This window comes from Columba livia, chromosome 9 (genome assembly GCF_036013475.1).
Source record: "Columba livia isolate bColLiv1 breed racing homer chromosome 9, bColLiv1.pat.W.v2, whole genome shotgun sequence".
NCBI lineage: Eukaryota > Metazoa > Chordata > Aves > Columbiformes > Columbidae > Columba > Columba livia.
Window position 1 is genome coordinate 16330144 of NC_088610.1, and position 123729 is coordinate 16453872.

General features: G+C 36.6%; 1 protein-coding gene and 1 long non-coding RNA gene across 4 annotated transcripts; one reads left to right on the top strand and one right to left on the bottom strand.

Annotated features, from left to right (window-relative positions):
* Positions 1-1877: 1877 nt before the first annotated feature.
* LOC110361151 (uncharacterized) lies at positions 1878-6615 on the bottom strand. Its single transcript, XR_002417550.2, has 3 exons — positions 6484-6615; positions 2467-2582; positions 1878-2012 (listed from the first exon to the last, which is right to left on the bottom strand). It is a non-coding gene; the product is annotated as an uncharacterized LOC110361151 (long non-coding RNA).
* Positions 5938-115639, top strand: DNER (delta/notch like EGF repeat containing). Of its 3 annotated transcripts, none has more exons than XM_065072990.1 (13): positions 5939-6301; positions 49978-50274; positions 55300-55394; positions 57830-57996; positions 67962-68107; positions 73366-73519; positions 78469-78582; positions 87045-87269; positions 97409-97531; positions 100265-100378; positions 101459-101590; positions 107278-107527; positions 114556-115639. In XM_065072990.1, exons 1-13 carry the CDS (start codon positions 6047-6049, stop codon positions 114665-114667), a joined length of 2184 nt encoding a protein of 727 aa, XP_064929062.1. In that variant the 5' UTR covers positions 5939-6046; the 3' UTR covers positions 114668-115639. The 3 variants fall into 3 exon arrangements, with proteins under 3 accessions (XP_064929064.1, XP_064929062.1, XP_064929063.1); XM_065072991.1 differs by having other exon boundaries at positions 5940-6301; positions 107281-107527; XM_065072992.1 differs by lacking the exon at positions 87045-87269 and having other exon boundaries at positions 5938-6301.
* Positions 115640-123729: the final 8090 nt, after the last annotated feature.

Sequence of the window (123729 nt, forward strand, 5' to 3'; positions counted from 1 at the left end):
CTGTATTTTGTGCTTCCAAGGCCCAAGTGATACAGCCATGTTTGTGTAGTACTGTGGCTGACCGAGTGAACACTTACCAGACAGTACCTATCCTGCTATGAAAAGCAATTAAGAATCTTTATTTATATTTGCATTAGTAATGCATTTCACATCAGGTATTAGATTTGTTTGTTTTAACTTTGTGCATGTGACATTTACACAGTCTGGCATTTATTTCTGAAGATTTTTACGGTATAAGGAAAAGCCCACATAATTTTTGTCTATTCCCTATGCAGTTTTTACAGACCCACAGTAAGCTGAAGATATTGCGTGTTTCCTCAGAAACCAGTAATTGTTAATACATCTGCATAAAGAAAAGGTATTTGCAGTGGCTGTACACAAATAAATGGTGAGTATTTAACTTCTGTTGCCATGAAATGTCCATGTGAGTTATAGCACATTAGTCTTAATAAATATGACGACAAAAATGTTCAGTTCATCTGAAAGCACATTAACAAAGCTTGATCCTACTGTAGAGTCACCTACGGAAGTAAAAATGCTATGTAAATGACTCTGAGAGCATCTAGTTCTTTAGCCTGTGAGAAAACAATAAAGCTAGATCCAGTGGAGGACTGATTAAACCAGATTATTCAGATTAAAATGATGATTTAAGTTCTTCAGAAAAATGTGCCTAGGGCCTTCATCACTTGTGGTCTTCAAATAAAGATTGGATACTGTAATTTCTAGTCTTGACATAAAATGAATGAGAGAGGTTCTTTATGTGGGAGGCCTAACGAAAATTGCCCCAGAACTGTCTTAAAATATTACCACTTTGTTTTCAAAAGGTTAGAAGAAATAGTGGATACGCTATATAACAGGCTGTCATTAACTCTGACCAGTGCACATCTGCTTCCTCTGCAAGTGGCACTGACACTTTGGATCTGTTGAGTCTCCTTTTCCCTGACTTTAAATTGGTGTTAACAACACACACATTGCACGGTGTCCCCCTTTCAGTATAACTGCCTATCATACTGGCTTCACTGATTTCCTGTAAGTAGTGCATATATGACACTTATTCTTAGTTCTTATAGAATTTTGAGTCTGATTGTTTTCTATATTATTGCATAAGTCAGTAGTTCAGAGCTGTAGGATGAATTTTCTACATATTAGTGGCTTCCTCTAGGATGTTAGGCAAGAATCCAACTTGTTGGTTAGGTGTCTGAATAGTTTAGAATCTGGGCTGGAGCCTGAGCTGTAAAATGGGGATAATATCACTTTACCTCAGCAGAGGGTGGCGAGTCATGATCAGCACTAAGTTAAATGGGAGCCTGAAGAGTCAACCTATAAAGGAATCAAGGTATTTTGTGGATCCACTTTTACTAAAAAACATATATACGTGCCTTATTTATTTGAAAGAAATGCATAGGGAGAGAATTAAATTGACATTGCAATCTTGGACTGAGCCATAATCTGCTCTTACAAACTGTGTGCAAGAGAATGCAGATTAAAAAGGCGACATTTGGAATCTAGTGAGAGTGATGTTACTAGAGCAATAATAAATGGAAAACATGAAAAGAAATGAATACTGAAAAAGACCCTAAAGAATAATGGCATAAAGGGAAAAAAACAATCGCCACCACCAAAACCTACCAAAACAAACCACATAAATTCAGTTTTGTATTTGCTATGAAATTTTGTGTTGAAATTAAAACAATGAAAGCAGTTCTGTATGTAGCTTATTTTTACTGCTGGCTGCTGCCTTGAGAATCACAGAGGCTGGCCCTTTTGTGACCACCAACCAACCAAAAGCATCACTTTTTTCTTTAGTGCACAGGAGGAATAACAATGAGAAACATAAAGCCTTAAAACCATTCTCTAGCTTACCTTATGATTTGCTTTTTTTTTTTCCTTCTGTTACCTTCAGGTAAAATGTCTATTTATATTTTATTTATCTTTCTTCTCTGGACAGCTTTTGATGTGTAGGGTTTTCCAGTCAACCAGAATATAGACCTCATGTTCTCTGCCATATGTACCTTGAAATTCATAAGAAGTCTTTTACTTACTGGATATAAAAATAGCTCTTCCTCAGATATAATACTACTTCCAAGTTCTCATGGCCAAATACTTGTTCTAATAGTTGTCATATTAAGCATATCATTTGGATTAATGAAACATCTATGTAAATTCTAAGATATTTAAGATAATACTGACATAGATTCTATGCTTTGCACTTGCTCTGTTTCTTTGACTAAAAATTACTGTCTGTATAAATGATACATTATAAATTACTTTTTAATCTTTACTGAAATCGTAGTCACATCAGGTCATTATTTGAAAGCTTAAGTCATGGCTTTAGAATAGAGTGGAAAACTGTAAATATCTCCATATGTTCTTCCTTAATTATTTTACTGTATGTATGTCATTGGATTTAAACACCTTGAGCTACAGTTGTGTTAGTTCCTTCCAACATCTGTTTTGTGGTATTACCTTCTGAGAGGCTTTTCAAACAAGCTCCCTAGAAGTTGATGCAAACTTGGTATAAGTATGCAGGATTTTCCTCAGTGTAGGTTTATCTGTTTAAAGGTAGGTCCAGATCAGTCTTTCTGTAAGATGAATTTCAGCACAGTTAATACTTGCAGCATGGTGATTAAAAAACATGAGTATAAAAAGCACATATTTGCTGCAAAAGTATCTTGTTTCACATTGTGTACAGGTTTTTTTGGTGAAAGGTGCAGCAATTATTGAGACAAATTTTCTGCCAAGTTTTAGAGAAAAGATATTTCTTAAATAGCTCACAGTTATTTAGTTTGTGAGACAACCATGCTGTGTAGAGGTATGAATTAATTTTAGTCAATTGTTCAAAAAATATATAATCAATACATTGGATGATGACTGGATGATCGCAGTTCCTGTGAGCCAGACAAATAGGTGAAGATGTGGGAAATACTATGGCCCCTGCATTGGCTGTGTGACACTGATGAAAGTGGCATAATGGATTTTCACAGCACAGTGTTTTTATGCTCCCCAATATAAGAGTTTATAAGAGTTTTCTATGGAAAAGAATCGTAGTCCAGACACTGTCCAGAAAAGGCTCAACACAGTAACTGTCTCGTCCTATACTAGTAAAGAAAAAGGTAACTAATAGTAGGTGGTTTTAAAAGTATTCATCAATATTTACAAAAAAGATCATTGTTGTTGTGGGGGGACATTTAAAGCATAAAACTTTCTCTTAAGAAATCACAGGGATTTTTGTTCCTCACTAAATATTTAATCAGAAGAGATTAAAAAATCTCTGCAAAATTTTCTTCAAGCCACTAGAGGATGAGTACTTCTTCATCAAAACAAATAGTTAAGCACTAATGTAGCTTATCTAAAACACACTAGTAAGCTATTAGACTGGTAATACAATTCAAATTCTAGCAAGTGTATATGAAGCAGACAGTTTGAATCCTTATTGAATACTGAGATTAGTAATTTGTTTATGGAAAGCTGACTATAAAATTATTTAAACTATGCATATTGAAACATTAAAATGCATAAAAAAGATACAGCATTTTGGAAAATCACTAGCTAATTAGGTAAGCATAATATTTTCTTTTGTGCAGTTAAATATTTCCTTATGAAATTGGCAATTATAATGCAAACATTGCTTATATATTCTGTAAAATGCTAAGGAAACTCATGTAATATAGTTAGGCCCAATCTGACTCAGAACACCGTGTTTATGTCCTACTCTGTTGGTTGACTAGCTTGTTTTTAAAGTTGTTCTCTTCTTCAAATACCATGCTACTACCTCACAGAATTCATTATCTGATCTAGCTGTTAGTCCTGAAGCAGTCTTTTTCCAATATTTTCTATATTGTCTTACTACTAAAAAGCATCAGACCTAGACCAGACCTCCACTGGAATTACTGAATCCTTTGGGGTACCAAGAACAATTAAGCAGTCAAGTCAGACATGCTGTTTGTTCTGAAGGTTGGTCAGCTGGTGAACACATCATCAGCAGGGAAAAGTGCTTGAGCAGAAAGGAAGGTGGGTCAGGTGGGAAAGTAGAACACTTTTCAGATTGTCTGGTTCTGATGATTTGTTCTCCAAGAGGTATAGAGAACTGGCCAAAGCTAGTTACTAACATCTGTCTTTGACAATGTGTATACAAGGGTGAAGTCCTAGGAGATTGGGAAAGGACAAACATTTTTAGTGAGAAGGAAGAGGGAGAGAATTACAGCCCAGCTCCTTTAATATCAAATGCCACAGCAACCTGGGATGTATATACAAGTTCTTTCAAAGCACTTGGAAGATAACAAGGACACAAACAGAAGCTTCTGTGGCCTTACCAAGAACAAATAATGAAAAATCAAATTATTTTCTTGTAGAACAAGGCCACAACTCTTGTGAATGGAATAGAATGAACAGTTACCATAACTTGACATGGGCATGGCATTTGCTATTGCTTTCCACTACATTGTTAAGAACAAGCTTAGCAAATGAAAAAAATGTTTCTTACAGTTGCAAAAAACCCCACACTTAAACAACAGTAAGTAGTATTTCAGTTTAAAATTGTGAGAATGTTTCCCAAGTTCCTGTATTACACTGTGCCAGAGCATTTGATAACCATCACTAAAGAAAAGATGAACTGCTCTGGTCAGTCCAGCAGGTTTTTTTTTTTTTTTTGTCTCAATGTGTGAAGGGCTCTGATGAAGAAGTATTGGTTGAAAAAGTGACCATAAGAAGGTGGAAAATAAATGAACAACCTAATTCAGATATATATAACTAAGACATTATTATTATTATTATTAATAATAATAATGTTACCACAGTGCCTATAGGCTGTACTAAACATTAGAACCCACTGTTGTCTGGGGGGAAGTACGTCAGCCCAGTGTGACTGAAGGGCTCAGTCTGGATCTCAGGCCCTGGCCAGGGTGGGGCAGTGGATGGAGCTGGGGCAGCTGCTGTTGGGGGAGGGAGGGAAAATGGGGCTCCTGGGGTGCTGGAGGAGCAGTGACAGCTCACTTCAGCCTCCATGTAGGGATCTGGGGTCATGTTTAGGCTCCTAGAAACCCTGATGACTTTTCAGTTGCATTCGCATCACCATTTATTTCTACCGCTTTCAGTTGTATGTGAAGTGCAAAGGTTTATCAGGTGTGGCACCGTGCTGTCATCAGTGCTCCTGCAACCCTGTGACCGAGATGTGAAAAGTTGTTACATTTAAATACTTCACTTTTGTTGAAGTAAATGAATAGAAGGTCAGAGAATGTGAACTATCTTCCTGCTGTCCGTTAACTGATTTACAGATCCTGTACCTTAGTTCCAATCAGAGGCAGTTAAAAATTCCCCAGAAGGCTGGTAAAATATAAATTACTTAAAAAAATCAGCTGTAGCTAAATATACAGCTGTTTTTTTGCGGTATGAGCAAGGACAAGATTAATTTTCATGCTTTTCATCTGCTGCTACTTTGGTCTTAATACAATTTCAGAGCACTTATCAGCACGTTCCCCTTGTGAAGCAGCAAACGCTGACGTCTCCTGAACGAGGAGTTTCTCTGACAGGCTGTGTGTCTGACCGAGGGCAGCGCTCGCTGAGAGGCCGAGCGCTGCTGCGCTGTCCCTGACTCCCGCCGCGCCAACCGTGGGCCCTGGCGGCTCCGGACCGCTCCCGTTCCAGCGCAGCGCCGCTCCCCGTGCCCGCGCGGCTCGGCGCCGCCCGGCCGCCGTTCCCACGCCCAGGGAAGACGGGCGCGGTTGGGGCCGCATCCCTGTCCGCTCCGACCTGAGCCCGACCATGGCTCTAGGGACGAAATAAAACCGGCCTCGCTGCCCCCGGCCGCGCCCCGCCCGCCGCTGCTCACCCCGCCCGGCTGCCGCCTCTCCCGGACCCGGAGCGCTGCGGGCGGGCGGCTGCCCCCTGCCGGTCCGCGGCGGCGCGGCTGGCGGCTCCTCCCCGCCCAGTCCCCGCCCTCACGTTGCCCGGGGAACGGGGGTAGGGAGCAGCCGGGCGGCCGCTGCTTCCATCCCATCCTCTCCCAGCCGGTACCCGCAGCGGAGCAGCACCCGCACGCCCCGCCGCCATGCCCCGAGCCGCCCCGCTCCTCCTGCTGCTGCTCGCCCTCGCCCAGCGCCGCGCCTGCCTTCCCGGGCCGGCCACCGCCGCGCCCTCCGGCCGGGACCCCTGCCTCAGCCAGCCCTGCCGCAACAACGGCACCTGCTCGCCGGTGCCGGCCCGGGGCCCCGCCGCGCCCCGCCGCCTCCAGCTGCTGCCGCCCCAGCCGCCGGCCGCCTACAGCTGCGCCTGCCCCGCGGGGGTCACCGGCACCTACTGCCAGGTAAGGGGCGCGCCGAGAGCGCCCCGCGTGCCCCTCCCGGGTGCCGCCGCCTCAGCGCGTCCCTCCTGTCCTGCGTCCTTGTGCCCGTCCGTGTCCTTGGGTGTCCCCGCTTGGTCTGCGCTCGGTCCGCCTCACCCCACCCCGTCTGCGGGCGGCTCTGCCCGTTCTGCCTCGCCCCGTACCGAGCTGTTCCGCTGCCTGTTCGCTGGCCAGGCCGCCCCGGAGGCGCGTAGCGGCGGCGGCCGGTGCCCGCTCCCCCGGCGAGCGGCGTCTATCCTCCGCGCGGCCGCTCCTGCCCGCCGGCAGCTCGCGCTGCAGCCGTTGGTGCCGTTAGCGGCCGCTGCGGGCGGCCTCGGGCTGCCCCGGGCATCCCAGGGACTGGCGGCGCTTCGTGCCCGGGGACGCGTAAAGCGGCTGCCGGGGCGAGCTCCGGGCGTGCGGCGGGGCGGCGGCGAAGGGGCTCGGTTAGAGGTGAACGGGGATGGGGCTGAGCTCAGCCGGTGCCTTCCAGGCTCGTCTCAGTACTATAGCCAGCCCCCGCCGCCCAGTTCTCGCAGTTTATTTAGTATTGACTTATTTTAAGGTGAAAAGGATGGTCCTTGTAAGTGGATGCTGTGTTGCATTGAGTACTGATCGTGCCTCCGTAGGTCAGGTGTACTTGCTTCCCCATTTCGGGTGCTTCTTGGAATGATTTTGAATTCTGAAAGGTCAGAATGTTCTGAGTAGGGCTGATGATCTAAAATACAGTGAGGGCGGTAAGCAGTATCTTTCTAATATGCTTGGTCACATTGAAATTTAATGTAATAATACAATCTAATTATTGTTACAAAGTTTTTTTTTTTTATCTCTAGCATTAAGGATTAAAATCTTTGTTATCATGGTCAAAAATTCACAAAAACTTAATCTTCTGTATCTTTAGATAAGGAAAAGCAGGTGCAGGGACAAAGAGGCTTGGTTCCTGCATATGTAGATGATGCTACGGGTTACTTTCTGTAATAGCCGTGTACAAAAGGCTGTATGGATTGGCTACCATTTCTTTGGATAATGCTCTCTGTTTTAAGTGGATTGGATGTAGAAGCAAATTAATTCAAGTAAATTCAGTTTGCCTTTTTTTTTTTAATTGTTTCTTGGTCATGTAGTACCCAAGTTATACTGTTGAACAGATAAAAGGGGTAATACGTTTACTGGAGACTTAATGTTTAGGTGAATATAAAAGTGACTGTAAAGAAGGAGCACTCCTCACGGACTTCTGTGCTTGCCTTGAAATATCTCAGTTGATTCAGTGTAACAACGAAAGTGAAAATATTTACAATAATGAGGGTCTGTAAAATCAGGCAGATGAAGGTGGATTAAATAGATTTCTCTTTGGCTAATTTTAGCTGTTGGCCTCGTAAGAATTTACTATATTTCTATCGCTACAAAGAAAGAAAGAAAGAGAGCGCTGTGTGTTTGCTTCTGCTTGTTGCAGTTAGACCTAAATGTCTGAGATCCATGACTGAAGGATTAATGACCCTTTTAAAGACTTGGTAAAATGTAGCGCTTGCTGGCATCATACCTCCAGTGAAGTGGTGAGCCTGGGGAACGGGATTTAATTGTTTTTCTAATAAAAGAGATAGGCAATATTTTCATAGCACTTAATGCTTTTTATTAACTAATAAGAGGAGGATTACAGACTTGTACATTTTGTTTCTTTTTAGAAAATACAGAGTAATGACCCTGGAAGGCAAACTGATAAAAAATGGGTGCAACTTCTAGCTTATCGTGTCAGCAGCTGAAGTATGGATGCCAGTTAGCTGTGAAAAGTTAATACAGTTTTGAAATGTAACTTTAATTAACTAGAGAGCAAGCAGGTTATTTAGAGGGATAATATGATATATCCATAGTTGAGGTTTTGTTAATTTTATTGAAATAAATATGATACAAATGTATCAATTCTTGTATTGCTCTGGCATTCAGATGCCTAACAGCTTAAACTCCTACAAAGAAAGGTAAAACAGATCATGTTTTCCAATTCAGTGATAACAAATAACTGTAATGATTATTAAAAAAACGGTAAGGATTTTTTTCTCATATCTCTTAGCGACTGTGAGAAAACTATGGACAAACTCAGGGAATCATTTGAAAATACCTAGATGGGATTTTCAACTTAACTGCTGAGGTTGTTATTGAACAGTTTGACTTGCAGAAGACAATACCAAGAGGTGGAAAAAAAAGAACAGGAATTATTATGCTTAAACACCTAGATCATGGAGGGTAAAGTTATGTTTTTGGAATTTTTTAATGGAACTGGAGTTTTTGGGAACCCCACTTCTCTGAAAATACAGATTTACTTTCTTGTTACTTGCAGTGAGAGCAATGTTTTGCTGATTCTGCTTTGATGCCTAGAGATATAGAATGAAGGAAAGATGGGCACAGTGAAGTTGATAATGTAGAAGGATTGCTAACACTCAAAGCTGGAGATTGCCCACAAATATTGCTACTGAAGCTTTTACTGTAACTGGTTTTGTTGCAATTGACAATGCCTGTGCTGGCATAGGAGAAGTAGCAAAGAATAAGACTGGCATCACATAGACATGAGATACGTCTAAATGCTCAGAGCTTTCCTGTCACCGAGTGAAGTATTTAACTTGGACTTAAGCTACTTCCATGATCTCATATTATAATTGCTTTACTAACTCATTGTTTATTTAACAACAGAAATTACAGGTCCTCTTAGTGTATCCATCCCATGAATTATGCATGTGTATATATCTTACATTGCTTGTTTTGTAAACTTAAGTTTTGTTTTGTTAAGGATTGTTTAGTTTCACATTGTGGGACATTGCTCTAATTTAACTCAATTTCTTTTCATGGTTCTGGATTTTTCCCCCTCTTTATCATATTTCTAGTCTGTGTGAAGAAGAAATAGGATTAATGTGTTGAAGTATCTTAAACTTTAGCCTGAGCAAATAAATCACATATGTTACCAAGGAAATTGTGCAAAAATCATAGTGAATTCAACCACCCTTCTGCAAGAGTTTGAAATTGGACAATTCTCAGCTTAACATTGAGAGAACTTGGCAAAATAAATGGAAATTAAATGAGTGAGAGATATTAAAGTTCCCTAAACTTTATATTCCTTAAGTTTTTACTTATCTTTTACTTTGAAAGGCAAACATTAATCTTTATTTCTAATCACTAGTCTAATGACTACTCTGTTATTTCTAATGATATGTATAATTCAATACAATTGTTTTTCTTGATCAGGAAAGTTTTATGTGAATATTGTTTGTTTTTTTTTTCCCATGCCTTGTGAAATAATTTTACAGATATAAGGTACTAAATAGGAAATGAAAAATTCCATGCTAGACTTCGTCATTTCCTTAAAAATCCACAATCTGAACCTAGCTAATTGCATTAAATTGCATAATGTTTATTTGGTTCCGTGCTAGTTCTAATTCCATTGAAAGACTATAATGTGAACAAACATTCATTTATCAATATATTTTAAAATTTGTTTTAGTTGCTTTTCTTGTTTTGTTGTTTGTTTGTTTGTTTTCCTTTCTTCTTCTCTCCTGTGGTTTTTAATTTTCCCTCATTGTTTTACTTTGGTGCTTTTCAGAATGCTTTTATTTATTTTATAGATTCTGTTAGTAATCAAAACTAGAAAACAAGTAGTGTCCAAGCATTTTGAGCCAGCATCTGACTTTGCAGCAGTTCTCTTCTATATAGTCTGATTAGTGTTGAGTGAATGTTCCACTTCTGAGAGTGATGTGGTAGCCACTGATGTAATAGCATTTCGGAGCTAGTATTGGAATTGTTGTTTTAGTAGCAAAATGATCTCTTTGATCTTGGGGAAGATTTGTTGTCTTTCCACACCTATCGTGGCTATCTTTCTATGCCTACAGTGTAAAATATTTTTTACATGTGACTGTGGACAGTTTATTTAAAATGAAATTTTATAAAGATGTAACCTGAGTTTAAAACAGTGAAGGAGGGAAGTGATAGCATAAAAACTAATACAGGTGGACAGTAGTTTATTTATTTATTTTTTTTTTTGTTAGAACATTTTAATTGTTTTTTTGCTCCTGAATGTCTGCCTGATTATAGTTTTCTTCATTCTCTCATTTTTTGTATTTTTGAATGCCAACTGATTTTATTCTCGTCTTTCACCATGGTATTTGAACATTTGTAGACTGGAATGCAGTGATTCAGTTCTTCGTTTTGTGCCCTCTACTTGTTGTTGTTATTTTTTTTTTTAATCCTATGTTGGGTTTTTGTTTCTTAGAATTTATTTATCTTCCTAATAGTTTTCTGATAATGTGCTGTTTAGTGCTGAAGGCAGACATCCATGGTTAGCAAACTGCTGCACAATGGATGATTATTGTTTCTTGACTCAATGATCTAATACTTCAGAGTAAGTGGTACAAAATTTCATTGGTCAGGTTGTTTCAGGTTGCACTGGACAGTGCTGTATAAAAGGACATCCTTTAATCAGACTGCTAAATCACCTTCATGTGAGTATCCTGATTAATTCTTCACGAGATCCTATTTTCTATTGAGCACTGACATCCCTTCTGAAAGGTCTCTAAATAATCCTTGAATTCATAATGAGTTCTCTAGCATATTTTAAATGCTATTTTTCCATCCTGTACTCATTAATGAAAGGTATATCCTTAGTTTATATGTTTATTGTGGTGTGTTTTGTTATGTGACCATTCTGTTTCCTCTTTCATCTTTAATAAGAGTAAATTGTATAGTTTTCTTGTTTTATTTGGATGTAGCTCAGCTGGAGTTCTGAGCTACCATGTTACTTCCTGCCGATGAACTCTGCTAACTCTTGTGGTGCTTTAAAGTTGCAGAATTTGAATATTTGTGTTGATGCATATACTGTGTGCAAGAAGAGGCTGCGAGAGCTCAGTTTGTTTTTCCTGGAGGAGGCTGAGGGAAATGAAGTGCCATCTTCAGCTACCTGATGGGTGATCATAGTGAAGATGGATCAAGACTTCTCTCAGACATGCACACTGAAAGGACAAGAGCTGACGTGTTATAGTAGGGGAAGTTCCAGTTAGATCTGAGGAAAAAAAAAATCCTCACAATGATGGTGTTTAACACTGGAACAGACACTTAGAACAGTTGTGGGATCTCCATCCTTGGAGATCTGGGACATAAGTGGCCAAGACCCCAAGCACCTTGGCCTAGCATTAGCCTGGGCCTGAGCAGCAGTGGGACCAGAGAGCTCCCTCAGGTCCCTTCCAGCCTTAACCATTCTATGATTCTGTTCTGTGATTCCATATATGCACACACTTGTGGAGATTTTTTTTTTTTCCTAGATTTTGCATTTGCCTATTACTCTGTCATATTTCTGCTTTCCCTTTGCTAGATATTCTGCTAAATTATCTGCACGTATATTATTCATATATCTTTTACATCAAGTCTAAACTGTACCTGGAAGCTGACAAACTTGTGTACAGTGCAAGCAGAAGTTCTAAGATGACAATATTATTATTAGATATCTGAAAAATCTTTAGTATTAATTTCAAGCCACTTTGTTTACAGCTCCTTTAGTCACCAATTAGTATACTCACATTTCATAGTCAGTACTGAGTTTTCTTCTTCAAGTAACAATTATATGTCCAACAGGACTGCTGAGTATTATTTGTTTTCTGTGAAGTTTTTTTGATCCATAGGTGAAATGTTGCTCAGGTACCCCACAAACTTTGATCTCCCTGGTTGCAGTAGAACTGATGAAGTTCTGCAGTATGGTGATGTCCAGTATCAAATATGGGTAATGTTTGCACAGAGTAAATGAATGTGAAAAATAGTTTATCCACCCGATTTGTTTTAGCTATTATAACATCTGTTTTCTCTAAGTGTAGTAGGAATATATTTTCAGTCAGAAATTTCAGCTTTTCAAATTAGCATCTTGCCTTGAAGCATATAATGAAAATTTGTGAGCAAGAGAACTATAATTCAGCAATTTCCAAAGCAGTCAATAAAGAATTATGTTGTGATTTTTGCCATGGGATCTAAACAAATGATTCTAAACTTTTATAGAATAAACTGGAATAATGTAATAACACTAACTGTCTCAATTATATAAGTGGTTATTATCTGGGTATCATCTGCATGCTGACCTTTGTAAATCTTTGAACTCTCTCTTTCAATGTCTTGAAATACTCCATTTAAAGCTGTTCCAAGTATTTATTTTTAAATGCGAGTCAGGTCAGTACATTTGCAAATAGTTAAAATGAAAATTATTCAGTTCTGAAAAATCCCATCATATAAGTGAAAGTTTTAATTGTTGATTTTACCTATTTTTTTGTGATTAAATATTGCAGAGACACAAATCAGGTGTAAAGTAACAATAACAGTAGAAGATAGATATCCTACGATGCTTCAGCTTTTTAATATGTCATATTTCATTGCCGTTTATGTTCTCTGATCCGAGAGAATTACTTTGCAATGATACCTGTTTAAATACTTTCTTTTGAAATGCTTAACTTGATGTCATATGTGTAGCTCTGGAAATCCTCTTTAGTGGTGCAGTTTCCCAGTGTACTAGGAGAATACCTTATCTTGAATACAGGTTAAGAAACAACAGAATACGGATGGGAAAACACACAAACAAGAATCTTTCTTAAAATACTGGAATTATATGACTTGATTCAGTATGACAGAAGGTAGAAGTGCTCTCCTGTTTTTGAGGGTTCTCACAGAATCTTCTATATACTGCCCTTCTGAGAAGTACTTGCTCGAGATCTGTATTTTCAGAGGTGGCATATGGTAGGATTTCAGCTTGATCATGGAATCGCAAGACTGGAAATCTTAGAAAATGATGAAAGAAATTCCATTTTAATAGGCAGATATGAGTCTGCTGAAAATAGCGTCTTTTTTTTTTTTTTTTTTTTCCTCTTTTTTCCTTGTTACTTGCTCTCTGAGCTCAATCTGTTCTTTTAAAATATCAAGTCTCTAAACTATTCATATTCACTCTTTTTGGCTGTGATATATTTGTGTTCCAATGAATCCCACAGATTAATTACACGGAAAACATGGCTTTATTAGTTTTTATTTCTGTCATGCAATTTAATTGAATTTCCCTGTTCTGTTTTTTTCCCTTTTAAAAGTGGGTTATTCCATTCATCCTTCCCTGTGCATGTAGTGAATATTGTCTTTGTTTTCTGCAGTGTCCTTTCTGAGCTGAAAAGATTGAGCTAATAACAATATTCACGTTGATTGCTGGTTAATCTAAATATAGTGTTGAGAGGTTACCCGGTCTTTTGAAAACAGTATTAGCAGGAAGTCTTAAATAATATCCACTTTTTTAAAAAACCAACCAACCAATTCAGCTCAGTAATTTACCTAGACGTGCCTGATTGTGGTGTGGTGATCCCAAAATGAAAGCATCCATATTTAAAGTGAATCCACGTGGATTGAAAGCACTGTGTAGCATTAATTTCATTAAACATTTCGTAGTGGCATTTCGGTCAAAATCTGAAGGTAAAAGCAGTTTAATATGTGCATTTGACATTGTAGAGCATCACTTATTGAAAGTCTTTAATTAGTTCTCTGTTTCTTAGGAAAAAAATAGTTTTTTTCAACTTTTTGTTTCTGTATGGTTGGGTCATTTTATATTTTACAAGAATTAATGTAAACACTGAAGTAAATGTCCCTTGGAAAGACACTTGTCACTCATCTACATGAGCTACATAAAACACAAATTATAACTGTATTACTAGGGAAAAGATCTTAAATTGCCATACAGTTCTTGCAGTTTTGCAGCAGTTTTGTGACAGTGGAAATGCATATCAGGATGTACATTGAGAAAAGCAATGCTTGCTTTTTAAGAAAAGTCTTTAATTTGTTCTACTGGTTGTGTAATCTCTTACAAAGAAGCACTCTCACATTCAAAAGCTGATTTGTAACCCGTTTAAGTTCAGCAATACATATCACTGTCCTGTATTGTTTTTCAGGTTTGCCTTGGTTCGTTTTACAATTATACAGGCAGTAGTAAGTATAGCAATTATACTATATTATTTAGTATTATATTCTGCTGTAAACCTGAAAAAAATAGCTGTAAACTCTGTAGAGAAAGGTCTGCAAGTGATACATTGTGACTAAGAATGGAAATATCAGAGTTTGGTGCTTGGAATTCTCACTGCCTTGCTGAGTCACGCTGGGCAAAACTCTTATCTCCTTCTTACTTGTATTTCTCCTTTATAAATGCAGTTAATTCTGAGTGTTCGAAAGGTTAATTTGTCAATGCGTATGAAGGCTTTAAGAATGCTGAGTGAAAAGCACTTAATAAGGAAGAATCATATTCAAATGCCACATTCTGAATTACGTGTCAGTGGTCTACCAGAATATATTTAAATTTTAAGGGAAAAAATGCTTCTTACAAAAACCAAACAAAAACCAAACAAAAAGCCCCAACCATTTAGACTGCTGCTTTGTCTGGAAAAAAATCAGGCTAGTAGTCTACAGATTAATTTAGTTTCGTAGTGTTCTTTCCCACTGGAAGCAGGAACAATGGATCAATGATCAGTATTCTGAAGGTTTCTGTAGCAAAGGTGTTTGTGAACAAGGTGCTCTTGAATAAAGTAAGAACAGGATTGAATTTGACTGTGAAAGTAGGGTTGTTATACTTAGATAAGGTCACTGAATGTTAATGATTTTGGGAACTTTGTTGTACTTTATGTATTAGTTACAACAGCAACCGTATTGTCAGTTTGAGAAGACTTTTGAGTATCTTCAGGAATAGTAGCTATAAAAGCAATCATATCCTGTTACTCTTTTTATTTACAACAAGCCTTGTTTTCAGTCTTAAGTTGCCCTTATGTGGCCCTTTGTACTGGTCCTAATAAAGCTAAAGCTTGTTATTGACTAATGCACAAGAGAAGGAATTATTTTGGCTAACCATGCTTTTTCTAAATAAACTGTGATTATTTGGGAGGAAGACCCATATGTTCTAGTGGTGATACGTTGATTAATCCTCACTGAGCCTGAGTGCTCAAAATGCCAATAATGTAAAGATGCACAGTTAATGTCACAAGAGAACAGAAGCTGTTCTAGAATGCTGTTCTCTTCTATGAATGAATAGTACTTAATCCCCTGAAATCAAGTCCAGGTAACTTAGAAGATAAAGAGTGCAGAAATAGATATGACTCAGAGAAAGGGCAACAGAAGTGATTAGTAGATGTGGCAAGATTTGGATAACCTGGGAGAAACAACTTGCTCACTTTCATATAGAGTCAAACAAGAAGAGTCTGAATAAAAGGTAATCTTGTGACAAGGACAATGCTTAAAAAAACCCAACAGGAATGAAACAGTTAAATTCTTCTGGGCATCAGCTAGTTATCAACTAATGCAGTCAAGGAAAATATACGGACAGACTTTTGCAATTTTCCAGACTTAGTATGTTACTGTGATCTCCCTTTGAAGTATTTGGTAGTGGCATTTGTCAATAAGGACAGCAACTATCACCATGAACTATATGGCAAATCTTATGTTTCTTATTCAGCCCTAATGATTTGTGCTTTAAATTCAGCAAGTCTGTAAAAATTCATGGAAATTGTGTTTGTATTTTTGTTTTAAAGGTTTTAACAGATGCATGGTTTCTTCTGCTGAAGAAATTAGGCAAATTGTTAAATACCTTTTATCAAAATCAAATTAGTGAATCTCAGTAATGACAAAATACGGCTTAGGTTTCATACAGATTTAGTCTATTAATAACGTGTGATTGTCTATGTATATGTAGTTCAATTGTAATCTAATATTTAGGCAAATATAACTGAACATTATAAAACAGAAGGAGGTAAAAATGGCTATGTAGAAGTGTAATAATTCATGAGCTAAGTGCCTTTTGTATTGGGAGTCCTAATTCTGCTGTCTGGTTGCAAGAGAGTTGTTGTCTGGCATGTATCATAACTATGGAACACCGAGGTTGTGTTCTTGTATGTAGGGGTCCAAGAAACTTTCTTTTCTGAGTATATCTTTCAGTTTCAGTGAGTTGAGTTACATGAGGTTTACTGACATAGGCAGGGTCTGTAAGACCAGAAACTTTATTAATTCTTTTTAAGGCTACAGCGTACTGTGTGGTAATGGCATGAAAACTGAAGAAAATGGTGTTGAGTCTCCTGGGAAATTAACATGTTTAATTGAAGGAAGGACAAATTGACTCAATTTACATAACTGTAATAGGACTCTGATATTAAAATTTGGCTGTTGCCTCTGAAAAGCAATGGAAAGGTATTAGGTTGATGTTGTAGAAATTCTGAGAGTGCAGAAGGATATGTGTATTTCTTACATTAGAATCTGCGGTTTACTTTGTTTAAGAAAATATTTTTCCACACTCTATCTTTTTCCATATTCTCTCTATATCCAAAGCATCTGCCTTTTTCATTGCACCAGATTCTTTTTTTGACCTGGAAATCTCGAGCTACTTTAATAATCCAGCTGGTTTTCGGTTACTGACCTTCACTGTTCTCTCTCTCTCTTGTTTCTTCCCCTTCCCAGTGTGTTAACAAAAAAAAAGTCACACAGGAAAGCTGCTGATGGAGCTTGCATCGCTTATTTTATGAGAATTTACTTATATTCTAAAGCCGATAACATCAAACCTAGAGGAAAAAAACTTGATGTAGGGGTGTTTCAGTGCAGAAACCTATTTGGTTGTCGTCATTGAATCGTGGGATGCGTAGAATAATAAGTCATTCATAATCCCTTTAGACCTCATGAAATAAGTGGAATGAAGAATGGTAGAGAATATGATGCTGCATGTTTGCATTTTTTTTACTTAAAATGTGAAATATAGGCTGCATCATCAAAAAAAGGAAAAAAGTTTATGGGTTGACTATTAAGCTTGTATAATGGATAAGCTGAAATGTTTGCAATAGATATTCATAGTAGAATGAGGAAATCAATACGTTCAGGCTGAATCACAGAGTGCTTGTGGCTGTGTTCTGGAATTTGGCAGTTATAGAAGCTTTGATTTACTGTACAAAATAAACTCTGAGCAAGGGGAGTGTGCATGGCTGTGTTTGGTTTGGAAAGGAAGAACTGGGCTGGGGTCCCAGTCTGTCATCCACACCTACAGCAGTGCTGCTCCTGAACCACCAAGCTGCCCTTGCCTTTGACCTTCGCAATGCTTGGAATAATTTTTGGGATACTAGCTAAATAAGTAAATAGATACAACAAGTGACAATTGGAAGGCAATCTATTTGAAATAATTTCTACATATGTTTTCCTGGTTTTGTTCTACCTTTATAAGAATAACATCTGTTCAATTCCCAGTTCATTTGATGCTTAGGCATCTGTTCACTGCCTAAGTTGTTTTTTTCTTTTCACTGTAACTGCAGGAATGTAATTTCTGTAGCTTCTGTTGATGTCTTTTAGCTCTGAGTTGCATAAATAAAATTAACTTCTAAAAATACTTATTTATTTTTTTTATTTTTGGACAAAGAGGATTCAGATGCTGAAAAAGCCTGATAGCTTATTTTCTTGCTTGAATTGCATTTCAGTGGCACTGTGGAACTTGCATTTCAGTACTGATAGTTCTTTAGGTATAAGTAAAATGATAGTTGGTTTGAATTTTCTGTGTCTCACCTAGATTAATTTGCATAATGTAACTCAGAGAATTTGACTGTTGGCCTTTTCTTCAGCACCTGCCTGTATTGTAGGCCCAAAAGATGCTGCATAGTGTTCTGGGTGTCTTTCTCACTCTCACGGGTATGAAAGGATTATGGATTTTTGTATTCCTATTATATGTTATGTACCATTGTTCAACCCAAAGTATTTTTACAGTCATCTGTATGGATGGCTCCTCTCACCAGGTTAGCTGAGGAGGATGGCTTATAGAGGAAAGTGGGAATTGTACCTGCAAATCTTATGAAGCACAGAGACATCATTGCAAACAAACTTGTTTTCAGTATTTTGCTGTTGAAGTAAAATGCTTTGTAGAAAATCAGAGACAAAAGTACTGTGCATCTGTTACAAGTGTTGCAATTCAGCTTCTTGCTCAGTTTCAACTAACTAGACCACATAGCAACTTCCTTCTCTTTCTCTACTTGAGATAGCTCAGTGCACCTTGGCCGTGTAAGTAAAATCTGTGATCTAATTTTTATATATGTTTTTTGGAATAGATTTTGCACAATCTTTTGGTGAAACTGTGCAACAGTAACTTCTTCCTAACAACATTTTAAATAATTATCAGCAATGAGACACTTGAGCTTAAAAATTTTACTAGACTCCCATCATTAATGTGTATATATAAATACACTAAAAATGGTGAGCCAACTGTAGCTGAGATTTTTGACAGTGGGTAGTGGTGCTGCTGACATTCTTAAGGAAAGCTATTTCTCATTAACAATCAGATTGTGCAGGTACTCTGAAGTGACTTGATTTCAGCAGTGCGACTTGGAGGCCTTCCTCTGAAACCTTGAGTCGTTAGCTGTGCCGTGTAGCTGTGGTAAGCACAGCTTGTCCTAGATACCCTTGTCTTTTATGTTTTCACTGTGCATAGGGTAGGTTCTGTGTCTGATTCTATGTGAAGATAGAAGATTTGATATGACTTGAGATGAGTGAAGGAAGAAAGAAATGAGAGTCTGTCTTGCAGGTATATTTAAATTAATTATTAAAGACTGTTTCCATAGCTTTCAGCTGATTGTAGTTTGGATCAATAGTCTGGAATAGTGATCAATATCTACAAGATCACATTATTGGTCAATTAATGTAAAATAGTTCTGGCTACAAAAAATTGATAGATGTGGGAAATAATCCTGCCCCTACCCTGCTTTTTCTTCCTCGCGTCTTGCCTGATCTGTTCTCACTGTCTTTTTGATCTAAAGGTTTGGAAATGTGGTACTGCAAGGCTTGGCTGATGACGTGCCCCTAGAAAGTCTCTCAAAATTTTCTTCAACATCAAAAGTTCCTGTATCTCTGTAATGTTGGAAATAAAATATCTTCACATTACACTCTGCAAATCTACTGATATGAGAAAAATGTAGGTCTTCATACCACAAAATGGGCTCTGTAATTATAATTTCAGATATAGTACAAACTTTCTTGTATAATCTAACAATATGGTGACCTTTTAGAGCTCATAGAGGTCCCTTCAGACCTGAGGAGTACTGCAGTTTTTCCTCTGCTGATGCTAATTTACGTTCATTATAGTCCAGTTCAGATTAATTCTTTAAGTTTTTAGTATATCATCTAGCAATCTGGTAGATTTTGGTCCTGTATAGTTGTGACAATGTCTTAATTTGGTCCCTGTTTTATTTTTACTTTCCCCACTTTACCTCATCACAGGATGTTATTCTAGTGAATTGTTTATCTAGTTTCTCTTTATTTCTGTGTAGTGGTTCTGTGTCCCTGGAAATGTTCCCTGGTCTATACTATAAACTTCAGGAATGCTCAGTAATGGTTACAACTGTTCTCATTATAATGAAACTTTTTCCCTCTATAGTAACAGGCACACAAAATGCACATTTTTTAAAAAAATAAATTATTGTGGGTTTTTATTTGTGCTCTTGTGACGTTGCATAGGGTCTGCTTTTGTCTACAGGTTTATTTGTTTAACCTCCTTTCCTTGTACGTGCTTTGGGACAAGGGAAATGTGTAGAGAAGGGCTGAAACTGGAGTGGAACATCTTTGGACAAAATCTTTTGCTAGTAGTCACTTCCTTTTTTTATTTATTTATTTTTTTTTTCTTTAAATCAAAGAAGAGCATGCTTCACGGGGGAAAAAAACTCCAGGGTACTGATGAGGATGGGATCATGTGGAGTCACCTACATTTGTCTATGTAGAGCTGAGCTTTATTTAGAATGGCTAATGCTGATCAGGAGCTAGCAAAGCTCCTGACTCTCTGCCAGCTCCATGCACAATTACTCTGGTCCCTGGAGTGTGGTGCTGAGGCACTGCAGCTGACTAGTAATGCAGCATCATGCCAGAATTAACCCTGCTGAGCCAGCTCCAATGTTTTCCCCATCTGTAGTCTGCTTATTTTCATCCCTGAAAAATCTGCTAACAACTGAAAGTTGAATGTAGTCATCAAATTGTCCACATGAAATTCCTCTTATTTTGTATAAAAATGAACCAGTTCTAATTTTGTGTCCTAGGAGATTTCGCAGAATGCTCTTTGCTAATTACAATAACCTACAGCTTGCTGTTCCCTGGCTGCCAGGTCAGCCCACTATAAAGTTTGATGCACATCCAGATTTCTCCCATCTGATTGCCTGCAAATTACAAAACTCAATATTTGAATGTCAGCAGATCACCTTTTCCGGAGTTGACTGAAGTCAAGAAATTTTTCTTGGGAGTTGGGATGTGTAAATTGTAGATGAAATATTTGGAAACAAAAATCCGTATTTGTGTCTGGTTTCTCCTTGCCCTTCTGGATCCCATGCCATCATTGACTTCTGCAACTTGGTCTGCTACACAGAATGAGTCTTATCCAGGAGAATCTCCTTACAGATTACATGTGCATCATCTGAAAAGAAGTCAGTCTTGGCGTGCTACTGCTCTAGTGGTTTCACTGTTGGTAGACCAGAGGCACAGTGTTTACGGAAAGGGTAGATCTTGTTCAATTCTCCGTTCCTCTGCAATTCAACTTATTGCGGGTATCTGGATTGTTTAAATGTTTTGGAACAAGAATTTTGAACGAGCCATGAAAGCTATCATATAGATTCATGAAGTGTATCTTAACATTTGTTTATTACTTAACAAATTAGAAATGCCTCACAAATTTAAACAATACATGCAAACTTTAGGACTCAGACTATGTATATGTAAGATAAAACTAATTAGACAAACAACTTTGTACAGATTTAATGGGTCTGCCTTGATAACAAAAGGTTTTGAACTTTGTGTGGTAGCTGCAGTAACAAAAAAAATTACTTAATGATTATCAGCTGTTGAATGTCATCTCTTCTTTATGAAAACATATTAAAACTAGAAGTTAAAAATGCAATTCAGCACTTCCTTAAAACAGTGATTTCATAACTGTAGAGTTTTGCAATTGATGTATTTTGATTTATACACCAGTGACTGTCATGGCAATGTGTCTTGAAGTACTTTGACAAGACCTCCTATTTCACCTTCTACGACAGTTCAGACCTTTGTCCAACTGGTAAGACCCATGAAAGTGTCCATGAATATAAATTTTAAGGCTGTTGCTCTGAAAGACTTTCAGGTGTCTATCTGGCAAAATTACCCTCACATTTTAATAACTTTAAGGATCTATGAGATTGTGCTAAAGTATGTCCTACTCATTAAAGGTCTTTGCCTCCTTAAAATTAACCTAAAAATTTCAGGAGTCATTCTGAATATGGGTAGTTAATAATTTACAAAGGGCTCTGTTTATCTAAAATTTATATGATAGTATTAAATAAAACTGTTGTTGCATAACAGTGAAAAGCACTGAATGAAAAGCATTGTTCAGTGTGTCTTGAACCATAATTAAACTCTGTTCTTTAGAAATTCAGAAGCATCTTATTCCTGTAATAAACACACTATTTTATCAATTTTTGCATTTTGTGCATATATGTAATTCTGAAAACCAAAGTAGTTCTTTTGTTGCTGGAAATAGATCCATATGGTGATAAAAAGTGACAAAACCAATTGGATTTCTTCTTCTGCACTGGACAAATAAATAATGGACACTGTATATAGTATAGCTGATTTTTCAGGAATGAAATAGGCTTTCTCAGTTGTAATTCATCATTTAAGAGAATTGCTTATAAACATCTGCTTATATAGCCATCCTTAAAGTACCTGTTGTTGCAGTCTGAAAATATGCTTAAAATAGCATTAATTTCATATTGATAGTCCAAAAGAATAAAAGTGATGCCTTGTTTGTAGGTGTGTTTTAAACCCTCTGGTCAAAAGAATGTTGAAAAGCAAGTTTGACACGCTTTCTTTATTTCAGAAGACAGACTGCATGATTTTGAACTGCATGAGTCCAGTAGAGAATCACTGGTTTATTTCAGCAGATTTTCCTGGGTTCTGAAAGAATGGAAACTAATCAGCATTTCTGGATCTTAATTGTTTGAATCATCCATGCGTTAACCAAAGCACATGCAAGGCAATTAAATGCTATCAGTGTGAAGTCTGTTTATACAGCTTTGTTGTAAGATCCAGAGAAAAACCTAAAATAGTGAAGTCTAAGAATAGTGAGCCTATTATAGAAAGAAAAATGTGGAACAATTCTTCACAAAGAGAGATTCCCAAACTGCACACAGATCTTTTGGTAATACATGGGATAACTGCCAGGTGAATGGGTGAACAGGCTCCCATCATTTTATGTAGACTCACCTTTATTTAAAATTTAGTTAGGCTATGGCTCTTGATGCTCCTCTGGTATGGCAGGAGCAGTCAGTCCTGCCTGAGCTCTCTGAAGTAAAACTGTTACCAGCCTGGTTAGTAGTGGACCTTTAGTTGCTTCAACAGCAACAATTCATTTCCATGATTGAATCAGTCACCTATCAGCAGAGAGGATCCATGACAAATGTCCTTCTGAATAATGGTTGGAAGGTGAACTCTTATCATATTGATTCAGTGCTTACTTTACTTACTATAGTATTACTGCAACGGATGGAAGCCATCAAGTTAGAGGAAGAAGAAATGTTAGTTTAAGAAGTTATATTGACTGCTAAAACGTTGGTTAACTTCTGCAACAGTAGCTTGCATGTTCCTTTACATCCGTCTTCAAAAAGGGTAAAAACTGTTTATGACTTTACATTCAGACTTACCTTTATGAAGTGAAGTAAACCATTTTGCCAAACGTACACTAGTGTCTGCTTCAGGCTAGAGTGCTCGGCTGGCTGTCCAGCTTCATTCTTGCATTATCTGAATTCAGTGCTGCCACGAAGTGTGAGATATTTTGCTTGATTGTACAATTTCAGGCATTAGTAGTAGTTTCTTTTGAAAATCATCAACCATGCCAGATTATGATGTCTGTTATCAGGGAAATGAGTTTCTAGCTTGCACTTCTCTCATGAATGTTTAGTGTTGCCCAGATGCAGATATGTCAGTGAACTGGTTCGTTGATGTTGTAATAAAAACCAACCGTATGTTTCCTAGACACTTCTATGTCTATGAAATATCTAAGTTTCATCAAGGTTGTAAGTGAAAATTCGGGGTTGCTTTTGACCTGAAAGCTGCAGTGCTTATTGATTTGTGTGCTTGAAATTATGTAAAGTTTAGTACAGTAAAAAAAAAAAAAAATAAATGAAATTGTCAGCAGCATACGCAGTGACACAATTTCTAGTCCATTGCATTTCGTGTGAGACAGGTTTCTATGTAAGGAATGGAATCTAAATGGTTTACATCTTTTTGGAACAGGATTATATTTTTAAAAGCAAACAGTATTCTCCCCCCGCCCCGAATTACAGGGAAGCCGAATAGTTGCCGAAGCTAGTATTAAGGTTTTTCTATTTCTGAAATGTGCTCATCTATTTTCATGTCTAATTAAGGATTTCAACCTTTGCTTTGTTTGGAAATTATAGCTTACTTTTTAACCACTCCCAAAAGTGTATGTACTATTGCACTCTCTTGTTTTTTTTGGTTAAAACAGTTTTTATCTTGCATCTCTTACAACATTAATTCTGTGGCCTGTTCTTTTTTGCCCATCTGACAGATATGTACATTTTGGTCTCCCTACCTTGTATACTGGAGGCCCGAGCTGTAATTTTTTCGAACTCTACTTATGGAACATGAATGAGGCATTCTGAAGTGATATCACACACAGTTCAGATGAGGAAGTTATTCTTAATAATAAATAATATTACCAATTAAATAATATAAAACTAGGAAATTGTGGGCAGAAAGGGATGGAGTTGCATCACTTTTACTTATAGTTTCAAGATGTTATAGTCAAAGCGTATTAGGACTCTCGCTTCTGCCAGTGTAGTAGCACAGCATAGTGTCACTTCTGATATCTCCTACCTTGAATGAATGTTGAGATTTTGTTTGTTCCATATCTAAGATGGTGTTTGGCAGTAATTCCTCATTAATCTCAGTTTATTTCTGGATTTGCTTCTCCACCTTAATCATGCTTCTCAGTCTTGCTCCATGTTATATAGCAAACAAAAAATGGTAAGAAATGTTCCTTACTTAGTAGCATAGTAATGATGATATTTTAGTAATTCTAGAAGTGTATTATTTTACTCATCTCTTTCTGCCCCCAGAATTATTGGACTTTCCTTTTTGTAATATATGCCTCAATGTTATTGAGGCAGTCAAATTAGCTTTTTTTTTTTTCTTGGTGGTGGTTATGGATGACTTCCACTATCTTTATTGCTTCAGGCTTTCAGAAATAACACATTGTTCTTCCATTTCTCTCTTTGCTTTCTGCTTTTTAATAGGTAGGCATAGAATTAAATTTTAACATTCTTTAATAGGTAAGTTTGACAAGCATGGAAGTTAATGAGATGATAACAAATGTTTTTAATATCTTTTAAACAAGGTATTTACATGTGATTTGAGATCTTGCCAGTTACGTTAGACTTAATGTTAATATGATATTTGTAATTAAAAATGGAAGTTTAATGAAGGTATTTTTGTAAACTAGGGAACATTTTCTGCTGTGGTATTTTGTTTTGGTTTCATTAAAAAGTGAATGGTCCTACACATAAGATTTAATAGATAATTCTCAGTTATGGGTTGTAATTTGACTAGAAATGGGGAAGTCTGGCATTATGCATTATGGAAAAATTGAATCAAAATGTATATCAGTCATGGCCAGCCTATACTCGGTTCAGCAAAATGGAATGGAAATAGTTGCCCTTAATTATTTGTAGCGAAAAGAAAAGAAGAGGAAAAAGAAAAGAAAAGAAAAGAAAAGAACCCCTCTCCTTCTTTTTCATACCAATCTGCTTGAGAGCTCATTATTGAAAATGAACTTTGTGCTGCCCAAAATACTGCCTTTTAGATGATTTTTGCTTCTACATAGTATTTCAGTACTGGTGAGCGTTGCTTCACATTGAAATGTGGATAATTGCAACAGAATACATTTATTTCATATCTTCGCATAAAGTAACAACAGCTGGATAGACAAAATTGTATGCCATAATACATTATGTACAGTATATTTTTTATCAATTTTTTGAATTTTTTGTGTTTGGCCTTTTTTATTTGTAGGATAAACTCTTGGGATGCTAATTTTTATAAAGGATTTTAAAAGACAACCTTTTAAGTTGCTTTGTTTGCTAGAAGATCTATGCTTGACAGAGGCTGAAAACAAGTACCTATAGAAAGATATTCTCAAACATTTTTATCTGTAAGTCATACTCTCTCAACAAGTAACTAAAACCACGTAGCTCCACAGCTTCTGTAGCAACTCTTAAAGTCAAACAGTTTTGTTATTGTCCTTTTGTGCAAACTCTTTTTGGGTGGAAACCTTAAGTAGTGTAACACAGCATATTTTCTGAAAAACTATTAATTAGTTCTACCAGAGGTGAAAAGTTAAGTTTCTGAAGCTGGTAAGCTCATGACCAGAGGATTTTAAATGCAAGGTTGTCTTGTTCCTGCTCACAGAGCATGCAGATTTTATTAGGAAAAGTGTGTCTTCAGTTACCTCTTCTATCAGACTATTGGGGTTTGATTTCTTCTACAGGTATAGGTTCATGTATCTGGATTAACTAATTAACTGAATGGTCTAATAATGGAAAACAAAGCCCTCAAAGCAATATTCACCAACCTTGGCTAATGTGGGCTAGAGTTGTGGTTGTTACCTCATATTAGTTGAAAAGCAAGGGTTATTTTGTGAACTTTCAGTGCTCAAGAAGGGGAAATACAAGTTTTTATATATAAAGAGCAAATATAAGAGCAAAACTTTTGGACAGGGTTGTGTGTGTGTGTTTGTTTGTTTTTTCCCCACCATGCATTACTATTAATCTCTTTCTCTTTCTGTCAGCTGTTTGTTCTGGTTATCCATTTAAGAGTTAAACACTGTCAAATGTAAATAGAGAAATAAAAAATTAGGTAAACAATCAGCTGATCAGCTGTAACAAAGCACACTTTTAACTGCTTGGTTACTTCTGCAGGAATATTTGGTTTCAAAATGGGATTTATTTTTAGTTTGCTTCCTAAGCCACTGACTTTTTTTCCCCCTGCAGATTTTTCATAGGTTACCTGAGGTAATTCTTGAGACATTTAAGCTCCAAATATAGAATGGCCACAATAGAATTCCAAATGAAAGCTTTGACTGTGTTCCTACATGTTTTATTTAACAGCTTCTCAATTTAGGGTCACATGTTTTGGATTCCAGCTAGTTAAATTTTTAGGAGGCTTTATGGATATAATATAATGTACAAAGCTCTTGCATTTAATCTTTCTTATGGTACATATTCTCAGGTATAGTAACTGAAAAGCAAACTGCAATTTTTCCTAAGCTACCTTCAGATAGACCTTTTGAGTTATTAAACTGTTTCTCTTGGATGCAGATTCCCTTCCAGATAACAATAATCAGTGAAACAGATCCTTCTTGGGCCAGATAGTTTTAGGCAGAATATGCTGTAAAGCTCTTATGCTCATGTTGAGAGCTGTTCAAGCTGATTTATCTTGTGAAGGAGTGAAGTTTGCATTGCCTGTCAAATTTGGGCCATTTATGCTCACTGCAATAACCTCCCAAATAAGATTCTGAACTTACAGCGGTTGTATCAACCAAGACCGTTCGCTAGTAGTAGTGTTTGTAATAGTACATATATGGTTTTGTAGCATCTAGAAAATAAGCCATGAATGAGGATCCTGCTGTGCTTGTATAAACACAGAAGAAAATAACTATTCCTGTGTGAGAGAGTTTCCGGTTTGCCACAAAAAAAAGTGGATGGTGTGACACGGAGACCTGGCAATGTTTGCTCCATGGCTGATTTATCATGACAGTACATAAAAAAAAAAGTACAGGTAAAAGCTTGGTTAATATGACGTTAACATGAAATGTTTTGCCTTGTCTTCAAAGTCAATGGGAAACCTGCCTGTCTCCATTCTAATAATCCTCTTGCCCTATCTCCCTTGTCCCTGTCTTTCCCAGCAAGAAAAGCATAGGATTTTGAAGGCAGAAGTTCTCCTTAGTAGGATTACATGAAATTCTCATATAGTGAGAGTGGCACAACTTTACAGACATTATTTAAGTTGAAAAAACTATTTGAAAACCTATTATAGAAGAGTACTTGCATGAAGAATGTATTAGTTTAACAAAACCTATTTCAGTTAACCTGGCATGACTTCTGAGTATGGCCAGTAACCAGATTCCCCAGGAATTGCATGCATTCTGCTAAGTCTGTGTCAGTGATTCATGGTTACTGTATAAACATTGTTTTCTGATTAGTGTGTTTTTATCAAGTTCTGAGTTGAAGTTGCTGGTTTTGGTCTTGCTAAACATCGAGGCTTGCCTTCATTCCTTTCTGACTATCTGCCATGTCCTTATACAGATGTGTGCAGCATGCTTTGCAGATGCTGTCTCTGCCTTTCTATCTTTTCACTGAAGAAATGTAAGACTTGGTTGCTAGATTTATTCCACATCTTAATTCAGCAAAGTGTGAGTCTTTAATTCCCAATGTTTGTTCTTTATTTTATCTGACCTGATATTTTACAGACTTCTAGTACCTGATATATTCCAGCTTTTGTTTGGACTCTAGAATTTATCCTAAAGAAGAATTGAAGGATGCAGTATCCCAAGCTACCTGTTTACTCTGCAGTTTTCCAAAGAATAATGGTCTGGTTTGTGGTTTATTACTAAAATGCAAGAGTGAATGTGGGATTGTGTGTTAACAAAGCATGGGGAGGAAGGCTTTTCATGGTCAGTCAGTACTATTTTCTATTTGTTTGCCTTGTTGGACAGGTTTTTGGTCTTTACATGTACAATGTAATATGTTAGATTAGATGTTTTAATAACTGAGTTATTAAAATGATAATTATTAATTACTATAAACTAACAGGTTAGATTTTAATAAATTTCAGATGTTCTATAAGTTCATCTACAGTATATTGCTCCAACAATATGCATTTCTACACAAGAATCCCACTTTTTATGTTGAGCTTAAAGTTATGATGTGTAGACTAATCCAAGTTTGTGAAGGGAAAAGCTTGTTGCTACCCAGGGAGAAAAAGATAGGAAAGTTTGCTTTTAACTGTCAAGAAAGCATTTTTCAGGTCATTGTGTCTAATACTGTCCTCAGAGTCATGGGATCCTGGGCTTTGGGAAGGGTGCATTCTTTTATTCTGAGTACTTACTTCAGCTAGTAATGTGCGTACAATGTAGAGTTATCTTTATTTGTAGCCATGAACTGGTTGCAGAAATGCAAATTACACTGAACACAATACTTTAATTAAAATATTGGAGGCAACATATGGGGAAAAAGGACTTTTTATAGGTGGAATAACCTTTTAATTGATATGATTAATCCAAGCTGGTATAGATTGCTAAACAAATTTAGAGTAAACACTTCTCTTGATTTTTCACAAAATGAAAGAGAGTTTTATTTCTTGTTTGGTACTTTTTCATTTGTAGTTCCCTTCATTTGCTTTCTTTAAAGACTTCTAAAGTGCACCAATATTCAAAGTTGTCTACAGTAAAGATTTTATGCAAATACATTTGTTGGCATTATTATCCTTGTTTTGACTTGGAAAATACTGAGGAAAGTAGGTGGCCCATTGTAAATGGGCATTCTCTCCCACCATTTCCTTATTCACCTGATGTTTTTCTTCAGTATGTATCCTCACATGAAACCTTTTGAAACTATTTAATAAAAAACTTCAGTTGAAACACCCACATGTTTTTTCTTGTTTACTTTTACAAAGTGTAGAGGTGTGGCTGCTTTGGTTAGTTATGGCTGTTCAGAGAGATGTAAAGTCTATGAGGACATGAAACAAGAATCAAATTATACAGCCTTGAAATATGACAAGGCAGACTTATTTCTGCTATAGGAAGGTGAATTAAACCAAAGCAAACAAATCAGGCCCAAACAAACAGAAACCCCAAAATATAATCCCTTTTTTTTGTTTTGTTTTTTCTTAAAATGTAACAGGTGATATTATTAACTTCATAAATTTAACTTTTCAGTAAAAATTTAGGGGAAATGACCTTTAAACAGTCTAAACTTTCATATATCATGGAACATAAGCTGCTTGCTAAAGAGGGCAGCTGTAGTTTGTGAGACTTTTTTCATATTGCCTGCTTTTGTTAAACTTGAGTGCTTTCTGTTTCACCCTTTTCACATCCTTTTTATACACACAGGGTGAAAATCATCCCTGTTTTTGGATCATGCTGGCATCTTTGTTTGGCCATTATTTTTGAGCTAATGTATGTCTTTTCTGGGAAGTGCAGTGCTCTCGGCACACTCCTTTCCCAATGTGAACCATACATTTCCTGCTTTGGAGATTACACACAGTTCAATAAAGATTACTGAGGTTTTTTTGTTCCATTGCTACATGAGAATAACTTGAGACGAGATCTCCAAAATGTGCCATGAACACAAGGAATTGGGAGAAAAAAAGAAAAATATTAAAACCCCTGGAATATGGTAGAGAAAATAAAACCTTTATTCAAATCCAAATACAACTAGAGGAATATGGCTCATAGTGTAGGAATCAATCTGCGTGCTGCCAATAAGGCTGGGAAATAACACATGGTTCGTGGTAATGAACTGAACTTACAGCATCTGTCTTCTTATATCCATTTCCAACACCAGTTAAAATATGAAGATTCCAAAAGAACTCATTTACAAGCACTGTTAATCTTGGGCTGTTGTGTTTTCTGCTTTCCACATGGGAGCCTAATGAACTGCATGCAAGCTGCAGTATTGCTCATTACATTTTAGGAGTCTTCATTTCTTATAATAAATATATGTATTTATAATAAATAGTTCCTGTTTATAATGCAAGACACCGTCATCCTCAATATAATGTTATAAAGCAACATGGAAATGAACAATTCATATCCTGAAAATACAAAAATATGTTTGAGTATCTTCTAAGGATATGACAATTTTTATTGGAATATCATTTAGGCCTTGTCAGGAATGTATTTGCTGTTGCAATCAGTGGAATTGGAGCACATACCAAAAAGGTATTTTTTTCTTGAAGTAGAGCTTTGATGTTTTTAGCTAAACAGGCCATTTTTTTAAATTAAAAAAGCAGAGGTGGGGGTGTTAGTGCTTGCTCCAGCCCTGAAAAAGTGTTTTCTGAATTACACTTAGGTACTACACTTTTATGTCTGCAGATGAATTTGGAGGCATTGGTGTATAAATATAATGGTAACTTTCTTTTAGAAGGGATATATTTCTGAGAATTTTATATACGGAGGCAGGAAGGTTACAACTGTAACTACATTTATTTATAAAATATAGGTACTCTGTGTCCTATAATTAATTTTGTAAGTGTATGGATATGCTTGTTCTAAGGAACAAGGAAAGATTCTTCCCACATGTGGTGGTTTGTTTGTTTGTTTGTTTTAAAAAACAAATAACCCCTTACTGGAGTTACGAAGGGTGCTTTGATTGTGATTGGAGCAAAAGTAAGGAACAAACAGATTTCTGGATCAAATTAATTAATTAGCCAAGGTTAATTGCTGCAATCTAAGATGCTGACCAAGTGGGTTCTAGTAGGATTTAAAAAAATATTTATAGCAATTACAAATTTCAGTGTGACATACAGAAATACCACCCTCTTGGTGAAGCCTTCTTTTCTTACTCTGCAACTACTGAGTCATTGTACTCCAAATGTTTTGAAGTTTTTTATACTTCTAAGAATATTATTAGGGAAAAAAAAATCACTTCTTGGTCACAGAGAGTAAAAATTACTTTACTAAAATGAAATTTTTGAAAATTTTCTGGATCAAATCTCTATACCCATCAGTTACAAGAACTCTAGAACAATTCTTCTAGGATTTTTTTCTAAAAAAACCCCATCAAAACCTGTAGAATATATTATGAAACCTTTGCTTCCATATGACATATGCAATTTAAACTGAATCACGTTTTTTGTGGGCAAGTTTATTAATATTTTATAAGGAAAACATTTTTAAGTGGGAAAATATAACAAATTAGATTAATTTTATCTGTATTTTTTTGAAACACAAAAGCTTGTTTTTTCAGTATTTTATGACAGCACACATGTAGATGACATTTGTGTTTATATGCTATAAGGCTATGAAGCAAAATATCTGTCATGTGCCTGTTTTGGCTGAAGTTTGTTGTTTTTAGGTTGTTGCTGTCACTACTGTTTTGTTCTAAAACAATGAACATGTTAAAATACCCTTCAAGTTATCTTTTTCTTTTAACCCCAGTTATTTGCTTAGGTATTTAGAATGAATGGAAAAAGATATGAAATACACATTTCATATGCTTGCTTGAGATGTAGACATGGCCCTTAAGTATAGATTATAGATGAGGCTAGCAGTTCTATGTAAGTCAATGTTAGATAACAAAAACCCCATTATTTTGCTTTACTTACTGATAACCCCAAGTGTTTTGACATGGATGAGCTTTTTGATGGCTTCTGGATGGAAACACGTGTAGATTTCAAGAGAATGAGGGAAGATGCCTGAAGTATTGTCCTCCCACTTTTTGTTCAGTTACTAAGATGAAAAGTAACGCTCAGAGTTTTCAGTCTTGCTGAAATTTTCTGTGCTCTCAGACTGAAAAGATTTTGTGTTATGCTTTGCTCATTCTGCTTATCAGTGTTGGGCCACTAGAATGTACCATCTTGTTAGAGGATATGTGAAGTAGTAATCTAAGATCATTATTTAGCTCTTTTTTTGGATGATGTCTGTGTATGACCTTTCTAGAGGTCTAGGAAGTCCATGGATTTTCCGTGGCTAGGCTTACTAATTAATTTTTTACGTGGTATATGAAGTATTCCATTCTGTATTCACAAATGATGTCTTCTCTCGCCCCCACCCCACAAACAGATGAAATCTGTGAGGAATAGTGGTCCTGAATGACTGTCTGTACTTTGATTTTACCATCTTTGTATGTGCAGAAGAGGTTAGGAGGATAAAAGTTTCAAATTTTTATCAACTCCTGTTTTCAAAGCACTGTTGAGGACAGCCCATTTCTGTCTTATTTCAGAGGAACACTTTCCTGCTTACCTTTAAAACTACAGCCTCTTGCTACAGATGTGGCTTCAGTTCATCAATTACAGCCTGTTCTGGGTGCTGCTGAATTCTGATAATGAGACTTCGGCATTTTATATAGGTCACCGCAAGGACACAAAAAGAGCAATCAGAACAGGAAGCAATTGAAAAAGAAAATGTGAAAATCACATAACTATATCTTTTAACAGGGGGATAATTGGATAAAACTTTTATTCCAAAACTTGATTAGCTAAGCCTCATTATAGTCAATGGTCAATTTCAGGATGGAAGATACTTTGTTAGGTTCATAGATTCAAGCACTTTCATCAGAGGGATATGACAGGTTTTTTCATATAATCCATGTGAAAACAAATGTTAGTGAATATTTAATGTTTTTGCAGGGATAAACACTATGCAGAAGGCTGCGTATTGGAAAGGTTCTCTCCTCCTCCCCCTAATTTTAAGCATCTCCCAGTTGACTTAGACATATGGTATTCAGCAGCCTTTTTTTTTTTTTTTTTTTTTTTTTTTTGCGTTGTGAGTGGATTACTATCTTTCATTTGCAGAGTTTTCTTTGATCTTTGAGAAATTCCAAAATTATGGTGATCCACTTAACAGAGGATCCAAATATAATTCAGCAGCTCATTAGTAAAATAAGTATTGGTGGTAGCACTACAAGGCCAAGTCAGGCTTGGATTAAACTGTGATTTAGCATTCTATGAATACAAAAAGAGATTTAGAACATAGTACAGAAACTTAGTCTAATGTAAATTATAACCAGTTGATACACCAACAGTAAGAGGGGAATTCTTATCAGTGCATGCCTGTGTGAATAAAACTCACAATTAAATATTTGTGTTCATTCATTGCAAACAAACTGATCTGAAGAAAGTACAAGATTCCAACATGAAAATGATGGGGATGTATGTCTATGAATATCAAATTTTGGGTATAAATGTTGGATGCAGGGGCCCACTATCAAGTCCTTGCTTTGCTTTGTGTATACCTGTAGTTTAAGAGTGTATGGTAATGTACAAAGCTATGTATGACTGTATACTTTCTGTAGGAACCAGAAGTGCAATAAAAATTAAATCTCCTGCTGGAGAAACTAAGACTGAAGAACTCCATACGTCAGTAGGAAAGGCATCTGCCTGTGTTTTGATAAACTTAGTTTAAGTGCCTGCTCTAATAGACAATTAATTAGATGTCTGAAATAAAACACTGTTAAGGGGTGAAGCAGAGTCCTACTGCAGAATACCCATTATACTGAAAGCCAGGACATCAGTGTAGGTTACATGAGTGGGATTCAAGTCTTTAGTCTTAGACCTCACCAACACAGTAGGTAATGGGAAAATTTTATTTTTTGAAATCTTCTAGCTATTCTGACTTCAAAAGCTTACTGCATCTTCAGAGTAAGTGGAGAAAAATGTAAATCCAAAATGTAAATACGAAAATCTTCTATACTTTTATGTGTCTTCAAAGATAAAAGGGCTCTGAGTAAAAAAAAAAAAAGTTGAGAGTATTTTAAAATGGAATGCATTTTGGGAACAGATAGTAAAAAAAGTATAACTGAACATTTTTTCACTTAATATGTAAAGTTCTTTCAACCAGTGTGGAATTTACTATTATTATATCTTATACCTAAGAAAATGCTTAGAAAATTTAGGCTGCATATTCTTTAAAAGAAAAATGATGAGCGTAAGCTTTACATTTCAAGGATCACAGAATGTTCGGGATTGGAAGGGACCTCAAAAGCTCCTCCAGTCCAATCCCCCCGCCGGAGCAGGAACACCCAGATGAGGTTACACAGGAACATGTCCAGACAGGTTTGAATGTCTCCAGAGAAGGAGACTCCACAACCCCCCTGGGCAGCCTGGGCCAGTGCTCTGATACCCTCACTGAGAAGTTGTTTCTTCTCAAATTTAAGTGGAACCTCTTCTGTTAGTTTGAACCCATTACCCCTTGTCCTATCACTGGTTGTCACCAAGAAGAGCCTGGCTCCATCCTCGTGTTACATCCTCATTACAATCTTAGTTGTAAAATTTAGACAAGCTAATAAGTGCATCTAATAGTGATCACTGAAAGGATAAATTGTATAGTTCAGTTATATGTGATATGCAATAATATGCATTTATTCCTCATTGCAACTTCGCAAGAGTTCTTTATGGTAACTAAAAATTACAAGAAGAAAATATTGCAGTTGTCTTTGAGCAGAGCAGGGAGTTATTAATTTAGTGTAAAAACATGCTGAGTGCACTGGATTTGGGTATAACAGAGCTTGGCCATAGGAAGACTGATGAAGATACAGCATGTGTCTGCTGGGATGTGGGTAAAAAGATAATTCTATTTTTGGAAATATTTCTTTAACAAGCAGAGCAGGCTAAATAGGTAGAACAGATTTAGCAATATGGTGGTTTTTATTAAAAAAAAAAAAAAAAGAAAAAAAAGTAAAGATAAAAAAAAAAAAAAGAAAAGAAAAGAAAGAATCCAGCCCCGGCATGGATAGTCAGGGCTTCATTTTGCAAGGTCATTGCAATTTGAAATCTAATAAGAATTGGTGATGACGAAAGATAGTAAATCAGCAGGCAGAATTTTCTACATTAAATGAAAGAATAGGTGCAGTTGCAGTAGGATACGTCCTAAATTGTCAATATAATTCTAATTTCAGCACTCTAGAATGCATTTTTAGTTCCATGCTGATTGTATCATGGGACAAGAAAATATGGGTAGTAACCAACATATGGGAAGTCATTCTAAAGGAAACAGAGTAATTATTTTAGGCATTTTACCAGATGGCTTGTCATCTAAAAACTGCTTTGCTTTGCTTTTATTTTTCTGACTTTGCAATCGAAGTGTGGATAGAAGGAATGCATCCTGAAGAAATTTAGAATGGGACAGTGCCATGCTTCAGTCTGCTTGTAATACTGACGTTCTAGTTTCCAGATATTTACCTGTCAGGCCTCTGTACGTGTTTCTGGTGGAATATGGTGTTAGTTTTTCATGTAGTAGGTGGCGCAGCAAGGAGAGTTACAGGCACACCTGTAGCACTTCTTGCTGTAAGTCCACTGGCTTTTCAGAGCAGAGGTTTCTGTGGCTGTTTTTTTAGTTAAGAAAGCCAGATTTTTTTAAGTTGTATTTTGAACATAAATACCATTGACTGTGTTCTGCATAACACTATAATAATTATTTTTGCATGATGTGTTTCTGTGATATGTAAATATTTGATTCTTTTTTTTTTACAAATCAAAATGTGAAGAAGTAATAATTCAGTCTAAAGGTTGTTCCTTTCCTTTTTATGTCTTCAGGAGAAGGATTCCATGCATTTTCAAGATTCAAATCCCATTTGGGATTATAAATTAAAATGAAATTGCTAGTTATTTTGTCCTTACTTGGCATTTTTGTGTGCAAGAAATTATTTCTGAATGTCTTGAAAAATATGCAGTCTGTTCCAGTAAAGGCTAATGGGAAAGTCACGCAAGTGTGACAAATCAAGCTGGAAATATATTGGTAAAGCAATGTGACTAAGCTTGTGCAAGACCCACCTGCTTTTTTCTTACATTTTAGTGTCTCCGTTCTTCCAAATTAAATACTAATCTAATCCCAGGAAGACGAAGATCTCTTAACATTTCTCTGGCTTACAGCTTGGAGGCTTCTCCTTATTCTCTGAATCTATCTAGACCAGTATGACTAGCCAGAACTTAACTGGCATTTAACCTGACTGTACATAAGTTCACTAAATTCCAGTAAGATTTTCTTAGGCACTAGTTCATTCTTGATAAGCTGTTTTTTTGAAATTAAAATAATTAAATTAAAGGGAAGCTGTTGGAGAAATGACAGCTTTGGAAATAATTAAGTATTTTGTGTATACCTGTGTTTTAAATACGTTTGTTCCAGCTAATTATTTGTGCAAGTATTGAAACTTTGATTTGAGACAGTACATTTTACTGCATGTGTTAGGCTTTCTAGTGATCCGTCCCTTTGTTCCATTTGATATGACAAAAGCAGATAGTGAAGCAGAATTCAGTCTTGCTGAAAGCAGTAATGAGCAAAACGGTTTCTCTAATTTAAATGGAAATGTAATGTTTCATTTACTCTTTTTTGTTGTTGCTGTCACAGAAAGTCAGTGATGCAGCAGACGAAACCAAAAGAATAAAGGTAACTTTTTATGTACTGCTGTCTCTCTCCGTCCCCAAGGCTATAAACGTCATTTCAGCACCATTTCACAATTCCAGACCTACTTCTTTTAAGGACAAAGACCATGAAGATTTAGTATATGTGTGGTTGTGATAGACGTTTTCTTTTGATTTTAAAAATACAAATGATATTTTTCTTCTGTCTTCCCCCTACCCCCTTTCTTTTCCCCCCTTATCGTTTGTTTTTTTTTGTTTGTTTGTTTTTTTTTAACCTGTATTTGGTCCTGGAGTTCTGGGTGCTACTGATAGTGGATACATGTGAGGAACAATTAACAAAAACTAACCGGAGTTTCTCCCAGTCAAATGCAGGAACGTTAGGATAATGAATTCGTTACTGCCAGGAGATACTGATCATTCCAGATGAGCTCGTAATTAAGCAGAGGATCATTTGAGCAGGGAGAGAAAATAGTGTGGTTCTGGTAAGCTGGCAAAGCAGACTGTAAGTCTGCAAAGGAGGGTTGCTTTTCCTTCAGCCTTTTTTGGAGAGGTGAGTGGATTTTACAAGTCTAAATATAGTAAAAAAGCTTCAGGACAGACTTGTAACCCAAGTATCCTAGTGTAGCAGGCACAATGGAAGAGGGATTTAGTTCACATGCTGTTGTTTTTCAACCAACTGTACTTTTCTTTCATTTTCATCTAGTAAAGTAGGTGCATGTATGAAATCTGAGTGTTAATTTACTTCCTTGTCATTTAGCTGTCAGAGGTAAACGATGAGATAATGAAGTCCACAGAGAAATCACCTTTGAGGATATGTGAGCAGGTTTCTTCTGAAAATGTTATCCCAGAGGTGCTATCACCATCACTGATGGGCTCAGCCTTGGCCAGTGGTGGGTGTCTCTTGGAGCTGGCTGGGGTTGGCTCTGTCAGCCATGGGGGAAACTTCTAGCAGCTTCTCACAGAAGCCACCCCTGGTGCACCCCTCCTCCCAAACCTTGCCATGCAGACCCAATACCATGAATAGCCATCAGAACCGTGTGGAAGATATCAGTACTTGTGCTACTTTGCTTTTTGTTTTAACATAAGCAGTTGATATTCTATGAGTACTTGGCAGCTGAATGCTTGAAGAACACATCTGTATGTGCAGATTTCAGGTCAAAGATACAGTACTAAGTCTAGCAAGTATCTAGTGCTGACTCATTTTTTTTTAAATGTTTGCATATTCTCATGTAAATACTTGTGTTCTTCTGTCTTTGCAAAACAAATCTATTTCTTTGGGCAAAAAGCCATAGCACTAGCCATATCTTTCCCTCTGTTTAATCCGTAAGTCAGTGTCTTGTTGCAATAGAGAAAAAAATCCTGAACCCATGATTCATCATCTTTAATATTAGAAAATCAGAGTGAGACTGTAACTAGGTGTTTTGATTAATTAATACTGCTTTATCTTGTTTTGTCAAAATAGGTTTTTGTTTCTCCTTGCCAACTTCTCTTTGCTTCTTTTGTTCTTGCTCTGTACTCTTTTCCCTAGATTTATTTCCTGTCCTATTTCAGAGTAGTTCCCCTACATTAAATAAGAAATTACTTGATAAATGAACTGTTTAGTTAGATTAAAAAAAATGTTTCTAAGAAAAAGATTTTAATTGCCATAAGGCAAAAGGCAAGTATATTAATGAGAAGAGATTTGATTTACGAGGTTTATTGTTTAATGGCGTCATGGTTTCCAAATTTTTTACTTTCAATAGAATCTTGAAGGACCACTATATATCTGAAAGGTTTCCCAGGCCTAAGGAAGCAAACCAGAAGTGAGACAAATGAAGGGGAAAATATTTTAATGACCTCTCTTTTTCTTGTCCATATTTTTTGTTACTTTTTAAACTATTTATCTTAATGAAACGTTTTTTGAACCAACTAACAGTGGGGGAACAGAGACTGGCAAAATTTATATCGCAATGAGGTTATGTTGTGTTTTACCATTTTGCAAATACAGCATTAAGAATGTTATGCTACTCCACTGCACTTTCTGTCAGAGGAAATGGCAGATGTGTAGTCTCCTAAAATATCATGTAACCTGACACAATGAAATACATAGAATATGGTGCAGCAGGGATTTAATGAGCCATTTTTTGTCCATCACCAGAAGCTTCCTGCAAGGCATGCCCATAGCAGTGGTTTAAAGTTGTTACATTTCTTTTCCTATTTTCCTATCTTTTTAAAAAAGTTTTTTTGGTATAAACGTATTTGCTGAAGGTCAAGGACAAAATACTGATGGAAGATGTGTATCTGTAGTTTTCAATAATAATAAAAAAAAATTTGACATTTGTCAAAAGATGCTGTCTCATCCAGTGATGTAAATACACCCATGTGCAAATTAAGTTTATGTTGAGTTGGATGGGCCCCCAGAGATACACTATTGTGCAAAATGTACTATTTTACTATTTGTAGACTCAGTGTTTTGCTCCTTGTTCAAACGTTTCCTAAATCACCATCTTTCAATGCAGTTACAATAGGAAAAGTAGCACTTTTTATATAATGACTAACACTTGTATCAGAGCTAAGCATTATGAGTTACAGTATGCAAGTGCCTCACTAATGCATGGGACTTGAAGGCAATATATTGAGTGAAAACCCCAGAAATAACCTAGAATTCTTTTATAATAGCAGGAAATACTCCTTTGAATACTTACAGCTGTTTCAAAATGAGGTAGGTGCTCCAGTCCCTAATAAGCTGATAATATGGAGGAAAAGAATATCCATAAACACTTCTCCTTACCTCTGGACTGCTATCAGACACTGTTGTTTGTCTTGCAACCCATTATATCATAAATCAGTGCAAGAGTGCCTTTCACAAGCTCTGATGTTTGCCAGCAAAAATGAATGTTTTATTACAAGAATTAATGGAATCTTCAAAAAAAACCCGCACATAAAACTATTAAAAATGCAAGCATGCATACAGGACTCTAATTAATAAAAGGCTGCTAGAGCTATCTGCAGGAAATAGAATTTTGCTTTTATTGTTTTTGTATTCAGTACAAAGCTTCCCAGCATGACTGGGTCAGAGCTGCGAATCCTAACCTCCCTGATTCATGTGGGTAATCTCTATTGTGTATTGTACGTGTGTGCAGGAGAATGGTGACGTACAGAGCCTCAGAGGGTCTGTGTCTAAATCGGTAAAGGCAATCAATTTTGTCCTTGAATAGAGTGAGCAGAAAAAGTGTTATGTGTTATATAGATAGGAAATGACATACAGTGGCAAAGCAAATGAGGATCATTGTAAGAGTTGATTTTAATATTTTGATTACTATGATGAAAGGACTGGAGAAAAAAGCAGGTAATAGCACTATACCAGTATATAAATCTGAAGTATACCCACATCTCTGTTACTCTCTCCCCATTTCAAAAAGGGACAGTTAATGTTAACAAGGTATATAAAACAACTTCTGAATATCTAGGACTTTTCTTTCACCTCTTTTCCAAACACAGTTGTGACAGAAGTCTCTAAGTTCATGAGTGATGTGAAGAAGAGAGCAAACACAGTTGCTAAATATTGCAGCATAAGGAGTAGGGACATATAATAAAATCCCAAACAGAAAATTTAAATCAGATGAAAGGAATATTTCCTTATTCAGCACAGAAGTTCTACACTTTTGTTATTTCCATAGATTTTTTTTTAGATGCTATGAAGTATTGCTGAGTTCAGAAAGGGATAAATCTTATTCATTGCATCAAAACATTTAGGGACTGGGCCAGTAGACATAAATTAGTATTTGGATTATTAGCTAAACCAGCAGATTTTAAGTCATTCAAACAGAGTAATCAAGGACTTAGAGAAGTAAAAAAATATGGGGAATGACCTGTGACAGAAGTTTCAATTTGTCAGGATATAGGCTAATTTATGAGAATAAGCCTGCAAAAGAGAAGTTAGTATGTGAGAGGAATTGCAGAATGGTATTGCTTAAAAAAACCCCCTCTTATTTCTGGAGTTTATAGTGGACAGCAAAATGACAGCATGTATACAGTGTAGTTTGATGACAGCTGTAAGGCCATTTGATAAATGACCTCATGAACAAAATTCATAGGAGAGCTTATTTAGGTCACAACCTAGTTTTCTACAGTGCTAGAAAAATAGTCTGTAATGTATTGTATCTGATTTTGTAGATCCCAGTGTTTAGACCAACGGAGAGGCTTAAGCAAAAAACCCCTATAATAATTTATGCCCTAAAGGCACAGAGTCCCTTCATTTGTGCCCTTTCGGCTAGAAGAACCACAAGTCTGTCACTTCTTTCAGGAACTGTTCATTAGTATAGTAATGCATTTGGCAACAGCTATGATCTTTAGGGGCAGATTTAAAATGATAGATGAGTTCATTGCTGGGCTCTGGTTTACTGAAACTCAATTCATTTTACCATTTCTACATGTATCATTCATCATGTAGAACAATGCGTATATGTGGCATCCTGGAGACAGCAGTAGGAAGATCTTACAGCAAACAACTTCTTTTCTGCTTGTTGTCTCTGATGTGACAGAGAGTAGAAAAATAGTAAAAACACTGAGGAGTAATTATCCTGTTTGTAATGACAGGCTCCCTGTAACTTGCTGCAGGAGACCTGAGATTGAATACTGCTGTCTCAGAGGGGTGGAGTAAATACCAATTTCTATGTTCCTAGACCTACAGATTTTAGAGGCATTTTGCTGTTTGAATTTTCTGAGCAGGAAGGCAGAGTCCTCTGCACTGGAGAAATTAGAAGTCTGTGTATATTACTAGAAGTTGTGAGAGTGATTGAGAAGCTGAAATTACAAGAAAATAATAAAAAACTGACACTAGAAAAATTGTATTGGTGTAGGCTAGAAAGGTAAACCCCTCAACAATGATTACTGTATATGTTATGGGAAATTGACCATCTTGTTTATTTTGATATGTATTTTAGAAGGTCTTTTGGACCACAAGGTAAGTTTGGTTTTGAATAGCAGAGCCCCCCAAATGTTAATCTACTGGTTTTGGACAATACAGCTATTTCAGATGACACTGAAAAATGCACTGCCGCTAACTACTGAATGTAAGGACCTATTTTATGCATCTGAAGACTGGCATATTCTCAAGGGCCAGGCATATGCTGCTGTTGTCATACCTTAACAAGTTACTGTGTGTTAGCAGCCAGGAAGTAACTGTGTTCACTCAGCCTGTCATAAAATGTGAGATAAAATGTTGTAGTTCAAACTGCTTTCACAGAGCGAGAATCACAGGGACAGAGTGTATAATGATGAGAGTGAGTGTCAACATGAGTGACTTTAAGTGAGGAGTAGAGAAAATTTGGGCTTTGATCTCTGTCCCCAACATTGTTCAAATATTTAATCCAATTACTTTTTGCAGTAAAATGATAAATTCTTAAGGGATTAGGAACTGGATGCTGATCTGAAATTCTTTAGACATTGTTCTTTATGTGCAGGCAGGTGCTTTTTTATGAGATAAGGATGTTGACTTTTTTATACTGCCTCCAACCCTGTCTTAAAAGAGTGAGTTAATCACTTGTGACCAGAAAACTCTTTAGGTTCCCAATCCAAGAAACAAGACTGTGAGTCCTTGTCTGCTGTCGCAGCCAGAGAACTGAAGGCAGCTGCTGCCATCCTTTTTTTCACTGATTCTCTGTAGATGTCAGTTCTGCTTAGTGTGTTGATTATATTAAGTACTTGATGTGTAACTCCAATAACTCTATTCAAAATGTAGTTGGATTTTGGAATTCTGATCCTGAGTGCAAATGATTGAAATCAAATGTGTATAAATATACATAGAAATGAATTTTTAAAGTAGCCATCATGGGGAGTAACTTAATCCAACACAGCACTCCAGAGGAAGCATACGAAGAGAATGCATTCATGTGCTGGCCATTTTTTTTCACATTTCTTTCAGTATTTCTCCAACTAGAAAATATTTTCATTTTTGATCTGGCAGGATGTTTCACTATGAGAAATAAGGAAAAAAGTAGGAGAACACATAGCTATGACTTACTGTGTTGTCAGTAGTACCTCAGGAAGTGCAGTAATGCTGGTTGTAATGCTGGTTGTAATGCTGGTGATTTGCAAGCACTGAAAGACCTATATAATGCTCATCTATTTGACCAGGTGCATAAGTGTTTTCTGTTTTATTGATTGCCAAATGTCTCCTTTCTAATATATCATACCTTGAAAATATAACACCTATATCTTTGAACTCTCAAAATTTTAATTGTGTGTGGGTTTTTTTTTCCATACTTGATTTGGAAAATGTGGCATCAGTGTATTGCTGTTTATATTGCATCTCCTAGGTACCTTATGTACGAGAGTAGCCAGTTGGCACAACTATTGAGTTCTTCAGGATTTCATGTGGCGTTAATGGATCAGCTGCATATTTTTACTGCACAATTCACTGTGTTATTCAGTCCTCCTTTTGTTCTTGCAAGAATTGTGTGCCTATTTTGCTGTATCTAATCTAGAAATTGCCTGGAACCTCAGACTGCTCAATCAAGAAATGCCAGAAGTGCTTGAACTAATGAAGTCTTGTTTTATATGAATTTGTGTCTTGAAGATGGTTGATGTTGATGTCTGTTTTGAAAAACTCAGTAGCAGATTGGTTCTTTCATTCTAGAAACAATGTGGTGAATTTTCATATCATTACATATCTTAATTAAAAAATATTTTGTGCACTTTAATGTTGCTCAAGAAAAATACTTCTAAAAAGAGAAAGAGCATTAAGAATAAAGACACTATTGATAATCCTTTCACCATGCGATGTTTTCATAATTGAATAATAGCATAAGTTCTAAACAAACAAATGTATTGTGCTACTGTAACAAAGTTAAAGTTAATACTTTGTTTTCAGAATTACCCCCTAGTTTTTCCACCACAATCAGAGTGCCACTGCGGTCCCATTTAACAATTATACTGTAGATTGCCAACGCCTACTGAGAGTAAAATCAAATGATGCTGAGGTAAAAAACCTCAGTGCTAATCTTCACAGATCTATTGGTACTTCTTAGATCCTTTCTGATAAGCAGTCGGCCTATCTTCAGGATGGATATTCTGACTTCATTTTGCTTTTAAAAGTATCTTTGCTAAGTATGGGTGTTGCTGAAAACCACAGTGAATTGACATAGCTTGTCTACTTAAAACATAATATTAAATCCACTATATCTAGACAAATACCAAACAAGTTGAGTGGCCTTTCCCAACAGGATGAGGGAAAATATACAAAAAAAAGGTATTAAAAATAATCTGATGAGAAAAGCTGAGAAAATATATAAGGTGCTTATGTTACATAATTATTTATGTACCTGTTCACATCTAGTAGTACTCTGTGGTTAGTGTGAAGTAAATATTTTCCTTAGTTGAGGGAGAGGTAAAGTGATCTTAATTTATTTTGTAGTTATTTCAGTATGCCTTGAGGTTAGAATGTGCCTGGGGATAGGTAAAGCAAAGCAGTTGATGTATGGTAACTTATTATGCAAGGGTGACTTAGCCATTTGCTGGAGCTCTGTTTTTAAAAGCTATCATGCTGTTTAAAATTTGCCTTGTTATGTTTGCTGGTTTTTCAAATAGGTTTGAGCAGCCATGCTTTGGTTCTCAATTAAACAGACAATTTCTTTAGGCATTTTTTTGCTGCTTCACTGAAGTAAAGAAAATGTTTTATATCCATTTATTACATTCACTGGCAGTTTCATTACTCTGAATATTCAAAACCCATAGAATGAGAATGGCAGCTTGGAAGCAATCCAAAATGCTTATGGTTAATGGTGTTTCAAAAATCATGTTCTGAATCATCTGATAAAGGTTGCACTTCTTTATTAGGTTTACTGATGTCTTTCCTGATGGGTTGGGACATTGAGTGGAATTGCTAAAGGAAAACAGTAAATGTTTACTTCTAGAATGGAACTGCTTGCATTGCAGTTTCACTGTGATACCATTCTTGGCATTAGCCTTCTAAATCTGGATAAATTCTAATTCTGTGTTGCAGCTTGTAGTTAGTTTCTGACACTGATGTAGCTGCCATATTAATGTTTTCTCTAATATATAAATGTTTTATCCTGCTTGTATTGTTTTGAGGGATGGGAAAGCAAGCCCCAAATGCTCTGGTTTCCAGGACTCCTATAGAAAACACTTGTTCTTTGTGGCCTGGCCGTTCTTTAAAGTCCCTCATACCCAGGGCTCAAACTGATGTAGTTTCTTGTTAGCATGAAATAACACCATAGTGGTGCATTTTTTTTTTCTTCTGACAAATCGTGACATTCCAATTCCTGCATGGCCTGGCTGGTATCTGATCAGTGCAGCTGGTCCCTGCCCCCTGCCAGGCAGTGTTTCACTGGGACAGGGTACTTACTGGTTCACAGGTGGTGGAAGAATGAATTACCACGAGCGTCCTTAAACACATGCTCAGAAGTAATTGCAGGCTGCTTTGCAGTAACGTCAGTTAAGGCAGAGGTACCCATGTGTACGACCGTGCTGATACTGGTTAATTTTTACATTTACATGACACCAAAAAAATCTGATTCACCCTAATTCTCATCGTGCATTAGCCACTCTTTTTATTTCTGTTCTGTTTGGTCACAGTTGGAAAATTAATGTATCCTTCAACCTACTTGTTTTCAACTAGATCTTGGTTTGATGAAGAAAGTCTAAACAATATGATTTTGCTGTCTTTTATAGGTTAATGAGAAAAGATAAGAAAAATTTCTAAGTTATATTAACTTTTAAGAATCTTTGCTCAATATTTGTCTAAACACATCTGTTCATTTGAGCAAAGAAGTGTTCAGAAGAAACCTGAAAAGACACAGGAAGGAACAAAAGAGAAAGAGAGAAAGAATAAGGAACAAACAAACAAACCTGAATAGCCACAGGTTACAGATTTAGCCTTGCTGTACAGAGATTTATTTCTTATATTTATTTGTATTTCACTGCTTCTTGAGAGTTCCTATCTACATCTAGTGCTGTGCTTCCCATCCTGAAAAAAATTGCTTTCTAAGCAGACAACATGGGCAGTGTGAGAAAGGAAATATAATCTCCATTTTAGTTTGGAAAGAGGCAGAGACGGAGTCTGACTGCTCTCAGGTCACACAGGCTATCTCTGGGAGAGCCAGAAATTGAACTCACATACATCGCTTGAGTCCAAGACAGTATTTGCTCAAAATAGAAGAAAATGAATTTGTTCAATATAGGCACCTCAAGGTTTTTATCGTGGACACTTTTTAGAACTTTTTTTTCTATTTCGGTTCACCCTGTTTTCTTGTCTTTTGTTTCCTAGTTTGCCTTAATACTTAATGTGTGATAGAATTTAAAACTTCACTGTGTAAAGCACTGAATGAGGCTGAGTTTAAATAATAGTTTGAACATAATTAAACCATTCTTTCAAAGAGATTACATTTCTAGATAATCTTTATTGCCATTACTATTTAAAAGATTTAAATCTATTTCCATCTCTTTTTCATAAATTGATGCATATGCAAAGATAGTATGATATTTCAAATGTGCTCATAAGAAAAATATTTTTTTCCTATTTACTGAATTAAAAACAAACTGATAATATCTTAGACTGTAGCTTTTAATTATTTTCTTTCTGAAGTATTTGGAAGTTAATATTTTTTCATGTATTGTGCATAGCTTGAAATTGGTGTATCTGATCACTTCCCTCTGTGGTGCTAAGCAAGGGATCTTCCCACAATCTCTTTCTGGAGAACAGTTGTCTGCTTTTGTATTGGGGAATTTCTTCAGCAGTGTATGTGCAAAGTCAGTTTTACTGATTTAAATTTCTCCTAAGATCTGTTTTTACCAGAACGCATGAAGTAATTAGCTGTCTAAATCACAACCAGTTGAAGTGACTTTACATATTTGAAAACCACAACAGTTTATCCTGTAACTGGAAAAATTATCCCGGGAGCCATCGAAGAGCTGGAAACTTCTGGATTCTGTTAACTTTTAATATCTTAAGACTGTTTCAGATGATGTGGGTGCTACTGGCCACATATGTAAAATATCAGCCTTTGACAATGTTGTGGCAGCGTGGCTTTGTTACCAGGCTACTAGCACTCACTGTGTCTAATGGATTTAAACAATCTGTTGAATTCTTAATCTGAGGACTTGATTTACTCTTTCCCACCACCACCCCCCCACCCCTGTATTTTACTGGTGTTGCAAGCTACTATAATGCTGTAATTGTAGGCAACAGCAATAAAAACTGAGCCAAAAGTTATTTTTGTACTAATACATCTAAGAGGAGAGTTACAGGTTTTGCATAGCATTTAGGAATTGATCTCTATAGGCTTCTCTTTAGGCTTACCATTCTTTTTCTTTAAGCTCTCTGGAGCATCCTTTCTGTCTGTCTCCAGGTAGAATGAGTAGAACCACTCTGAAAAGACACTGGATGAGCATTAAAGAACAAATTGGTGTCACCACAAGAAGTACTGGCAGAAAGATCTTGCAGATTTACATCTTACAGTGTTTTGTCCTAAACTGAGAACTTGGGAAACAATTGGACTGGCTGGCAAATATTCCATGTCTGTGTGATGCTTAAACTAGCATATTGTACCATATTTGTGCTATTCAGCCTGCCTTTGGAAAGTAAACTACAATATGAAGGGCACCTTGGTATGCATCTGTCTTAGGATTCTATTGGGAAAATATGCCAAAAATTATAGCTGTCCAAGCATATGAGATAGTAATTGCATGCAAATACATTTTATGATTTTTAGCTCAGCTTTGTAAGCTGCAACTGCTGACTGTGCCTATTTAATCACTAAGTGTATTATGAAAACAGATAGACCATTAAATAGAGAAATAGGCATGTAAACAAGAGACCTACATACAAAATATACTTTCTTAATCAAGATTATTGGAATTCTGTGCCAAAAAACCTGGAATTTTTCAGTAGTGATTATATTGGGTTCTTATTTAATCATGGGATCTATGGATATGTGTTACTTCCTCTTTTTCTCTGTGGGTGAGTATTTTTAAATGCTATGAATTTCACAAGTAACGGCTAAAAAAGGGCCTTTAAAATTGTGTACTCACAACATAGTTGTGTTCAGCTCTCAGATATGAGACTAAAGATTTTATTCACTTTTGCTTATGAGCTTCAAGTTTGTTGAAGATTCAGCCTTGAAATTTTGCTACCTTTTAATTCTGATGTGCTTAAAAAAGTGCCCTTTGTGTTTGAAAATGTTACGTTTTCTTTCTCGTTACTACGTTTTCCAATAATAACATTTACATTTTAGGTGTAAAGAGAACAATTAAATTTCCTCAGAACAGAATAAATGCTGATTCATTAATCAAAAGCAGGTTAATGTGACTTTGGATTAATTGTGAAAGAATGAGTAAAGAGCTTATGCAACAAAAACAGAAGTGCATGTCTTTGAAACTCACATCTAGTCCAAGCAAGTAGCAGATGAAAAACTGTTGCAGAGAATTTTTGAACTGGGCTTTGTTCACACTTCAACAATTTTAATCTTCAACACTCTTAAAGGAAAAAGAAATTCTTGTGAAAATCTCTTCTGCTTGGGAGTGGGAGCCAGCTTAAAATGTAATCAATAAACTATAGAACAGATCTAGGTTTTGTTCCTTCCTGGAAAGTATTCTGTTCTCTGTCACTTATAAATACTTTTCATAAATTTTTTTTGCTGAAAAACGATCTAGAAATTGTTCTTTGTAAACTTATATATTCTGTTATTTGTGAGAGAAAGAAAAATTAAGGAGAGAAGCCCATCCAATCATAAAAATCAATACTACTTTGATTCTTCATATGTTAAGTATATATGAAATCACTATGTAGCTGAGTTTTAAAGATGAAGGCATCAGAGATTGACCCTGATATCTAATGTATCACCTTATATGTGTGAGATGTGTCCCCTTGCAAAGTAAATAACATTCAGAGCTGTAACTGAACTGTGAGTAGACCATCTATTTTGGACTGTCTTCCATGGCCTCTAACTCTTCTGCATCAGTCACTACAAAATCTGACACTCATAATTAACTGGCTCCAAAGTTAACTTTCATTAGTAATGTTTCCTCTGTTTTCTGTCTCAACATGTTACAGAGGCTGGGGTATACAAAAATTCCAGCCAAAGAAAGAATTCTAGCTGAGGTCAATAACAGCACTGTTTTATAAAAGAAAGTGTAATGTTAGGATTTAGTGTCCTTGACATCAGGCCTTTGAGCTGAAGAGAAGGTAAAATTCCTAGCGTAGACCAAATACTTGGTTTTTAACAACATTATTGATATATAAAGCTTATGTGATTCTTATGATAATTGAAATTGGTGCTATGTTAAGAAGCATTGCTTATATAAGGAAGGACTTTTAGAACTTGAGCACTTTGGTGATATTTGCCTTTAAAGACTGAGAAAATGTCTGTTTCCAGTGATGGTTACCACTTTGATGAGAAGACAAAGAGAGGGAACTGCATGGCTGTCTCAGTTGTTCAAACGATGACAGTGAGACAGTGAGACAGTGTGATTGAGCTTTGACTAAGGCAAATGTTTCTTAAGTAATACCAAGGAAGCTATTTCCAGTACAAACAAGAATATGGATGCGTTTGCAAAAGGCAGTGCTAAACTTCGAAGTCTTGGGTGGGAAAATGAGCACGTGAATGAAGGGCTTGTCCTCCACAAGGAGACCGAGCACACATGGCTTATTTAGTCTGAGATGAAACTTGAGAAGAGTTTTTTAAATGTATTCTGTAAATACATTATGGATGTAAACATCAGCAGAGAAGAGGGAAAAGACATTTAACCTGGAAGTCAATGATGACATTAGAAACAGTCTAAATGTGTTGTAGGTAAATTTCAGCTAGAAATCGGAGGAAGGCAAGCAAGCACAGTACAGGATCTTTCCTACATCACTGAGTTTGGTCTTGTCCTACACTATTACAAATGCTGTTTTAAAAATAACCACATTTTTTCCACAACTTTCTAACTCTTGTTAGAAAGTTTTCAGCACCAGAATGAATCATATTCTGAAACTGCTGTCCATGAAATGAAGTGTGGGCAAAAGGCCCAGCTGCTTTCAAATGGAAATTGTGTCTTTGAATAGGATTGTGTGATGTGGTTAACTCTGATGACACAGAACTGCTTCATGACCTGGTGATCTGTATGAGTTCTGGGCCTCATTCCTACTCCTGTTACTGCATTAAATTTCTAGATGTTTGTTTTTGCTAGATCGGTTGTTCTTTTAAGAGGTTTTTTTTTTGTAAATTCCTGATTATGAACAGTGGCCTTGTTTCTACTTTGTGTTTCTCAATTTCCTTGAATGTGTCAACAGTGAATTAGCATTAAATGGTCTGAGAGAAATAGTTAATAAAGATTAATTTATATTCTTTAATCCTTTGAATTTATTTTAAGATACATCAAAGATGTGATTGATTAATAAATAAGTTTAGAAGATAAAAACAGGAGGGGAAAAGAATCCTGGTTTATGGTCTTTGTAAAGCTCAGAAATAAATCCCTTCTATGCAGTATATGATATGACCTATATGATATGTTTTTCCCAGTTTGTTTCAGATCCTTGTGCCAGCAACCCCTGTCACCATGGTAACTGCAGCACTAGCGGTGATGGCTACCTCTGTCTCTGCAGCCAAGGCTATGAGGGAACAAACTGTGAGCACTCAATTCACAGCCTTCCAGTCTCTGAACGGACAGAGCCAATGTCACCGCGACAGAGCAGACCGGTCTCGACCACCATGGAACCCGACATCGTTCTTCCTCGTTCAAGAGCAACTGTGATGTTACCTACATGGCAGCCAAAAGCAGGACAGAAAGTTGTAGATCTGAAATGGGATGAAATAGAGGTGAGAATATTCTGTTTAAAAGAAAATGCACAGAAAAGAACTTGTGTTATCATTGTTGTGTTCTCACTTGTGCGTGATTTCATGAAGGTCCACATGAGAGGACTGGAGATATGATCTCTGCCCTGAGTTATTATGCTAGTAGAACTAAATGCAAAAAAAAAAAATGATACTTGATAGAAGCAATGGACTTCAGTTGGCCAACATGTTTTACCCGGTATTTCTTTGAAATGGGAGAATATTTTTCCTTCAAGTCAGTTGTATGACACAATATCTCCAAACATCAAATAAATTTACGAAAATAAAAAGTTTAAACCAATACTTCTAATATTTCTTTTTTTTTGCTATTTGCAGTTGTAATTACGTGTTGTTTTGAAAAGTAAACGTCCTTGCAGTATTAAGAAAACATAGCTATTTGAGGATTAAAAATGGTAGTCAATGTATTACACAGTGTATAACTCTAGAGATGCAATGATGGTGGAGGAAACTTGTAAACATTTATTGCATCTCTTAGTAAAATGACAAGCTTAACGATATCTGGCAAAACTACAACTGGAAAGCATACAACAAATGATCCTTAAGAAATGTGATCTTTGCTTTCTACTGTTTTGTACACGGTTTTGTTAATAATGCTTAGATGTCTTGCATAGACTCTGGTATCTTTAAAAAATAATTAAAAAGTGTCAAACTTAACCCAGTTATCATTAAAGATGAATCTTTACGTGTGAAACACAAGTATAGATAGAAAGAAGAATTGATTATTTATCTCTTGATAACTATTTTATGGATGAGTTCATTCTATCACATGACCGTCCTCCTCCCTTCTTCTTTGAAGTCTGTCACTGCGAGGATGAGTTGTAGTTCTCTTCACTGTTGTTCTCTTGGAGATAGAAGACCCCTTCTGCATATAATGTTCCTGCAGCAGTTGGTACTGGAAGTCTCCAACCTGATGTGGAGATCGCCCACCTATAATAATACTATGTATATGCAAACTGCATCCCAAGGAACAGTCTGCCATAGTGAGCATCTGTTTTGGGAGTAACGGTAGTGCCTCTTTTTTGTTTTTGTTTGCATCAACTAAGTACAAAGCACTAGATGTAGTGAAGCTTCTTGGTGAAGAAATATTATAATTTCAGTAGGCAAAGGATTAAAATCTCTGTGACATCTTTTTCTTAATGAAAAAAGCCTTCTAATGTAATTTCATTTGTGTTTATTCAGGAATAAATAGGTAACATGTCAGCTGATTCTGGTTTTGGAGCATTTCAAGGAGTGTGACTCCTCTGAGGCATTTCCACACACTACATAATGAGAAAGTGAACACACATGAGTTTTATCCTGGAAAAAGTACATTTTTCATCATTCTTTGCTAGCCCAAACAAATTTGTTTGTATTTTTACTGTAACATTTAAATCCATTTTGAAAGTAAAATCAACCTATGTGAAATATATGTTTTTCTTATGACTCTCAGATTATATCTGAGGTACGAGTAGTTACAGGGCTGCATCCCATTTCAATGGGAGTTCTGGTAGGCAATGTCTGGAAAACAGAGCTTTGTTTCTTGGAATTCCATGTCTTGTTTCTATTATTTTACAGTAGAACATATGTCAGGTACCAAGTATGGAGTTTTGAGAGAGCACTGAAGCAGAAACAAACAATGATCTGCTTTATTACTTAGTTTAAATGTAACGTATCTCTGTAAGTGTGCTCCATATGTCCTCATCAGTTAAGGGCGTGCTCTTCTCTGTACCAGATTTCCCTTGTGTCTTCTTCAGTCTGTGGCCTGGTATTGTATAAGTAACATTTCTGCCTGGTTTGCATTTTAGGTAGATTCAGTAAACATTTCAGCCAAACAGATCATTCACAAGTGGGTATTTTAATAGCTGAAATTCACCCTTCTGTGTGTCTTCTCTTACCTGAGAATTACATATAGGTTATCAATTACAATTGCATTATTAACACTAACATGGAAATTACTTGTTACCCTATTATAAAATTCTTGTTTTGATATGTTTTTAATATATTTTGATGGGTCTTGTATTTTTCACAGTCTTTCTGGTGTAGCGTAATGACCTTCTGCTGTTTGGAATTCACAGTGAGAGAAATGCTTGTCTGAAAGAAAGATTTCAGTTGCTGATTCAAGACATAGTCTCCAATCTCTATTAAACTACAGTGAGTTGATTTGCCTTTAGGTCTGTGTTCCAAAGGCTCTTTGGTGGAGGCTTCAAGAGTAAAGAGTTAAGTAGGAAAATTCTACCTTTACTCATAGCTTTTAAAGCTTTGCAAAGCTTAATCCTTTCTTCCCCTGTTAAAAGGAAAAAAATAAAGTAACTGTAGGCTTTGTGTTGCAAAAACCTACTGTTTTGATCTTCCTTGAGATTCAGAAGCAGCAAAGGCTGCTAGTATTATGTTATGAGGTTTTATTTTATATTTTTTCTCTAAATCTTCCAGGTCAGCCTGTTTTTCACATTATTCTATAATGATACTGCAAGTGAACTAATGTTCTTCATACTCTTTTGTCTGTCCGCTCAGAGCGAAATTATGTCAGAATCTCTCCAAATGAAAGCTCTTATTGTCTTGCAAGGATGAAGTTTCCATGGAAGCTTTTTCAGGAAGTTTGGACCACTCAAAAAATGAACAACTGAGAGAACTCTCTAAGAGAGGCACAATGTTTGGTTACAGTTGGACACTCTTTTCTGTATTCCTTAGGTACTAGGGACATACTTGGCAGTGCTTACTTGACTGAACTTTCTTGGTAGTGTCTGCACCAGTAGACAACATACAGATATATCTAGATACAGTTTCATTTCTTAGAGAGCTCTTTCCATAAGAAATTAGTCTTTTCCTAATTGCAGATTAAGGGCTACGAGCACAGATGATTGAGAGAATAATACTCATGTCTGTTGGTTTCTTTACTATAATAGGAATCTTTGTGGTCACACATCTTTGTGTGTTGAAAGAGAACTTTTTTCCTACTCTCGGCAACTAAGTTGTTCCACTTCCAAGAGAGAGGCATCCATCAATCTGCGTTTCCACAGTCCAATGATCTTTTGTGGTATGGTGTGGAAAAGATACATATTAGCCAATAATAGAAGAAGAAAGAAATAATCTCATTGATTCTACTCGAATGACAGCTTCAACAGTGGTTTCTGTGTACAAAATCAACTGTAAGGAAAGTGGTATCCTAATCTTATCTCTTACTTTTCCTTAATAGCTCTCAATCTTTTTTCAAGGGAATCAGCAGTATTATTCACATTTTACAGATGGAGACACTGAAGCATAGAACAGTAAAGTGATTTGCCAGGTGCACAGCCAGGAATTAGAATGCTAAGCACGAGAGTCCTAGACTAACCTTGTATTTATACGGCAAAACTATTGCTCAGATTCAAGCTTTAGGAACTAGTTATTAGAAGCTACAATAAACCTGTATTTCCTCTTATAATGGGGACAACATTTGTTTTATGCTTGTTTTTAGTCAGTAAATTATAAGCCTTTAAAAGTAGTATGGCTGTGTCAGGTGGAAAATCCTGAAAGAGAATGTACCTACTCTGCAACAACGGAATAAGGAATAATTCTGCTTGAAACAGAGGCCTTTGAATCCTTGACTGCGTTGTGTGTTGCTAAATGTTCATGGCTTTTTTTGCCCAAGTATGCTATGGGTGTGGAAGGAGACTGAATAGAATGACAGAAGAGAGATCCATTTGAGGTTGCTAAATACATAGAAACTCCATCCTTAGAAATGACAGCTTAGGAAAATCTTTAACATGGAAATGGGTGGAGGCTTTCATAAACTATATTTATGCATATTATATGTGCAAGAGAATTCAACAATGAATTGTGTAATCTAGAGATTTTTGGGAAATGTGGATACGGATTTTGTCTTGACTGATCCAATATCAGTTTTGAGTCTCCTAAAAATTATTAATTGCATCGTATGCTGGACTTCTGTTGTTCATGTTTTCACAGGCATCTCATAGTAATGTTTAAAATATGAATTTGAATTTTGGTTAAATTTACAAGTTAGATTCTGTGTTTGTTTGTTTTTTTATGGATGATTTTTTTATGGATGATTAATTCATGGAAGTGTGTCAGGTTGCTTTTTCACTTTGACAATAAGGTTGATGTAAAAAGGTTGCAAACATATCCTAGATTACTGAAAAAATAACATTGCGGAATCTGCCTAGCAATTTGAAGCAAGCTGACGAAGATATCTGAAAACTACTTAATTAAATCTACTTATTATGTTAATGTAGGAGATAGACTCAATTATGCCACATAAAATATTACTTATTTGAAATAAAGGTATAATTTGAAGCGGTAACAGTTTCCAAACAGCCTTTATAAAACAAGATATGAATAATTAAGGAAAATCTTGTCCATGACCCTCTGTGTTGTGTGGCATTCTGTATGGTGTCTTGATCTTGTTAATACGGTAACTGATTTCTGTGCCTACTAGGCATCACAGATTTGAAAAATATGTCCTTTCACCCCCAACTGTGCTCATAATTTTTTTCCATCTGGAAGCACTGTTTGTCCAAGCAACTTTTACTTGGAAAGAATAGTAATGGACAAGTGGGAGAGTATTTATTTTTCATCTGTGTTTGCAAAAAAACATATTTCAATATAGAAATTGAATGTCACTATTTGCTATTATAAATTCTCCAATATTGCCTAAATTAATGATGCAATATTTCTTTGATATGCCAAATGTTAGAGCTTTGTTTATTATTTTAAAAGACCAGAAGCTTATTCATATTTATCTAAAAATGATCTTTTTTAAAGGCAGATACCTTTAGAAGTTCACGCTTATGTGCAGGAAGTTTTTGTTCAAACAAAAACCTTAAAGAGATGATTATGTGAATTTTCAGAATGCTTGTTGTTAGCATAAATGTCTTGGTGAATGTTTTGCTCCATCCTGGTGATTTCTGAAAGATGATTGCTGGACAATTAAGGTTATTAAAAAAAAATAATCATGTTTTCTTTATTTGGACTTTCTGGTTTAGTGTTAAATAAAACTATTTTTATTTTCAGATAACCCCAGACGTGGCTTGTGGAAATGCCAGTTCAAATACCTCTGCTGGAGGCCGGCTTATCTCCTTTGAAGTTCCACAGAACACATCAATAAAGTAAGAATACTTGTCATATGCGATGAAATATAAAATGCTTTTGTTTTAGTTTGCCTGGATATTTTAGACAACAGTTTTTCACATGGACAGATTTATCAAATGGCTAAAAGTGTATGAAAGAACTTTAGAGAGACTTCAGGCATCTGTTAGTTCCATGACAGCTATTTGCTTGGTGTAATTTTTACTACATGTTTAATGTTTTAGACTAAGATGTAAGCATGTAAACTGTCTCTGGGCCATGAGAATGCATTCGAAATTAGGGCAGCATGTTGAATATGTCAGTTTGGAGACAATATGACATTTTCTTTTTCCTACAGGTAGTATGTGTTTTTTTTTTTTTTTTTTTCCTGCCTTTAATCTCAAGATGCACTTGGTGGTGGAAAGTGTTATCATTGAATATATGAATGCATGTATTTTGTGCTTTTGTATTTGCTGGATTATTGTTTGTGTCTCATTATCAGCTGTGAAATCTTTGTGTATATTCTACAAACCACACTTCTCAAAAATTTGAATTTGTTCAATATTATTAGTTTTTCAAACTCATGCTTTTCTGATCAAATGTGTGCTTTGTTACTTTTAATTAACAGAACCTGGCTTCCTAGAAAGATCTGATTCTGTCAGCTGGGATGAGGCATTTTGTTGTTGGAAATTTTATTTCAAATAAAAATCTGCCAACGTAGTTCTCTGGCTCACAGCTTTACTGCAATTTTAGACTTAGATTTTCCCAAAATAGCCTACTTTTCTCATATTGTCATCTTATCTTTTAGAATCCCAGCTTTCAGCTAAAAAAGGCCATGCTCACAGGAAAAAACAAACCGATGCAAGCAGACAAGCTGCAGACAATTTGGAGCTGTAACTTAAACGTGGGAGCTGTCCTGCTCTGCCCACGGGATTTGGAATTGTGCTCATTCATGAGCATTTCATTCTAAGTCAGGAAGAGATCCGTGAGTGGGGATGCTCTGGCTGGTTGGAATCTTTAACACAGCTGTAGAATCTACAAACACCAGCTTATTCCTGATTTCAAGACAGCACACGGTTTGCTTAAAGACCCTTACTGGAGGGACGCCAGTCTAAAGGAGGTCATTTTTTGACACTATGTACCTTTAATAATGTTTTATCTCTAGGTAGATTAATGCAGGTCAATATCTGTCTTTATTTCATTGTATTTCCTGTGTTAAAGGCCTGAGTAACATTTCTGATTCAGTGGCTATGAAATGTCAATAATTTCTCTTTAATAATTTTATTTTGTTTTGATTATCAGATGTGACTTAAACTGCGAAACTGGTTGTTATCCTGTTCTAGAAAGTGAGGTGGTCAGTTTTGGGGGTAGTGATGGGGGTTATTCTTAAAGAGGACCTGAATTACTGTCAAAAACTGGCTTCTTGTGAGGTCTAGTTCCAACATTTTTTAACTTGTGTCAAACATGATTGCAAAACTTTGCATTTCATGTTTTGAACTCAAATAAGAAGTGAAAAAAGGAGAGACTGCCCTGTATTTTTGACAGAATTGAAACAATTTCACTACAGGAAATTGTGGAACAGAATGTCATCTCTGGGTATTTGGAAGCCTGTTTTCAGCAGGAGAGAATTATCAGTTTTCAGTAGTTGGGTGCAGTTGTGTTTGAATTTTTGGAGGATTGTTCAAACTCATTTGTGATTCCTTCAGAGGAAACCAATGCAAATATTTGAGAACTTGCCAGAAACATGAGAGGTTTTTATTTTTTCTCTATGAAGATGAGTAGGGAACAAATTATTCTGAGAGGAAAGAGACACTGACATAGATACAGCGCTCCCTGATGGAGCTGACAGTAGATGTGCGGTTGTAGATATTACTTTATCCAGTATGTCAATATTTGGGAAGGCACCATGGACTCAGTGACCTTGGGAGCATTACATGACTCATTTGATTTACAAGAATAAACTGTTCTGAACCTTGGATCCAGTATGTCAAACAAATGGGGATTTCTACCAGGATCTGTCTCCCTATATTGAATGAAAATGGAATGTTCTTCACTAAACAAGAAGGCTGGATGTACCTCAGCTGCAGAAAATGATGGCATTGTAGATGTAGAATGGAGGTACTATTCAAAAAGGCATAAATACAAAGACCGAATAACGTTGCCTTGCTGTTACATGATGTTTATGTAAAACTCTTCTTGGGCACTAAGATGGTGTCCTTCAGGTATTAGAAATCGAGACTCTGTATGACTAAATCTGCTATTACATATGCTATTATGAAAATCTTCCTATTGAAGCATTTTTTATTTTTGTGGACATGCTAAAATCCTTCAGGCCTTTTCCCAATTCCGGGAGTGGTACATTTATTTATTATTTTTTTCCTTTCTTTGTTTTTTCCTCCTTTTGCTCTACAGCAGTGTACTTCGTAATAACACCGATTTTCCTCAGGGTAAATATTCTTATAATTTATTTTCTTAGAATAAGGCAAGATGCTACTGCTTCTCTTATCCTGCTATGGAAGGTGACAACCACTGGATTTAAACAGTGTTCGCTTATTGATGGCAGAAGTGTCACTCTTCTCCAGGCACTGGGTGGACTTGTTCTTTCTGAAGAAATGCTTGCATTAGGAAACAACTATTTTATTGGTGAGTAACATGCTGACTTTCTGTTTGTCACCGCTAGGTGACAGCCAGTGGTTTACCCAACATTTAGAGAAATAAAGAGGTAATTCCCTTAATTTAAGTGCTGCTGAAAGATCCAGATGTGAAACTTGGACCATGTTTTAGATGTTGGTTCATTCAAGGCAGACAAGAGGTACACTGAATTTTTACACAAGTGGCATCATTCCTTTTAAAATCTAGATTGAATTTTTTGCCTGATACCTCTAGGTGATGCAAGGTATTTTGTATGTTCTGTTTTAATCAACTGTAAAGCTTTCGGTAAATGCTACAATAAATATCTCTGAATGTTTGAGGTGTTTCTTTGTCAGATATTGTATCATGGGATACTTTGTAAAGACGCTGAATCTTGTACACAATATACTTGAGAAAATATATAAAATATAATAGGAAATCTGATCTAATAGTGCTTACTTGCATTACTTTTTCTCTTCTAGTTTTGTCTCTGAATGTGAAACCTTAAAAATATACTATATGCTGCACTGGGCAATTAAATGTTAAACGTTGTTGTGCAACGGCTGTAATGAAAATAGGCTGATATGTTGTTTTTAAGTGTATGGGAACTAATACTGATTTAATGCAGTATTTATGCTTAGACACAATAAACTTAATTAAATTGAGATTTCTGGGCAGATGGTTTATTATACCAGTGACATGAAACCAAAGTCATTGTAATAACAGCATTGAATGCTGTATATTTTATAATGAAGTTTAAGGTGCCACAAATTGTTATTCGGCAACTTACCATGCTAATAAATGTAAAATTAAAGCATTCTGATGTAGAAACATTGGACCAAATTCTAAGTGTGTAGCTAATGCAGAAAACCTCCCAAATGCAGAAGTACTACCCTGTTCTCTCCTGTCACTTAGCAGAGATACTGCTTCAAGTATAATCATGTAATTATTGTCAGCATTCTTTTATTGATATGTATTTTCTTTAAATAATTTTCCAGTTACCTATACTTTCTGTATTCTTTACTTCCAAGATATTAGTTTTAGCTTTTGTTTTCTCCTTCTAATCTAGTTTTGCATTTAATTTATCAGAGTTAAAACTCTGCTCATGTGTCTTCCTCAGGAGTAATTGTTTTGCATTTGCCTTGTGGTAGTTAACACATGATAAAAGTAAGTAAAAAACTTGCTGAAGAAACGGTAATTTGTAACTTTTGTGCACTCATGAAAGTACCTAAAGGCATAGCTTGGTCTATAAGCTTTCAAATAGAAGGCCTAAGCTGCTCTGTGAAGGCTCCACTTGACCGTACATGCCACACAGCATAGGCTATTTAGATAACTGAAACAAATGCTGTCTTGCTCTTTCATAGTTTGTCTTGTCCTACTTGTCTCTCTGTAGCTCACCTTCTGTCACTGGGAGTTTTACCTTGTATTGTTTACTGTGTGTTAGGCGACATTGAGTGAAAATATATATTTTCTTTGAATATAAATCAAGGCTTAGATCAAAAAAATTGTAGTACTGGTCTTGCTTATTTCATGTAGCAAAAGTTTTCTGCAGCCTCTTACTTTACTTACATCTGGTTTTTGATACTTTCTTTGGTCTTCTTAATTCCCTGGTACTGAAATTCTTTGTAGAATTTTCCAGTTGTTGTAGTGTAATTTGATTTATGTAAAGAACAAGAATCAAATGTGTATGCATGGAGCAACAGGGGGACTCCAATAATACAGTGATATATTCATGAATAGGAGCCTCTGAGTGCTTTGTAAGGATGAGTGCAGATATAGTGCATTTGAATTTTTATAAATCCTATTTACTTTAGCAAATGGATGGATTACCTGTAGTGCTTTTGATAGAAAATGAATCTGAAGCATTCACTTGCATATCTTTTAGTCCTGAGGTGTTGCAACTCCGTACTACAATATGATCAAGTAATGAGGTAACTGTTTTCTGGAGTAAATTATTTTATGTGGCCTTAATTTAGTTATGACTTTTCCTAGAATAATTTCCTTATATTAAAACACTTGAACAGAAAAAGGGTGAAATACTAAAGGAATAAGGAAATTGAAACATGAATTTGTTAGTTAAAATGTTTTTCCGGCCTGTCATTTATTGTAAGAAAGAGAAAAGAGCGTAGTCTCTGAATTTTCTTCTCAGTTGTATGGAAATATTCTACTTACTTTCTATCATCAGTTCTTGTCCAATGAAGTGTAAGTCTTGGGTGTGAAACTTAAAAAGGAACTCAGTCACTTAATGTGAAAAATGCTGAATTTTATCTGAACTCAAATTAAATCTGTAATTCAGCTAAGTACTATATAAAAATGATGAAATCTTTACCTCACATTTGATCCAGATATATGGAAATGGTCTGTGAATCTGACACACCTCACTTACTTTTCAAGAGTTTAGTTTTCAGTAAGATCAGATTAATAAAGCTTTTCTTATATACAGCTTTCCCTATATTTCTTGATATACATGACAAACTTATTCTAAGGTACACTAAATTAAAATAGTTGGTTTTATATATAAAAGCAATAATGTAGCTCTTTTTTTATCTGGCTATAGAGCTTCAGATTAGGAGGGAAGTTGTAATTGTGTCTTTTGGGTGATGTGTTTTGTGTTTTTGCTTATATTTAAAGCATACACATATTTCCATGGAAAGAAACCAGTTTGATGCATGTTGAAATTGGTTTTACTTAAGCAAAAATGAAACACAATTACATTATTTAATAATAGACGTGTGAATTGAATTAACGGAAAGCCACGTAAACAGGTTACTCATTACTCTAGCTTTAACAAGTTACCATGTGTCAGCTGAGCATCTGTGCGAGCTCCTAACCCTTGGCATATGGGCAGGCATTTGACTTAACCCTCTTCTACTGGGGACTAAACTACATCGCATCACATTGCCTTGCATGTGCCGCAGTTGGAGTGTTCACAGAGTTCTGCTGCTCAGCTGATGCGTGGTAACGTGTGTGTGTGACACTCCACTCTTCAGTCAGCCTTGCTGCTGGGGGAATTTGGTGACAACTACTCCAATTAATGGGGTTTTCATTTTTATGCATGCAATTTGCCTGGAAAGACCCTACTGTAGGCAGTATTGAGTCTAGTACTCAACTGTGAACATTTCCCTGGGGTTCTGGGTATAAAAGCTAACCTTGCAGAAAATGGCCTTTTGATAAACAATAGCAGCAGCACAAGTGCAAACAGTGTGAAGAGTTCAATGAAGTGTTAATTTCAATGAGTTTTTTAAAATATGACCTTATAAGGCAAAAAAGTTAAGCATTCAGATGAAATCCAAACCATTCTGGAGAGTACTGTTAGTCTATATAAGAGAGAGTATTTTTATAAATATAACAGAAATCAGTCTCCTACTCTGTCTTTCACGATCGTTATAGGTCTCACATACAAGTAAATGTAAACATTAGACTATTTACTTTTTTATATATTATGTTTTAAGCTAGCATCTAAATAGTTCTTCTATCTAAATAGATCTTCAGCTAGTAGTGTCACATACTGCTCAGTACATTTAGAAGTAGGGTAGCCACTCGTAAGTCTTTTAAGTTGAACCAGTCACTGTAGACAAATCCTAGCTGACCTTGCCATCCAATCTACCACAGCTCCTCTTATCGCACTCTCAGCTATGTCATTTGTATTCCATCACACTTAACTGCTTTTGTGAAGTGTGATATCAGAGGTTCTGGTGGTCTGTGTTTGTGCCCAAAATAGTTTGCTGCCATCTTTACAGCATTGTGGAGATGCTGATAAATAAGCATAAAGCAAGGAAATTGCAATCCAGGAAATCTATTAGATTACTCTTGTCATCCTTCACTGAGCTTTTGCCATTATTTTGGACAGTAAGCAGAGTCCTTGAAGCCATGACAGAAGGTCACACTCTAAGCTAATGTCACATCTCCTTAAAAAGCTGTATGCAAGTGGTTTTCTGAGTGTAGGTGTGCTCCTGCTAGCTGACTATGTCATAATCCTTTAATGCAGGGGTGTCAAACTGATTTTCACCATCAACCTTGTGGTTGCCTGAAAAAGGCTGAATGTAATTTCAGGACTGTATAAATACAGGAATAGTTACATTTATACAGTCCTAAAATTACATTCAGCCCTTTGCAGGCAACTGCAAGGCTGATGTGGCCCATGGTAAAATGAGTTTGACACCCTTGCTGTAATGGGTTTTGGTCCAGTCAAGCTATTAAGTTGGGTAATTGTTTAGTAACAGTGAAATTCAGAAATTGCCATTTGTTATAGAGGAAATGTAATGGAACATGTGTTCGGGGATTTTTGTATGCTAAGTGAACCCAACTGGTTTGCTCTGTTCCTGAATATATTTTCACTGTCAGTCCTGCAAAACTGAACTCCAGCTTGAAAGCCAAGCTGTGTGTTAGTTCTTTCCAAAGTTTCAGCAATAATTTTCTGACACCCAAATTTTGCTTTCTGTTGTACCTGTGTAACCCTCTCACAGTCAATCTGCCTCTGATAGCATTGCAGAAATGTTACTGAGACTAAAACTTGACCAGCAGCACATTTACCTTTATCACATTATGTCTGAGAAGAAAGTTTTATGTCTGACTTTCAGACACCAGGACAAGTTTTCAGTGTTAGTAGTGAAGGAAGAAAGCATAACTATTTTTAAACTGAATGTGACTGTAACATCAATTTGAAGAAGAAAAAATGCAATGAGAAGCTTTAAAGTCACTTATCTCCACCAACAAACATTTTTTTTGTATTTCTGTTTCATGTAAGTTTTTGAAAAATCAAGTATTTGAAAGTTCTTGAACTGATTCTCAGTGAAATCTATACATACTGTGAAAAGCACTATCTGACCAAGGCTTATGTGACAAAGCACAGTAAGCATGCTGACCTATATAGAATTTTGGGAGTTGTACCACTTATAAATAGTGCTATTTGTGGGCAAAATAGCAGTTTTGTTATTGCAGCTGTATTTTTGTATCCCCAGATGCTATGTTGCCTAGCAGTATCATCAGAGAATGATCTCGGATGTTCTGTACAAGTATCCTGTAGTACTGATGGTTTATTTCTCACTTCTTGTTTTCTACTTATGTAAGATAATCATCCTAAGGCAAACTAGGAAAGGATTCCTGACCCATTTTTTCAAATTCTGTAGAACAGTACTGGTGTCAGCAGGGCCATGAGGGCATTGATAGACCCTAATCATGCTGTCCATGAGGGTCATGGAAAAGGGGATTGTCTATCTGTAAAACAAAAGCATGCCTCTACTATTTCAACACGTAAAGGTAAATTTTAACAAGTGCACCATCACAACATCTTGTAATGCTGCTTCATTTTTTAGGTCTCTAAAATGAGTGGAATGCAACTTGCATGAATGAGTGGAAGGATTGAGTTCTCTTAGATTTGCTAGATGAATAACAACTATTTGAAATTGTGATAAACAGTGCCATAAGAAAGGTAAATTGGTTTGTATAGTCAAACTGAATTTACTATATGCTTAGATCAAGAATGCACTTATGCATGGTGGTGATTAGTATAAGCCCCTGTGGTGGTCTTCATAGTCTTCAATGTTAACTGTACTATATGATACATGGGCAGTGTGAGTGTTATCAACATGAAATAATCTTTGGATAAAATTCGGACATAAACAATTTTAGGAGAAAGGACTAGAATTCAAGTCTCCCTTTGTCCTCCTTCTGGTGAGTACTGTAATAAAAATGTTGTGGTTTTTTTTTTTTTCTTTTCTTTCTCTTTTCCTACTAGCTTCCTTTCTTTAAATTATTATGTCTACAAAGTTCAATGGCCACAAAATAGAAAAGGTTGAACATACTGAGCACTCCTGTTTAGCTTGCTAGATAACATTTTATCCTGTGATATGACAGGTGAGGTCAAACAGAAAATTCAAATTGAATCTTTTACATTTTAGGTTAATTCTATAACTTTCTGCTATCTGTGAATTAATTAGCAGATGTACTTAAATAGCTTCTATCCTAGGCCACTAAGGCTTATAAACTGTGCTTCAATATGCTCTGATAGCAGCTGTATTGTTTCTGGAAACTGAAATCAGGTTTTCATTATGTTACTACATGACATGAACTGAAAATGTGGTTCAGGCACACCCAATACCACTGCTTTGCTCCTGAAGGACTGATGCTATCTCGTTTTCTTCCATTTGAATATATATCCCAGTTTCCCATTTTCCAAATAATGAATAACTGATTGTACTGTACACCAGGAATGGCATGGAGAAATGACATCACCTTATTCTGGCCCCCGTTTTTGTTTTTCTATCCATTTTGAATTACCAATGCCCCTAGTACCAGGGCTATACACTGTGCAGGGAAGCTGTAGGTGATTAGAGTCTTTGAGAACTCCATTGCTTTGCAAAATGTTGAAGATGGCTACTGACCCCAAAAGCTTTTGGTGTGGGAAGGTGTTGAGAGAGTAAAAGAGGACAGATGGAAACTGATAGACATCTCACTGCTGTCTCATTTCCTTGGGAAAACAGGCTAAAAATAAGTTGAAAACTTGTAGACTGATGCTTCATTGTGAGTGCCCAGCCCCCTTGGCAGTCATTTTCATCCATGAAACCTTTACGTGGACTCAAAGACCTTTACTTTTGTGAGCTGAAACTTTACTGAAGGGAACTATTACTGTATTTCTGTTGTAAAATGATAATATGTTGTTTCAACCATAGGTGAATTTATATTGGAATACATATATTCACTGTGTGGAATACAGAGAAATACCTTTGAGCCAGTTGTGTTTGTGTGTGTAATAGCATTGTGTGTGTACCAAGGGTTTGTTACAATTTGTAGTTCAGTCTTATGCCTTCCATTAGAATAATATACAATAGGATAAAGTTCTGACTTGGTGGCGTCTTAGCTTCAGTCTTCTTTATTTTGCAGTCCTCTATGGACCAGCGTGCTGACCTCAGACTGCTGTGTGTAGAATGAAGGTGTTGTTCAGAAGTAGGGCTTGTGAAGGAAGCAAATCAGTTTATGCAGTCTAGAAAATCTGCAATCTATTGATGTTTGAGTAGTAGTAATGTGAATGCCATGAAGACCTTGACACAGTGATGACATCAGTCATCTCTTATTTTTTGTCCTTAACTTTCTTGATACGCGAGAAACAGGAGGATATGTATTTTGTACTCCTAGGCTTAAGTAGGTGAAGCTGCCAGGGTGGAATGAGCTGTAGTATGTTTACCACACGTACTGCCAATGAAATCATGCAGACATTACTCAGGCTACTAAACATGTGTGCACAAAGCTTGAAAATGCACTCTCTCTAATCTATAAATGGCTACTCACATCATATTATGATATATTAGAATTTAAAATTGTTTTTGTAATATTACTGTAAACAGCTTAACCCTGAATTCTTCAACTTAAAATGCTCTGATATAATTATGTTTTAACTAGCTTTACAAAACCAACAAGGTTAAACTGAACAAAATTACCATTTTATATAAAGACCTGTAATGTTTTTCTCCAGACCTTAGACAAAGGGGGTAAACATGCTTCTGAAATTATTCTCCTACCTAGAAGTTAAAAATAGAACTTAAAACTCACTCTGTTTCAGTTGCTGTTATGGGAATTGGAGAAGGAATTAACTGAAGTGCTATGACCTGAGTTAAGCAGAGTGTCATATTTAGATATTTGGACAATTTTCTTCTAGCCTTAAAACCTAGAGATATCAGAAAGTTGCATGCAACTTATGTAGAGTGAAAATAAATAGCCATGTTTTATTTTTCTGGTTTTTGGAAATTAGATGAGATAATTAGAAATTACAGTAAAATATGTGACATTCCAGTGAGAATAATGATTTTTTTCAGTGGTTTGCCTAAGGGCTTTTGATACCAAAATAGTAACAAGATTGAAAGTACAAAGAAGGTTGATTTAATATTCCTTTAGGGAACTGTCCTGAAGAATATGTAACAATCTGTTTCAGACAAGCAAATGTGAACCCAAAGATGTTTTCTAAATACCACATTCTTCCAAGCGTTCACATATAATTGCATGACTGCCAGTGACAATTGCATGCAATTGTTAAAGGAAATAATTCTGGCTGCATCTTTGAACAGATGGGTAAAAATGTGTGTATCGTGGCCAGAATAAATTGGCTTACTTTGAAGAGGTCAGCAGATTACAGTAATCTTCGCTAGCCAAAACAGACCATTAGACATTTGGAACTATACCCAATACATTTCTTTTTTAATCTGATCTTTTAGAATATTTAACTAACTTGTAGAGGTTATACTCCAGCCAATGACATCTGTGTTGGATGTGAGATTTTCCTGCTTTGAAGATATGGTTTAGGGATCCTTGTTTCTAGCGTAAACAACTAATTCTTCAAAAGATGTTGCATTTTAAAAAGTGAAACTTAGAAATGAAGAACAAAGAATGGAAGTCCTCCATATGATTTTCTATGGAGTTTGTAGAATTAGTTGTGCTTGAAACTTCCATATGCAGAATGTAAGTAATATTTAGCAGCTGTTCTGGAAAGAGAATCCACTTGAAGTTCAGAGTGTTTCATGAAACTTTGGTTTATTACTGTTCATTATAAACATTAGCTTGTACTACTTCATTCTGTTTGACTAAATATTGTGCTAGCTCCAGTTTATGACACAAGAAGCTAGACTGCATCTTTGAAGTTCCTTTGAGAGGTAGGCTGTAAATGGATTCTAGAATATTAGAAAAAACATTATATGTCATATACTTCCTGCATCCATTTATACTCTCTCTTTTTAAAATTAAAGACATTTAGATTTAAAAATGTACTTAAATTCTCTAACTTAAAAAGAAAAGTATAATCCTGCAGTGGCTCTCCTGTAATTCTCCGTACTGATATTACAAAGAGTCATAGACACTTAGGAGTTTACCGATATTAAGGATAGTGCAGTCAAAGCATGCCACATACAGAAGGGCTGTAACCCAGGAGTCTAATCACTGTGGTGGAACAATGCGGTTTGAGCACAAGTGAAGTACAGGAGCAGGCTATAGGTAGTTCGACATGAACTCCGACTTACTTGTTTGTGTATGTCATGGGCTGTGTGTGTGTGTGCCTCATTTTATCTTTCCTACTGTCTGTTATTTTGTTTCCCACGTATATCTGTTAAAAATACGTGTGATAGGGATATTATGCTCCAGTGTGCTTTAACAGCTTCCAAACAACTACTTTTTTTAATTCCATACAAATACGGGTGCTAGCCAGAGATTAATGAATTTTCATCTTCCTTGTCAATTGTTCCCATTTTCGTGTTTTGTTTGTCTATACTTAGTGTATCACCTTCTAGAGCAGGGGCCACATCAGTAGGACTAGTTACATTTGTAGAGTTCTAAAATCACATTTGGCCCTTTGAAGGCAACTGTGAGGCTGGTGTGGCCGCTGGTGAAAATGAGTTTAACACCCCTGGTCTATAGTGATCAGATCATACATTTAATAATACTTGTATTGCAAATATACAAAGAAATGCTGTCAAGCTGTATGTTTCTGTTCTTGCAAACTTCATTACAAATGCAGCCAAAGGGACTGTCCATCTGTTGCCAGTATAATGCAGTTTACAATCTGTATGCTTTTTAGCTCTGGAGTAACTTTTAGAAATTAAACAATTTTTCTCCACTGAATATGTTTTTAGTATTCCTTGTCATTAAAAAAACTTAAGGAAATATGTTTTTAATATATCAAAATGATAGCAGGCAAAAGCATTTGATTATTAGAGACCTAAAAAATGATAGCAGATTAAAGCTCTGGGGGTAGATATGTTTCACCAGCCTGCCATCCTTTTGTTAATCAGTATAATGAGTGTTTGTTTCCAAACTATATTCTGATTTGTATTTAAATGCATTAAATTTAGATAGATGTGTATGAAAAATGAGCAATGGTGTTCTAAGTTGACAGTTTCTTTCAATTCCGTTTTATTTATCTGTCTAGGAGTAGAGCATTAATATGTATTAGCTTATTTTCTCATATAGTAAGAATGCTTTTTTGTTTTTTTAAGGTTTTTTGAATGATTCAGTTACTAAGTGCATTGTGGCTCTACGTTTGACTGTGATAGTGAAAGTCAGTACCTGCATGCCTGTGGGAAGCCATTCAGATAACTTCCAGTGTTCGGGGAAAGGAAAATGTATCACCAAACCAGATGAGGTAAGGTGAATTTATCAAGAACTTCCTGTAGTGTGGAAATTCCATGAAAATATAAATGCAGTGTAAATTGTACTTGGTGTGTGCGTACCTCTTTGCTGTGTATTGGGCTGCAAAATATCACAGATGTTACTAAATTATAACAATGTACTTATTTGCTATTCCTAAAAATCAAGCACATGAAAGTAAGAAAATGACTGATATGAGACGCAAAGATTCATACTCTGCCCTGGCAATAAAAACATTTATTCCAATTAGGTACAAGTTAATGGCTATTGCATCTTACTGTCACTATACAAGAATATTTATCTGTGAGCTGAGCACGGGCTGGGCATTTGGGACCCCGATCTCCAGACCAGTGTGTTCCAATCTGTGAAGTCTTCAACCTTTTGGTTTTAGGTCTGATTTAATCTAATACTTATTTCTCCACATCTCAAAAATTGCTTGCTTAGAGATCACTGATCAGTGCAATGGAATTGTCTGGGCGTAACTATGAGAAGAAACAGAGTGGAGTTTTCCTGGATGGCTTTCTCCTTTACAGAATACTATGCTGAGAAATTACAACCGTGACAGCAATTCCACTGGCTACTGTGAATTTTTTGTGTGATTTATTAACATGAGAAAATAAGAACCAAATGTGTTAAATTTGCAGTCTGTATATGGCTTTCACAAAATCAGACTGGCCTTCTGTGAATGAGATCCTGTATTCTCTGTTACTATCTATACCTGTTGATTTTATTTCATGGATTAAAAGTCATTAACAGCACAAATCTGCACAGTTAATCTTTGGTTTTATTAATATTCATTTGGGAGATAAAAGCAATAGTAACTGTTGAGTAAATATTAACAGCTGTGAGCTTGCTGTGAGCACAGAAAATTTGGCATATTTAGGGAATTCACTGTTAGTTCATCTGGTATCATTTTCCGATTTAAATTCTCAATAAGCATGTTTGATAGAAAAACGATGTTTTGAATTGTAACAACAATAATCAAATTGCTACAGTAATCTATAGATGCTTGGCAGTGCTAACATCTGGAAGAATTAGGCATCTATTTCTCAAAAATGAAATTTTAAAATGCTTGAGGTAATGGTGAACACAATTATTGCACAATGTGTTTACAAGTGTTACTCTACCATAACAGCTGGTTGGTATCCAAATAAATAATTCATTCAGATATAATGTCCTATTTCATAGTCCAGTTTAGTTTTTCTGCCTTACTATATTTAGCAATTTTATTTTATAAATTCAGCATATTGAATTTGATGTATGTAAATAATCTATTATATATAACAGCATGTCAAAATATCTTCTTTTTCCATTTTTTACTCAAGTTGAGAGTTAAAGCCTTTGATAAATAGTCTTATTTTCTAATTTTTCATGCTGTCCATTTTTAATTTCTTTCTCTAATTGCATGTCATATGTCACAAAATAAAAATAAATTACTTTATGCAGAAGTATTAGTGCTTTTTTATATTAAGAAAAATGCATATCTAGCCTTTAATAATTATCCATGTTTCATAGATCTTTGAGACGTGGCAAGTAAAATGAAATAATCTTTAATTAATTATTGTTGCTTTTGAAAGGAACAGATTCACCGCTTTGAACAGTTTAGTGATGTGAGGTGATGCTGAGTCAAAGTGATGAACTTTGTATGAACTGCTTTGCTGCCATACTTGCCATTCCTCCACAATGGAAGCCAGAATGTGTCAGAAGGATAATACTTGTCTTGGTGTAATCACAATATAAACACCACTTTCACATTTATATATTCAGCTTTAGACCAGAATAAGTTGTCCTCAAACCAGTTAGCTGTGAATGAAAGAGAAAAATCTTGTTATTAACCCAAAGAGGGAGATTTGTTTGCTGTGAATTTCTGATTCTGTGTAGGATTTTGCAGTGAACTTTGGCCATCCATTGGATTTGAGATCCACAGTTTTGCTTACATATGGGCATAAAATGATTTCTTTCTCAGATTGTTCTGTTCTGTAACTTCACCTCCCCTGTGAAAAATATGGAAGAGCTGACTGTGTAAATATGAAATTTTATTGCTAGAGTTAGAACCCTTGAGTTTTACATAAAAATAACCAGTCTCTACCTGCACTGAGAAATAACATATTGAACTGAATGGCAATGGTTTCCCTGTCTTCTATGTGGGCTAGAAGCTTTGTGGTAGCTTCACTTGATTTTATTTGTAGAAAGCCTAATGAGAAATAAGCCTCATGTATACTTAAAGGTGTGTTGTCCTGCATATGTACTTAGTTTTCTAAGTAAAATATAATCCTAAATACAAAACATGTAATCATTATACAGCAATGTTTTGCTCAAATATTACAGAAGCTTACCATGAATTGTAATAAATACTGAAACTCTCAGCAAGAGAAAGAGCAGACATTAATTTTGTTCTGGTCATCTGAACAGCTTCTGTACTAGAGTTAAAAAAAAAAAAGAAGGAGCTTTTATGGCCTCTCTAGTCTGGAATTTAGAATCTGATCAATGTATTATTACTCTGCTTACTTAAAATAGGGAAAAAGTACTATGTTCCAACTATATTTATAATATGCTTACAGACAATTAGATTAGGTAATAGCATTTTTTCAAAGCTTTTATTTTATTGTTCTTCATATTGATATGTGGTAGATTTGCACTCCCACAATCAATTAAAAATATATAGATGAACTGTCTATTGATAGCAGGCTGTTTCGGAATTCTTAGGTAGTGACTTTAATACTAGCATTATGGCAGTGTGTAGTTTCTTCTTGACTTAGTTTTCCTCAAATATACTAGTACATGTCATCTATTCAGGAAAAAAATTAATAGTGTCATTTGGGAAAAGTGAAGATGACATGCCTAATAAAAATGATGACACCTAATCTTCTCTGCAGAATAACTTGTCTGTATCTCAGAACTGTTATCTGTCATTAGACAATTCAGTTTGAAGTGTTATATAGTTTTTCTGCTTTCAAAACCCATTCTGTTAACTACACTTTATGGCAAATTAATCCCTATATCATACCCTTAGAGATATATCAATATTATCTGAGCTTTTCTTAACTTCCTATTTCATTAATATTGTTCAGGCAATGACTGTTGCATTGCTTCAATGTATTAATACTTACGTTATAATAATCAGCTTCCATTACTTCGGAAGTAGATTTTAGTGCAGGCAGAGCCATGCTGTTTGTGTTTGTGTGAACAGTACAGACATTCCCTTCCTCTCTGATGCATGGCTCAGGTAGTGACGCACTTTGCATCTTACTCTCAGATCTGGCATATTCCAACTATGAACCTGAGCCTACCTAACACACATGGTACCTCACTGTTCTGAACAGAATTAACTTTGAAGGGATGTTATACTTCCTGGCTTTCTTGCTTAGGGACATCCTTAGCATCAGATAGATGTAGACAAGGTTGTTCATTTTTCAGTGCATATGCAAGACCAGAAAGACATTTAAATGAGACCAAGATGCTGATCTCTTCATACAAGGTACAGAATCTAGGTACAGTGCCTATATTTTCCCCTGTGCTTTGTTCATGTCCATTTTAAGAAAAAAAAAAAAAAAAAGTAGCTATTTTTTTGTAGTTTGTTCACCCAGAACAGGTGAGTTACTGAGACAGGCAGCAACCTTGATTTTGTATTAAGTCTAAACTCAGCACTTTGTTCCAGGAATGATAACAAACACTTTAAGTCAATAACACAATTTAGCGTCAGTCAGAGGACAGCTGTGAAGGATGCTGCAGGCAACACGTTTATGTGCACTCTTTACCTGGCTCCTTATCCCATATAAGCAAAAATGTTCTGCATGGTCTGGATGATACAAGACATTGAGGACAACACTTACTTTGAACCACTGTTATTTTTAGGGACCAAAGTGATCCCTGTGCTGATGTGTTTTCCACCAATGCCATAAGTAAACGTGGAAATACTGTCTATTTAGTTAATTGTTTAGTTCTTAAATAAAAGTGATTATCTGTTTGACTCTGTTAGCCACTTCCCCGTGTAGCTTATATGAATGATCTTCAAAGTAAGTTACAGTGCTATGTGATTATAATAATTATTGACTGTGTTTTGCTAGCCTGTCTTTCTGTTGAACTACAGCCCTGTTTGGAAACCTGTCCTTGCTAATGTGTCAGATATTCAGAGCTCTTTTGTGACGATGCTTGGGCAAATATCAGAATATGTATAGACTGTACACTCAGCAGGGGCTTCTGGCACTCCAGATAAGTAACATACCTATAATTTTGAGTTTTGGAGATGTATAGTATTAATCCTTGTTTAAATGCTACCAGTGTAATATTTTTAAGGAAGAATGAAATCTGGGTTTTACTTTATAATTATGAAGATGACTATTTTATTTTCTACTTAGGTCACAGCTGTTTATTCATATGAAGCAAACGCAAGTAAAAAATAGAAGATAATATACTAATCCAGTCTCTTTGTTTCTAGTTCAATGCACATTCTGGACTTTGCATTACAATGTTTGTCCATGGGACAGCTGCATTTCAGCCCTAATGAACAGGGTTTGAAATGTATGAGAATGAGTGGTGTTGCCATCTAGTGTTTGATGAACAAAGAAAATAAGATATTTAATCTAAATGTATACTAAAGACGAGGAAGCTTTCCTTGCTTCCATTCTTTGAGACTTGGCAATCTTAGCTACCTGCATTTTTAAGAAATCTAAACTTAATTATTTTATTACTGACAAAACTGTGCCATGTCACGTCTGCTATAGATTTTTAAGATCTTCAACAGGTATAGTGTTCTTGATCTTTTATTAAGGTTTGGAGAAACTATAACAAATACATTCGGAACACCTGTTTTGAAGGAATTGAAGGGATGTGTCACTACTTAAATACCACTTAAATGAAGTTTCTGGGCCCCCAGTCCTGACCTTCACATAAAGGGTGCATCTTTATAGTAGGATTTGGTGGTGGTAAATCTGCACATGATTTATTCTAACAATTACTCCAGTCTATGAATGTGATTTCTGGAATGGAAGAAAAAATTATAGTGGTTTAGGCATCATAGATCTGATCCCAGCCTCCTCATCTAGGTAAAATTCCCTGGCATAATTAAAAATTGCAGCTGAAGAATAGTTGCAGGTCCAGTATTTTGCAAGAGTAACTTAATGCAGTTTTATTTGTGGCAACTACTGTTGTTATAAATGGGAAAACAACAAAAACATCGTTGTTCAGCAGAGTATTCAGTGAAACATAATCTTTAAAAACTGATTGTGAACTACATATGCTGTTTGTTTTTAGGCAACTTTTTTCTGTGAGTGTGAGGATGAGTTTCGGGGTTCCCAGTGTGAAGAATTTGATGCTTGTCAGAGCCAGCCCTGTCAGAACAACGCAACCTGCACCGATGTAGCGCAGAAACACGACGGGAACAATTTCACCTGCAGCTGCCTGGCTGGTACGTTTGTATTATGCTTTGAATAATGCATTTTTGTTTTAACATTCAGTGCATATTTTTTTGCAGAGCAGTGAACTGTGCAACTTCAGATGCTAGGGAAGAAGAAAAATACAACTACAGCAAAAGGGCAGTTTTTATAAGGCTGTGGAAGATTCTTCATCTGTGGACAATGCCATTGAAAGTCCACATCTGAACTATAATTTAATGAGTGAATTATTCATAACTGATAGAACTTCACCTACTAAGAAGAGATGACCAAAATTTAGTTTACGTCAGATATTTCTTAATCTAGTTTTTCTTTTCAATATAGATTTTAAGTATACATTATAACTAAACTTTCAATAAACATGACTTCATTGTAACTCGTCAACTCTTCAGTTGCACCAATCTAATGGAAGAAAATTCTCTCCACACTATGCATTTGTTAGATTGTTCCTCAGAATTAACTTAAATTTAGAAAACTTAAAAAAAATTCATAAACTAAACTGAGTAATTTGTGGGTTTGATTAATGAACAAGTGCCTGAGTTCTCTGAAGTTATTTTAAGAATATTTGCTTTAAAAATTTGATCAAATTAATATAGCCATCTTGACTGAAATTAAAATTAAACTGGGTATGATGGTCATATGCTGGAGTGTAAATTAAAGATACATGCTGATAGGAGAAACCTCACTAAGTGGCTATTATAGAAAACCCTGCTCTCTGGACTTTACATTTCAAAAACAAACTCAATTATCATAATACAATGGTTACTTCAGTATATATTTTATAAAATTATTTAAAAATAAAAGTTGGCTAAGATTAGGATCAGAAGCAGATAATTTATTTTGCTTTCTACAAACATTTGACTATGCGCTTTCATTTCTCTAACACTGATCAGTTGATATTAGAGAGAAATGGGACTTATCTGAACAAGAAAAAAAGAGGGGGGGGGGGAAAAAAGATGATGCTTCCAGAATATAAAAGCTTTATCATAAAAAGCAGATGGAGAAATGAATGATTTTGTCAGGTTTCTGGTGGTGGTGTCTAAATGGGTATTGACTGGCTAGGTGGGTACATGTGTGCGTTAAATATAATATATATAAAAGGTACATGTAGCAATACTTCCTTTATTCTGCCCCGAAGCAGGATCGTGGAGTGGGTGTTTTGATATTCCCGTAAGACGGGAATATTCTTATTCTTTACCTTCATGCATGTCAGCAGACTAGAGAAACTTCTAGCTGTGATAGATTATGTGGAGGTACCAGCCTGGAAAATGACTGAGCTAGAAACAAGTGGCTGCAAGTGATACTTCAATGTGGCTGCCATGTACTGTCCTCTGAACTGTTTTGTGAACTTTGCAGTTCAGGAAATCAGCAGCTGCAAATTATTAAGGTTCCTTTGTCCTCTCTGAAGGCCAAGACATTTCCTTTCACTTAATCTTCTTCCTCTGGAACTTCCATTTTTTTTTTTTTTTTTGCTTTGCTTAGAGTCATTACAGCAAAAGTGCAGCAAGAAAGGGATTTATATTTGTATTTTTATATAATGACCTGGATTTATACTGCTCTGAAAATAAGACGTGAAGGTGTATTCTGTTGTTTCATAAATATGCCAAAGGACCAACTGTCACTTTAACAAAAAATGTAAATACAGGTGAATAATGATTTAGATATGAGAAGAGAAAGATCAGAGAGGAACAAACTTGAAATGTGTGAACAATTCCTACAGTTACTGTCATATTGAATATGTTTGATTCAGAATTGTTTTGGATTTTGACAAGTAGTTTCCAATTATAAAAGAAAAAAAAAGTCTGTCTTTGTTTTGTTTTTATTTGCTTTTATTGATCTAGCTGTCACGGAAATTGTTCTACATCAAGTACTATTAGGCCAAATTTCCTTTTTCCAAATTCCCTACCTCAGAACAATGATTCTAAAAATGTTATTTTATTTTTGTAATGATATAAAATCTTAGTGTGTTTTTTTGTTCATATGACCCAGATATTTTAAAAATACATCTTTTTAAATGCTTCCTCTGAGTAAAAAATGTAGTTGCTTTTAGGGGCAGACATTTCAATTGCTTGCTTCATAAAATGTTAAAACAATTGTAGAAAAAAATTTCTACTGTGATGTGCCAGGAAACAGTGGCTAAGATCATAATGATTTCTTGAAGAAAATGTATTTCTCTTACATATTTAGAAATACAATATATTTCCATTGATGTCTTTACTCTCTTTTAACTTCGGATTTTAGCCTTTCAATTTAAAAATGATTTCTGTAAAATTTAATTTATGCCTTGTTTTTATTTTCATAGTTGTTTCTTCTCATTGTCTCTAGAACAATTCTTAGCTCCTATTGGTGAAAAAAATAACATCAAAAAATCTAAATATTTCCTTCTACAAAAGCCCTCCTACTTCTCATGGTATAAAACAGAGCTTACAATAGATGCAATGAAATTATTTGGTTTCCACATGTGAAGGTTTCCCTTCTGAATGACAGTGTGATCAAGTCCATCTGTAAATCCTCAGTAAGCTAGATATAGTTATCTTCATTTATTGCATTCTGGAACTTGCAAGATTATGCTCTACGGCCTCCACACATTATGTTTAGTTTTAGCTTTTACGTTTTTTGTTTGTTTGTTTTATAATAATTTGTCTTCATTTTTTTTAATTGCAAATGACTAACATTATTTGGATGGCTTAATCACTGTTATCTTCAGTGGTTTATGTTTCTGCCCATCATTTTTTTCCCCCGACATTTGTACCCACACATCAAAAATTGTCAGGAAAACTAGCTGTTCTCATATACTTATAAATTTCTAGAAAATATTTATTACCTACGCAAAAATATTAAAGAAAATGGTAAATTAAACTTTAAGTATCATAAATGTCTCCATATGCAAGTTTTGGAAACATTTCTATGTGAATAGGATCATGTTTCCTGAATCTTGATAGACACATGTTATGAAGATAAGAATCAGCACAAAAGGAATAGGTGTAATGATTCTTAACATCTACCTCACCAGAAAACCCTCCGCCATGGAAACTGTTGAGCATGTCTTAATTTGTAGCACTCGTGACATATTTGCTACGAAATTCCCCAATCATACTCAATTTCAGATGGACAAAACTTGCCCTATAGATAATTATAATATGGGACCTATTTATTTTCATAAAGCAGACATAAAAATTTTGCCTTTTCCTATAAGCTGTAATGACAATTTGCAGGAAGTCAGGTTATTGTATAACAGCAAGCTTCAGAGCAACACAAACATTTCTGCCTTTTTGTGCCAATGATCTTTTGGTTACCTGTTGAATTCCAGGGTAATTTTTAGCTTTCATAAACTTGGTAACAGTTTGAAGACATAAAAATGTTTAAATGAGTTATGCAGATTCAATACTGTGTTATGATTCATGAAAATAATCAGCTGAATGTGGCAACTTGACAAAATATGAAACCTACAGAAGAAAGAAATCAGTTAATGCAGTTTTCTATAATACTTGATTCTTTTTGTAAATTTTATGTTAATTTAAGCCCTATAAGAATTACAGAAAATCACTAGTTATCCAGAGCGAGGCTGATGTTCCTCCAAGTGCTTCAGTCTGGTTCAGAGGAGTTGCCTCACGAGACCACAGTTCTGGTTTTCATCCTCATTATTTTTCTCCAGTATAGGTGATTTATGGGCATTAATCCAGATACAACAGAGTTTCTTTTTCCAGGTTTTGCACTGCAGAAAATAGGATCATAATTTAGCTTTCTATGGCATATAAAAGCAGTAAGGTACACAGAGAGGAAACTCTGATAGATCCTTTTCAGTAGTAGTGCTCTGGCAATTCCAAATATAACAGTCTGTGGTGAGAGCTATTTTGTGGTGACCTCAATAGATTTGAACAGGTATAAGGGTTAGCCTGTCCAAAAGAGTTATAAATGTTAATTTCGATTGCACTAAAAATAATTATTCAATAAAAATAAGACTTCTTTTTTTTCTTTTTCTGCCCTGCATAAGCAAAAGTCCAGGCAAGTCCTCTATATTACCTTGGGTTTTTGTATTAGATACCTGTTCATAGCAGTGTATTAAAAGTGTCACCTAGTCATAGCTTACTGTTCTTTAGCCCCAGCCATTGTGTTAAACATGCTTGTTCTGGAAGATATTTACAATTTTATGTAGAGTTCCTTTTTGAAAAATAAAATGCCTCTGTGTAGTGTGTAGTTTCTTCTTGAGCCATGCATCTAAGATAGTTTATTGGAGGGAAATAAAAGTTAGAAAGGGGAATGTGTGGCATTCGTTAAGGAATTTAAGTTTGGAATGTTTAATAATTTAGATTGTGTTTTGTAAGTTTGTTCATTTCTTGGGGATGTGTTGCAGACATCAGACATATGGAACAAAGCAAACCTGCGGTCAAATAGTACAGTACACACAATCTGTAGCTTGGGAACTTGTAGGAGCTTATTTGGAAGAGTTTGCAAGTGTGCTGAGCAGTTCTTCACAGCTCCCACTTAACATAAACACTCTTTTTGAAGCCCAACAGTAGGGGCAAATGATAGTCATTCAGCATGTGCACAAGTTATTCATAATGTCAAGTCTTTTTTAAAGTCTTGCTAAAGATTATTGCCTGGAGATTCAAGATGTGTTTGAAAACCACAACGGCTTCTTTTTTGGTTATGTGGGTGCTGATGAGGACCCAGCACCAACATCCATTATACCAGTGCTGTCAGAATATTGCTGCTAGTAAAATACAATTGATATAATCTCTAGATTTCCACCACTTATTTATGTTTCTCCAGCGAAGCACAAGTTCTAATTAAAAATCTCATTTTATAAGAAATTAGATGACTCTCCTGGATTCTATTTCTTTCTTCATCTTTTAATTTGATTCAAGAAAACGAATGGTACTCTTTCAGTGACCTAGTAACACATTTAATGCCAAAACCTCATTTTCACTATATTTTCTGAATGGTGTGTGTTGTTTTATAGGCTACACTGGAGAGCTGTGCCAGTCAGAGGTTGATCATTGCATCCAGCAGCCGTGCCAAAATGGAGGTACCTGCTCCTCCAGCATCAATGGATTCAGTTGTCAGTGTCCAGAAGGTAAACAGCAAAGACCTACCTAGTACCTCGTACAAATTGGTGGTTGGGGGGTATACTCAGTCTAAATTTTCAGTTATATTTGTATATATTTTTAAATATTTTAAAAATGGTGCCTTACACCATAATTGTAAGCAGAAAAACCCCACCAGATGAGAAATCTTTGTATAATCAGCAATAGTGTAGGTAGGAGCTTAGTGTTTCAGTGTCTATGTGGTGCAGAAATGTTCTCTTGTTCTCTGGCAGCTCTGCAGTACAAATCAGGCTCCAGCACTGTGAGAAAGGGTGTGGTCTGATTTTTGTCTTGTCCAGTAAACGTGTGAGAAAAGATGCCTCCCTTTTGTAGTATTTACATATTTCTGTGTATGTGTGTAAGATCTGTAATTCGAAACTAAAGGAATTATTTCAGTTTCCCAAAGTTTTAAATCACTCTCCTTTCTATTTGGACTTATTTCTAACTCTACATGGAAGCCCTTCAGTGATTCTCATTGGTTACCGCTGTAAATGTAACTGTGAAACGAGGACACCACAATACTAACATGTACGCTTTCATAATGATTTTCTGACTGGAATGGCAGATGCCTAAATTGCTCATAAAAATTATCAGGAGTGAAAGCTCTCAATTATGAAGCCTTCTATTAGTTATTTATAATTAAGATTAGAACCTTGAACTAATTATATTTCTGCTCTTACTAGACCTATTGATTTTGTTTTTATTCTGCCACCATCTTATGCTTGCTCTAAGGGTACAAGTCTTCGATAACTGTTCCAGGAATATGCACTTGCTTAATAATGAAGATTATTTTAAATTTCTTTAGACTCATTCCTTGCTTTGTTAGAGTGTTACACTTTAATGAGTGACCAATTTAGCAGCGATGTTGAAGCACAGACTGACGTTTTGACAGCAGTGCAGATCTTGCATTTGGAAGAATTTTGAAAATTGTTTGCTTTGTAACTAGTAGCAGAATTCAGTGAGAAAATTACTAGACGTTAGACTTGGTCAGTAACTTATGTGCATTTTTCTTAGGTAATCTGCTCAAGAATCTTTAAGAATGCTTTACAGTAAATGATCTTTCCAATAATAAATGCTTGGAAAATGAAACAGTTACTGAGATTTTTGGCTGTCTTAGAACTGCCATATTTGTTTCTGTGCGGGGCATGCCTTAATTGCTTGCTCCTGATTGCCTATTAGTAAATATGCTGACCATCTCTCAGCTTCTCTCCCACCACCATTTGAGAGGCTAGCTACGGGACAGGGCTACTGGCAGGCCGAGGTCCCTAGATGGCCACATCACCCATCTTCAGCGGTGGGTGTGCTGTGGTGCTGCAGCTGGGATGCGGTGCTTGTAGCACAACTCTCCAGTTCCCTTCAGTTATGCCCTGGTTGCCGTGCGGGACTGTGGCTGCTCTTCTGCCCAGGGAGCTCGTGCCGGGGCAGTCAGGCTGTGGAGGGGAGCAGGGCTGGCTCCAGCTCCGCGGGCCCAGGCACCCCTGTGGGTGATGCTGCTCCTGCCAGTGCCCCAGCGGGCTGTGCAGAGGGCCCTGGGCCATTCCCTGCTGTGCTGTGCGGAACACCTGGAGCACAGGAGAGGAGAACCTGTCCTTCATCTCCCTCCGGAGACGTTCTCCCCAAAGAGAACGATGAAGCAGTTATCTATATGTCATTGCTTGATGTGTAGCATTCTTACTGACAGCAACTCTTCTGTGGCAGCAGAACCACGTTCCTTGTGCTTCTCTCTTCTCTGTTTCACTTGTTTGGATATCTCTGTGTTATGCCACTTGGTCCTACAGTCTTGTTGCCTGTTTTGTTTCTTAGCTATTTATCTTCTGCTTATTTCTTTGCCACTCATCCATATTTGCGTCCGGTTAATTTTCAAATTGTTTTTGTTGTATGCTCGAAGTAGGCATATTTTGGCACTGTCATTCTTCTATCTCAGTATTTAGGTGGTATGATTTGCTCATTTTCCCTCTGGGCACATTGATACTATTTTCTCATTATTCTGGTATTTTTCTTTGTTGGTAGTTCTGTTCTTATTATGTGTTATGAACCTGTGCTCTTTTCCTGCTTAGGGTCACAAGGTTTTCTACAGTTTCTGGATTTTTCTTTAAAGATACAATGTGCTTTTTGACCCCTCCAAAGGAAAGAAAACAAATTATTTGGCAACTTCAGGAAGTACCTCTCTGCTCATAGACTTCATTGATAGGCAAACATGCTTTTTGGGTCACCTGTCTAAAATTTTCTATGCAGAGTTACTAGTTATATTCTCCTGGTATGACTTCTGTGTTTTCAAGAGCAGCCACATTATAAAGCGAGGGGAAGAGCTGTTATTCTGATGGCTTATTTCTATGTGTAATGTGCTTATATGGTATAAATGTTTTGAAAAAGAACTGGGGCAACACAAGAAAATATATCACTGAAATACAAGAGTTATAAATAACTTGTTAAAATCAGTATTTGTACATGGACCTGGATTATTTCCAACATAGAAAAAGCCTTTGGAGGGGATAAAAAATTTCACAAGTCACTATCTGGACTGCCCAGGGTTATTTCCCATAGAAAGAATAGTGTTGTACATAGCATGTGTGTTTCCCAGTCTCTTGGACATGACAATACATTCTTACATTTGTAGGAACAAATATCATCTTTTGTGCATGGTTGGTCTTCTTGAGTAAGCCTGTGATGACTCAACAGCAGCCCAAAGATTCTCCCTGATTCCCTAATAAGTACCATTTTTTCAAAGAGTGAATGCTTCTCATGAAGTTACATAGCTGTGCTTCCGACTCATGTTCTGTCCATAACAAGGGGAGAGCGTTGGTGCAGAAGTGACACGGTCTGTCTGCTAGGGCCAGCGCTAGTGCTGTGAGTAGCCTAATGGGTGTAGTAGGTAATGAGGTGTTGCTTTTCCATCTTGTTCTGGAAGGTCTACTAATGCCAATGAGCTCAGGAATTCAGTCATTGTGTGGAGGGAAAGAAAGGGTTGATTTAACAGAATTTATTGTCTATATAACAAAGTATGATGTCTAAATTTACTAATGGCTGTCTTTCCTATAAGTCTTCTTTCTTCTTTTGAGGTGTTGTTCTCTCATTGAGGCATATTTTTAGGGCTTTTGTTTGGGCTTTGAAGAGATTTGGTTATTTTTCTAAATACAACAAAGGGTAGTTAGTTGAAAATTGCAAACACAGTAACTTGCAAATCTTGCTATTTTTAACATGTCCTCAAATTTTCCATTAAAAAAGCCCTACCAAACCTACATGATAGGCTTCTAGTTTAAGTGAGGTCTCTTGCTCTGCTGCTGTTCTTCTGTTGTGCTTAATAGTAATTGCTTGTTGAGAAGAGGCCTTTCTTTCTGTAGTGCTAATTCAGCACAGTGGGGAAAGGTAGCCGAGGAGCTTCTATATGTGTAAAAACTAAAAGACTGGAGATATAATGTGGTTAGAAAAGCCTAAGAGAAGATGGAAAGTATCACAAAGGGAAGAGCAAAAGATGGCAGAAAAAGGAATGAGATGGAAACAATGAGGAATGATCTTGAGATTGTGCATTTCTTATACAAATTAGATTTGCAGTTAATGAAAAAACATGATAACTTACAGAAGGTGAGATCTGAGGAACTGCAAAAACAGCCTAGATCAGATATGAACATTTCATGATTACTCTTTATAGAATAGTACTGTCTCAAAAGTCCTTTAATAAAGAAAATTTCTTTAGGTTTGCAGATTCCTTTTTTTTGTGTGAGGTAATGTAGATATGAATGCCCAAAATATGTCAGAAAATGATCTGCCTAATGCAATTTTTGGGTCACCTTGTATTAAAGAGAAAATAATATTTTATACTCAAATTCATAATAAAGAAGCTTGAGCTTCTTCCTTAAGCTAAGGACCGAAGAATTCTTTCAACATTTTTACTCTTACTTATTATTGTGAGGGAGATGTTTGTGATGTTGTACTCCTATTGACTCCTATAGAAGATAAGTTGTGATTCATATATGTAGATTTGCAATAGCAGCTAGAAAATGCACATTGTCACCAGTTTCAATTGACTGGGAGAGCAGGTTATTTACGTAGATTAAGAACAGCTTAAGTTTCAAGGTCTTCAGATTTTCTGGGCTTCATTCTTCATGTAAAAGCCTTTTTCTTTATTGTATCTTGTAGATGTGATTCTAACTACTTTAGGTTTATGTACAAGAAATCTATTTATTATCTTGATTCCAGGAAACTAGGTCACACGGCTGTTGCATATGGAAGATTTCCCAAGGTTACTAGTGATTAAAGAACGCAAAATTCTTCATAGTACCATAAAAAGAGTTTAATTTACCTGAAAAACATTTCGTTGTTAATAAATATTTTTATGGCTGTTTAGTTTCTGGTACTTTCTTTTCATCTGATGTGTTTACCTGGCATCTTCCCAAATTGCTCCTATTTTTAATAGACTTCTCCTTAAAAGTTTAGCAGGTTTAGCCTCTGTTCATTTTGTCTGTTAAGACTTAGCTAGGGTGAATTTAAATCAAAATTTTACAACTATGTTTTAATGATTTCTTGTTTCCTTATGATTTTTTTTTTCCCATTTACAGAATTCTGGTGAAATTCCATCAGACATCTTATATTTCTTCATGAAACAGTTTTCTATAGGGAAAATAATAAATTGCCTGTATTCCTTTTACTATTTATCCCTGTATTTCAACCCTAAAGATTTTGTGATCCCTAGTCCTAGCAATTCACAGACTTGATACCTCACATTTGTGTAATTCTTGGAATTAGGTCTAACATAACATTCAGGCAAGTTGTTTGTTCCGCAGACTGTATAAAAAGCAGTTGTACAGTTAATGTTTAACTTCCTTGATTTGTATGTGGCTCTTTTGCTTTCAATAGCCAAGTAATTAAAATCCCACCATGATGAGAAATCTGTCTTTTATCCAGAGCTTTTCTATCTCTGGAAACATTTTCTGATCTAGTTTCACTGCCCTGAAGGTCTGTAGCAATATATGAAGAATACCACCTGACTGAATCCTTTTATTCTTCTTGACAACTGGCCAAATGGTCTGACCCATGTAAGCACAAGTATTGTCTTGTGTTTTTAGCAGTATGAATATTTTCTAATATCCCCTTTCCCATTTACCTTCTGTGTTATTCCTTTGGTAAATTTTGCATTAAGATCTTGCAAATCACCAGGAGTCTTTGCGTTTCAGTCGTGTCCCTGCTCACCAATAATGACCTAGTTGCAGGGCTGGGTTTGTGTTAGCTGGCTGAAAAACAATTCAAGGGATATTTTTCTGCAGATAAATAATCCACATTTTTTTTTTCTTTCCTACAGCTTTTTATTCGCTTTCAATCAATGCACCTCTGAACTTTATTTTAAAATGTGTTATTTGCGTTGTGTTCAAAAATTGTATTGATATGGATTAAAGTGTATATTTAGATGTGCCCAAAATAATAGAACTTCAATTCAGATGTGTAACTACTGCTGCTTTGAGTATTTTTGGATATTTAACTCATGTATGAGATTTAAAGTTCCAGAATCAGCTAAATACATTTCACAGTGCAAAGATAGCACAGGGACAACATGTTTTAGTGTATTTTAAACCTGTGTATGTTCTTGAAGTGCTTTGTCACTTGAACCATCAGCCATCTGCCAGTAAGCTTCTCTTTGTACAGAAGATCATTGCGAAGGTTGTACTGAGGGAGCATTAGTGTCATTGTGTGACCTCAGACCACCTCGATCCTTTTTAATCCAGTTTCAGAGTTAGTGTAGAGATTTCACTGAACTCATTGGCTGATCTCCTCCTGGTAGTAGTTGAAAGTCATTGCAGAATCTTTTAAATCTGTCTGGGATTTTATGATAACAGTACAGGCTTTGTTGTTGTTGTTTTTTATTTGTCAGCAAACCATTGCTGGAATTAGGGTCTTGATTTCAGGGCTTCTGTTCTTTTCTGTTTCTGATGGTTATGCAGTTATAATCTACAGGAGGAACCTCTAATATGGGATTCCACAGTATCAGTTTTCAAGCTTTCCATCTTCAACACTGGTGTGCAGGTGGTCCTGATAAATCGCATGAAGCAATCGGAGCCATAGCATAGCAGAACAGAGAGGGCAGAAGGGTCTGCCTCTGTTCTTTGCCTGTGCCCTGCCAGACCTGCTTTTCTTCCCTGGTCTATTACTGAGTTACTTACGACTATACTGTTAAAAGTTCAATCTGCAGTTGTGTGTGGGTTTTGTTTGTTTGTTTGTTTTGTTTTTTGTTTGTTTGTTTTTTGTTTTGTTTGTGGTTTTTTTATTTGTTTTGTTTTTAAATTATTTTTAAAAAATTGGATTATTTTTTCTTTGTTTTTCATTCCATAGCTCTGGTCTAAGATTTATGAACTTATGAGGGGATTGTGGCTTTTTAAGTCATTTGTCCAGGACCTACTATTTTCAGGATGCTCATTAAAATCCTGCTGCAAATAGTGCCCAAGAATATCCTAGGTTTTTTTCCATCTATTTCCTAGTTACAATAATCCAAGTTTTGTTAGTTCTCTGAGTAGATCCCTGTAGTACACTCGGTGTGGGTTACTCACCTTTGTTTAATATCCATCTTCCCTTCTTCCTGATGCAGTTCATTTGAGCGTTTGTGGTTCTATAAAACATGGCATGTGTCTCCTTGAGGAACCTCTTAAGATATTTAAAATTAATTGCCAGTCTGTATTTTTTCACTGTGTGTCTGTGTGTACTGGAAACTTTAACATCTTTAAGCTGATTATCTCTGCCCTCGCTCTTCAAGTCTTGGAACTCAGTCAAGTTGACTGACTCAGCTCAGTTCACTTGATCTTTCTGGCCAAGGTTTTCAACAAATCTAATCAATCAAGAAGAAACTGTAGAATTTGAATCTTCTAGTGAACATTTGGAGGTTTTTTGTTATGCTTTAAAATGTAAATTAATCTATTTGTTATGTGTTTTTTTTTTTTTTTTCATAAATGCCAACTCCTGACTTGCTATCCATGATCACAGTGCTAGAAATACAGTTAAACAATGTTGCAGTTTAATTCACCTGAATATAATGAATAATTAGAAAAGAAAAAGAAAATGCCCTAAAAGTAACACATCTGTCAAAATTAAGTGAAAATATTTCCTGATGAATTGTACCTTGCTTGAAATGTGGAATGACATTGTTTATAACAAAAATATTTTCTGAGTCAGTAAAAGATAATGAGATGCAGTAAATTATGTGTTGAATGTGGTATTTCATCTCAATTTTGGTATTCATCACAAGCTTTATACAATATAGGGGTTCAGCTCGAATACACCAACTGCTTTTAATCCAGCAGCAAGACATTATAGATACAAAAACTATAGAAGTAAGGCAAAAAATCTGCATCATTCCATCAGGGAAAAGATTTCAATAGTGAGTGTTAATCCAAATTGTCACCTGTCATTATTTGTTTTCGTGCTCCGAGTTGTTGGCAGGCTGCTGTGTAACAGACACCTCTCCTCTGTCTTGATCCTTTCTCTCACCATCAGGCACATTTTATGGTTTGCGTTTACACTCCTTGTTAGAATAGATCGGTAGAATGGGTGTGATGGGTCCTGAGTGGAGGCTGGCCTGATTTACTCCTAATTCCCCATTCCCTGTGATTAGTGTTGTAATTTTAAAAGCTATTCTACAATGTAAGATATTCCAGGGAATTCTGAGCCTGAAAAGTGGTATGAATGGACCAAATACTCATTAAAAATATTAGATTTGATTGGAAAGGACAGTTTTATCTTTTCTTTGGAGGGGTGGTAAAATTTTAATGTTATTTTCTGACTTTCTCTTTCATACAATAACAGTGCTTTACACTGCCATGTGTGTGATGTCTGTGATATATGTGATAAAAACTATAGTTAGTATACTGCATTTTTTTCATGTTATTTTTTTTCTACATCTGTCTAAAACAGCTCCCTCACAAGGATATCCTTTTCTTTGTGTCTAATTTTCACATGATGTTTCTTCAATAAATCATTGTCTCTCCCGCTAATTAGAAGTGTATTCTTGTAAAAGGTAATATTTTAAATTATTGAAGCTCTGGTAAACTCATGTGCTGCTTTAGGGCTTGTTATTCTTAACAGACGCATTGTGGAAATTTAAAAAAAGGTCAGTCTTGGCTTTTCTTTTTTCTAGGCTTGTCTGTTCCTGATCTTTAGAAAACATCTTCTCCTTTCCTTGCCAGATACACTTTGTAAAGTGGATACATACTGTCAGATTCAACAAACATTTTTGCACTTCACTGTCTTAATCACATGATAGTATGATTCTACCTGAGACATCCTGTATCATACCATGTTAATGGGTAAAATTAGAGGTTAAAATATATAGGAAATCTATATTTTTGTAATTTTCATAGAATAATAAAATAGGAGTATAGATATGTCAATGGCTTACTTTTAGTTTGGTGTAGTTATTAAAAATGTATGCATACCAGAATGTTTGCTTATGAAAACCATTTATTTCTTTCAGGGTTTTTAGGAATCTCTTGTGAAGACAAAATAGACCCTTGTGCGTCATCTCCCTGCCAGAACAATGGAAGCTGTTATGCAGATAGACTTGCCTTCTCATGCAGTTGTAGTCCTGGATTTACAGGACCTACATGTGCTCAGTTGATTGACTTCTGCGCTCTGAATCCTTGTGCACATGGCATTTGCCGCAGTGTTGGCACCAGCTACAAATGCCTCTGTATCCCTGGTTTGTACCAGTTACATATTTTGTAAATCTTCTAATCTTTTAATATGTAGAATCCAATATACAGTTAAAAATTACTTTCTTTTTTTCTTTTCATTATATAAACCACATTGAGCAGGTGTTCTACCTGTTTAGAATAATGAGAGGAATCTACACATTACATTTGGAAAATCAAAAATTGCAGAGTGAGCACTGAAAATACCCACTGAGATCTATATGGCTTGGTTGTTATCTACAGCTGTATTATAAAACCATAGTCTGCAGGATAAATCATTTTAAGGTGAGGTATCAGTGTCACTGAAATAATAAAATTTGGTAGAGAGAATGGAAAATGTGACACTGATCTTTGGGGAAGGAGTGGAAACAAAGGTAAGAGAAGGGGAAAAAAATATTGGTTACCCCAAAGGGTTTAGTTCTGTCATCCGTATTTACATAAATTATCTCTTTTCAGAAGTTTGAGTGATACTGCTTAGGTGAATATAGCTAGTAGACTCAGCTGATAGTATAGCATGGTGTCTGCATAGCTTTTCTTGATCTTTGCTTCATTGTGCCGATTTAACAGAATATTGGGGTGCTTATAACTCCCATTTGTAGGTTTTGGCTATGGTAATTAATAGGCGAAGTAGCAATTAGAATGAATGATATTATATATTACACATCCACTACTGCTTAAGAACTTACAGAGTGAAAACCTGTAATCATTGTTTTGATTTGAATAATTTTGGCTTTTTTTTTTTAATTATTTTTTAAATCTGTTCCTATAATGTTATAGACTTGAAAACTGCAAAAGTGAAGGACACAATAAATTCCCAGTGTACAAGGGATAAGCTAAGGAGTGTATTGAATGGTTGGTACCTCTACATATACATAACACTGTGACATGTATGTTGTTCTCTGAAGTTTCCTTGAGGGATACCTTCTCTCTGTGGCTTTGCCTTGTGGGAAACCAGTCGCAGTTCTCCTGCTCTTCTTCCCTCCTTCTCAGTAGGCTGTGGAGGGGTCCTACCAGTCACAAAGGTTTTGCCTGTAGTAGGCAAGTACTCAGATAGGTGGTGAGTCTGGCCACGAGTACATGCCACATCCAGATGTTTCTTTTTAGCCTGTGCATACAAAGAAGTAAGCTTCATTCTCTTACAAAAAGTTTGTCCTTTTCCTTCCAAGACAGAAGCCCACAATCTGTTCCTGGAAAACTTCATGTTAGGATAGTGAGGCTTTGGACAAAAATGAAAGTAAAATAACTGTTTAATGTGATTTAATGTATTATTGGCATTTTGAGGAGGAAAGTTGTCAAAAGTCTGCTTGTTATGGCTTTAGAGCAAGGTGAAATGTGGAGGACTATGCTTTTTTCCTTGAAGAGTGAGCTTTCATCTAAGATTCTGTATCTAAGATACCCATAAAACTGGTATCTCATCTGAAAAGAGACCCCCGAAGACACAGGAATTGCCAGCTAATGTCTTTATCTTGGCTGGTATATTGAGTGCACGCTTCAAAGTGTTGCTGTCAGTAACTGATGCATGCGAGTTTCAAGGAAACTCCAGATGTTGCGATTAAAGTTTGAAACTGCTTAACGATTAAAGCATTCATCACTTCGGAGGAATAATGGATTGATTTTTGAAAATAAACCATCACTCATTAAATCAAACAATGTGGTAAGAACAGGTTTCATCATTATGAATATGTCAGCATAAGGTGTCATGTTGTGTGGCAAGACTCTCACTGATGTATGCTGCCCTGAGGGAGAGGACACAACATGGTTGTGTTGTTTCCCAGTCTTATTGCTGAAATTTTCTTCTTCTTGCAGTGTGTTCTGATTTTTGGAATAAAGATACTTTTAGTAATAGATTAGACAACTGGCTATATAGTACTTAGTGCAGTTACAAAGCCTGTCCGTATATAATACAACTATCCTTATCCAGAGCATGATATAACAGTGAAGTCTGGTTTGACTAAATTTTATAAAGCCTGTTGAAAAAAGGTAGTTTTTGGACTTCAGTTCAATGAGCAGTCCTAACTTTTCCAGACTGTCTGGTTTTCTTACATCGATTGTGATAGGTCTGATTTTAACTGCCATAAAAACCACTAACCTTCTGTGCATTTTGCATTGAGTTATTTCTCCACCAGAATGGATTAGTTTTACTTGTGGATACAGAGAGTTTGTAATGAAATCTACTAAGGCAGCATTTTTAGAAGGTGTCAGGATTAATCACTGCTATTTAGAGAAAAGGAAAGAACCATCAGAAGTTGTTTTTGGAGAGGTACTCATAAAAGAACAGAAGTTAGTGCAAATTTGTAGTTTGGATTTGACAGATTTATAATTAAATTACATATCTCTTTATAATGGATAAAAATATGAAAGCAAAATGCAGATAATACCACAGTACTGTTATCTCATAATTCATTTGTTGTCCAGCAGATGTGAATTTATACATACAGGGTTATAAGAATCTCATGTAAGCATTTTAGCCATTGAGATGTATTAACTCATTTAACAAAAAAAAACACCACAAATGAAAGCCTCCATTTTATGGATAGTTTTTCAGAAGGCATTCTCAATTTTGTGCTTGCAACTTTTTGGAAACCAGAGCGTAGGTAGATGTTTGTGGCATGATGGGTCCAGATGTTCAAGTGACCTCAAATGCTTTCAGCTCAGATGTTTCTGTGAATGGTGTGGGCAGTTATCATCTGAACAGAAGAATGGCATTATGTAATGCAGAAGAGTATTTCCTAACATGCCGTTTGTTTTATACATATCAGGAGGTGAAGATGATAATTCTTTCATTACAAATTTTCAGTCTTCCTTTTTGAAGTGTTCAATTGCTTTGCTGTTCATTTGCATAATAGAGGAATCCTTAGAGAAAAGGACTGGGTATTGAGATGAAGAGCAACAGGCCTAATCATAGTTAAATAGAGTGAGCATATCCTGTTTTACTGAGAGCACAAACTAGAATTCATATCAGTTGATAATTAGTTCCCTGTCTGACAAAATATCTTTTTGATTGCAGGTAGTCGAAATTGCCAGGTGTTGTTTTCCTAAATTCATTTTTAGAACAGAGAATTTAATAGTGTGATATTTACCTCCTCTTCTCCTCACCAAGCCCCCAACAAACTCCCCCCAGGACTAAAGAGCAAAGGGAATGAACAGGAAAAAAAAAGGTTTGAAGTGAAAAAAACCAAAACCACAAACCCCCAAAACTCCCAGAAAAACAAACTCAAATCTGAAAGACAGGAAAAAAGCACTCAGCAGGTAGGAATATGAAAGTTACTTGGTAGTATCAACCTGTTCCTTGCTTGGCTAGTGAGTATGTTGTTAACTTGTTAGATTATAGCAGCTTTTGTAGCTGTTGAATGGTACAAGGGATTAGGGCATGGTCAAGAAAAGTCTGTACGGAAGTTCTGTGTCACACAAGACTTAAAGGTAGTCTCACGCATCTCATGTTATGGAAACTTATTTTTATTTAAATAATATTTGTGCATTTAAAAGTTAGATAGATGAGAAGCCATAGAGGCTGCATGCTCATCTTTAATCAAACTCTGTTGTTTTGCTCCATGTGTAAAATTTAATGGGAAGCATTTTAATTTTTTTTTTTCCAAAATTTTGTAGACTGCTGTAAACTTCACTTTTTAAAATGACAACCTGTTTTAAAAAGACTTCCCTCTACAAATAACATTACTTGCTTCATGTGAAGGTCACATTATGAGAGTTTGTCATTAATGTGTCAATAATTTAAAAATCTTGGATAACTTATTTCAAAAGGTCATTAAAGAACTGCACCCAAGTGATAGCAAGGTAAGAATAGAGAGAATTATTGATTTTATTCTGCTAGGCCTTTTTTCATTGTTATGACATTATCATTGTATGATTTTTTTAAATTTATTTTTTAATCTTAGTAGCAGGATTTGAAACAATTACCTTCAGAGATTTTCCTTCTGAGTTAAAGGCATAGTAGGTAAATGGGAGTCACTTCTTTGTAGAATAGCGTTTAGAAGGCATCATATTAGGCACTTTGCCAGTGGTTTGAATAATTATTGCGTGTAAGGCAGATGAACAATTAAACCCGAGGATTCCTATGTTCCAATTCCTATTAAAAAAAAACCCTAAAGTAGTCACTACAGAGCATGGCCTAACACAGTTTTTATATCTTCATCAAAAAGTAGTTTGACAGAGTGGATGAGTTATGTCGCTGGTATATTAAAAAGCTGGATTCTATTTACAATTTTGCCTGCAGAGGCTTTAATGGTCTCTGTTACAATTACTTGTGAAACTGGTGAATAAAATTTCTATGCAGTTCAGTAGCCTTATGAAGGGTTAATAATAAACATACTGAACTACAGAAAGATATTACCATATGTTAGTAGGAAATAAATTATCTATACCTATAGACCCTGAGGCTTTCTGGCTTGCAGGCTCTCAGCATCAGTGTGCTGGCTTTGAGACTATTGACTTCTTTGTACAGGAGTCTTTCACTTTCAGACATGTCCCTGAGATAATATGCATTGTTTTTTTTAGATATATTAATGACAATGTTATTAAATGACATTTTAAAACTCTCTCCTATATGGGTTATATGGTATATCTGAAACTTTAGAACCTGCTGCCTATATTTTGTTCTGTTCCAGGATGTAATTTTTTTTTTTTTTTGAGGTATTTGACTAAGGCTGTGATTTTTTATTACAGAAGCAAAGCGCTGCAGAGTTTTGCTTAAATGTGTGACCTGAATGCCATCCTTCCTTTATGCACAATTTCTACCAGCAGCCATAGTGTCAGCTGGATTTTAATCTGTGTTACTTCTGCCTCAAAAATTAAATGAGAGAGGAATTTTAAACAGTTCCAATTAGCCCAAGGTCTGTGAAAGTCTCCTTTTATGGTAGGCAGTTTGATATCTGTGCTTTTTTGGCCAGTGTGCAGATTTGAAGAATGATAAAGGATAGTTATTATACTTCATATCTGCACAATTTGCAGAACACACACAACAAGACATTTACTACTGTTTTTTTTTTTTGTGTATCGGCTTTCATTATGAACATTGTCATCTAATGGGTTATATAGAAAAGCTAATTTGTGTACGTTAACTTGGAAAGCAGTCTAATACTTTTGAATGTTCCCATTTCCAGAATGGAGGGAAAAATTGTTATTGCTAAGTTGAATATACTTCTTTTTCAAATATCTTATGAGAGGGCTCTGGGGAATTCAAAAGCCTATGCAACAATACCTACTTTGTATTATGTGTGTGATTTTTTCAATTGTTCATGAAACATTAAATGTTTAATTATATGCTTACATAACCCAATTATTATTATTAATACTTATCACCTGGCCCTTTACACAGTGTTTGGACATTAAATTCATAGTTTTCGTTGTGTTTTCATGCTTACCCTATGTTACAGAACTAATCTTGATTAAAATTTTTGTGCTTATTTGTTGGCTTTCTCATCTAGAGCCTGGCTCATGAAATCAGTGTAATCCCATTCTGTCTGTTCATGGAATGTTGATTTTGTCCCTGAATCCCAAAGCAGTTTCTTCCTCCTCTTAAAGCTTTTCTCCTCTTTACACTCCGTTATTTTAATAGAACAGCTGTTATCAATTTCAAATGCAAATATTTAATATATTATTTTTATTTTTTGTAGCCCTAAGCAAAGAAATCTGTCTAGAAATGGGATAATGTAATATCACAGGAAAGCTTTGAATCTGGCTTTCTTAAAGACATAGAGTATGGAGTTTGAAACTGCAAAGGCATTAAACATCTGCCCTCTACTTTATAACTATATATGATACCACATATAGAATATTAGAAAAAGACAAACAAAAACCAACCAACCAAAAAAACTCAGCAACCCAAACAAATCAACAACAAACAAACTAGGAGAAAAAGTTCCACAGGCTATGAAGAGTAGTGGCAACTTCAGAAGTAGTACCGTGGAGGATGTTTCCTTTGCACTTGATTTTTTGCTCATATACCTTAATAGATGCTTATAGGAAAGTATGTTTATCTCGGTGCCTTTGCAGAGGCCAGTGCAGCATTTACCTGTAGCAGTAGCAATTTTTCTTTTCTCTGTCTTTTCCCTTTGCACATTTTGGAACTGGGGAGGAAATGCAAGCCCTGGCAGAAGTGACTCTAGGTTACTTCCAGTTCCAGACTGTCTGTGAGCCCTTTATTGCCTCCGTTTCACCATCTTTGTTCCAGTTCTACACTAAGACAACTATTCGTGCAATCTGACCATGGCTGGTACTGGCATGCCTTTCTACCATCCTGCCATCTGGAGCAGCTCTTCTCTCTTTCTCTTCTTTAATTTCTATATAAGCTCAGACTTTAACCAAACACATTTATTTCTTGACTATATAATGTGCCACTGTGCTAGTTAGTGGCCATATATATGAACTGCTGCTGTTCTCTACAAAACAGAGCTCTCTTGCATTGTATCCCGTTAGGCCTTCTCATACAGATGGGATTTTTGCCCTGCTGCCTTGATTTGCTGCGGTGTTAAGTGTGGATAAGCCCAGAACATCTCTGTTGAGGAGCTAGTGTTTAAGAAAGCCTCGAAAGCTTTTCAGCTTCATTCTTAATTGATTTATAAAGGGAATCTTCTCCCTCTCTTTTGTTAACCTGATAGTGCAGATATTCTCAAGACTTTGACAAGCACTGCTGTATCTTTTGCTCTGTCTACTGCTCTCAAAGGCTTTGATAAAACCCATGGCTTCTTCTCATCAGGTTGCATGACACAGGTTGTGTATTCTCTTTCTCGTTTTCTCCCTTTGCAATTTTAAACATAGCCATGTGCAAAGAGAGTGCACCTTGACAAATAGCTGTCTGAAGACCATGCCAGAAAACATCAGGCAGATATCCTGGCCTCTTCAAGGCAGCCTCTCTGCTGCTTAAGAAACAGAAAGAAAGATTTGGGAATCCAGAGAAGAGTGGCAATGGATCTGTTCCCACCCTTGTAAAGACCAGTAGCAGAAGGACAGTCATGTTGAGGGAGAAGAGGTAATACAGAGACATTTTTATTTTAGGGTTTTTTTTAGGTTCTCTGTCCTTTTCCCAGCTTCTGAAGAGAGCACACCAGTATGGGATCATCATTGGCAAGTTCTGCTTGAGTTCATGAAGGTGCTGTTGTTGAAGGCATATCGAGTTTCTAGTGACCTGGAAAAAAATAAATTTATTACTATTAGTTGCCCTTTTGGAAGGTGCAGTGGCCCATGTGTTTTTTTCCCTGCCCAGGACACAGCAGCTGGAGAAGTGTTGTTAATGTAGGTATTGGTTCTTTCTTTCTGAATATGTCCACAGAAATGTTATACACCTCAAAAGATGCATATAGCTGTGTTTGACATTGCTTGTGACATAAAAACAGCAGAATTGTAATGCGACTAGAAAGAGAGCAAGAGCTGTACTGCAGTCTGTTATTCTGAAGTTGTCTATGAAAAATTTTCCTCTTTCCATCTCAATTCTTTAATGAAAATATAGAAATTATGAATGTAGTCTTTTTAAGGATATATGTATGAATTCAGTGTAATAATATATATCAGTATAATTTAAAAGCAGTAGTACAAAGCAAAAAGCTGGAGAGTGACACGGTGTGTCTTAGCTTCATGAGAAGAAACCTGCCTTTCCCTCAGGTGCCTGGTCCCACGGTAGAACTTTCTCCATCACAGCAGTGACAGCAGAAGGAACCTGCTGGCACCAGGGTGAGGACAATGAGGGTGAAATTGTGTGTGGGTGAGATCTGCCCTCTCGTGGGGAGAGAAAATATCTCTCCACCACTGTGTGCATTGTCTGACAGTGGGGGCTGTCTTAATCCTGAGGAGGTGATGCGATATTTCATATTGTTTTTGGAAACCAGGCAATTATTCAGTCACAAATTTCCCTCTGCTCCCTTTGAAAGGTGAGAAGTGTGTAACACATGGAGATTTTTTTTTTTTTCCTGAAATTATCTAATTACATCTGTGTTCAACACAGGGAATTCCCATATTTTTTAATAAGTTTTCTGGTTTTGGTCGTTTGTACGTTGGCTACAGATGTCATGACATATGGATATTTCTCTTTAACATAAGCTAGATAGACTTCATCAAAGGCTAATAAAAAGCCCATAACACTTACTATATTTAATTTGGTGTTGCCTGGCCAACAGCTTTGGAGAAAGTGGTTCTGAAAGGTTCTTAACAGGCTACTAGTCCAGCTAACTATTTACTATGAAAAGACAATTTTGTGCAAAATCAAATGGGTAATATTGCATAACCATCTTGTGCAGTATTAACTTCTGTTATATCTTCATACAGTTTTATTTTTAATTATCCATAAGAGCGAGGGGGAATGGAAATGGTGTCTGGAGATGCCATTTGTTGTATTTTCTATGATTCTGTGAGAATTTTGAGGAAAATTTAGGCCAAGGGAGTGAATATAGATTGCCACTTACTAAGATAAGAATCTGCCCCTCTCTGGTACTTTGTTTGTGAAAGTTACCCTCATTTCCTGTCTGTAAGTTTTGCCACTAACTGGAGATTATCTGAAGAAATAAAATCATATTGCAGAATCTACACTTTGTATTTTAGGCCTTTTCACTAGCATCTTTATTCTTGCCCATGGCATCTTTATTCATTTTGTGCTAATTCATCTCTTGCCTTTATAGTTATATATAATGAGTAAATAAGGATTTTAAAACATTCATAAACACTGTTCCAGTGCATGGTGTTATATTATAGGTTACAAATACATATTCATGGTATTATATCACACTAATGGCAGGTCAAGGGGAGTATTGGCTATGGAGTCAAGAAGGTTAAATGTTTAATGGATTTAAGCAAAATTAATCCATGGTAGAGGAGTGGGAAGAATGCCCTTATGTACTGTTAACGTATCATGCCATATATAGTCTGTATGACTGCTCTTTGTGAATAAGTGCTTTTCATATGAAAGCATATTTGAAGAACTCCTTGTGCCCCCAAAGAATGGGGAAGATAAAAATACTCATGAAAATTGCCCCATACTTTTTTCATCAGTCAAACACACTAGCAGTGTTGCAGTTGTCTGTGCTAATGATTGTGCAGTGCTTATGGTGCATTTAAATGAATCATTTATACTTACTAAGCATTATGACCAATCTATTTTCTTTTTCTTGTTAATGAATTAATTGCCTATAAATATAGACATTATTTCTGGAGTTGGAAAGCCCCTGCTTTAAGAAAGAAAAAAGAAAAAAAAAAAAAAAGAAAAAGAAAGAAAATAAGCAAAAAGGCAAAAGGAAAGAAGAAAGAAAACGTTTCAGTAACAAAAATATAACCTGGGTCAATTGAAGAGGAATTATATAAGCTTCTTGGTTTCAAATATGATAGTCTTCAAAACGACCAGGCTTATGATTCTTTGAATTTAGTACTAAGTAACCAAAATGATCAGGCAAAGATACTTTAGCATTACAGCTGGTTTATTTCTGCTCTTATATTACACTAATTTATGCTGTTACTTTATATGAATAAGTACTACTTTGACCTGATACACCATATCTAGAAAGTCATTTCAACTACTGTTAAGACTGATAATGATATGACATGTTAAATAATGAGCAAAGTGCTATTTCAAGTGGATGAACTCCTTTATTTCTTACCTCATGGCCATTAGCAGGTCTCAGCTTTTCTGTGCTCCTACTTTCTTTATCTGCATAATCAGACCATAATACCTGCCTACAGCTTGGCAATATTGTAAAAATTAAGTATCTTAATGCCTCTACAGTGTCTTGACATTGTACGGCATTAAAGTTAGAATACATTATCATTCCAACTAGTGTTATACAATTATCACCACTTCAATACAAGGTGGCTTTGACACAAGGATCTGAGAAAGCCAGGAGGTACTTTGATATTAGTTTATCCCTTTTTACAATCAGAGTGTGGTTTTTCACATTGTTCACAGTGAACCTGGTCACCAGCCTCTGTGTTTATGGCCTCGCTGTGCTTTATCACTGGGACTGAGGCTTTTCTCAGAACATTGTGCTTCCAGGATTTTTTGTAATCTCACCTGGGGAGCAGATGTCCTTAAAACTGATGCCTTACATGTGTCTGTCTGCGGACAACTGCCCGCAGTCTATAGATGCTTAGTTGTTAATTTTTACTGGGAAGTGTTTCATAGTTTGTTTTATTTCCTCTTTGTGTGGTTTAGGTTACCATGGCCTCTACTGTGAAGAGGAGTATAACGAATGTCTTTCTGCACCCTGCCAGAATGGAGCCACCTGCAGAGACCTTGTCAATGGTTATGAGTGCGTCTGCCTCGCTGAATATGAAGGTGGGATGGGTTCTGCCTCTTGTTTTTTGAATTGTTCCATGTACTGTTTTATGGTATGTTATCTTACAAAGAGAGATACACAATATCCTCTAGTAAGCAGAAACAAATCCCACATCTAAAATTAATGGAAATAACTTCAAGGTAGATCCTGATCCCATAATCTTTATTCAAATGAATAGTTGAGATTTACCTGGTCTGTGAGAAATATATGTCCTTGTCTGGGACAAATGGCTTCTCTCTGTTCTTCTTAGGTGTACTTTTTTCTGCTCTTTTTAAGGTATGTTAGAAAGTGATGGGGTTTTAAAAGAAAACAACTGTTAAATAACATTTTTTATCAGTATTGTTAGGAGCCATTACATGGAGGGCTTTCCAAATTATTTTTTAATTTATTTTCTCCAGTGATGTGAGTTAAAAACATAGTAATAAAAGATGGAAACAGATTAGCACAAAGGAGTAAAAATTGGAATTTTACGTGGATTGTTTATTTAGAAGATCATAAAGCCCAGAGACTGTATTAGGTCTGTGACTGCTTTCCTGTGTTGACGGCAGCTATTCCTAGATATATTCAAATGGAATTGGGCTTTTGTGTTTCCTAAGTAATTTATAGGACAGAACAGAAAAGCATGTGTTTTGCTATACAAAATCTTTTATCTTGCAGTAGATTTCAGCTTTACACAGAGTAGCACATACCAGCTCTCTGTGACACATTCCTCTGTGGAGAGTTAAAAGGATACTTTTTTGTATATTCTGTTTCAACTCATGCTGTGAGAACATTTTGAATGTAATTATATATGTTATTACTATTAACATACAAATTTTACATAGAATGACTATGTTTTAAGGAACATTACCCCACCACTTTCTCATTAAAAATATCAGTCCTTATCTGTGTTGATAAGTAACAGTCGCTTAACAGCTGCTTGAGGCTAAATATGTATTTCATGCTGGTGATTGCACCGGTCTTTGACAATAGATACAGAATCCATCATTTTAGAGGCTTAGGGAGGAAAAGACCCTCAGCTTTTCATGACAGTTCAGAGAACTGAACCGTAATGTTATGACTTCATGTTCTGTTCTCAACTGATCTGTACACACTGAAAGCACTGTGTGTGCAGCACATCTCGCTTCAGATGAAAGCAGGGACCTGGTCCTGTGAGCAGCTTTTGCTCATTACTGAGCTTGCTTTATTCCCATACTTAAGGTTTTCAGTGACACTAATGAATCGAGCTGAGGTACTCAGCTCAAGATACTGTGTGGGCCACTAGGGACCTCAATTTTAGCACCACCAACCCAGACCTCCCTGATTGCAGTCCCCCGGCCCTGCTGCCCATGCTCTCCAGGCTGGCACACAGACAAGAGCGGGACCAAGGGATGTGCCAGTCTGTGCACAGGGGCTCTTGTCCTGCTGCCACCTCCTGCCCACTGCAGGCTGCTCAGGCCAGAGTGCTCTGCCTTTTGCTGCTGACAGACTGACCGAATGATTTCAGCAGGTCTGTAGCAAGTTAGTATGTGTGTGTATTTATTAAAAGAATATTTAAAATAAGTTGCTTTTATATAATTTTCTAATTATCACTATTAACTTGAGATTGTTGGTTTTGTATGACTCATATAAGTTTGCATTGCTGTACATAACTGCAGCATAGAACACTAGAGAACTAAGTTTATTAATTTTAATGTGTTTGTAATTTATCACAAAGAAACATTCAGAAGCCTGTCCTGCTCTTCAGTTTGTTGAAATTCTTGTAAAACTATAAAAATGGGAAAACTTGAAGATAATTTAGGGTGTTAGCTAATCTGTCACTTTGGATTTGTTCCCAAGCAAAGAATGGTAGTAAGACTTAGATTTAGACCTAAAACTTATATTAACGCATAAATTTAAGCAGGTATTTGAAATGTAAGCTAATTTTACTGTAAGAGACATATTTTAAACTAAGCCCCACTGCTCATTCATTATTCACATGTGTACATTTTTTTTTTCATCTCTCATGCACTGCTTAGATCGTTCATGTATTGAGTTTTCTATTTTTATCTGAAAAGTAGATCCAGAGAAAAAGATGCATGTAGCAGTGGCAGTAGAGCCTCTCTCCCCATCCCCAGGTGGGAGTCCGTTGTCCTTTATGTTCTGCATGCCAGATACATCTTGCACTGTCTTCTGCAAGGCAAAGCAGTGGAATTCATGTAGCCCACACCTGAGGATGAGGAATCAAAAGCAGTGGCACGAAACTGATCAACTGATTATTTACTTTTAGCTATACATTTGAATAAATGAATGTCTCTTTTTATTGCCTTAGTTATGCTCCTCATTTTCCTGCAAAAGTTAGTAAGAGTCATAAGAATGCTTATGTATATTGTTAAATAAGTTATCACAGAAAATTCTTACTGAAGAAAATTATTGTTTACATTTTATTGAAGAATATTAGATAGCTAATCAGATTATGCATTATTATACCATTGGTTTTTCATAGAAACACCTTCAGATCTTGTTAGCAGAAATCGCCCTGCCTCTCTTGTCCCAAAGCCTCAGTGGGTGGGAAGAGCAAGAGGAGGCATGTGTGTGAAAGTTTAGCTACCGTAAAAGATATGGTGTTTGTCTTATGGCATTAGCCTAATAGGACAGGATTGGAGGCTGCACATCAATGCGCTCTTCCAGGTGAAGTTCAGTTATTGCATGTACTGATTTCATGCTGTCAGTATAGGTCACGTTAATGGCAATTACTAATTTTACCTTTTCAGGAAGGCACTGTGAATTATATAAAGATCCTTGTGTTAACATCAACTGTCAGAATGGTGGCACTTGTGACAGCGAAGGTCTAAATGCTACCTGTATTTGTTCACCTGGATATACAGGCAAGTAATTTGTACATTACACAGAACGCCTAGTTGTCAGTGTTCACTGTGTCCAAAAGAAGACAAATACCAAGTAAGACTCTGTCTCTTCAAGGACACAAATTAATTTGGACTTTGCTTAATTGTAATCAATCTAGTGAGAATGAAAACTTCTTGATATTACTTAAAACTGCTTTGAGTTTTTAAAATTTTGCAGCAAAAAGAAAGCCTGTTACTAAAGATAACTTACTAAACTAACAGCTATTTAACATGCTTTATGACCTTACTGCTTGAGAGTAGATTGCATTTTAAAAATAACATTTTCTAGACTTCCAGGTAAGCCAATATACTAATTGGACACTGTTGAAACTGGAAAATGTTTTAACATTGACCTTAGTTACTGTGAACTAAAGAAACAACTCATTCCATTACCTTAATATGCAATTGCTAAAAGCCCTAAAGTGCTTGTTATGAGTCAATTTACACTTTCAGAGTAATGGCAAGCAGCCCGTTTAATCCTTTGGCCTTGTATTTAAACTGACATGATTGGTGTAACCCCAATATCTGCTGTCAAGATAATTTACAACCACGTGTTTTGTTAGTCATGTAAGGTAATATCCAATGTTGTAATAGATAAACCCATTCATAGCTGTTTCATAGATCAAATGATAGTTTGTGATCTGTGCTAATTAAAGGACATTTTTTTGAGGATACTTAGCTTTCTGTTGTACAGTGGCTGTTTCTCAGAAGTGATGATTATCTACATTATTGCATAGCATTTCTGAATATACATGATAAATTGTTATATCGCATTCTGTTGGGATGGAGTTTATATTTAAAGAGACACACATAATTTGGGTGAGATTAGTCAAGTCACTTAGCTTTCAGATTTTGTTTTCACCTGGTTCAATGAGGATAATATTTCCTTCTTGGATGCTATGTGAGACTTCTTGGAACAGTTACAGAATATTTTTGATGTTCTGAGAAGAAAGCTGCTATTGAGCTATTATGTGTTTTACAGCTAGAGAAAAATAAAATGACTGATGATGTACCTGCTACATGAGGCATTTGCTATATAGATTTTTTTTTCTCTGATATAAGGTGAAGAATGTGAAATTGATGTAAATGACTGTGACAGCAACCCATGTCACCACGCTGGAACTTGCATAGATCAGCCCGGAGGTTACACATGCCACTGTCCACATGGTTGGGTCGGTGCAAACTGTGAAATACGTAAGTTTTGTAGTTTTCTAAATATTTCTAAAAACAATACATTATAATAGAGAAATTTATATTTGTCTCTAAATACCTATCAGCACAACAACTCTCAGTCATCTGTAAATTATCAAAATTCTGTTAAGAGCATTTTATTTTAATCCATAACATTTAAAATGTGGCTATGAAAGTTAGAAAATTCTGTTTCTGGGCACCCTGCTTTCAGATATGATGGTCTCTCACAGCTGGGCACTAGGCAGTTTGCCTTTTAATTGCAGTTATGCTTCAGAGCTTACTTTGGGTGAAGTGTACTTCCACAGTACTATAAGCATAGTCCTAACAGGCTGGTATTGACCTATGAGCACCTGCAGTTGAAGTAAAGTTTCAGCAAAACAGTTTTTAACTTGCTTACCTAAGGAAACAAGTCCTTTGTAATTGTGCTGTGACTTGTGTATGCATGCATTTACCAGCTTTTTCAGGAATAACTTTTCCAAACATAAGCCAATTTCAACCAAGTTTGTTAGAAAGGTAAAGGTCTCCATACCAAAATATTTATCGAGGTTCCACTGGTGGGTCTAGTGAAGGAACAGCTTCAGTATGATCTCACTTAGTACAGAGAAAAGCTTTGGTATAATTGCAACCTGATGGACAAGTAGAGAGTCCTTGAGAGGAAGAAAGTATGAAGCCCAGCTGTGGAGAGTTAAAGCAGAAATTAGGCTTAATTAGTTCTGCTGCTCACTGAGCTGCTTTGTATTTCCCTGATGTCTTGTTCTTGGGCTACAGATGTTGTCTTTACTAGGGAATTTAGCTGTGTATTTAACTGCTTCAATGCTCAGATACTGTGGTCATAGATCCTCTCAAGATGTTATTCAGATACACAGGTTAAGGGGGTTTACACTACTTAGCACACCTAATGTTGTAGGGATAGGTGAGAGATTAAAAAATAAACAGAAAGGAACACAGAGAGCTCCTATTGTACATCATGAGAAAATATCTGCACAAAGGCTGGAATAAAAAAATGTTTTCCATATCTCATTTACACAAGGAGTATATGAAGATTATTTTTAACTCTCTTTTACTGAAATGCTGCTTAAACCTATTGACTGCTTTTTAAATTTGTTTCTATTCTTGATGTTAGTCCTTACTAACATCATAAGACAATTCTGTTCTCACCTGGACTGACACAAAAGTTTTATATTGGCGTGGTTATGACGTCCTCTCCCTGTAACTGTTGGTTGTGAATTAACTTCCAGTGGTTTCTGTTAAAAGCAAAGACTACAGAAGAGCATAGTTAGCTAGTCCAGAGATGGTACCAGCTCTGCCTTTTTGTTGTCTCTGTGAATGGCACACACAGTTCCCTGTATGGTGCTGGCACCGCAATGTTGCATGCTATCTGTATACCATATTGCTCATGCTAAAAGATGCTCAGATCAGCTTTTACTGACAAGGCTGTTGTTAGTGATCCCTGAAACGTGCACGTCCAAGTTGATCAACAAGGCAGTGTAATTCTGCTTGCCTCAGCTAATAAATGGTGGGCTGACAGACAGAGGAGTGTAGTTCTTGGAGACAACGATAATCATCCTGGAAATGTACTTCCTGCAGTGCCTTGATATAATAATAATTACATTTCTGTTATGTTATGGAATAGATAGATGCCAAACGGAAACAGACAGGCTTGCATGCTTTCTGAGTCTGCAGATGTCCTATGTGAAATCAGTGATGCTTGCTCTGGAGTCCTCCTTTGGTTCTCATGCTCTAGTCACTAAGAGTTTGGCTGTTTGCACCACAGATGCATAGTGAGGTGAATATAAACACATGGGAAAATGGGAGAAGCACAACAGAGGGCTGAAGTAGCCTTTTCCTACTGTCCAGCTACTCAGTTATTCTTGCTTCCCCTTGTGAGGGACACATGCCCCTAAGCACTATATGTGTCAGGTAGGTTCACGCTTACATCTGTGGCTGGTCAATATTAGCTCCTTTCTGACCTCATTTGTAAGTATATGAGAGAGAGACTGAATAAAACTCTGCTTCAACTTTGTTCTCTTGAGCGAAGACGTTGTCTCTGCTGAAGTGTGTATTTCTTTACATGTAGCATCTGTTTATACTTGAACTGCAATGGCCTTGCCTCCTGCTCAAGAACTTGGGTTTTCTGCTTGTATTACACACTCACAAACTGTGTAGGATAAAATGATGGAAATAAGCAACAGCACTTCGTTCTTGCTGTTTTAAGCCTTTAACTGACTATTTTGTTCTTCTGTCTCGTGATTACTGTGGCAGGAGGCAGGGAATTATCTGAGCGTTAACTGGCATTGATAACACTGCCAGGCTGATTCTCAAGTAGAAATATCAGACCTTTTTTTTCCATCTCAATATTTGGAGGATAAATCATATCGTATTGTTCATGGCAATTGTTCTTAATTGAAGAGGTTTGAACTAGTGTATTTTTTTTTATCCAATAAATCAAGATAGCTAATAGACTGTATGTATATGATGATAATAATATAGGATATATAAAAAATGCAATCCAGAAAATTCTGGTTTGGATTAGTCTTGAAGGAATGAAAACAGGAAAATAAAATCTTTGCATACTCACATAAAGATAAGTTTTTAAGAGCAATTAAGTTTAAAATTTGAGGGTTACCGATTGTTTTTTCAATAAGTTTAGCAGCAGCAAATGTCTGATGTTCTCTTGCTACTAGAGTCACCTTGACACAGCATCAGTGTAAAATGATGTGTTGTGATGGGGCACTATGATACTTCACAATAGTCCAATGTAAGTGTGGACATGCAGCCTTTCAAATCCAATGCAGTAGCTTACACAAAAGCTGTGGAAGCTTTCCTAAAGCACTTGGATTTTACCAGGTATATAGAGGATTATGCAGATAGAGAGGGACTGAGTTTTAAAGAAATCACTTTGCAGAAAGGATTTAAAAGTATTTTGATCTGCAGATTTTCTCTACAGAACTCTGTTTCCATGGGAAGATCTTTGTGCTCATTGTCTTTCCCTAGGCTACGCGTTGACCAACTGATGCGAACACAATTCTAATAATACCTAGAAAGGCCATATCCAGCTCTTTTATAAACAGATGCAGCAATTTTGATCTCACTGGAGTTCAGTCAATGGCATGCTGGCTTTCTGTTCAGCTTCAAAGACTGAATCTGATAGTAAATGTGCTTCTGTTCATCTTTCCATATCTCCTTGTCATATTATATTGTTTCAGCAATTTGTACATAATGATTAATAAGGCATTGAAAATTAAATTTAAACACTGGATACTGGCTTCCTTTGCATTGGACCATCCCTCTGAATGCTAGAAAAAGACACAGTGAAGCCAGGCTTCAGGCTTCTCAAAGGGGGGACAAGCTGGTGTTCAGGAGTCATTTTACTAAATGAATCACGTTTTATCTTTTGTGATTTTCTGTTACTAGCCATGAAGGATGCCATTTGTCTTTCTTTTTTGGTAGAACAACTCTGTATTCACTACTAATAGTTCCCCATTATTTTCACGAGCTGTTTTATCTGCTTGGAGCGACAATCCTAACAGAATTTCAGGGTTATCTTCTTGTCAAGCTGTACTCTTTAATTTTCAAATCCTGTATATACAACAAACAAGAGAAGATATATGTTGCATGGATGAACTGTGGTGTTTGTTATATCATCTTATGGTCTTTACCAGTATTAGCAATAGGATTAAATCAGTCTTAATTATAAAGATGATATTTTTCCTCTCAAAATGTAAATGAATTTGCATAGAAAAGTTAACAAAGAGTTCACTGTAAAAATGCTTAAAAAATATCTCACATGAATTCTTTAATGCTTGCTGGTTATTTGTTAATATCATTACCTTTGCCACTTTTGTAATTATCAATCTAGTTGCCAAGTTAAGCCAAACCATGTGGTTACTTGAAAATTAGAATTACAAATCATTTGTAGTACAGACTATGTGGCACACATTGAAATAAAATTCCTAATTAATTTTATGAACATTACTATGACAACGGAATACTGTGATTTTGGCTTTCCTATGTTATTTCTAATCTTTGGAGTTAATCTTCATATTTTTATCTGGTGAGAAAGAAAGGAGGAAATTTCTCTCATCCTTATAACCCAGAGATGGAAGACACAGAGTTTAAATCAGAACTGTCTTGCCATATATCTGTGTGCATTGGATATGAATTTGGCCTAGTCTGACAACCTGACAGAAACAACCGTGTGTGACGAATGTGCCGCAGAACAGAAATAGAAACCTATCCCAACATGCACAGAGCACAGCTGTATTCTCTGCCTTATATCCTGACTGGGCAGATTGCAGGAACAGTACTTTAGAAACTGCATTATTCAGGCTGATCAAAACTTCACTGATCTCTGAAGCAGATAACACAAACAAACAGTCCTGTAAACTCAGCTCACATTTGCAGAGGAAAGTCTAAACAAGTCCAAGCTCAGAGGTGCTCCAGGACAGCCTTTACTACTGTAAACTAAGAGCAACTATTTCTTCAGACTCTAGCCAGGTGAATCTCCCATGTTACAGCTTCAGGCTTTCTCCCTACCTTCCTCTAAAATGGATTTATTTTTTTTCTCTACTTATACATTCCCCTGTATTTCTGCTATGGATGGAGATTATATCCACAGATGCCACTGAACTTGTGATTCTGGCTCAGATGCTAAAATCTGTTAACTACCATCAACATCTTTGAGAGTTGGCTTCTATGAATATCCTAAATTCCCAAAGGATGTGCTTGATAGCCCTGTTCCCAGACTGTTTGTGTAAAGGGAGTTTCTAAAACAGTGCAAAGCAGAATTCAGTTTGAAAAAGGAACAGTTACCTTCTAGAAATAACTTCTGCAGAGTGACAGATTTCTGTAGTCAGAGTAATTCAAGCCCATTCCTGATTTGAAATAATTTATGAGACCATAGGCTTAGAAAACTGCCAAAAATGAACCCTAGAGGGAAGTATAGGTTAATTAGAAATACTCTGACCCATGCTAGAGAAAAACAGATCTGAAGACACAGGCAATTAATAGACAATCTGTTTGGCATTGATAGACAATAGTTTGGGCATCAAGAATATTTATAAAGATCTGGAATACACAAATACAAGAAACCCCTTCCAGATTGGCTTTACTTTAAGGTGAACTTTGAGACCTCTCAGGGAAATTATGCTTGAGAGAAGACTCCAGTGAGCTCAGTACTCTAGCATCTTAGGAGATGCCCTTTTTGTCCTTGAAATGCTGGTTTTGAAGAATCAGCAGCCTGGTGGAGATAGGCATAACAAAAGCCTATGTTTCAAGGTAAAAAACCACGCATTTTTAGTACGTATGAAATGACACATTTTAGTGGAAGGGTTCTCTAACTATTGGAACAAACTGCATAGAGAATGGGTGGATTATTAGAAGCTTTAATATAAAACCTGCCTGCCTTTAGAAAGCATATAGCATATTATAAAATAGTGCTAGAATAACTTTCTATGGCTTGGGTTATACAGGAGATCAAACTAGGTAAGTGTTCCTATAGTGCTATTCAAATTTGTTGCATGTTAGGCATGGTGACATACCCATAACAGAGCCTAGGAAGGTTCAAATTACATATTCCCCTAGCTTCAAAAGTCTCCACAGACATTTTGAAAGTGAATACCATAAAAGAATTCTGTTCAGCAGGAAGGGTATGAATTACTAATTAATTATAACCTTTCATTTCTTATCAGCAGATCTGCAGTGGAAGTCCGGGCATATGGCAGAGAGTCTAACAAATATGCCCCGTCACTCCCTCTACATCATAATTGGGGCTCTCTGCGTAGCCTTTGTCCTGATGCTGATCATCTTGATTGTGGGAATATGTCGCATCAGCCGCATTGAATATCAAGGCTCTTCCAGGCCAGCCTATGAAGAATTTTACAACTGTAGAAGCATTGACAGTGAATTCAGTAATGCAATCGCTTCAATCCGACATGCCAGGTTTGTTCTGGGGATGGTAATTTAACAGAAATCTGTTATGATATGTAATTTCAGTCGATCTAACTGCTGTTGGCAGAGAACGGGCTGCTTCACCATGAAGAGACAGGATCACCAGTGTTGCTCATTGTTCTTTTTTGATCCCTATTCTGTTCTTATTCAAAGTGTGATAATCCAGCACAACTCCTTAAAAAAGGAGGGAGTTATTCTGAATTGATTTACTGTAACTTGTGAAGAGGGACAGATGCAGAGTTCTTAGCCTGTAAGATCTTCTCTTTGGAATATATATACTCTTTCACTGATACACACAAGTAACTTGATTAGATAGCAAAGTCATGTCGATTTTTGTGACTAATTTGCCAGATTATTTAGTGAGACTCTCTTAAAAACACTCATTTCTGTGCTCCTGTTTGCTTCAAAATTAAGATCTTTCTTACTTGCTTTCCCAGAGATTAGTAATCTTTGACTTTTAATTTTAATGGAGCATTTGCAAGCCAGGGCATTGGGTGTTCGAATAATACAAAAGCAAGACTGAAAGGGATTCAAGAGCTCAAGGGTAAGCCATTGCACTGACATAGCATTAATTATAGCTAACTCTCTGTGAACAGTTGTGTTTAAAAGCCTCCAAAGGAGTTAAATAGAATTAGAAAGGGCTTTCCTAAAATCCAACTTAGATGTTCTTTGCTATGAATTAGGGTGCTTCTTTCTTACTGCTCTTCAGGTTGTCACACAAATAATTTATTGCTCTTCCCTTTATAGAAATCATGGGCATCAATTGGTGTGTGTATGTCCCTTTTTTATAATAAAAACAATCAGAGCAAAAGAACCCTTTCCTTCCCTAGACTAAACTAACCCATTCTTTCAGTGCCTTTTCCTGGATCATGCCAACTTCTTTATTGTATCCTTGGAACATACTCCAGTTTCTCTTTCTCTTTCTTTGAAGTGTTGTCCCCAGCTGGAAATAGTTATCCAGCTGGAGGTTTACCTGTACCAAATGAATGGAGTACTCACCTCCTCTGTCTTATTTATGGTATTCCTGTTCATACATCTGAAAATGAAACCTACTTGCTTTTTCTTTTCTTTGAAATTTTATTTGCATTAACTAGTGACGGGTGGTTCTTAGAGACATGGTTTAGTGCTAGAGTTAGGTTGTGGTTGGACTCGTTGATCTTAAGGGTCTCTTCCAACCAAAATGATTTTATGATTCTATGATATAATTTTGAGACATATTAAACCAAGATCCTTTGTGTCATTTTCCTTCTAGCCAGTATTGTTTCTTCTGTATTTGACGGCTCTCTTAATAGGGTAGAACTTTCATTTTTATTGTTTCTTTCTCCTATTTCTTCAATTTGTCAAGATGGCTTCAAAATCCAGCAAGAGCATTCATGTATGTTGCCATTAAAATGCTTTCAAAAAAATGGAGGGAGACACGATCCTGTGCATTGACATGGAGAAATGCGTGGATATCGGTTGGTGGTTGCTGGCAATTCATTTTCTGAATACTCCAGTTCTGTTTCAGTGCAAATTAAATAGATAGATTTGTACCACCAGTGAAGTTGTCAAAGTTACCTGGAATGAATGAGGAGTTTCCACAAACTCAGTTAATCGCATCACAGCTTTGGGCACTAGCTCTTTAAACTGTTTCAACTAGATTTACAATAAAACATTTGTTCATTGTCAAAATATATCAGACAGTAAACGTTTTAAAAGGAAAGATGTGTATAGGCTGTTTAACATAGCAATAAAATCAATGTTCTTTTAACTCCTCCATTGAAGTCTCCTTTGCCACTTAGCCTTACATCCCTTCCAGGAGGAGCTCAGCGTCTCCACACCGTACACACCCTGACAACTCCTTTTCCTTTAGTAGTGTAGTGGGAGAGGAGGGAGTTGCTTTATGGGCCATGAAAAGCTTTATAATTTCTTATTGTTTGGCCTTTAGAGTGTCTGCTGTTATGTACTACACATCTCCAAGGTTGGACAGCAAGGTGCAAGGTGATACTGTTAGTCTTTCAAATTAAACACCTCCCTCCTACTACTACAGCAGTGATGAATGTGTCAGTCCTGTGCAGTTACTGTTCACTGAAGTGGTACTTTGCATTTCCCTGAGGCCTGGAACTGGTCTCCTGGGGAACAATGTGAAACACGTGGGTTTTCTTGCTTATTTCTTAAAGCAAATTTGGCAGCTTTTTATCTAAGGGTACCAAGGGAAAGTGTAACAGCAAGGTAGGATATTTTTAATGTGAATTTTCCCTGTCTTTTACAGTTTCACCAGCAGGTAATGGAAATGGTAAAAGATTTCTGCTATGAAACATTTCAAATCACGGAACTGGGCTAGTTTAGGTCTTTACTGCTACTGTCTGGATTACTCTGAAGGCAGAAGTTTAGAAAAACAAGTTTCCATCAGGGTTAAATAGCCTTCAAAGAAATTCTTAGACTGGGATAGATTCATGATGATTTTTCAGATCCATATGATGCAGGTAAAAATTACATTATTGGAACTTGCCAGTAAAGGGTCTCCCTATCTTGGGAAATGTCTTTCTACTTAATGCAAATGAAAATAAATGTTTTCATTGGAAATAATTCTCTGTGCCTCTCAGAGAATGGATGCCTTATAAAAATCCGAGATAGAGTTGCCAAGTCAGGTAATTCAAAGAGGTTTACTCTGAAGATCATTGTGTTTATTTTGGTTTCAGGAAGACAAAAACCACTGCCTGGGCTATTTCAATCCTGGAAATGGAGCACAACTTTTATAGTTATTTTTGCATAAACTCTTAAATCTGAATATTAAAAACTCCAAGGCCTGAATTTTTGGAATTGCTGTATTTAAGAGGCCTGCTGTCAAATGTTAGCTTCTTAGCATTTTCTGAAAATCATTCTCTTTCCCAGTTAGATACTGAAATTTATTTGTAATTGTGGAAAATGGAAGCCTAAGGAAAACGGAGATCATTTTCTTTAAATGTAAGGTTTATGTTAAAGTCAGTAGGTGTCCAGGGAGTGTGGATGCCTGTTGCATAGTCAGTAAATTATGTTAAAATTACGTGTTCATGTTTCTCAGCAGGTCTTTTTCTTAATAGTTTTTTTATAATTTGATCTTTGCTAATCAAGGTACTGGCTGTAAGAGAAAATGAATGTGCTCAAGGATCATTACTAATAAATGTCTACTTCTAGTGAATGTTCTTAGGGTTAGCAGATCAAAACTAAATAGTTTTCTGACAAGGTGAAGCACAGCTCTCTGTAGTATTCATTATGCAGAGAGTAAATAAATACTTCTTTTATTTTAAAGCCTATACATTTTAAAGCCAGAAGAGAACACTGTAAAGAAAGAGTTGACCACTGGCTACTTCAGCCATAAGACTTCATTGAATTGAAACCAGAATGTGTTGTTGAAATGAACTGGATTGTTAACTTCAGAAAGACATCCACACTGAATTAAAGTATCTGCTTATGGAGACTGTAGACTTTTTGTGTGTCTAGATACCATTAGCAGTAGACTTAATGCACTACTTACAGTGCAGTTTCTTTCATTTCAATTTTCATGTGCTGGCTCTTGTTCTGTCTATGTTAAAGAGTCTGGTTCATTGGACTCTGATTAAGCCATCTTGTCACAGCAGGGTAAGCTTCTCTCCGTTGCACATTCTCCCAGTTCCTGGGTTTGAGTCAGTTTTGTTAAACTGCAACATCCTAAGCTGCCTGAATCTGATGAGCTTCAGTGCAGGCTCTTTTCTTACCATTTCCCGACATAGGTTCCAGTGATGGGTTTCAGACAGCTGCCTTTTTGTGAAAGTGTGATCACATGCACAAGTACTCGGTCCCCACTGAACATGCCAATTGCTTATGTATGTCCTTTGCCAGAGTCTCAGCTTTGTGGGAACTCCAGGGTTATAGTTCAATTACACTTAGATATGCAAACTACCACTTGAATACATGGCCTTTTCTCTGAATAATGCAGAGGAAATTCATCCTCTCATTCTCCTCCTGTGGAGGCAAAAATAATCCCTTCCTCCTGTAGGTAGGTTTTTTGGTTTTGTGTTTTTTGTTGTTGTTGTTTTGGGTTTTGTTTGTTTGTTTGTTTTTTGTTTTTCTTTTTAAATAAAAAATCTGGTTTCTCCCTTTTCCTTCTCTTGTTTAAGCTTTATTTGTGGACTCCTTATATCAGTTGCTGTTTCTGAACAGAGTGGCAACTCGTGGATTCTTTCTTCAGCTTCTGGGAAAGCTCTGAACTCCAACCTATCCCACAGAAGTTGCAGGATACCATTTCCTTGGGGTTCAGCTGTCCAATATTCTCAAAAGTCTTCTACCTGAATGGAATTGTTGAGGTTAAGGACTCTCTGTGGTTAGCCATCTTCTAAAATGTCCTTCCAAGGAAGTGGAGGATCAACCCCATTCCTTATGTGAAGTAGAATTTGCAGTCTCTGTCACATACAGACATATATACACCCATGCACTCATGGAGCTTCCTGTGCCAAGAAGAATCCCTACATTGAATATATACTATCCCCAAAATTGTCACGGAACCATTGACCTCTCTTTATCAAGTTACACAGATAGCTTTTATTCAGTGTTTCATTGCAAAACATATTTTCTAATTCTCATGTCATTTACTTTGTCGTGATCTCTATGCCACTGGTAAGTATCTCGGATGCACACATTGGAACAGTCCACTCGTGAATGGACACATCAGTGCTAAATGTAGAGGCCACAGCATTTCCCTAGTCCTTCTGATACAATCTGTTTACCCATCTAAGCACATAATTGTTCATCAGACAGCGTATGGCACTAAAGCTAATGTTAAACTGATTATCCATCATGTCCCTCCAGTCTTTTTCCAGACTCGGTGCTTCACAGGATTGAGATTTCCCCACATGGTATATAGTCTTTGTGAGATGTGTGATCTTGTATTTGGCTGTACTGGAGGAAGCCTTTATTCATTTGTTTCTATGTGCTTTCATTACACTCCGTAGCAGGGACCTGCATCTTTTCACTATTTATTACCCCTTGAATCATCTCTTGCAGATTCTATTAGTAACTGGTTGATGTTTTCTGTTATGTCATCAATTAAACAATAAAATAGCATCCTTGTGAAATTCTACCAGATACACACCCATTGAACTAAGACTCTGCATTTAACATTTCTGTTGTGAGACCTCTGAGGTTTGTGTTAACTCTGTTTAGTGTTACGAGCAGGAATGGGGTTCCGAACTGCCTGATCAAAGCAATGTGGTCTACCAGCTCGATGGCTCAGCCAGGCCACAAACAACTAGCACATGTGCTGTGGTCTTTTCTCAGCGTTTTCTAATTAGGGGCACATGTCAACCCTGACCTACACAAGAGAACAGATTTTTGTACTGCTTCACTGTGTGCAACAAGCCATGTGTTCTCTATCTGTCAGAAAGCGCAAAATCTGACTTAAATCACTGGAGAATGTTCATCATCATTTGTATCTATGCAAAGCTCTATTTCCTCACTTGAGAGTGATGGTGAAAAAGGGTCATTCAGAATTCATTGGTGCCTCTGACCCAGTAAGATGCCATGACTTTATTCCTTCATCCAACTCTTGGAATTTTATCTCATTTACAGAAAATCAAGTTTATCCATCGTGACACTGATGAGTGAATGTGGCCTGTCTGTATTTATTAAAGTAAAATACAGAAGAAAGCAGACATTCATGCATGGAAATGTATCTAGCATGGCCTTATTGACAGTTGATGTACTTTGAAAAATGAAATTTGCACTATATAGATAATAATATAGATAATAATGTTTCTAGCCATTTTAGTTTTGTTGACAATTCTAGAACACTGAAAACAGCCAAGGATTAAATTGGAACAGTTAGGAAGTTGCATAAAAATGTTGGAAGGAAATCAGTTTAATTTTGGTTTGCTCTAAGTATTGTTCACAAAAATCTTAATTTTCTTAATCTCACCTTCCAGTGTGCACAATATAAATGAATATAGACTTTATATGGTACATAAGAAATCAATAAAAAGAATCTTAGTGTGAAGCACTACATAAATGTCTTTCTGTTTCTGTGTTAATATTGTCTCTGAATCAGGTTCATAAGGAAAGCAGATTTGACCCTTTTTTGCCCCATTTTCCTGTGATCCTTTTTGTTATTTAAAGCTCCTGCAGTTCTGTTCAGAACATTTTCCACTTTCAAGTTGCATTTGTAGCCTCATTTTTGTATCTTAATAAATGATCAGAAGGGTGATAGACTGTCTGTGCAGTGCAAAGGTGCCTAAAGGAGCTCTGCATGTCCCAGCACTGGAGCCACCATGACACAGCCACAGCAGGTCTCTGCACGGGCAGGTACAACCTGGTTCTTCACCGGGATGGTTGCCCAGGAGGAGCACGCTGTTGATATGATTCTGTTGCTTGTGAACCTTTGCCAGATTCCTATGTTTATGTGGCATTGCAAGATCCTAACTGGCATTGTTTCTGCCAGTGTAGCAAATAGCATGCAGCACGTTGGTGATTTAAATGTGCTTCTGAAGTGTGGATGTCAGGTGAGCAAAGACTTCAGGTTCATTTTTTAAAATGTTTTGTCTACAGCTTGCAACTCAATTCAGTGCATATCTGATGCATTTCCAGATGCAAATGTGACATAGATGTACGTTATGTATGTTGTGATGTGGGTTTTTTTTGTAAATACACATGATATGACATTAATGTTGGTTGTTAGAGCAGGCTCTAAAATAAAATTCTGGCCTCACTGAAACGGTATTAGTTTCACTCTTGCCTTCCACAGTCTTCCCGTATTTTGATACTGCTGAATTCCACATCAAAATTCCTGTAGTCTTTGATATGAAATCTGTTTCTTGTTTGCAAGAAGATTTTTTTTAATTTGATACATATATTTCGAAAGTTACAGTTCAGATATTTAAACTTCTGTACTTGTGGCATGTTGCAATACAATTTAGAATTTATCTAGGTTCTTTGGCTCTGTTTCTGACAGCATACAATAACTCAGTGGGTTGTTGCTGTTAGCTCATTCGTACTTCTGTTTGTCACCAAAAGCTTTCTTTTGTTTCCAGGTTTGGCAAGAAATCCCGACCTGCAATGTACGATGCAACCCCCATTGCTTATGAAGATTACAGCCCAGACGACAAACCTTTGGTTACACTGATTAAGACAAAAGATTTGTAATCTAGTGTATCTTTTTTGGATTATTTTTCAAACGGATGGGCTACTAACCTAATTTAAATATTTTTAAGAAGAAAGCATAAGTAATTTAAACCATTAGATGCTTCAAAATTTTCTGTAGAATATTTAAGAACTAATTTTCTGCAGCTTTTAGTTTGAAGAGATATTTTAAAACAGAATTTGTGAACTTCATGAATTACATTTTAATGTTCCTTAAGCTCTATAAACTATAAGCTTATGATAGTGTGTGCTTTTTTCTTGGTAGACACTATTACTAAACCCAGGTGAGTTTCTTGTGGTTGTTACAGAACAGAAAACAATAATCAATGAGGAGTTCTTTATGACATGTCAGTGCCAGCTTTCTCAGTAGAGGTAGGAAAAATGTGAAGCATAATATGATATATAATATAACCAGTAATTTAAAAAAGTCTAAAATGTTTGTGTTGTGAAAAAGAAAATAGTAAAAATTATTATTCCTAATCTGAATGAATTAGCTTTTGCCTTATTCCATGCATGGATAGATAACCTATTTCTCCATTATTTCCTGAAAATTGTTGAAACATAATCTTGAGTTGATGTTTGACATTTTTGTAATAGTATTCAGGCTAGGCCTTGTATAATTAAAGTGCCTCTTGAGGCAAAGTGAGGGCATTATCCTTTAAACATTGAAATCAATGAGAGAACTTCCATTGGCTTCAGTGGGCATGGGATTGGATCCTACAATTGGACTGAATCTATATTTTTCTTTAAAGGTTAAAGTTTTTTATATTGTGAGCAAACTGAGCATATGGTTCAAGATGTTTGTTTCCTAAAGGTTGTTGGTGTACAATATCGTTTCATGAAATATTGTGTATTTCTCATAGTGCTTCTTATTTAAGATCAGTATGGGGTTTTTGTGGCTGTATTTGGTTGCTTATGGGCTTCTTAAAATTATTGCTTATTTCAGAAAACATTGAATAAATGTTATCAAGTGAAGATTGCAGCTGTTTCTTCTGTTTTTCTTCATTTGAAAGTGCAATGTTTTCTAAAAATTTGAAAGGACTTGAGCATACAAATAATGCTGAAAGAAGATATTCCAGCAGTTAAGTTGAATAGGAAAAAATGGGCCTTGTTATCAAGGTAATCTTTCAAAAGTGAGACAAATACATCGCTGGAGTACAGATGCTGTCCTGCAGTCTGGGCCATACGAATCACACCCTGTTCTGAGTGGATCTGACTGCGAATCTGGGCTCTAAGTTGTAGCAAGGGTAAGGTTTTGTCACAGAACAACCTGTTGACGTAAGTAGGCTCGATCTGACATTGTGTTTCAGAGAGGCCTGCCATTGGGGAAGCCAAGGCTGCATCATATAGAGAGAAATTGCTGCAGCTACCTATAGATCCTGCTGTGTGGTGCTGCAGCTACCTGTAGATCCTGCTGTGTGGTGCTGTGCTATGTCCAGTCAGCACTGTTATGTTACAGGCTGATGAGCACTAAAGAGCTAAGCTCTGGCTGACCTCTTAATGTTGAAGAATCTTGGAATGCATCCAAAATCTTCATATTTCATATAAATAACATTTCCAGACAGAAAAAAAAAGATGTCCCCAGGAAAACAGAAACTTCTCATCACCTCTATGAGAGAACAGCCGTTGTCTCAGGCAGCCCTTCCCTTTCCTTGCTGCTACTGATGTCTCCAGACCTCAGGTCAGCGGCTAAAGACAAACGTAATGAGGAATTGTAAAGATAAGAAAGCTGCCACTGGTTTCACTCTCTTGTTTAGGTGGGCAGCATGCATCTGATATATTACTATCAATTTTGAATTTCATTATTATTACTACTTGTGGTTACAGTCATAGCAATTGAATTATTTTCTACATCTTGCACGACTAGTGCTGATAAGAAGCAAATTATTGTAACTCAAACTGTTAATGTTGCTAAAATGTAAATTTTCTTGTGAGGTTACATTCTAGTTCATAATAAAAAAAAAAAAAAAGATAGTATATGCAGCAGATACAGGCCAAATTCAAAATGTTGTAAATGAAAGCAAATGAAAACATCTTTTAGTAGAACTGGAACTGTTACCTGTTAAAGAAAAGCACTATTCAAAGAATTTCTTATGGTTAGGAATGGCTGGATGGTGAATGTGCAGATTAGTAAGACTGTGCTGTGTTTGAATTATGGAAATGCCAAATGCATCTCAGAAATCAAGAATACCGTTCCTGACCTCCTGTACCTGCTACCATGGACTTTCAGTGATGTTGGACCAAGACAATCATTACTGGTAAGAGACCTAAAAAGCTAAATTCAAGGCTCCCTTTCATTCTTCAGACACAGTTTTCTATGACAAAGTTGGTGCATTTGCATCTGGTGGCTGCCAGAGTAGCTTTTTTTCATTGGTACAGTTTTCTGCTGCTGCTTTACTCCAGGTGTGGAAACTTTTGTTTATGGTGACTTCCAAGTGACTTTCAGGAATGTTTTAAGAACCTCTTAGAAAGAAGGGCTGGGAAGAAGCTATACCCTATGCCAGGGGTGTCAAACTCATTTTCACCAGGATAGGTGAAGTTACATTTATACAGTCCTAAAATTACATTCAGTTCTTTGAGGGCAACTGCGAGGCTGATGTGGCCCCAGGGAAAAATGAGTCTGACACCCCTGCCCTTTGCCATTTTTTGTAACTTCCGTGGAACAAGAGCAAATATATTGGTGTTATAATTGATTTGTTAATCAGATAGAAAAGAAATACTCATGCTTCAAAATTTTCAGCCTTTCCAGTGGGAAAATATTGGTTTATCTTTGAAGATCTGCAAATCTATATAAAGCACAGAAACAGCAACTCTGTTGTTCTAGGGAACATACATATTCATAGTCCATATTGTACAAGAGAGATGTTGCAATGAGCAGCAGCCCTTCTGCATACAAATCACACCTTGGTAGTGATTCTTGACCATCCTATATTTTTCTCAAGTGACTGACCTGAAAGATAAGTAATTTCTGAGGAGCTATTTTCCTGTCAGCTTGCAGCCTCTAGCTTCTGTAAATCATCCTGTGCTTCTTGTGAATTGTGCTTTGAAAATTACTTTTGCTCCTTCCAATTTATTTTATTGAACTCTAAAGGCACGTTATGCATGCACTATGCCTGTGACCATGCACTTCTGAGATACTTGTGAGGCAATGTGCTGCCTGCCAGATGGAGCAGCCCTCAGACCTGGAGGGAACAAACCCATCCTGAGCAGCTCTGAAGCTGCTAGAACAAGTCAGTTACTGTCTTTATACACCAGATCATGTCTTTCTCTTGATATATATGAATGCAGACAAAGGACACTGGTTATTCCATATCCTGTTCCCAAACCAGAGTGGGGGTTGTTCTGTACAGGGAGCAAATATAGATGCACAGCAAATACCACCTGCAGGAAGAGGCAATTTTATGTTCTCTTCCCCCTGGCAATGGGCTAACAGGCTCCAGCTCCTCCTGCAGATGGGGACAAGTCTCCAGGCTTGTCATTAACCTCCAGTACTTGTGCACTCCCCAGGTTTGTCCCTTTTTCCTTCCTCTTCCATCTAGAAATAGGAGAACATCACTGAGTCTTTTTCCTCCAGCAGCATGGACATCTATTCTTGCATGCTTCTTGGGGTGATGTGAAACATGCAGTTACAGCTCAGAGTTGTGATACATGCGCTAAGAGACAAATGTCATGATTTACATGAATTCTGGATGGGATCAGTCCAAAATGATGAAGATAGCGTCCCTGTCCATGTGGTTGGACTAATTCCAGTATGGTATAAATGCAAGTCCCAAGAGAACAGTTGAACACAACAGCTAGAAAATTTGACTAAAAACACACGAATTATCCTCATTAAAACTTACAGATGCAACCCTAACTTTAGCTGAGAAAAACCAGACGATTGCCTCAGCTTCAGCCCCTGTGTGGGCTTCAGAGGTGACACATAGTTGAAGCTTTGGTCCCCCACCAAGACCAGTTTTCAGTAGCAGACCTTGTACTTGGGAAGACGCTGGATCTTGATCCACCTTAAGCTCTAACAAACTTCATCTTCTTCCAAATACCTGGTGAAAACCAGTGTTGTTGAGGGGCGCAGGTAGCTCGTGAAGGAGGCAGTGTTTCTCAACTATAAGGGAGGCTGTGCCCCCATCAGAGGGCTCATTGCTGTGTGCTGTGTTGTGATGTGCTGCTCCTTGGGTGGGGGCACCTGGCCTTTCTGCTGCTGCAGAAGGCTGCTGAGCACAGAGCCGTCCGTCTGCTTTGGAGATCCATTTCAAAAACCGCTGGTGTGTCCCCGTGCAGTGGCAGTGCAGGCTGAGCAGGCGGCAGCAGAAGTGCTGCCGTGCACCCATGCTGCGAGCAGGCAGTGGCATGGCCATTACTCCTGTCACTGCCACCAGCCTCTCGTCTCTTGCCCCTCCTGCTATTCAGTGAAGCAGAGGATGAAAGGCCTGGAAACACAGACCTGACCCAGCTGGGCCCTGGATAAGCAGCCAGGGAAAGCCTGTGGGACCTCTGTTTGTTCTCAGCTGACCCTGTTAGCACATGAATCAAATGGTGGGCTTGGAGGGAGCCCAAGAGTCAGGGGCAGTGGGGATAGCTCATGAAAGGCTCAGGTGGCTTATGAGTAATTAGAAGGAGACCTGAGGCATCTCCTGCCATGATTAACCATGTGTGTTGTCAATCCAGGCTGGGTAACATCCTGCACCAAAAACATTGGTCTGATTTTGCTGTTACTCCCTCCACTGCAAACATAGCCAACTGGTACACTGGTGTAAGGGAAATGAGAACTGAAGAGTTTTCAGCTCACTAAAATGTATCTTCAAATGGCAAAAGTCTCTGTGGGCTTAATCCCTTTGAAAATAATGGGAGTTTGAAGGTGGTATTTATGACATATTTGGGGAAACTGTTTTGCTGTCTTTCTGCATCTAAAAATAAAAAAAATCTGACCATAGTTATATGGCACTTCAGTAAACATTGCTTAGTTCAGTGAAGTCTCATGTGGTGAAACTTCAATCACAGCATTGATATTTTCATCCTATCTCAGCTTCATATCTAGAAACATCTTGGCTTTTCTCCAGCAGGGCTTTGTTGAGAAATGTCTGAGCAGGTATGACATTGCTGAAGATGTATAGTTTCTCTTTTGATAGCAATAGACACCTGATGAGGAATGAATTCAACACCCCTGAATATGATTCTCTGTGTGGATGGCTGTGAGGAGTTAAACAGCCCCTCCTCACTTGTGTTGCCAGAGTTATGCTTACAGAGAGCTCCTTTTCCCTTTCATGTGGCTAAGTCCTTCTGTCAAAAATTTCTCTGAGATTCCTTTCTCATTTTGCCCACAACTGCTCAGCTTTTGCAGAGCAAACTGGCACACTACAGTGGACATAGCCGTACCCTGTCCTTACAGAGGAGCAAATCCAGCCCATCCGCCCTTCGGCTGCCTCCAGCCTGGTTTCTGTGCGAGCTGTTGGCTGCATGAGCCTCCAGGCCCTCCAGTGTGTGCCCAAACCTTCTCTATCGATCTGCTGGCTACCATGAGAGAGATGCACCAGGTCATGGTTATGGCTTTCAGGCAACTTTTATAACAAAAAAGTGAGTGTGAGGGATTGTTTGTCTCTTGGAGTCTATTACTCCTGTGAAATGCTCTGCACAAGCAGGTGAGCAGTGAGAGAAGAGCAACGCAGTTAGCCAGTGCCAAATGAGAAATATGGAGCCAATCTGCTCTTTTCTCCTCTTTGCAAGTTTGTTCTCCCTTCCTTAGGACTTTGGCTGAGCATCTGCCAACACTACCTGTCTGTGTGGGGTCAGAAGGGATGGCATGAGGCAAATTTGACTCTGAGCTACCTTTATGTCAGTCTTAAACATCTCAGGGAGATGGGATCGGCCTGAGTCTGAAATCAGAGCAATCAGAAAACTGCTGCTACCTGAAATAGCTGGAGATTGTTACAAAGACAGGCAGAGTACAGTGCTCCCACCAGCTCCTTCTCCATCTGATGTGCTGATTGCTTGAGAGGGTTGCTCAGAAGTTCTTTGTATTTCTTGACTCTTCCCTCTCTGCTTGCACTAGAGGTGATGCCTCTTGTGCAACTTGTGTGCTTCAGGGCACTCTCTGTGGGACTTGGGATCCTAATCCTTTGTATCCTTTTTCCCTCTCATACTTTGGAAGAGTTCCAATTAGGTGAAGGTGATTCCTTCTGATGAGAAGTGGGTCAACCAGTGAAAACAAACAAAACTTCAAAGTGGTTATGCCACATCCAGCCCCATCTGGGCTCAGTTGGCTTCATTTCTTCTACAGTGCAAAATGGATAACAAAAATGACCTCCCTGGAAAAGTCAGATTTCTCTGTTATTATGAATTCCAGTTCCAAATCTTCCTTTTAAGAAGTTTATGATAAGATGATTATTGTAAATAAGCTTCTCCTTTAGCAAAGAATAAATCATCAAATAGGCTTTGTTTGGTGAGATCTTTGGCAAAGGAATGTAAACAAATAAGCTAACTGAATAAACTTCTTTATCTGATGTGCTGGGCAGGAAAGGCAGCAAAGTTAATCATTTAGGAAAAGAAGCTGGTCTGCTGTGCTTGCTTCAATAACAGACCAGGAAGAGCCTAAGGGAAACAATCTGCTCTAGTTCACTGACCCTGGACTTTTTTGCTAGAATCCCACAGACCAGGAAAGATCATGTTTATCACTCTGGAAGCAGCTCTATCACCTCAAGGAGATGCCCTTCAATCTAGATTTTTTTATTTGTTTCTTTTCCTGTGGACTGGTCTGTTTCCCTCTGAGGTAGCTCCTTGCACTAGAACAGAAATCTCTTACGAAGCCAGCTGTGACTTCTCATTCACCTCCTGGGAGTAGTACATACATAGACAATAATCTGAATTTGTAGTGTCTTAAGCTTTGGACTCCGTTCATGTTTCCATATGAGCAAGGTCCTGTGCATATGCATGTACATGGATGTCAGCCGGCCACTGCTCAAAGAAATCAGAGAGTGACTGTTCTGATCATGGCAGTTTTTATTGACTTACATGGATTTGAACTGATCTGAAATAAATCTGCCTGGAATTTGAGCCTACAAATCAGATATAAGATCCGTAAGTTAACAAAAATGTGTGTAAATGCTGTGGAAAAAGAAAACAGCCTAATGCAACTTAGATGATTTTGGCATGTAGCAGCTGCAATTATGATTAGTTTGTCAGCAGCAGACTCGGTTCTCACCTCCCAATGATAGCGATTAGAGGGGTCATAATTGCTGAAATATATCTCATCGTCCTCTGCTTTCTCCCTTTGCTTATGTTGTATCTGCCTTGTCACTCTGGGGCATTAGCATCTGATGGAGAGACTTAACCATCGACACCATAGATGAAGACAAACAAGAAAAATAGATTAAAGTTGGTCAATGAAGAGTTCTCTGCTGTGAATCTCTTTCGCAAGTTGGATCAGGATGAATCTATGAACCTCTCTTGACTCATCTATCTCTGTAAGTCGTTGGTTAAATCTCTTCTTCCTCACTTCCCATAAATGCTGTGGTTGATGAAAGCCTGCATCCGGTATTGCAGCAGGATGGCAATAGCTCAGCATGACATTACTCAATCAGGACTGTAGTGTTTAGTGCCTAAATGTTACATTAATAGAGGTGGTGGTCTGTAGCCTATTCAAATGCCCTTGTTTGTCCTCAAGCCATGGTTTCCTATTGTTTCCTTATTTGAAAGTCTCAGCATTTTGGCTTAGTTGCATTTTTGTCCCTTTTTGGGGTGTTAGACATAGAAATATAAAGTCAAGATTGCTTGGAACTCTTCCTGGGAGGAAAGTATCTACAACTTCTAATAATAACAAAGATAGGCCATGTTTATGTCAAAATGTCAGCACAGATGCTTCCAATGAGAGTCAGACCACATGGATGTGACTTGTGAATGTATCCACAGGAAACAAAGGATAGCCTTGCTTGTCAGGCTGGTGGTTTGGGACACTTCCAGGGTCTGAGTAGAAGCCTTTGCAAATGCAACAGTGGCACCACGAGCATTGTCCCACTGCTATAGCGGGAGGAAACCACAAGAGATTCACAGGTTCTCACTGTGAATCACCTTCTATCAGTACAGCCCTTAAGTTCACAGGGTGGTGATTTATTCCAAATTCTAACTGTGGTAATTAAATTTACCTCCTATGTAAGGAGGTAAGGAAAGCTAATGAATGTCTCTGAAATGTTTTGAGATCTTTTCATGAAAACTTTTTGTATGTCAAAGATTCTAAAAAAAAAAAAGTTTCCCAAGACTTTCCATTTAGCTAATGACTTACACTGTGTTTCAGTAGATGTGAAATTTATGAATCTGTATAAAATCTAATAAATAAAATCTCAGCCAGGTTGAAAAATATTATCAATGCCTTGTTGAATGGGGAAATAGACCTTCACTCACAACTCTTTTATATTCTTTGCCTAGTGTATCTGCCTTTGGCCAACCACCAATTCGTGAAAATACCATCAGGAAATCTGCTTTAAAATAGCTGTCCCATCTGATAGCTTAGTATACATTCCTGTCTTAAAATAACTGAAATATAATAGTGTATTTACTTACAATATCATCCTGGGAATTATGCCTTATGCCCTCAAGCCTATGAAACCAAGGCGTAGAATCTCAGTTCTTGCTCCCTTTCATCTACATGTCTGGCCACTACAAGCCTCAAGAAAACTCTTTGGCAATGAGTATGAGGGCCATGAGGGCAATTTCGTGCATGATAAAGCTTCATTTACCTGAGCCACCTTCCAGAAGGTTGGCTTTAGCTTATTTTTTTGAAAAATAATGGCTGAAGTGCACATTTTCTTTGGTCTCCTAGCAGTCAGCTTACTTTTTATACTGTGTTGAGACAGAACATGTACAAACGGTTCCAGTTCTGATCCTTTTTCCAAGAGGACCATGCAACACATGCAAAGGTTACAGAGAGCTGAAACTGGTATTAACTTACTGAAAACTGTGTTTGTAGATCTCATTATATGGCACTGATATTTATTCTGCAGAGCAGTCCGTGATTGTTTGAACCACTATTTTGTATCTGTCATGTAAAGAAGGCAACCAGGCAATAACTGTCATGA

What these genes read in the sequence shown, in the direction of transcription:
- DNER (XM_065072990.1), top strand. Translation starts at nt 6,047, where the DNA reads ATGCCCCGAGCCGCCCCGCTCCTCCTGCTGCTGCTCGCCCTCGCCCAG. An exon ending in TGAAATGGGATGAAATAGAG is followed by an intron (nt 50,275 to 55,299) that starts GTGAGAATATTC and finishes TTTTATTTTCAG; the next exon opens with ATAACCCCAGACGTGGCTTG. An exon ending in TTGTTCACCTGGATATACAG is followed by an intron (nt 100,379 to 101,458) that starts GCAAGTAATTTG and finishes CTCTGATATAAG; the next exon opens with GTGAAGAATGTGAAATTGAT.